Consider the following 144,179-nt stretch of genomic DNA (forward strand, 5'->3'; position numbering starts at 1 on the left):
CCAATGGACTATATCAAAAATGAAAATTTACAGAATCATGATGTTAATATGAAAAAAAAAAAATATTGCATGTTAAATCTGTAAAAAATATACGTTCTCCACGAAAATGGGAACCTTATTAAATGAATAAAATTATTATTTTTACATATAGACTCTTTCTTCTCTCTACAATCAATATTTGTTTTACATCGTTTTTAAATGTTATGAAAAACATTCATTTCACCAAGAAGCTTTTACCTTTCAATACATTTATTTCCAAAGAATAAATTTCTGTATTATACATAAAATATACTTGGAATTTTCTTTCATTAGTTAATATCAAATTAACATCAATATCCATTTACTAACATTTGATATACACGTTTGCTTTAAAATTAAAACTAAAATTTCAATATATTTCTATTAAAAACATAAGGAAAAAAATAGTCATAACATCAACCAAACACAGAAATTTAAATAGAATAGCTGTACTTATATTAATGCATTTTTATAATCTTCATAACATTTCGATTCAAAAAACCTATCACAAAATAAATGAACAATTTTTTTTCTGCCTTAAAGAATCTCTTATATTTTTAAAATTAATACATAAAAATATATCTTCACCAATGTAATTCATCAACACTTATCGTAATACATTCTTGTCTTGTTTGGGAAGGACAGTCTATAAGGCGTCATTATATTATTGCGTTATCATGGTAAGATAGGTTTTAAAGGTCAGTTTACACCTGTCGGAGCGGCTCGGAGCGAGTTGCTCCTTACGATTACTTTGACAATGTAAACGCTCACTTCGACGGAGTAGAAACGTAGGGGAGATGAGTCAGCGCTTCCGTTTCTACTTTGAACCTGTTGAAAAATCTCTCCGGGCAGTTACTCCGAGCAGCGTTCGCAGGGACGTCGTGGCAGTGAGTTCTATAATCCGAGATTAAGCGATAGCCAAACCATGGCATTTTTTAATGCATACGCATCTTATGAAGTGTTTTACTTCTATAATTATGTGAGCTCATATTCATTTTTCTACAAGCATCCCTACATGAGGATGCAATAAATATATGATAAACTATAAAAAATTAAAAAATTTTAAAAAAATATGAAAAAGATATGTAGATCTGTTTTATTGGGGATATTTAAATTTCTTGCTTTGTATAAAAACATTCTGGGCTATAATTCGTTACAATTCAGCTTGGATGTGAAACATGTTCAGCTTGGATGTGTGAGTGCAAGTACTGAAGGTGTATTAAGGTTTATACAAATTATGCTATATGAATTCTAATCTTCTTAAACTATCCGTTTTAGCATTTTAGAAGTAAAGTATAATCACTATATTTACCCATTATTAATTTTGTTGATATCACTTTGTGTGTTGCCCAGAAACACAATTTCAGTAGGATCCAAAAGTAACAAATTGCGATAAATATCTTCCTCTTGGAACTATTTCATAATATATATATTCTTTTACCTGTGGTAATTAATATATGTAATGCTCCCAAGTTTTTTGCTACTTCTTATTTATTTAAGATTTTCTGAATAATTAGGTAGATATCATACAGTTTACTTCTGTCGTGTTAATGGTAGATTTGAATAAATATTCCATGTGTTAATTTTGCATTCTTCTCTAGAAATAACACAGTTCCAGTCAGAACTCTGCATAATTAATTCATGCACAGAGAGCTACTGATTCTGCGGATTATGGATGAATAAATATATTCTTTCTATTAATAAATAATAAAACACATTATTACTTTTACATTATTTTGTAAATGATTAATTAGGTGTAAATAAACAGTTGTATATAGTAGAAAAACTTTGTTAATTTGACTTTCAGTAACCACAGTTGACTAAATAACTTCTCTCAAACTGAGTTTCTTTTAAATTCTTGTATCTGATATGCAATAACGTTTTTGTAACTTTGGACATTCTCGTCCGAAATTCATTTAATAGTTCATTTGATACTCCTAATTCATCGCGGCAAGCTACCCAATCACGTACCCATTTTTTTTCCCTCCCAAGAGCAGAAATTAATTCGTTTGAAACTGCTTCGCAGACTTCAAGCACTGCAGCCTAAGAACATCTATGTATGTTCAATGCAATTCTTTCCTGCAGCTGCGACGTCGGTATCCATTTCGTAAACAAACGGAGGTGAGTTGTCAGTCCACTCTGATTGGTGTAAACAATCTATCAGAGTACAGGTCCGTTCACTCGGTTTGGAACGCCCGGACGAGCGGTTCGCTACGAGCAGCTTTGACAGATGTAAACTGGCCTTTAATGGAAAACTCTGATAATCACTGAAAAACTATTTGAAAGAGTTGTTATTCTTAAGTTTGACATTACTTATACATATATGCATAAGGGTAATCTTAAAAGCATCATCCACTTATCATGATAGAGTAATGGAAAATTTCTAAAACTCTGATAATCATATGCGAAAGAATGTATTATCTTAAGGTTGTTGTTGCTATTCCAAGTTTGACAATACATACAGAAGTGAAGGAAGATCCTTGATAAGCGTTGTAGACTTCACGTTATGATAAGGCTTAATGGAAGTTGAAATCGTATTCGAAAGAAAGGGTTATCATAATGTTGTTGTTGTCCTGGTTCAGATTATACAAATCTGAAATGTTTCGAGAACATTCTTTAATCCCTATAAAAGGTGTTTCAGAAATGGAAAAAGTCAGTTCTCTTCTCAACCTTGAAAAGAGCAAGTCTTCCTGATTTGATTCACAGAGCTTAATATTTTTTTTGCGATGGCTTTTGAACAAGATCACCAATCTGTTTCTTCCAATGTAAGTATTAGAACTGTTATATATTATTTTAATTATTATTTTTTTTCAGACTAGATGAACTTTTTAAAATGAATTATAATCAATCTATTTTTTAATGCATGATTTATATGTTTGCTTCACGTATGATTTGAATTAAATAGCCTGCTTTTTACATAGTTTAGAGTTCAAAAAAAGTTTTTTAAAGCATTTGTAAGAGTCTGAAGGAAATCAGTCGAGTTTGTATATCGTTGCATGATATTTTTAATACATGAATGAACTATTTTTTATGAGAGAAGATGCTTTTATTTTGAATCTTTATTTTAAAAGTATATTTATTATAAGATAATGAATGAAGTATCAAATACTTTTAAACAGCAGTCACCATTTTTGAATATTCTAAAAAAATATTTTTTATTAACACAGTTTTTTTCTCTTTTTTTTTTCCTTAGTTTATCGACTTTGGAATTCAGGAGGAGGAATTCAACTCTCTAACTTCTGAAAGAATGGAACCTCAACCAAGTACAAGAGAGGTAACATTTTTTTTCTTTTTAATAGTGACTTGCAGATATAGTTATTTATTCAATGGTTCTCTTTCCCTTCAGTCATTGTTGTATAATGTGTGATTATTAGGAAAAAAAGTAGTGAGAGAGAGATTTTTAAACTAAACTAAAATTCTTTAAACGTAAAGAGTTAATACTAAATGATTTCTAAAATGATTTATGTAATTAAATTTTTTTTAGTGAGGGATGATTAAAAATGAGTAATTTTATAATGAGGAAAGCATGCATATTGAAAGCGGCTTTTTTATCTTTCACAGGTTTGCGACATATGTGGTAAAAGTTTTAGCAATAAAAGTCATTTAGTTCGTCATTCGAAAACACATGAGGGAAAAATCTTTCACTGTGAAGAATGTCAGGCTCAGTTTACGAGAGCAGATAGTTTACGAAGACACATACAAAATATTCATGTTAAAAAAAATACCTTTTCATGTGAAATATGCAACGACGTGTTTAGCAGAAAACATGATCTAATGAAACATGACCGTACTCAACATGGTACTGTTCAAAGTATTAAAAGGAAAAGTAATAACCCCCATCCATTAAACAAGCGTATGAAGCATGCAGCGTCGGCCATTAAATGTCTTCAGTTCTTTTACAATTATCGCCACAAAAGAAATTAATCAAGATCTAGAAATATTTTTAAATAATATCAAATTCAATATTATGTCGAAACTCGAGGAAGAAATCAATGAGAAAAAGGCTTTAAAATGGTACATTATAGTAACAGCACAGTTCTCTAGTATAGGACATGATGGGGACGAAGAGGTTATTAAATCACATTTTAGATCTACCTGCCTCACAAATTTAACAATAGAGAATATTGAAGAACAATTGAATGAGGCCTATAACAAGATAAAAAAATCGTTTGAAGAATTTTTACAAAATGGCTCGGGATGGACATTAGATAAAATTGAAAAATTAGAACTCTGCACAGCTCGATATCATCCCTTAGACGCTAGTAGTTATATACCTCTTCCCAAAGAACTTGCCATGAAAAAAGCCATTTTAAACATTCAAAATGAGGATCAAAAATGTTTAGTGTGGTGCTTACTTGCACACAAATATGATCTTTCTAGAGAAAATAAACCAGAACGAGTAAATCGTTATAAACCCTATGAACATGAAATAAAATTAGGAAATATTGAATGCCCTGTTCCTATTACAAAAATATCATCTATTGAAAAACTAAATAATCTTAGAATAAATGTATTTGGATATGAAGAAAAAGAACTCTTTCCCCTCTACATTTCAAACAGAAAAGAAACTGATTGTATTAATTTACTTTTAATCAGTGATGACAGTAAACAACATTCTTGCTTAATAAGAAATATGTCCCGGTTATTAGGTAACCTTACAAAACACAACCCAAGCATGTTCTATTGCATGAGATGCTTGCATAGATTCACCCGTGAAAACCTGTTAGAACATACAAAATACTGTCAACATCAAAACATACAGAGCATTAAAATGCCATCAGAAGAAGAAAAAATATTAGAATATACCAATTATCAATATGAAGAGTCTATTCCGTACATTATTTATGCTGATTTTGAAGCTTTAATTGAAAACATAGACACTTGTACACCTGATGTAGCTACTGCGTCTTTTACAGAAAAAATACATCATCATAAAGCTTGCGGATATGCTTACATAATTGTAAGACCTGATGGGAAAAGCGTTAAACCAGTAACAGTATATAGAGGTCCAAATGCAGTAGACCATTTTATACAAAATATTTTACGTGAAGAAGAGGAAATAGCCGAAAAATTATATAGTATTGTACCTCTTTCCATGACATCTCAAGATGAACAAAATTTTAAAAATGCAACTCATTGCTACTTATGCAAAAAAAATTTGAATAATGATCGTGTAAAAGATCACGATCATCTTACGGGAAAGTATAGAGGAGCTCTGCACAGTAAGTGCAATTTGAAATTTAAACTTCAAAAGAAAATTCCTGTCGTATTTCATAATTTAAAACACTATGATGCACATTTAATCATGCAAGGCATCGGCAAAATTCAAAACAGGGAATTTCATGTTATACCTAATAATATGGAAAAATATATTTCTTTCAGTATTAAAAGAAAATGGAATAATCTAAGAATATCTTTAATTTTTATTGATAGTTTACAGTTTATGAACGCGTCTTTGGAAAAACTTGTATCTAACTTGCCTGAAGAAAAATTTAGGATTTTAAAAGAAAATTTTCCCAATGATCAAAACATAAAATTATTATTACGGAAGGGAATATATCCATATGAATACATCAACTCTTTTGATAAATTTAAAGATACTCAGTTACCATCCATAGAGAACTTTCGAAGTACTTTAACTGGTGAAAGTATATCTTCGGATGATTACATTCATGCTCAAACTGTTTGGCAAGCTTTTCATATTCAAAATTTAGGTGAATATCATGATTTATACGTAAAAAGTGATGTTTTACAATTAGCAGATGTGTTTGAAAATTTTAGACAGCTTTGTAAAACTTACTATAGTTTAGATTGTGCGCATTTGATGACTGCACCTGGATTAGTTTGGCAAGCCTGCTTAAAAATGACTGATCAAGCTTTGGAATTATTAACGGATGTTAATATGCATTTATTTATAGAGCAGGGCATTCGTGGAGGTGTGTCCATGATTACCCAGCGTAAGTCTGTAGCAAATAATAAATATCTGAAAAATTTTGATTCAACTAAAGAAAGTAAATATATCTTATACCTTGATGCAAACAATCTCTACGGGTGGGCTATGAGTCAACCCTTACCCTATGGAAGTTTTGAGTGGGTTGAACCTAATAAGAATGTCATAGAAAAGATTTTGACTTTATCAGAAGACAGTTTGGATGGATACATCTTGGAAGTAGACCTCGAATATCCCAAAGAACTTCATAATGCTCATAACGATTATCCCTTAGCTCCAGAAAAAATGAAAATAATAGCTAATCATCTTTCACCTTATGCAGTCAGTGTACTGAAAAATAATAAATTTATCTCGAATACTAAATTAGTTCCTAATTTAAATCCTAAATTTAATTATGTCATCTATCATAAAAATTTACAGTTATATCTTTCTTTAGGTATGAAATTAATGCATGTTCACAAAATTATAAAATTTAAACAAAAAGCTTGGTTACAACCTTATATACAGTTTAATACAGATCAACGTAAAAATGCACAGACAGGATATGAGAAAGATTTTTTTAAACTAATGAACAATAGTGTGTACGGTAAAACTATGGAAAACGTGAGGAAACATGTTGATGTCCAATTAGTCAATACAGAAAAAAAAGCGAAAAAATTGGTAGCTGCACCAACCTTTCATAATTTCAGAATTTTTGATAATGATTTGGTTGGAGTACAAAGGTTGAAAAACTGTGTTAGTTTAAACAGGCCCATATATGTAGGATTTGTCATACTAGAACTTAGTAAATATCATATGTACAATTTTCATTACAATCATATCAAAAAACAATATGGAGAAAGAGCTAAGCTACTTTTTACTGACACAGACTCTCTCACGTACGAAATTTTAACAGAAGATGTATATCGAGATATGAGTTTTCATATGCATCTGTACGATATGTCAGATTATCCGAAGACTCATGCTTTATACAATATCAATAATAAAAAGAAAATTGGATGCTTCAAAGATGAAATGAATTCCGAACCAATACTGGAGTTTATAGGACTGAGGGCGAAAATGTACTCTCTACTGTTGGATGAAAGTGAGAAGAAAACCGCGAAAGGAGTTAAACGAAGTGTTATTAAAAGGAAACTTAAACATAAAAATTATAGAGATTGTTTAGAGAAATCTATCTTCACCAGAGAATTACAATATAATATTCAGAGTAAGAACCATCATCTTTTTACCATGGCTATAAATAAAATCGCACTTTCAGCTTTTGATGATAAAAGATATATTTTAAAGGATGGAGTGCACTCCTTAGCCTGTGGGCATATCAATATAAATAATGTTTAATGGAAAACAAAATGGATTATTTTTAAAGTGGTCAATGACTTCACAGTGGAGTTATGGGAAGGGGCTGGCACCTGGGTATTCAAAAAAACCCCATGACTGTGAAACTGTGAAGAGAGACCCTCAGGTGTCAGAAAGCTGAGGCTTTCGATAAAAGCCCATGTGTGTGTGTGTGTGTGTGTGTGTGTGTGTGAAATTTTAATGAGTATTATGTTATTCTTTCCAATATTTTAACAGTTATTTCTTTCCAGAAAAGTAGATATTTTGTTTCAGGGTTCAATCCTATATTTTGAATCATAGAACATAAAAAAAAAAAAAAAAAAAAAAAAACCTTCTAAAATAGATTATTTTCTTTTTTCATCCCTAGAGGACGCCATAAGCAATTCCTAAATACATTATTTTCTTTTTTCGTCCCTAGAGGACGCCATGACTCCGTTGCCAAATTAAAAAAACTAACTTTAAATGAAAAGCAGGAGGTCTACAACTCAATCAGCAGTCTACCAACACCTCAACTCCACTCGTGACCACGCCTCCTAGTGTGATGACGTTGCCTTTGGCCCCGCCCTCTGTGATGTCATTGACCACGCCCCCTGACCCACCTGTCGCAGAACGCCCATTTTCTATCTACTCACGGATGCCAGGATTGGATAAATTATGGAGGCCACTAAAAATACCATGCCGGAATTTCAGTGGAATGTATGGCCGCACCACATTACCTTGCACATCGCAGTACAGTGAAAGATCTGGTTCTAACTGCATAGGTACTAAATTAAGTCCATGAGAAGACTTGTCAGACAAAAGATGTTGCAATTCTGGGTCCTGTTTCTGACATTCAGCAATGGCGGAGAAATCTGTTGTTGATGGCAACTGAACCTCTTCAATTCTGGACAGCATCAGCAACTGAATTTTGAGGGCCTTCTACATGCCTAAAATCGGTTGTAAACTGCGCTATGTAATCAAGATGACGCATTTGTCTGGGAGAAGCCTTGTCAGGCTTTTGTCGAAAAGCGAAAATTAGCGGCTTGTGGTCAGTATAGATAGAAAACACACGACCTTCTACCATATGACGAAAATGTTTAACAGCCTCATACGCACTAAGTTCGCGGTCGTACGTGCTGTATTTTGATTGCGCTGCAGAAAATGTTTTCGAGAAGAAAGCCAGAGGCTTCCATGCTCCGTCTACCAGTTGCTGCAAAACCGCACCCATGGCCGTATTAGACGCGTCAACCATTAATGCTACAGGGTGCTTAGAAGGATAGCTAAGAGCTGTTGCCGACGCTAAGTCATTCTTACATTGTACAAAGGCTGTACGGGCATCATCAGACCAAATAATTGGCCGCGTATCTTTCTTTTTACTCCCAACCAAATATGTGTGCAAAGGTGCCTGCTTTTCAGCTGCATGAGGAAGAAAGCGACGATAAAAATTTAACATGGCCAGAAAACGACGCAGCTCCTGAACAGTTTTTGGCTCTGGGAAATTTTGAATTGCAGTGACTCTGTTACTAAGTGGGCGAACGCCCTCCGGAGAAACTTCTTAACCAAGAAATGACACTTTAGATTTCCCGAAAACACATTTTGATGGATTAATGACTACTATAAGATTGAAATTGGCCAAGGACTATGCAAAGGTGTTCAAGGTGCTGGTTTTCAGTTGTCGAGGCTACCAGAATGTCATCGAAATATGGGACACAAAAATCTAAATCTCAAAGGACTTCATTAATGAAGCGCTGAAACGTTTGCGCAGCGTTACATAACCCGAAAGTCATGACAGGAAATTCGAATAATCCAAAAGGTGTTATTACAGCAGTTTTTGGTATATCAGGTGGATTAACAGGGATCTGATGGTAAGCACGAGTCAAATCTAACGTAGAAAAAATATTTTTGCCTTCCAAGACTTGCATGCAGTCCTGAATATGAGGAACCGGATATCTATCAGGCAAAGTAACTGAATTAAGACCTCGATAATCCCCACAAGGACGCCAGTCGCCGTTTTTCTTAGGGACCATGTGGAGTGGACTGGCCCATGAACTTTTAGATGGCCGACAGATTCCTTGCTCAAGCATGTATTTAAATTCTTCTTTTGCAGCCTTTAATTTCTCTGGAGGCAACCGCCGTGCTTTGGCAAAGATTGGTGGTCCAGTAGTCTCTATGACGTGTACAATACCGTAGTCAGCAGTCGGTTTGCCAGTTACTGAGCGGATGACGTTAGGGTATTGCTCAAGTAGTTTGTGGAAAGGAGAATTACCGGAAATTAATTTAATTCCAAAATTAGTGGCATTTCCAATGGTACCTACCGCGGACAATTGTGCGATGGAGTCGAGTAAGCGTCGATTTTTAATGTCGACCAACAGAGAAAATTTTTTCAGAAAGTCCGCACCAGTTATTGGGTGCGAAACCGCAGCGATGACAAATCGCCATTGAAATTTGCGACGCAATCCTAGATCCAAAGACATTAATATTTCTCCATATGTTGCAATTTTTGACCCGTTAGCTGCAAATAAGTTAAATTTTCCAGGCGGCCGTTTGGATTCGGCAAAAGAGGGAGGTACAGCCGAAATGTCAGCACCTGTATCAACAAGAAAACGTCTGCCTGATGGTTTATCTGTTACGAACAATCGACTAATGCACGGGCCGTTGTCACTCATGGCTTCGAGTGACGGCTCCTTCAGTTTAAAGAGGTCTTCTGAAATTTGCATGGAGGTGTACACTTGCGCACTTTATCACCGAATCGGCTGTGATAGAAACAAATGTCTGCTTGAGTACCAGAATGAGAGCGTTGGTATTCCCTATTATTTCGGTTCCGGGACTTTGATCTACCACGCGGATGATACTGAGATCGTGTCTTTAATCACTCGCTTGATGTTGGAACACTATCATTAATGGAAGATGAAGCGACCTGCAATGATAATTCCTGGATTTGTTGTTGAAGAAATGAAATATCAACACTGGGATGCTGAACTTGACTAATTGTTTGTGGTTGGAGAACATCATGAATTTTGTCTGCCATTTGGGCCAGTTGGGGTAGGTTCTCGTTACTGGAGGCAAGAATAGCTTGGATATTGTTCTGGAGACGATTGAGCCACAATGATTGTAAAACATTGGACTTAAAATTGTCACCCGCAAGCTCCTGCATTTTTGACAATAACTGGGATGGGCGCATATCACCAAGTTGCAAATCTTGTAATAACTGCTTTAGTTTGGTGTTTTCAGACTCCTCATAAACTGAAATTAATTTATTTTTCAATTCCTTGTATTTATTATCGGAGGGGGTTTCACACACACACAGATCGTATTTTATTCTCGAGTGTCATGATGTAGAAACATCTTTTTACTCGACTTCTGATAAAGAGCGGGTGAACAATCTCACGTACTGACTGAAGAACCTCAGTGTCGAGGGCGGAAATTGCAATATAAAATTTCGTGTCGTCGCGTGTTATACTCCCGAGCTTGAATTGTGCATCTAATTGAAAAAAACCAAAGGTTGGGGTCACTACGGCAAAATGGGGCAGGTTTCACAGCAACGGCGAGCCATTTGTTTGTCATCAGTGGCTAGAGGATCACTAGTAGCCATAATAAATATAAATAAATACAGATAACAAAAAAAAGATATAGTTCAAGAATACTGTTGCACCACACGTGAAGAAACACAAAATAATTAATGTTAGGACCTAGGTTCTAATGATCTAGAACATGAGAAATGTAGGAAAAAACTCACCCGCTTGACGAATACATACGAATGCATGTGCGGAATAAAAGGTAGAAAATATCACCTTGATGTACAGAAATTATCCACTCGCTTGATGTTGGAACACTATCATTAATGGAAGATGAAGGTAATCCGCATGTCTGAAAGATGATCACAAATGGAAACACGAAGGTAATCCAAGTGGCTGTAATATGATGAAACTAATGCATACATTGAACTGCGGTGCTTAACCACCAGGGTGCCTGGGCGCCATAGCCCTACCCCTCATCGAATAACATGATAAAAGTTTCGAATTATGAGAAATATAACTGAATGTGCTAAATAATTAAATGAGTAAGAGTTTAAATTCATAATTGCTAATAGTTAAATACATATTTTTTCCTTAAGTACCTAATTACTAATCCATACATAATTAACTATTTTTTAACAACTATTTCACAGAACAATACATGTACACACAAGAGAAACAAAATACGAAGTGCGACGCCTTAGTGCCACTAGTAAAAACAAAATGCAATCAAGAGGAAAAAAGAACAATATACAGTAAAGAATCTGAGCAACAATTTGCATAACACATATACAGAATTACATATTACTAACATTTAGGATCGCCCTTGGGCGTTTATTGAAATTGGGTCCCTAGTATCATAACAATAGTTAACAACCACGGGGTTGTCCAGAAGTTCCTGTTTATCATAAAATGCCCTAGATAGGCGGCAATAAAAATCACAAAGATTCTCTATTCTTAACTCTTTACGAATTTAGCTATTCCGAATGTACCAGGGGGGATTACATATCATACGCAATACCCCGTTTTGGGCAGCTTGTAACTGCCTTCTCAAACTTTTGCACAAATATGCCCAGACGGGGCATGCATAACTAAGAATTGGACGCAACATGGTTTTGTAAATGAGCAACTTATTATCAATAGATAGAACACTGTTTCGAGCAATTAAGGGGAAGAGTGAAGCTTTTACTATATTTATAAACAATAAAATCAATTTTAAAAAATATATAAAATTACATTTTACAAAATTGAGAAGAAAAAATTGAACAGTAAAAGCTAAAATATTTTAAATTTACTTTTCCATACTGAGCTCCAGCATCCAATATAACAACTTTTTCAGAATGGAAAACTCCATTAACACAATTTCCAGACTTTGAGTCCTGCATGGTGCAGTTCTCCCTACACAAATAATATACATATTATAAGTTGGCAAAAAGGTATAGCACACAATATCCCAAATTCAGAAGTAATACAGATGAATAATTACTACCCTTAGCTGAATCTAGACACGATAAGTAATCCAATACACATAAGTAAAAAATATTGGTTCAGCTGCATTTCGCACATTATTACAAGGTCTTGTTTAAGCACAAAATTTCTGCTGTACTATAAATTTCGACGATTCATTTGGCTTAAGCCTCACCGTCCTGAAGTCAACATTTGTTGCACGTGGTTGCGGCTGTGTGCAACAACAAACTATGCGTATTGGAATTTGCCAGTGCTTTTAAGAATGAATTCATAACATGCCATAAGAGCCAATTTTTTGATAACAAAAACATTTAATCACATCACAATATTAAAACTTAATTACTACTGTCGACAGACAATCACATTGGAGGAAAGCGAGCGACCAACCGCACCGACGACGAGACAGACAGACAGACAAAGTAGACAGATGTCTTGTTTTGATAGAAATAGCTCATTATAGAATAAAATATAACTTTAGTTAGACTTACTCATACTTTAGGTAAAAAGAATAGGTATCCTACGTCCTTAAATGTTTACTGAATGTTTCCATTTGGTTAATTTTTTAATATTCCTTTATTTGTATAAATTAATGCGCTGTGGATATATACACAACAGACTCTTTCTAACAGAAATGACAAAAAAGTGCATATGCTATCTCCATGTAAACACCTTTTTCTTGTAAAAACATTACGTACTTTTAAAAGTTTAAATTCAATACAAATAAACTATTAATAAGATCAGTAGGTTATTTAAAATATATTCCACACAATTCCTCTAAACTTTCATTCATAAACTAAAAAAATATCGAATGAAATAAAGGCTGTTTCCTTTTTTTTTTTTTTTTTTTTTTTTTTTTTTCCGTTAATTACCACGCCTACAGGGCGATAACTTGCCATACCAAATATGACCGCCAAGCAGATGCTTCCTCCAATGAGAGGAACCCGTAGTGAAATGGTCTGTAGGCTTTGTGAATATGCAGAAGACCTTTATAAGCATTGTCCCTCCTTTGCTTTTTCCAGTGGCGAGCATTAGCAATAGCTAGTGCGCATAGGCTTTGGCTATTATTAAGGATAGAAGCGGTCGTCATTTTATTATGGAGGCAGCTAACGCGTGACGATTGTCTTCTATGAAGAGACCGACAATTTACATCCATGCCTTCTCCGTTATTCGAACCCAGGTCCTTCGTTACGGCAGTCAGAATCACTAACCACTTTCATATTTGGGTGGCTCGTCTCTTACTTTAGAACTCGAAATTCAAAACCAAACGAACAATAAAAAGTTGCCACAAAGTATTTACATTATAAGAAACATGCTAAATTAAATTATAAATATTGAGTTCGTTAACTTTCCTAAACAATTCACGAGGTCTATCTACCTGAGAGATGACTTCGTAGAGGCTCCTGCTAATTGGCCTTGTTCCTGGACACGTTACGCATGAGGAAAAATATGGAAGGGACAATGCTTAAAATTGTATTAGTTATATTCAGGGGAATTTACAACTTGTGAAATAAATAATAATATGTTTCAAATGTCATTCATTATAAAATAGAAAATTAATTTTAATAATACTTTTTTATATCTTGTTTTGAAAAAAAATTAAGTTGCGTATTGGCATCTGGCAACGTTTGATTACCCCTATATTGGACGTCGTGTTGTTTTTGAGTAACGAGGTGAAAAGTGAAATATGGCTCAGTGGGACTTGACATCAAAAATAAGTGTTTATTTAGATAGGCATTTAGTTTTCCCCTTGCTTGAATTCTTATCTGTTAAGCAGGTTTGATTTCTCTTAATATTTATCCTTTGAAAAATATTATGTGATCAGTTTGCCGGATTTTATGATGTGTTTCAGTACTGTGCAGCCCGAAATTCTGCTGAATGCTCGAAACTGTAAAATTGCAAAAGGTTTAAAACCATCACAGTTATTAATATGTTTCTGTTAAATTTTATGTGCAATTTTTATTAAAGTTCAATACCGTTAGTTACCAACCGATATTTACCACTTAGCTCATTTTGGTTGTTACTTAAAATGTAAATTAAAGTTTAAATAATTTAACTCTTGCAAAGCAAAACCATATGACGCTTTGGCTCAAGGTATTTTACTTGCACAATAAAACTCGGTTAGCCAAAGGCAGTCGAAAGTAGTTCACAAAAGCTGGCTAAGAAAATATTATGAAGGTCAGCTTGACTGTTAAAGCTCCCCCTCTAACTTTCAAGAATTCTCTATTGCTCTTAGTGGGGTACTTAGGAAAGTGTTGGTATAAATCAAATAGTATGATGATGGATTAATTAAACATAAACATTATATACTATATATATATATAGTATACTTTTCAAACTCTATAAAAAGAGGATTTAGATATCTGATAACCACACGTACTGCTTTACCAGTTACTTTAATGTTATGTGTAGAATGATGTCTGCAAGTTTCATGTATGACTGCAGTGTCTACCCACGAAATTTTTCTTTTAATTATTTTAACATACTTTCTCTTTATTTTGGATTAAGCCTGAACCATCATAAAATAAGGATTAAATGTATTTCTTTTAAAAATTATTTACTTAAATTTCAGAATCTAATAAAAATCCCCAAATTTAGTTAATCTTCAAATAATTTTTCATTTTATGGTGTTTTAATTATTGTTAAAAGAGAATGGGGTTTCTGAGAGTGTTCAGTAGTTATAATTCAAAGGCATCATTTAAGTGAAGTTGAAAAGTGACAAATGATCAGTAGAATCGAATGAGGTCAAACACAAATGGAGGTCATACAAAATGTGAATATCGCTCAAAGTGTCATATCAAGAGTTTGAAGCCATTTGTAAAGTACTGGATTAGTTGATGGACATCCTGGTCGAGGGCAATGAAGAGCAACAGTATCATCAGAAGACAGTTTTCTGGGTCTGTCGGCTCAAGAAGCCATGAAGCAACTACATTAGATTTGGTTTTAAACCTTCTTTTGCCAGAGAAACTCGAATTAGCTGTTCTATTTCTGCACAAAGGCTTAACGAGGTTTGACTGTATACAAGAAAACAATGATTTGTATTCCACTCTAGCCTCTGCAGGGAGCCGTTTAAACTGGTACCGTCATCATGTTCAATCGAGCAAAGATGACTAGGCCCGAATATTGTTTACTGGTGAGTCCAGATGTAGTCTCAACAGTGATTGTCACTGCTCGGAGATATATGGATATTGCAACCCCAGGTTAGACTCTTTATGGGTGCTGTTGGCACAGAGTTTTTGCTGATGGACGGCAATGCTCGGTCTCATCGCACTTATGTGCTGTGAGAATGCTTGCAATGAGAAGATACCATCAAATGGTTTGGCCACCTTACGTAAAACCAATTGAGCATAAGTGAGATGCCTTAGCATTCCAGCTTCTTCAACAGCAAATTTCAGCATGCCAGCTTCCCTGGACCTTCCAGGAATGCACTCAGCATGTAATTCCATAAGATTTGATCAGCACTTTGTCTATGAAAGTCTTAAGTCTATGAAATCAAAATGTGAGATATGTGTATTTATCCAAGTTGACCATACAACATATTAAGGAAAAAATTTTCTTTAAAAGGCAACTTCATTTTTCCATCATTTTCAAATTTCGATTTTACTTTCAATATTTCATAAATAATCAACTGGCAAACATTGTAAATTATGTTAACTAATGCTTTTGTACAAATTTCTATTAATAATTTTTCATTAAGTATGAGTTACATTTTATTTCTGTCATTGTTTAATTTTGATGACTTATGTATATCCACCCCACTATCCTGTTTTATTTTCGCAGTCATCAGTCGTGGTCATGTACTTCTAGTTACGGAATTGTTTTAAATGATGAAACTATTCATGTAACACATCAAAATATAGATTGATGTTTCAGCAATGTCAATTTTTTTAAATTAATTTTTGATAAATAATGAAATCAAGCTCTGTATATTTACGTTCGCAAATGTTTTGTAGGTGTTACAAAAAAAAATTAAATTACAAGAAGTATGACTTTAAAAGGGTATTTAATTTCAAAATTTGGAATTTTTTATGTCATTTTTAAATTGCCTTGAGGGATGGGCCAATTAAGTTAGAATAATTCAAGGAAATAAGTTTAAATGAAGTTCAACAATGTGTTTAATTTAAGATCGTACAAGAAAGTCGTCGTGTCATATCAGATTTTGTTTTTAAATAAAAAGAGCATATGACAAAAAATTTCTTAATAATAATATGACAATTTCTGTGTTCTCTGTTCTTAGCAAAAAAAAAAAAAAAAAAATCCACAACACATGCTAGAGTTATTTAATACGAGCTCAAGAAGCCATATTTATACATCCACTTTAATCAAGGTTACTTCTCATCAGTAGTAAGAAAGTAATGAGAAGAAAATTCACTTTGATTTTCAGGTGACCCATGTCACAAGAATTATATGGAATAATAGAATCTTGCAATTTTTAGACTTGAATTAATGTTTTTATAATCACCAGCATCTAAATCTGTCTCTCTCTCTCTCTTTTTTTTTTTTTTTTTTTTTTTTTTAGGTGTATGATGAAAGAGAGCTTTTACTTGGGAAACTTGAAATTGTGAAAAACACGAGAATGATCGATTATGCTATTGACATATTTAAGCTTTTATATCCAAATGAAAAAATTCCAGAGGGTAAGTTATTTAATAAATCAGATTTATCTGTATGTTTTTCAGTGTTGCATATTGTAATAAAATTAATGTAGATTCAGTGGAATAGCTCATACCTAACCACTTCAATGTTACGCTGAGACAGACTTATCGATTTGAAAATTGTCATCTGGCATCCGCAACGATACACACTTGTTGGGGATTTAATGCAGCCTTGATGGTCACTTCCAAGAGAGACTTATTGTTTCATGTTTCACATCTCTCCAAAATGCAGCCAAAATGATAAGAGGTTATTAATGGCTTACGTGGTCATGCTCTTTCTACAAAGGGGTTGTATCTGGATCCTATAAAGGAGAGTTCCCTTAAGAGTACCGAAAATAGGAATGCTGTTACGACCCTTTTTCGTCTGGTATTGCAGTAGATTACTTACTGCCCATGTGAAAACTTGTCTTTTGGAGATTGTCTTTGTTCATTTTCAAATAAGACTCTAGAAAACACAAAATGTTTTTCTCTTGAGTAGGGAGATGATATTGAACATCTTTGAGTGTGATAAGTAGGCAACTTTCTAAATATGCCTTGACAGCCTGTGAAAAAGGAAAGAAACATATCTAAGGCCTTTTCAGATGTAAAACGTTTATCTTTGGAGGGGGGTAAAAAAGAAATACAATACAGAGTCCGAAATCTGGACTCGTCGGGACTTCGGCGATTCCAGATTTGGGATTTTTCCGGATATTAGATCATGAATTTAAATCTGCAGGTTTCGTAGCGGTCCTTACAATTGCTTATAAGTCCTTACATTTGAAAATAGAATATAAAGGCTCTTATAGGTGCTTACTTTTTCTTTAAAGCCCTTATTTTTTTGTTTTTAGTGCTTATTTTTTTGCTTTTAGTGCTTTCTTTTAATCCTTTTTTTTTTTCCTAATGAACACGCATTTTTCCCCATACCAAAGCCCAAAACTAAATAAACAACTTTTCTTCCTTATATGCAACATCAGATGGTGAATCATACTCCCGGAAATTGCTTTCCACCCCTTTCTCTGCATTAACGTAACATATGGTGCGCGCGAGAGAATACAGACAGGTGCACGTCGTTCTGCTGGTGAAAGAATTGCGAAAACGGTAGAAAATTCTGGTACATTCGGTATTCTTTTACCTCCCACCCAAATACTACACACGTTTGAATTTCTATCAAGATTTTAATAATTTGCATTCTTGTTCCGCGTGGTCAGTTCATATTCGTGTTTATTATGATCGTTATGCTTATATTATGAGCATATGCATGAATATTTATAATATAGTTGCAGTAACTGCTGAAGTATAGATAAACTTCCAAAAATAGGTGTGTTTTTACACAGATTAGCTTTCTAAGGAATAATATTCGGAATGGCTTAAATAAAAGGAAAGTAATCGAATAGTCAAAATAATTTTTTTTTCCCCCTGCCAATACATTATACAGTACGGAGGTTGGGAGGTTCTCTCCTTTCGCAAAATCTCTAATATTGAAGCAGCGGACTTTTTTATTGTCACTGTCCAATCTGGATTGAATAGGACTGAAAGTTTTTGTGGTATACCCAACCCAAGCAAAGATTGATTCTATTCCGGAAATTTAACGCAGTCTGTTGAAAATTAGAATCAGAAACACCCCAGATTAGTAAGTCTCTTTCTTTTCCTTTATTTAGTTCTTCATTCTTCGAATACCGGCAGCTGTTGATTCCGATTGCGTAATATCACATGTGGAAGAGTTACGCCGCACATATTGCACAATAACGTTTGCGGTATTTTGCAGAGATAATTAATTTTGATGTTCAGTCTCAGATTTGTTTATAAACACTTAAAAGAGTTTTACTGTGCTTTCTAAGCAGAATATTTCTCAGTTCCGTCGGTCTATGTTTATATGATGCACATATCGAAATGTCAAAATCATTTATTTAGTCGAGAAATCTAAAGAACGGCTACAACCCACATAGCACAAAAACATCCTTGGAATATCCCGAGGATGTTGCTCGCGAAATATGCACACATCCTCAGGACATCCCGGAATATCCGTGAACCTCCTAAACACCTCCTCCTGAGTGCTTAATGTCACATCCCGGGATATCCTCAGGACATCCTAACTAAGTCCCATTGACAGCATGCGGGATGTTATTAGGATATGAACTCCTACTTACTACATCCTCAGGACATCCCGGGATATCCCACTAACCTCCTAAACACAGCCCATTATATCCTAAAAACATCCTATCTATATCCCATCGACAGCGTATGGGATGTTATTAGGATTTAAAGTCCTACTTACTACATCCTCAGGACATCCCGTAATAACCCAGTTTCCTCCTAAACTCATCCTCCCGAGTGCTTAATGTCACATCCCAGTATATCCTTAGGACATCCTATCTAGGTCCCACCGACAGCGTATGGGATGTTATCAGGATTTGAAATACTAGTTACAATATCCCTTTAACCTCTTAAATACATACTCTCAACTGCTTAATGTTACATCCCAGTATATCCCCAGAAATCTTTATATTCCAGTGAAAGTGTGTGAAGGTGCTGTGATAACCTGAAACTTGCTTATTTTCCACAGACAGTCTCAGGTCCTCCATCTATGGTTACTATGGAAAAATAAGAAATTTTAAGAATATTTATACAATTTATTTTCTAATTTGAATTTCAATTTATTTAATAATTTGTAAATATATCTAAAACTGAGCAAGAGACTTGAAATGAATTATTAATACAAAATATTATAAGAGAAAATTTTGCTTTAAAATATTAAAAATCTTTCGATCATTTTTAACCATTCAATAGCCCAAAACTGAATTCTTCAATATATTCATAATTAAATTATTCTACAAGTTCAGTTAATTTGTATTCAAAATTCAATAATAAAATTAAGCATTTAATAACCTTTAAGTAGGGGACCAGATGTGTGTAAATTTTGAAATTCTGAACTTAAGTCAGTTACGTTGATTGAATCATTATTCATGGCTACAGTATGATTAAACAGTTCATGAGTTCGTCTTGCTATTTGCTGTAATGGAGCGGAAGATTTTCTAATATTTTTTTTTTATTTTTTTTTTATAGAAGATATATAGCTTTCAAATTTAAATGCACTGTAATTATCTAACGGCCCAAACATTTTTACATCTTCGCAAATATGCAGCAGGCCGTGAACATTATGAGCAATATACTGTTTTTCATAATAAAGCCCAAAATTTACTACGAAGAGTTTTAATAGAGACTGTGCGTATTCATCAATTGCCGTCTGATTCTGTATTTTGCATAAGAGTCTAATCGAAATATGAAGTAGTAAAAAATGATCATGTAGCTTTTTGTTAAATTTAAAAAAATAATAATAAATAAGTGGGCTAGTGTACAGTAAAAATTGACGGTATTCTGTAGCTTTCCAGTGTTTCAATTCTTTTAGAGTTGGTTCCTTGGTTTTCTTGCAAATTTAATTGGTACATAAGGCTTTAAAAACTGGTCATTTAAAAAAAAATAGTTCAACATTTTTATGTGGTAATCGTGCTTGTAAGGTGCCTCCGCCTATCCTAATAGTAATCATTTTTTGTACTACTCCTAAGCACACAAGGGACATAAAGTCTAACGGAATATTTATTAGTCCTATATTTGGAATATTCCTTAAAATGGGATAATCTTTTTGGTAATCGTCATCAGTCAGCTCTTCTTGAGACATAAAAAGTTCATATTTCGAATCACAGTTTGAAATGGAACTTAAAGAATATTTGCTAGAGCGAAAATTCAACACAGTCCTTTTTCATAATTAAATACTACTTCATCTTCTGACGAATCCGATAATATACGTTGATTTATTCTGCTGTAAATCCGTCTTTTAGATATCTGAGATAATTTTTTTTAGTTCTGATCATTTTTGTAGAATAAAGGAAACATTTAGAAACTTACTTTTCACACTCTGTCAATGTAAGGCTTGCAAGCGTCAGCAAGTCAGTTCGTAACTGAAAGAGAATTTGGAACAACGGCTATTAACGTTTAGCAGAATAGCTGAATTCTGGAAATCTGAAAGTAAGTACGTGTACTTTCCACTTTGTGGGGTTCTTCAAGGATATCACTATTACGGAGCAATTAAAACTGTTGGGGGTGTTCTGCGTACTTTGTTGTGAAGGGATGTTTCCCTTGTAGGGGGATACAAAAGAAGGGAAGGTTTGACACATAAATCTGCCACGTTAACAAAAGAGAAATCTTCTTGGGGCATCGGCTACAGAAAAAGTGCTCAGAGGTGTTATATTCTGGCGAAGCTTGGTTTCTCAAAAGCAAAGAAAATTTGAGAAGCAGTTTTACGAACAATGATAATGATGGAAATGAAACTTTAAGATTTTCAACTTCAATTTATAGTATAAAATAAAGTAATAAAAGTGCTGAGTTTAAAGAACGCATTTAATTTAAAAATTAAATCATTTTAATTTAAAGTTTGAATATCTATTTAATCCGTTATATAATTTTGAGTTTTCATAACAACATTTAACTTTGTGTTATGTACCTTGAAGAAACGTGTTTACTGCATTTTCTGGATGTTACAAATAAATTAATAAAGCAGCAATTATTGTTAAATTATGAGGAGTCATGTAGCATTGTCGGCATAACGTATAAGACTGCAGAGCGCTGGATATATTTTTTTCGCGCTTTGTTTAGCAAAGACCGAATATTTGTATGGTTAAAGAGGTAGCAAAGTGAGGTTTGAGGAGAGTAAGAACTTAATGTTAGTTCTTCCCATTCTCAAACTTTATTTTCCTATTACAGAGAGGTAAAAAATAAGTTACTTCTTACCTCAGTCGCTTTGAAAGACTAATTCTCATTATTAAAGAACTTACCAGAAAATGAACGAAGAAACTGCAATGAATTTTTTAGCCCAATAAAATTATTCTTCTGTTTATAAATTCAAATTAAAGGAGGTTAAACCTCGTACAGACTAGTTTTTAACTGCGTCTGTAAACTAAAATTTCGTTTGTTAAAAAAAAAAATACTGTTACTTATTACTGCACAGCACTAAACATCATTCATTACTAATATAATAGTGTAACAGATCAAAAAGTATTTTTTTCTTTTGCAGTTTCAAAGTATAGTTATTTCTATGCTAAGAACTATCGATGAATTTAATAGAATACTTTTCTAACTTGATATTTCTGATTAGTACTTCAGAGACGGGTAAGTGATTATAGTGACTGATTCCCGTACAGAAGGGCTCAAGTTCGAATGCCATATAAGGCATGGATGCACATCATGCCCATCTGTTCATAGGATAAATGTCTTTGTAAAAGATTTTCTGAGTTAACCTGTAACGTAAATAATATTTGTGTTCAAAGATATTAGAAAAGTATCTAAAATAATGTTTACAAAATATATTATGTAGCAATTAGAATTTAATCGTAAACTCACTTTCAATATGAAACTCAAAACGGATGAAAACACGTGCCTATAATTTGTAAGAAAGTACTCTGATCAATAGGCACTGTGAAACAAAAACAAAAATTTGAAAATACTATTACTTAATACTTACAGCCAAAATATACGAAAACCAGTGTAAGCATAACAATTAAATTTTCATATGCAGAATAGGTAATCCATAGAGTAAGATTTCGATTCTTATAACATGACTTGCGTGTGGTACAAGGTTACTTTAATATTTTCAGATATGAGCTTCCATAAAAAGCAAGTACCGAAGATATCTGAGAAACAACATCCTCAGGAGATCTTCATATATCCAGGGACATTACGACTTGAACAGGACATCCTTAAGATGTTGATTTACGAACTCCTCAAGATATCTGAAAATCAACATCCTGAGGAGATCTTCATATATCCCGGAACATTGAGACTTGAATAGGATATCCTCAGGATGTTGACTTAAGAAGTCCTCAGGATATCTGAGAATCAACATCCTTAGGATATCCTAACTGCTTCCCGGGACATTGCGACTTAAATAGGATATCCTGAGGATGTCTTGTGTTATGGGGGGAATCTCCCCCACTCCTATTTTTCCAGTTACTATCCGGAATATTCAGCAATTTCCGAGTATGCAGGTTAGTTGAGCTTTTACTGTGAAAAAATGACTGCAGGAAGCAATTTCCCATCTTCTGATTTCAGAAATGTGCCTCTTTTTTACTTAAATTACTTTGCTTGGAATATATGTTAAGGGAAAACTGTTATGCAATGAAAATTTAGAAAATGTTCAGAATTTTGATTTAAGTTAAATTATTCAAATATTAATATGAGTGGAAAAATAAATTGCATTTATTATTAGGTGCCAATCGAATACAATTAATATGGCTTATTATTATTTATTTTCTATATTTTGAACTGAAATTTCATTATTAAATCTTGTAATATAGTTTAGTTCTGCGTAGTGTTTTTTTTTTTTTTTTTTTTTTTTTTTTTCCCCCTCATTGTAAACTAATTCTGTAAATTGAACTGTCATTTAAAATTTAAAAAAAAAAAAAAAAAAAAGTTAATTGTTTTCCATGGTTGAGGTAATGCTCATTCTCTTAATAAATATTGCATTGCTCATATTTTAAATTACAAGTCTAATTTTTAAGGTTATGCAGTTGTGTATAATGTAATTAGACAGGTGCTTATTTTTTCCTTAAAATGTGCTTGAAAAGTGCTTATTTTTTTAACTAAAATGTGGCTACGAACCCTGATCTGGTATGATATCATGCAGAAATTATACAATTAAAAATATGAAATAAAGAACAATTATTATCTAAAGGGCATCAAAACTTACAAAAAAAGCTTAATGTTTATTTGTTTACTTTATTAAACATTTCTTTCAACGTAAGTTGTTTAAGTTGCTTCCACAAAAAGTTTCATTTTCTTTTTTCTCACAGTTAACTTTCCAATGCCATACTCCTTGCATAATTTTGAGACGGATATGCCTTTATCCATTTTTTGCAGCAATTTCACTTTTTGTTTAATGGACATCGAAACATGGTTTTGCTTTGTAGATCTTTTGGCAGCTCCATAATTGGAAACTCTTTTCGACATTAATCGAAAGCTCAAGCTTAGTTTTTATAAAATTGCTGTAATAATAACAGCAAAAAATGGCTCTACTCTTATATGCAGCCTAATATCACCAAATGTGGCAATATGTGTTCTGCGCTGGTTTTTGGCGTGATGTATGGCAACCCTGTTGACGTTGAAAATCTTTTGCTGAAGTAGTGTTGGAAAATATAGCTTATTTTTAAACCTTTTATTGCATCATCTCTCCTCCTTGAAATGTTTATTTAGTTTAGTCCTTATTTTAATGTAATATAGTAGTTACTTCTACTTCTTTTTCTTGCTGCCACTGTTTGCATTGAGAACGGACTGTTTCAACCTAATTGAGATGCAAAAAACGAAACATGATGTTACGTCATCTGAAAAGCCGATTTGTGCCGATAGCTGATTGGTTGCCGTGAGATGACGTCATTCCTACTTCTGCTATAAGTATCTTGCGTCGCTCTGGCTCAACCCTTTGAGGTGTTGCTGTTGATTAAAGAAATTGTTCTTTCTGTTTACGGCGTTGCTTTATTCCTGCGATTTTGTGAAGTAAGGGAAAACGACATTGCTCTCACTACTGAAGCTGATCCTGAGTTGCTGTCGTCTCTTCTTGATGTTCACGATAAGTATGTTTTCTTTATTCTTTTCGCCATTAGGTTAAAAGTTAGGATTCATGCATATCATGGACAAGGAGGCGATCGAAAACCGTATCAAATCTGTGTGTAATCACAGAAATCTGGAAGTTACCTGCGATAACTTAGAAAAACTTAAGCAACTTATGCTTTCTGAGTTTCATGCTTATCAAAATTCATTTAATCCAAATAATGCGACTGAAGTTCACTTAGCCCACGTCAATGATATGGAAAAGGATATACAAATCTTAGAATTATACATTAATGAAATGAAACAAAAAGAAACCCTAAATAATCCAACAGAGGAAACAAATCAATCTGATATTACTGCTAGTCAAAAATCTAGAATCAAAAAGAAAACTACAATAGATAAAGAAGGATACATAACCCCTAGAAAAACTCATAAAAGAACTCTATCAAATTCCGAAATTGAAGAACCAGCTCAAAAAAATAAATTCGAGGAACTAAACCCTGAAGACAATATGGAAGCAGAGGAAGGTGAATTTATTACACCCAACAAAAAAGCAGGACACATTCCCCCTATAGTCTTAGCAGACTTCACGGGGGATTGGGATAAGATGAAAGAAGGTTTTGAAGAGCAATTAAATATCAAAAAATATCGTGGAAACCTAAGTGGAGGTACACTGACCATAAGAGTTTATGACTCAGACCACTACCGCACAGTTACTGAATACCTAACTAAACTACTTATTCTTTTTCATACTTTTAAACTCAACAGTGAAAAGCCTATCAAGGCAATAATTAAAAAACTTCCAAAAACAGCTAATATGGAACTAATCAAAAACGAAATTGCCCAAGAAGGTATCCCAATTCAAAAAATTCGACAAGTAATTCACACTATTGAAGGAAAGAAAGTTCATCTTCCTGTTTTTATAGCAGAATGTACTAGAAATAAAGAAGGTAAAAGAATATATGATCTAAAGAAACTCAGAGGTCTGGATGTCTTCATCGAGCCTTTTAAAGCTCACCCTGGACCCGTGCAGTGCCATAAGTGCCAAAGGTATGGGCACACATGGGACAAATGTCACTATAAACCTCGCTGTTTAAAATGTGCAGAGCCTCATGAAACATTCACTTGTAAACAAACAAAAAATGACAACAAACTCCCTGTCTGTGCCCTCTGTGGGCAAAATCACGTTTCTTCCTTCAAAGGTTGCAGTAAACATCCTTATAATGTTCAGAAGCAAATCGAAGAATCTAAAGCTTTCAAAGAAGAAAAGAAAAAAGAACAATTTAAATTTAACAAAAAGGATTTTCCTTCACTCCCTGAGAACAAACCAAAAAATGCATGGAATACTTCCAAGGAAAATGAAAACACTAGTAAAACAGAAGACACAAACTCAAATCCACTTGGCTTTTTTGACTGGATAAAAATCCAATTCACTCAAGTTAAAGAATTCTTCCAGAAATTTAAAACGGCAAAAACAATATTAGAAAAACTAGAGGTCGGTATGGCGGCCTTCGAATATTTCTCAAATCTAAACTATGAATTTTAATCAAACTCATAGTCAAATAAATTTTATCTCAGCTACAAATAGCTTCTTAAAGATTTGTTACTATAATGCAAACGGCATCAGATACCAACAAGTGGAAATTTCAAATTTTCTTACTAGACATAACATTGATGTTATGCTAGTAAATGAAACCCATCTCCGCTCTTGCGACAAATTTAAAATACAACGCTACCGCATCTACAGAAAAGACAGAAGACATAATAGAGGGGGAGGAAGCGCAATTCTCATTAAAAACCATATCAAAACGGCCAAATATGATTTAAATCCTGCTTGTACTATAGAAAATGCTGCAGTACTTATCTATAGTGGTTTTAGAGAACCTTTTCTTTTTATCTCCGTCTACAATCCCCCCCACCAGCTCTCTTGATCTCAATAATCTGAAACTACTTACTGAAAATAACTACCCCACCTTAATAGCAGGTGATTTAAATGCTAAACATTCCTCTTGGAACTGTAGAGTCACAAATAGAAATGGAGAAAATTTAAGCAACTTCATCCACAATAGTAACATCAATCTCATTGCTCCCAATCACCCAACGCACTATACGCACAACGGACTAGGGGATATTTTAGATATAGTTTTGATGAAAAACCTTCCTAATATTCCTAATCTTGATGTTCTCCCAGAACTTTCATCTGACCATCTCCCTATAGTCTTCAACTTCTATGAATTTTATCCCCCTCTCCCTAAAGCTCATACAAAAGTTAATTGGTATATGGTTACCAAACAGCTAAATTCTGTTAACAGCAGAGCCACACTTCGTTACGACTGCGATATTGAGCTGAAAATCACCAGATTAAATTCCAAAATTCAAAACGCTATCAATAATGCTACCTATACAGTCAAGAATAAAAATCCCTATGGCATCCCAGATGAAATTAAATCCCTTATACAAGAAAGAAGACTTAGAAAAAGATGGCATATTACTCGCAATCCTACTGAAAAACGTCATATTAATTATTTAAACAGAAAAATAAAAGAAGACATCGCCACCCATCGATCAAATTCGTGGGATAATTTCCTAGAAAACATGGATCTTTACCCAAACTCTGTTTGGAAAGTAGCTAAATCACTCAGAAATCTTTCGCCCAATCAAATTCACCCCCTGTATCACATGGGCAAAATTCACCACTCCGAAGACTCCATTGCTGAAATTCATGCAAAAGAATTAGAAAACATTTTTAAACAACATGAAAATAAAAATTCTGATCACGAAAAAGATATTAATTACTCTGTCAATAGCATCCTCAACAGTCCCAGCATTAATTTTTTTACGCCTGCATCTCCAAACGAAGTTCAACAAATTATTAAAAAATTAAAGAAGTGCAAAGCTAAAGGATATGACATGATTTCTAATGATGCATTGCAAGCTTTACCTAGAAGATGCATAGTCTTAATTACAAATATTTTTAATGCTTGTATTAGACTCAGCTACTTTCGTCGCAGTGGAAACATTCGATCATTGTTACGATCCCGAAACCAGGAAAAGATCCAAAGCTAGCAAAAAATTACAGACCCATCAGTCTTCTGCCAGCGCTTGGAAAAGTTTTCGAACGAGTACTTTGTGCTCGGCTCACCAATCATCTAGAACGCCTTAATCTAATAGACAAGCATCAATTTGGATTCCGCAAAGGCCACAATACCACACATCAAATATTAAATTTAGTTGAATTTATTGCCCAAGAATTTACAAAAAAGAACGGAGTAGCGGCATGCTTCCTCGATTTCGAAAAAGCTTTCGATCGAGTGTGGCATGCTGGCTTACTTCATAAGCTATCTAACTTCCTTTTACCAAACAGCTTTATTAAGCTTATGCATTCTTATTTTAAACATCGTACTTTTCAAGTGTGCTGTGGTGAAGCAATCTCTTCAAAAAAAGTGATTTACAGTGGAATAGCTCAAGGCAGTGTTTTAGGACCGAAGCTTTTTACAATATTCATAAATGATATGCCTCTACCTTTTCATTCTAATATACTCAAATATGCCGACGACACAGTCATCCTCACCAGTTCACGAAGTCCAAATAATGCTTTAGAGAAACTTCAGCTCCAAGTCAACATTATTAACAAATTTTGTCAAGACTGGAAAACCAAACTAAATACTGATAAATGCTGCGTAGTTCTCTTTCACAGATACAGAAAAAATATCCCAGTGAATATAAATATCCGACTCAATAACCAAGATATTCCTGTTGCCAACTCCTATAAATACTTAGGTGTCTATATTGACAAAACCCTAAATTTCAAAGATCATATTCAATATGTTACAAATAAGGCTAACGCTGCTTTCATTGCTCTCTACTCATTAATTGGAAGAAACTCTAAGTTAAACCTCCGTACCAAGAAAAATATCTACATCTCACTTATTCGACCAATAATCCTCTATGCAGTTCCAGCCTGGGCTACTGCCCGAAAAATAGACAGACAAAAATTAAATGTACTTCAAAACAAAATCTTACGTAGCATAGTGAACGCACCCTGGTTCGTGCGAAATTCTCAAATTCACAAAGACCTGGATATCAATCCAATTCACGACCAAATCCTAATTTCTGCACACAACTTCTTTGAAGATATGAGAAATTCTCCTTATGAAGCTATTAAATCGCTTACAGACTATGACCCTACTATTGAGAACGTAGTGAAAAGAACTCGAACGATCCACCACAATTCTAAATGGTGGTAGTGTATATAATATGAAAAAAAAAAAAAAATTTACTATTCCTTTGCAGTTACTATTCAAGAAAGATGAACTTTGCAAAATTAGGACTTTATTTTTCATCGATGAATTCTTCGTTTTACTACTTATTTAACCAAGACTTTTACTTTTACTTTTTATTTTTACTATTTCGTATCATGTGTTTTAAAATCAAAGTTCGGTAACACCAAGTGATTAGTCTCACTCATTAGCCCTAGTGAGCTACATGACCTCATTTTCGCCTTTTACAGTTTCCTATTCATTTAATGATTATATCGCAAGTTTAGAAGATTTTCGAGTGTTTCAAAAGACATAGGACACTTAAATTCACAAATAAATGTTGCTTTTACTATTTTCAAACTTTATTTATTGCCAAAAACTACAAAAACTTCATTTTTCGAACTCTGACTCCTCGACCAATCTAAATGCCGGACGCTGTTTAGTTTTTGTTCGAGTGTTTCTGCACTTCTTGACTCACGCAGAAGCTCAGACTTTCATTTCGCTTCTCGCCACCATTTACGTATATAATCACCCATGCTATGCCATGCAATTTAGCAAAACTTATTTTATGAGTTCTCTCATTTATTGATTTCGCCTTCGGGCGCGGTGTGTTTTAAATACACCTCTTAAATTTTTAACTTTATGGCCTATGGTAAAATGATAATATACTGGTAAGAGCTCCTAGTAGCTAAAGCCAGCAGTAAAGATATGATCCAAGATCCAAGCTCAACCCTTCTAGTTCCTGCTTTCCCGGCACTTGAGTGAGCGGTTTCCAGCCCCTTCAGAAGGATGCATGCAGTCCGGTGATTAAAGTGCCTTAGTTTGGTTCCGGTTTGCGGGATGATTGTTCCAGATTAAAGTTCTTTGGTTCCAGAGGCTACCATGTGAGTGACTGCTGTGGGTGGCATCCATGTTCTTCAATGAAGGCGGAATTAAAATACGTGAGCGGCGACTCCTTGTGCAAACGGGGTTAGGCCTGTTTTAAGTGCTTTCAAGAACTTCATTTAAATTTTCAGGTGTTTTTCTTGACCATTGATTATGGACTTATTGAATGGGTAGCCAGCTTTATTTTTAGGCCGCATAATTACTGTTTAGGACATTTTTGTTTGTATAGAATGCCAGTGTTTTGGAGAGCAGGTAAAAATATTTGATGAATGATGGTTATATTATATTTTTCCTAAGACTCTAATATTGTTGACATTTATTTTCTGTGTTTTTATTCTTTATTATATTGTTAATAAATTGGTTAAGTTCAAAATCTTTTATTGTCTTCAATGTCTGCACAACATATCTCAGGGAGCTTTTATTGCTACTACTGCTAAATGTTTAATTTCTTTAAACTTTAAACTTTGCTTTAGCATCAAGTAGTTTAATTGCTCGTTGGTTCGTGTCGTGCGTGTTTTGAAATGGCGTATGTTACAATGAGAGACGTAGTAGGAAGATTTCAGTCGCGTATTTTAGATTGTGTGCAAAGGAAATTTAGTATTAAAAGGTACGATGTTGTAACGAGTCTGCTCTGTGTCTGAGAAGATAGGGGGGGGAAATATAAAATGGTGGAAGTTGTTGAATTGAAGTTCGGCAAAAGAAAATATCATCGTGGCCATCCTGTTAAGGGGCATGGGTATTTGGAGGTGTGGAAAGAAGGTCTGGGAGATTATTTTTAGTGGCTGTGCATGATAGAAGTAGGGAAACGCTGATGCAGTGTATTAAAGTGTGCATTGAGCCTGGTACAACTATTTTTTCGAATGGATGGAAATCTTACAAGGATTTAGGAAAAGAAGGTTTTGAACATTTATTTGTGAACCATTGTATGAATTTTCTGGATAGTGTGTCTGGCTGTCATTTAAATAGGATAGTGATTACGTGGCGGCATGTTAAGGGCAGTATGAAATTGGTATTTCTGCTGTTCGAAAAAGCAGCTAATCTTTGGAATATGGTAACAGATAGTTTAGCAACATTTTGGTAAGGCAATAAAGGTTACTAGCTAGGGCTTTAGCAGTGTACATGGATAAAGTCAAGAGTGTGCGCAATGCCATTTTTGTGCAATTCTGGGATGTTTTTTTTAAGTGAAAATAGGTCGACGTGTACATGGATGATACTGTGTATGTGCAATTCTTAAAAACGCGGCAAGCAGTTTGCGATTCTGCACTTTCTCCCAATTTCGCAATTTTCTAATCTTCGTCATGATTAAGTTTTTTTGTTCCATAAAAGTTCTAGCATAAGCGTAATTCGGCTAGCAGATTGTTGGAAAAAAAATGTTGAATAATAAAAAAAAAAATAAAATAAAATAAAGTAGCTAGTAGCTTGGGTTGGTCGCCAAATTTTCGCCAATAAACCGCCAAGTTACCATAATCCAAAGATTAACCGAAAAAGCATTTATTCATAGTAAGTGCATTTTATTTTATTTGTGTTCTTATTTTGTAGAATGTTATGTTCATTGTTTTTTAGTATGAATTTCTGTCATTATTGTTATTTTTTTAATTGTTTGAAATTTATTTAGTTTATTTTGTTGATTAGTGCGTAATGCCTAGATTGTGCAATTCGTAGATGTTTTTTAAAGTTGAAATGAATGCTATGTACATGGTATTCTTTGAAATTTATTGTTGCTATGTTAATTTATTAAAGCGAGATATGCGTAGTTCGTAGATTCATTCGTTGCCTAGATTGTGCAATTCAATTAAAACATATCGCTGTGTACATAGATTTTTGTCAAATGTTTTTGGTTGAAAACTTTACATTTTTGCTATCTAAATTTTTTGTTTTTGTTTCGGATTTTTAGCTTAAATTGTGTGTTCAAAACGTGGTTTTTGCATGTGCGAAAAACGTGTTTTTGGAGACATTTTAGGCTTAAAGTTTGAAATGTAGACAAAAAATTTAGATAGTAATAGTGCAGCGTGGAGTTTGACGAGAAATTCGGTGACCTGAGGGCGCATATAAGAGTAGTCCCCAAAAAATAATAGCGTCTGTTATACATTATTGGCTGTGTATCGCAAGCTTGGTGACAAAAGCCAAGTTGTTTCGCTAAATTTTGTTTTGCTCCTGTTGCGTACTGAATTAAGCCTGAATTGTATTAGTTTAGTTATTTACTATACCTATGTTAATTTCTTGCACATGCTTAAAACTAATCTGAGTTCTGAATAAATGAATGCTGTGTACATGCTCCCACATATACTTATGGCTTTAAAAACATCTGCCCTGAAGATAAGGATAGTGCTGACAGATCAACTTCCAATTCATTTCGCGCCGCGGCAACCCCCCCCCCCCGGCCACAGAGCAGCATGAAATTGATAAACAGATTTCGGAATGGTTAGAGAAACAAAGTATATTCTTTTATCCGTTTTTGCAGCAATTCCACTTTTTGTTTAATGGACTTTGAAACATACTTTCGCTTTGTAGATCCTTTACATATTAGTAAATATATATCGGAAATTCTATTTGACGTAATCGAAAGTTCAAGCTTACTTTTATAAAATTGCTCTAACAGTCTGCAAAAAATAATAAGCCGGGTCCAATTTAAAGATTAAGGAACAAAGCAATCTGCAGCATTAACTGAATTAGATAATTTTAGCTTAGCTTATACCGTCCATTATACGTTAAACGTGCATGCGTAAACGTATTATGCTCATGCGCACACGCATATTCGCAGCCGCAAAGGTCTTACGCGCGTGCGTAAACGCGACACATGCGCAGAAAGTTTGTAGCTTAGCTTTGAGGTCTGAATTATGGGTGTCCGAATTAACGACTTTTGACTGTAGTTATTTTTAATTGAAATAGCACTAAATGTAATCTTTTGGCCTATGAGTTTCTTTTCATCAGCATTTAAAAACCTATAATCATCGCTAAGCGTAATGCTAGCATAAAAGGTTGCCATACTCTTGTTATTCAATTACTAATATAAAAAAAAGTTTAAACATCATTGCATGAGCTATTACTGAAGCTATCATGTATCATTTGGATCAAGTCCTGACGTGCAGAATTTCTTTTTTCTGTTCTGTAGCCAGTGGAAATGAAACAAAATGAGAACAGATTCCCTCCACCCCTTTTTTCCCCCTTTTACTCCATGATCTTCTGCAACAGTTTTGCAAGCAGCATCTTTACTGTTGTTAAGTGTATAGTTTGACCATGTCAAATGCAACCTTTGCTGGCATTCTGCCAAAGCATTTAGGATTTTCCCACAAAGAGTGCTAATTATGTGCTGCAGGGTGAAGAGATCATATGAGAATTTGCTCTTTTATGGAAAGGGGGAATTAACTAGTGAAGGAAAGAAAGTGCCCCTATCGTCAGTTTTCTTTCTCGCCTTTATTTCAGATTTTCAAAGATAAATGCGAAGATTCACATTGATGTGCAATGTTGAAATTTTTTTTGTAACGTAACAATTCTATGTGTACTGTGCATGTTTCATTACTTACTTTTAAAAATTAGATCCCTAAAAACAGCTATGTATCCCAGTTGAAGGGGCTTTCTTGATGATAATTTATTGACAATACCTTGATCTTTTATTCAAGAATTATTTTCGTTCTTTTTTTTCTAAATTAGATTTAGTTCCCACACACACTTTAGCTATGTGTAATAATGCATATGGATTTTAGCCCCAAATCAAAAAAAAAATATATAATAATTAACTAATAATCATTTATTATCATACCATTTCTTTTTTCAGTGTATATTAATGTGCATATACTTCATTCGAAAATTATGTAATTAATATTAATTGTAGTATTATTATAATAATTATTATGTTAGAGTTCATTTTAATAAAAATTATATAACAATAGTTATTTATTTCATTTTTCTTAAAATTATGCATATATAGCAAAATCAAGCTGAAAACGCTTGCATTTTTTACCGGTATAATAATAAATATGTAAATGCACAAATTTAAAATAATGTAATCAAACAGTTAATTAGAAATGGTGATCAGCATTAATCTTTGGAATATGGCAGATTGTTGGAAAAAATTTTGAGTAAAAAAAAAAATGCCTTTACTTCGTGAAAACAAAATGGCGTTCAAAACAAAACTAGCAGGTTGCTGTAGCAGGGTTGGTTGCCAAATTTTCGCCAAAATACCATAATCCGAAGATTAACCAAAAGTAATTTTCTGCCTTCTTAATCTGTGCTGTTTGAACACACTGAAAATAATCAGGGAAAAAATAAGGACGGAAAATTTCCCTACTATATGATTCATGCCTGTTGACCTTATTTCATCAATAAATCATCCAAACGGTGCATGCATATTTGTGCTCATGGTAGGGTTTAAGCTATATCAACTATCGTTCGAAGACTGGTGGCAATTTTTTACAATATTTGTTGAAATTTTTCAGTGACTCAGTTTTGAGACTGAGTGGGTGACAAATCTTGGGGCCATCATCAGCAAATTGATATCCATAACAAAATTATATGTTCTGATGAAAACTAGAGAAAACATATTTCAGGGTATCCCTTAGCAAAAACTGGCAATTTTTCTCGCCATTCCTGTCCCCAGTAAAATGGTGTCCAAAACATTTTTTAAAATATATATATATATATATATATAATGTGAATAAACTGCATTTTAAATCAAACAAGGAAATATCGACTTACCTAGAAATTTCTGTGTCTTCAGTGTGCGGCAAACAAAATTCCTTAACAGCATCCAAAAAGTGTCGAAAATTATCAGAACTAGAATCTGTATACCACCATAGCCACATAAATTCACAAAAAAAAAAAAAAAATCGTCATCCATAGTGCCAGACTTTTGGACGACTCCGTAGTGTGTGATAAACCTTTTAAAAGCCATATGAATGATCTTTACGTTCGACCATACACATTTCCTTCATAATAACTGGATACTTATAATGATTACTGAGTAAGCCTTCATTTACACACCAGTCAATTAATGCTTTTTTCCCATTCGTTCCAAATCATACAGAAACTTCAGATTAATCTTATCACAGGCAGCCATTTTATCATGTAAAGCACAAAATAAGCAATGTACTTCCTGAGCGACATCCAGCGTACAAAACAAGCCGTGGGAAATTCAAATCACCGTGATCATGCATTATAACCAATTTTCCAAAGCATACACCGTAAAATATTCAGGTTACCATAAATGAAACAACAACTTGGCAATAATCAAAGGGGTACCCCAAAATATAGGCTACCCGAAAACTATTTGGTCATGTTTATGCTCGATCTCTATATATTTAGGATAACATTTTGAATGTCCTTGTTGCTATTTTTCTCCCATTTATCAAGAGTTTATTGCTATTTTATGTGCAGCTCTTGAATCCAAAACTGAATTTTCATTTTATCAAAAGCAAACTATTAACTGCACAGAAAATTATGTTCATAAGCATATGATACTTTAGGAAAAGTAAATTGTAGTCGTGTAATGTCAATTACATTTGACAGGTTTGCTGGAATGCGTTTTAAAAAATTATCGAAAACTTTATTAATGCTTTGTGTTTAATACTAATGTATGTATTTATAGCATAATTTTGGGGCCTCCTTCTGTTTGAAAAATCTTTTCCTTTAATGTATATTATAACTTAATATTCTTTTTCTAGTGTTATATAAGAATATCTTTTTATTAGGGCACAAAAATATCCTTATTGAATGTCTTCTGTAACTATATGGTAAATAAGTCAGTTTCTTTATTTTTGTGACATTTTGAAAAATATATTTTATTTAGAACTTTTGGAAAAGAGAGGAAAAGTAGTAAGTGAACTGAAAGTTTATCAAGAAGAAACAGAACATATTAGACAAGTATTCCAGTCACAAGTTGTTCAAAAGCAGATTGAAAGTACTCGGTATAAATACATTTCTTATAGTATTTTTTATTATAGTTATATTTGGTGTTGCATTTAGTAATTACACATAATTTACAAAAATTGGGAAGCATAGGATTGTATTATGAACTTTTTAGAATTAAATAGGTTGTTTATATAAATGTAATGTTGTGTTTACAGTTGCCCCAAATTATGCGTAACAGTTTTTGCAGTCCCAACTTGCTACAAAATATCAAAAACTGTGCTGATTTTGCTCCACAGCACGGAGGCTTATAACCTAACTGTTATAAAAGAAATATTTGAGTAATTTCTACAAATCTTCTACACCAGGACGAAGCTATTGGTATTTCTTTGTTAAAGTAGTTATATGGGACTTAATAATATATATTTATTTCTTTGTTAAAGTAGTTATAAACATTTTGCATGTTACAGACTGGGTGATGTAGTTTGCTTATTTTGACAACTAAGTGAAATGGTTTAACAAGGAAGTGCAAAGCCCTTTTCTGTTCATCATTTTAAAAATTTATGTCATACTGTGCTTTTGATACTAATTTCTAAAGTTTCTTGTTCAGACTTTGTTTTTGCCAAAGTGGCATTGTCATAATAGGGTTCTGTTTCTTTCTATTTTTCATTGCATCATCTGGTCTCCAAGTATATGTCTTTTTTTTTTTTAATCTTTTACTGAGAAAAGATTTTGCAGTCAATAAATTAAATTTAATGAATTAATGAAACTTGAATTGGGCAAATTCCATTCCTCCATCCTGAATGATTTTCAGCGTAATATGTCTTATTAAACTTTACTTAATCTGAATTGTTTAAATCTCTCATAGACATTTATATAACTTTTTGTAAAATTTCAACCAATGTTAGCTCATTTAATCTTTGTATTTAATTTTGTATTACATCAATAAACTGTACATTACTAAGTTTAACCGCACAATAGTATGTATCTTAATTATTTACAGTTATTTATTTTATATTTACTATGTGTAAAAGTACTTTGGTAAATTAAAGCTTTCCTTCCCTATTCAGGATTTTCAGTATAAAAATCTAAAAAAGGTAGAGTGAAATTGGCTTAAAAATACAAAATTTAGAATATCCTGATAAATATTAATATATTTTACATCAGGAGCATGTTATAAATAGTTTAATAACTTGAATTTTGCATTATAAGGTGAATTTAACTCAGTTTGGAGTTCTTTTGAAATGGTGGTGCCGTGCAATGTGAGAATCTCCCAGTATAAAAACTCTTGTAACTTGAATAATTTTACAACTGAGAATATTTACCTTGTGCAAGAGCTTTAGTTTGCAATACCTTCACATATTTTTTAATTTAAAGAATTAACTCTTTCCACTAAATAAGAATTTAGGAAATGTGATATAAAGTGAGATAGGAAGAAGTTGGTATTATAGTGTTTTAGAGATGAACAATAATAATAAGTGTGCTCATTTTTGACCGAAATGAAAGCATTACATGCAAGCTGTGTATTATGTAGCGTATTCGGAAACTAAGTACCGTTTCATTCTGGCGCCGTCGCAGCGCTGTGGTAGGCGTCTCGCGCATGCGCACTAGTCTTTCTTGTTCACTAACTTTCAATTGTCGCCAGTTTGGTTGCTTTATGTTGTGTTTTCAGTTTGCTGTGCACATTCAAAATGTTTAAGACAATTAGTTCTTCCGCTGACTGTGAGATTCGTGCCGTGATTAAATTTTTGAACGCGAGGAATGTTAAACTGGCCGAAATGTATCGTCAAGTGACACAAGTTTACGGTGAATATGTGATAAGTGATGGAATGGTGAGAAAGTGGGTAAGAATGTTTAATGCAGGTCGAACAAATGTCTACGCCGAGGCTCGGAGTGGTCGACCTTCTGTTGTCACCGATGATTTGGTAAGGAAAGTTGATGAAGCAATTCATGAGAACAGATGCTTCACAATGACAACTCTTTCAGAGGCATTTCCAGAAATTTCACGTACTGTTTTGTTCGAAATTGTGTCTGACCGCTTGAATTATCGCAAACTATGTTCCCGATGGGTTCCAAAAATGCTCACTGATGTTCACAAAACAAAGCGACTTGGTAGTGCCCTGACATTTCTCACGCGGTACAGTGATGAGGGAGAAAACGTTTTAAACCAAATTGTGATAGGTGATGAAACTTGGGTGTGTCATTTCACACCAGAATCGAAACAACAATCAATGGAGTAGAGACACACTCATTCTCCGATTCCTTTGGATCTGACGATGACACGAAAAATGCTGTGGAGTCATGGTTATCGAAACTGGCGGGAGATTTCTTTGACGATGGTATACAAACACTGGTCATCCGCTATGACAAGTGTTTGATCATTGGCGGAAACTATGTTGAAAAATAGTTTAAGACATGTATTTTCATGTAAAAATAAAATTGGATTCGAAAAAAATTGTTTTACTTTTTTTTTTTTTTTTTTTCAAAACGGTACTTAGTTTCCGAATACGCCTCGTAGATTTTTTATGAATTCTTTCGGTAACTTTATTCATGGTGAACAAGGCCCTTGAAGGTCTTGGCAAATGTTAAGTGAGAACTGCAGTCTTGCAGGTTTGCAACCTAGTATATTTCATACATGTTCTGTTGTATTTAAATCTGGAGAATGTGGGGAACTCCATATGCTGGATTCCTTCTTGCTGAAGATAATTGGTCACTAGTGCAGTGTGACAGGCATGACCATTATCTTTCATTAGGTGGGAATTTTTACCCTAAATAATTAACATAAAGATCAAGAGCTTATCTTTATATTTCAGCATCATATACATAGTACTATAGAACAGGCATACTTATAATATACCAACTGATGAATGCTTGCAGATTGAAATCCTGTTAGCATAAATCTATGAATCAATGTTTGAACTCATGTTAACATAAAGCTGATATTCACCAACTTTCTAAATCCTATATATGTGAAGGCAGTTGGTAATCACTGTTTGAGTGATCTCATGTTTATGTGACACTGATACACACATTATTAAGATGCCAGCTGAAATCACTAACTTCTGAAATTATGTATAAGTCATAACAGCTTATAATTAGCTGAATTATGTCAATGTTTATGTGATATTGACAAATAACTGCCAGGCGAAGAAAGTCACATTAACTTGTTGCTAGCCTATAGTCCCTAGCATACAAAATCATTTATGCACTTAATTAGCCAATAATTACTGGCAGTGTAGATTCATATTTGTATGTTGATGGTTAATGAAATCACTATTAAATATGTTAAAATTATAGTGTCTGATAACTATGTTCTGTTTGTGACACAGTGACTATAAAATAAAAAAAACATCAGTGTCATAGCATATTCAAACACTTCAGCCCAATTTTTGTTCTGGAGAAATGATTAACAAAATAAGTAGGGAACTGATAAAATTGTGAAACTGTCACCAAATAAGTGTCTGAGAAGTATCTACTGTGTACATGGAAGTCAATAATCTTGCAGAAGAAACACTGCCAGATGCATTGAAAAAGTAGTTTCCAGCAAATTTGGACGTGAAAAAAATAGTTTCAAATGAATTTTAAAATTATAGAAGACAATTTTTCAACTCAGTGTACATGTTTTCTACTCCAACTCATAAATTTTCTTTTGAAAAAGGAAAACTAAAGCAAATGGACACTAAGAAAATATTATTTAAGGACAGTGAATATGTTTATCAGAAACCAAGATGGTTGTTAGCCCTATATAAAAAAAAAATGAAGTCTGATATAGATCTATAAATCTGTATGTTTATTTGAAATTAAGTTAAATATTATTTGATTGTTCAAGTTAAATGTAATTGTTTTTAATTAAATCTTTACTGATTTCATCACTAATGCATGAGTAATTTTTTCCCCCCAATGTAGAGATGGCCGTATGCTGTTAGACTTCCTTGTGAAGAACTATGATGTAAGTTTTTCATATTGATCTAAAGTATTTTCATTTACATTATATTCTACCAAACTCTTATTTAAATGTAAGTAATTCATCTTGCACTGCAAATTTTGAAAAGCATCTATTTCTAACAAGGCAAGACTGAGTGCCTGAAACACGTAAGAATGCCTGAAATATGTAAATATTTCATTTATATATTTAATATCAGGTGAAAAAGCTACCAGAGTTTTAAAAAAATACAAATGAGTTTCAAGAGAAATCTGGCACATCCCTCTTCTTCAGGAGGAAAAAAAAAATATTTGTCTGTGTGTTAGAGATGTTTTCCACCAGAATATAAATATCATATCACTTATTAAATGTTAATATATCTTCAAATGTATTCTTGCAACTGAATCTGACTTCAGAACTCTCATATCAGCATCTTAGATTTCTGTGTATAGCACTACTCCCTCCTTTTCCTGTCTTAAATTAGCACAAGTTATAATATATATATATATAATTTTCCATTTTATTTGCATAATTAAAAATTTATGTTGAAAATATTTATTTTGTAACATTATATTTGTATATGTGTGTGTATGCACTATATTTTATTATTTACATTTCAGTTTAACATTGAATGTATGGATTTTGTGTACATTTTTGCAAAAAGTCAGTATGAATGTGGAAATTACTTATCCGCTACAGAATATCTGTATCTGTATCGTTTACTGGTAAGCTTTATGAATTTTATTTTGTTATTCAAGCTGATTTATAATTTTAGTAGTTCTGTATGGATATGAAGTTTTTTTTTTTTTTTTTTTTTTTAAACTACTCAATGCTTTCATTTAGAGGTTGTTTTTATTACAGTCTTAGCTAAGAGCCTTTTTAGATGAAAAAAATGGAAGGAAGGATTAAAATACAGAATTATAGTATATTTTGATAATATATGTAAATTATTCATCATTCTCTAATAATACAAATGTGAAATTCAGAGATTAAACTAGTGTAACTAATATTGGTTAATAATAATTCTTACGTTTCTTCTCTTGTATGTCTACCCTGGCTGTTTTAGCATATTCAGAAACTTTTCATTGTTAGTAATCTCATGTTGAAAGAAAAATGTTATTGAAACGATTCTTTAAATAACTTCCTTGAAATATATAGTGAGATATACATTACAATATTTATTGCTGTTCGGGTTTTAATCTGTTAAGTTTTGCAGAAAACCTGCTAAATGTAATGTTGCCCAAGAAGTGATAATACTTCTATGTTACTGTAATAATACTGTTGAGTGAAATATTTATTTGATCTGATCTAAAGTTTATTCTACTGGCAGCCTTATTTTTTTCACTATGCTTTTTCACATTAAGCTTGAACACAGAAATTTTGTAAGTCTTTATTGTTGAATATCCAATATGAATGTGTTTGTGGTGATCAAATAGCCCCACACAGTTATTTGATTCTTTTTTATGTTTCTTCTCATAAAGAGAAGGACTGTGTGTTTTCATATTTATTTGACAGGTTTACTAAACAAAATTAAGTAAATTTTAAAATTTGCTATATAAACTTAAAATATATTTATTTGATCATTGCTAGGTATGGGAATGACAAAAGAGTGATTCAGTGCATAACCTAAATAACATTGTGTATTTAAGTAACAAGAAATTTCTCTGCAACTTGACACTCAGGAATGGAATTTTACAACAAAATAGGGTCGTTTGGATGAGGAGTAGTGAAATGAGCAAAATGATATGAGGCTCCATTACCTCATCCAGTTCAAGGTGCTCGTGTTTTGCTTTTAAAATGACTTGTTCTTCCATGGCCCATTTTATTATCAATATTTAGTTGTACAATGATTAATATTATTTGATAGTTGACTCTCATTTTTTTAATTCTCAGCTCTTACAAATGTTTTAGAAGAATCAGCTAAAGAATCAATAAATAGGAAATGCTCTAAAGAAAATTTAGAGAACATCTTTTTAAATTGTGCTAATTCATTTTTAGAGTACTTTTCAGTGTTAATTTTTTGGATCAGTTTTTATTCAGGTCAATCCGTGTTAATCCAGAGCATTTTATGAAGCCATGCTAGTGTTTACTAGTGTAAAAATCTAAATGCTGGCAGGCAGTTCTGACATCTTAGCCTTTATTTTTGCTTTGTGTCTGTGAATGGGTATATTACTAAATTTTATCTGTTTGATTATGCATGTATTAATTTATTGATTTTATTTTCATCATATTTAAAAGAACTTTGGCAAATAAAAGTTTTTTCCCCTTACTACTGCTAGTATTTTCTACTTTCTAAATTTTTAAAAAATTAAACACATAAAATAAGCCAAAAACCATATAATTTTGAGTAACAAAAAAATTTTTTGTAAGGTTAATAAATTTCGCCTCAAAATTACATTACAGCTGTTTTTTAATGATCTTTTCCTTACTTTATTTTGGTATATTTCCTCTGCACCAAGTGTCACCAGTTCTTGGCATAATTGTCTTTAGAACCATTGCTCATGCAATAGTATTTCCCGTCTAATCATATATATTTGACCATAATGAATTTCAGTTATTCAAAATCCATAATGAATTTCAGTTATTCAAAATTTTTAGTTATTCAAAATCCCATACTCAAATATTCATTTCTCAGCTATCATTTGTATTACTTCATTGCTATTAGATATCAGACCCAGTCTGTTAAGCACATGGGAGTAGTGCAGAATGATGCAATAAAGACAAAGGGGCACTGCCTGACAGCATTTAGATTTTTATTTGTTTCAGTTCATATGATGTCATATGCATTTTGAAGAAGAAATATTCATTGCAATGCTAAATGTCATATTTAATTTTATGCTTGCTTATGATTCTTTTTAATGCAGCATTTATTAATTACTGTTAGTTTTATTTAGTCCCTCACAAAGTTTTATTATTATTATTATTATTATTATTTCATAAAGGGAGGGGAAAAGTTTGGTTTGAACTAAAGATGTAGGGTAAGAAATAAACCAAAATCTGCCAGTAGGGCACCAGAAATTTATGTTAAGAGTTTAATAGGAAAGTGTCCTTTTTTTCATAAGTATGTTTTATTATAAAAAAGACCACCAGTGAAATTTGTCATTTCGGATTCCTTTTGAAGTCACATTGCAAAAACCTCCTGAGTTTTTCGCATTTCAAGGTTGGCTGCTATAACATTAATAGCTTCTGAATTAACATCTTACTGCTTTATGTAACTTAATTTATGAATAAATAATGCAAAGAAAAACTGCATTCAGCTATAGTGCAAATATGAGCTCTAAATGCTATATGGTGTTGAATGTTTCTTAAAGGCTAGTAAATATATATATTGTTGCATGTGTATGGTTCGTAATGGATTGAATGCTCACAGAAATAATGATAAAATTTATTTTCCCAAAAGAAACACTTTACATTTCTGGAAGTTTTGACAAAAGTATTTGTATAGTCTTCTCAGTAGGACAGAGCATAACCAGTAGTTATCACTTCAAACTACTAAGAACGTTAAACACAGCATGCAGCTAAAGAGCAAAGCTCATATAGAGATCTTTCAATACTGTGAAGTCAACTCTAAACTATAAATTGCATACTGTCTCTGGTCATATATAATTTTCCCTTAGTCAACGAGAAATTTCCGGTACCTTTCATTTCTCGAAATTACTGGAAGGCATATACAGTTACAGTTAAATATAGGAATAGATACAGTTAAAGTTACATAGACATTTAAGTCAATTATAGTTATGCAGGATCAGACTAAAATGTTGCCAAATGATTGTCACATTTGTTGACTTTTGCTGAATTTTCTCCAAATTTGGCAAAAAAAAAAAAATTTCTGGGACCATCACCAACTTGGCAGTATTTCGCCAATTTAACGACCCTCAGGGGGCTCACCTTAGTGAGTACGGGTGTGGCAATCCCGAGGTACCCTAGCCCTTCAGGAGATCATCTTCTTGGTGAGACGGGTGTCACGATCCTGGAGCCCCAGTGATCTATCCTCTTTTCCGTCTCCTCTCCTCTTTGCTGGAACTTTTTCCCTTCTCTTCTCCCTCGTGGTTTCTCTCTGCGGAGTTTGGGGCTCGTCACGAGAGACTGGAACAGCCCTTGTCTCTAGTCTTCGAGTGGGGAGAAAACTGCCCACGTGTTTGCCGTGCGTGGAGACCCGTGTCGCTGGAAAGGAGGGTCCTGGTAGTTGAGGGGCGAGGTACTGTCCCCAACACACTACTTTGGCCTCTGCTTCAGCTAAACGGGAGTCACCTTAGTCGTCCTCACGGGTGTCAATCGGCTGGTCACTAGTCCTTGTGTCAGTGGCTTGGGGTCAAGCTCTCGGGAGTACCTGCTTTCGGGAAAGCTGACTGTGGGGCTTCAGTTTGCGTATAGGTCCGGCTAGCCCTAACACAGGAATCTGTGTTCCCTTGTAGGGCTCCATGGTGGGCAGGGCCGTCGGACCCGAATTTGTCTCTTTCAAATATGGCTTCTCTTTTCATTCTAAAAAAAACCTGAATTACATGACACCAACAAAGAAATGGAAATTGTTGATAAATCTATTAACAAGAAGATACGTGCTGATGAAAATACCAAAGATATTGAAGTTACTAACAAATCCATTACCAAGAAGATCCGTACCGATGCAAATACCAAAGAATCTACTGAAAATCCTCGCTTCCTCGTTGTCTCTAGTCCTTCTGGTGAACTGCAAAAGATGTCTCCTTTTCTCGTAAGCAAATACATTCAATCTTGCATAGGTGAGCCAAAGAATATAAAGCGTCTCCGATCAGGAGACCTGCTTATTGATACCATATCGGCCACCCAGTCTGCTTCTCTTTCTCAACAAACCAAACTTGGAGAAATATCTATAACTGTGTCAGCACACAAAACACTTAATTCTTGTAGAGGTGTGATCTCGGAGATTGACCTTCTGTGTGTTTCAGAAGAAGAGTTCGTCTTCGAGTTAGCTGACCAAAATGTCTGTGGTGCTAGGCGGATCAAGATGCGAAAGGAAGGTAAGTTGATCGACACGAAACACGTGATCCTTACCTTCAACACGCCTGTTCTGCCTAAGAATATTAAGGCCGGATACTTAAATTGTCCTGTAAGACCTTATATTCCAAACCCTATGCGATGTTTCCAATGCCAGCGTTTCGGCCATTCTAAGACGTCCTGTCGTGGCAGCCTCACATGCGCCTGATGCTCACTGATTGGCCACGATTCTGAAAATTGTACCGCTGCGCCTCTTTGTATAAATTGCAAGGGTGAGCACCCAGCATTTTCACGCCTCTGCCCAAAATGGAAATTGGAAAAAGAAGTGCAGACTGCAAAGGTTACGAGGAACATCTCATATGCCGAAGCCAGAAGGTTAATACAAAGCACACAGCTATGACCATGTACATCTTACGCCAATGCTCTTAAAAGATCTCGCACAGTTGCCACCCAAACATCAGTTAGTATGCAGACTCCACCAAACAAAACTCAACAGACTACAAGCAACAGGAAGAAAGAAAACCCAACCCATACAGTACAAAATAAAGAAATAGTAATACAAAGCAAACCCAAAACTACCACACAAAAAGAAACAAATAAAAATAGAAGTTCCAGCAATAGCTCTCTTGATGGAATGGTTTCTGAATCTGCGGATTCAGACGGTATGGAATTAGAAGAGGATCTGGAAGTTCCCAAGCATCTACTTCCACGAAAAACAAAACAAGAGCACAGAAAAAACAAAAACCATTCATAATGGCCACCCTCATCTCATGGAACTGTCACGGTTTCCACCGAAATTTGCTTGACATCAAATCTATAATAAATGCGTATCATCCTGTGTGCTTAGCTATACAGGAAACAAATCTGAAACCAGAACAACATGCAAAACTTCAGAGGTTTTCTATTGTCAGAAAGGATAATCTTGCAGGTGAGCGTGCCAGTGGAGGTGTAGGTCTCCTCTCCTCACTGGATTATCCCTCAAATGTTCTTTCTTTGACGACATCCCTCCAAGTTGTCGCTACTCAAATAAATCTTCATATTGTTGTTTCATTTGTTTCTTTGTACTTGCCTCCAAATGAGCACATTTATCAGCAGGATTTAAATGATCTAATAGAGCAGCTGCCTGAGCCTTTTATCATAATAGGAGATTTTAACGGCCATAGTCCACTCTGGGGTAGTAAAGATACAAATTGCCGAGGAAGACAAATTGAGCAAATGATCGACGATCATAGCATTTGTCTCCTAAATAATGGGCAGGATACATACTTCCATGAGCCTTCAAGGACATTCCACGCTCTCGACCTTGCCATCTGTTCACCATCCTTGTTGCCATTTTGCACTTTTAGTGTCGGAAATGACCTGTACAACAGCGATCATTATCCCATTTTTGTATCTCTTGCACGAAGAGGAGCAAACCCCATGTCGAGACTCCCTCGGTTTATACTGGACAGGGCAGACTGGGAACTCTTCTCTTCCTCCGCAGAGCTCACAGAGGAAATGGTAGAAGATGTGCATATCGATGACGCTGTGGAAGCTGTTACTAATACTATTACTCAGGCAGCTATGCTTTCCATTCCTAGAACATCAGGAAAAATACTAAAATATTCGAAACCGTGGTGGAATCGCGACTGTCATGAAGCACTGAAAAAACAGAAAAAAAGCATGGGGTATTTTTCGTAGATATCCTACTCTGCGAAACCTCATAGCCTTTAAAAGAGCCAAAGCAAATGCACGAAAAGTAAGAAGGCCGAACCAAAGGAATTCTTGGATTACATATGTGTCGTCAATAACTTCCTCTACGCCTAGTAAGGCGGTTTGGGAAAGAGTTCGAAAAGCATGCGGAATATATAAGGACCACTCACTTTCCTTTTTGGAAAAAGATGGCCGAGTGATTAGCTCCATAGAAGAAATTGCAAATACTATAGGTGAGACATTTGCTGCCATTTCTTCCAGCAGAAACTATTCACCTGCATTTCTCACTATCAAGCAGCACTCGGAAATAAATCCCATCACATTCAACTCTTCCAAATCTGAGCCTTACAATAGAGCATTTACTATGGTGGAATTAAAGGGAGCTTTATTGCAGACACATAAGTCTTCTCCGGGTTTTGATGGCATAAATTACGAAATGCTAAAGCATCTGTCCTATAAGTCACTGAAAGCCCTTCTCACTCTTTACAATAGAGTGTGGAAGGAGCATACTTTTCCCAGTGTATGGAGGAGAGCTGTTGTCATTCCTATTGCCAAGCCAGGGAAAGACCCAAGGAATCCCTCGAACTATCGGCCAATTGCTCTTACCAGTTGTGTTTGCAAACTGTTTGAAAAGATGGTAAACAGCCGCCTAGTCTACTTCTTGGAAAAGAATAATATTATATCGCCTTATCAAAGCGGTTTTCGAAAGGGGAGAACAACCGTAGATAACATGCTCCTCTTAGACACATCCATTCGAAAAGCTTTTGTCAGAAGAAATCACCTTGTCTCAATTTTCTTTGATATAGAAAAAGCTTATGATAAGGCATGGAGATACGGTATACTTCGCGATCTTCACGAGAGTGGCTTGCGCGGCAACCTACCAATTTTCATTCAGAATTTCCTGAATGCTAGAACTTTTCAAGTAAGAATTGGTTCTGTTTTTTCGGATGTTTTTCAACAGGAAGAGGGTGTGCCTCAACGCTGTGTTCTTAGTGTAACGCTTTTCAGTTTAAAAATAAACTCTGTACTAAAAGAACTTCCTCCCACCATTTAGGGATCACTATATGTAGATGATTTACAGATTAGCTGTCGAGGAGCAGACATGAGATACATAGAGAGGCAATTGCAGATGGCTCTGAATAAGATCCAAGATTGGTCAGACAAACAGGGATTTACTTTTTCGAAACAGAAAACTGTGTGCGTACACTTTTGTAGGAAGCGAGGTCTCCATCCTGAACCTGAGTTATATCTAAATGGTACAATTATTCCAGTTGCGCCCGAAGTAAAATTTTTAGGAGTGACGTTCGACCAGAAATTGACTTTCCTTTCTCATGTTTTAAACCTGAGAAAGAAGTGTCTAAAAACACTAAATATTTTAAAAGTGTTGGCGAACACCTCCTGGGGTGCAGAGCGTTGCTCTATGCTTCGCGTTTACAGAGCGCTTATCCGCTCTAGACTGGATTATGGCTCAGTTGTTTATGGATCCGCTCGGTCATCTGTTTTGTTAAAACTGGACCCTGTTCACTATCAAGGTTTGCGGATTTGTTCAGGAGCTTTCAGGACTTCTCCTGTACAGAGCCTATATGTTGACTCTAACGAACCATCACTTTATCTGAGGCGTGAGCAATTGTCCCTTTTGCAATATTTTAATATTCTATCCCAACCTGAACATCCCAATAAGCTATGCTTACTTGATAATGAGTGTAACACATTATTTGAAACACGTCTATCCTGTGTTCCTACCTTTCTCTTAAGAGTTCGCCCTGCCATTGAGGAACTTTCCCTCTCTGATATGCGCCCCCAAGCAGTACAGAATTTTGAAATCCCACCTTGGGAAAATGTACGGATTCAGCTTCTTAATGTTTTTAAGCATCATGCGAAGGCAAGCACTAACGAGGTCATTTACAGACAACTCTTCGCTGAGCACAGGCACAAATATAGCAGTTATCTTCCAGTCTATACAGATGGTTCAAAGTCAAAAGATCATGTCGGAATGGCATTTGTAATTGAAGATCACATGGAGGGCAGACGCTTGAACCATGCTTTCTCTGTCTTAACATCCGAACTAACTGCAACATATTATAGTCTTTTGTACATCTCAAGGCTCTGCCACAAAAAGTTTATAGTTTATACAGACTCTTGTAGTGCGCTTAAATCATTAGAAGCTTTTTCCCATACTCAAAATCCAGTCATAGTGGATATTCTGAAGTTACGTATAAACTTAACGAGTCATAGATATGATATCCTGTACTGCTGGGTTCCCGGCCATGTGGGAATAAAAGGGAATGAGCTGGCAGATATCACAGCGAAATGTGCTGTTGATCTGTCCAGTCGCCTCATCTCTTTTGGAGACATCTGTTGTGAAGTCAAAGAGAAGATCCGAAAAAAATGGCAGCAACTTTGGGATGTTCAGCTTCAAAACAAGTTAAGACATGTAAAGCCTAGAATTGAGCATTGGGAATTAACTAGAAATCGTAAGGAGGAAGTTCTTTTGACTCGCCTCAGAATTGGTCACACTAGAGTGACACATAACTACCTTTTAAAAGCTGAGAATGAACCTGTTTGCTCATATTGTAATGTTTGTCTATCTGTTCGTCATATTTTAATTGAGTGTCCCTGTTTTAACAGTCTTCGTCAGAAATATTTTAATAGCTGTGACTTACCTCTCGACCGTTTAATCGGAAGAGAGTTCAATTGTAATTTATTTTATTATTTAAAAGAGACTGGCTTTTATTACCAAATGTAATTTGTTTTGAAAACTGTGTCTTGAATTTTAATGTGTGCTTTTAACTTTTGTTTATATGACTTCATCCTCTGGATTTGGTAAATTTATCTACTTGTTTTTATTTATTCAATTTTAATGTTATCAATTGTTATCATCCCATCTTGTGTTTGGCACGTTATAATCATCTTTGGTTTTTGCGCCATAATCACTCACCCTCACCCTCGCCAATTTAACGAGCTAGCTGTTTTACCTCATTGTTAAATAGATTTGCCTTCGTAAACCTATTTTTTGGCATAGCTTCACTCTCATATTACATTATACAAAATTTATAACAATACTGTATTTTTTGGAGGGAGGAACTGGGTATAATATGTATTGTAAATACAGTAGATGGGATTTGATTTAGCATAATATACAAGTTATAAAAATATTAACAGTGAGTTGGAAGTGATGGTATAGGTAAACATACAAAATATTTAAAATACAGTTGTGGCTTTGTTTTTTCTGCTTGATCACAGTTGTTAACTTTCCTCACATTCAGGTTTTTCTAGATTTCTGTTGTTTATTAATGTCATTACTACTGTAGTTTATTAATTATAAGTCAAAACTACTGTAGTTTATTAATGTCATTAATCTTGCTATTGCTTTCCTGTCACCCACCAAAGTGCCTGAGATTTTTTCCCCCTTTGGTAACAAACCAAGATTTCTGTATTAGTATTTCTCTCTGGCCAACCATGCTATTAATACTTTACATGTATTTTTATGTAGTTTAATTTGGAGAATAAGTTTGTTTGTGCAAATTAAATCAACATTTAAAACAAGAATACACGGTACTTCTTTATTATAGCAACCCCAACTACATTTGGCGATTTTAGATTTGTGCCATGATCTCAGCTATAATTTCACCAAGCTTGTGAAAAATAAACAACACAATATATAATAATAACAGTAATACTAATATGTTGTTTCATAGTATATTTTTAAAAATCCTTATCCTTATTATTATTATTTTATTGCATGTAGTTGTTCCAGTCAACAGCAGCACTTTCACACATATTAAGCTATTTGTTACACCATTTCATGGACATCAACTCCTCTGCCCAAGAATACATAAGTTTAATGGCAACGACAAATGATATTCTGCAACTGCTGAACCAAATCCAACGTGGAGGCCAATCTTTTTTGCAATTTTTAACATTGCACCTCTAAATGGTTTCGTCGTTAACATTAAGTTTCATGTGGCCATTTTCGCATATTCGTTTTTCAGGCAAAAAAAAAATACTTCTTTCTTGAAAAAATGATATGATATCCACTTCATTATTTGTAGATTAAAGATTATTAATGTCATATTCACAAAAAAGAACAATGAATTTATTTTGAAATAAATAATGTGAATTCAGAAACCTTATCAAAAATGAATAATATAAGAACACACTGTGAAAGCAAAAATGCAGCATGCTGCTAATATGCAAATACATGTCGAGGTATAAGAAATGCAGGCGATGCTAATATATGATCATGTGGTGAGGTATAAGAGCACACAGCCAGATTTTAGCAAGATATCTCCGTTGTTTAGCAATTCATTCTCAGGGCTGCTATAACAAAGAAGTACCACATGCACTTCAAAACTGGGGGTGAGTGATTTTGTTTATCTTGCTCTTGTATTTCAATGGGGAAAAGTCAGATTTGTAGTTGTACACTTAATTTATTTTTAACCGATGATTTAACAATGTTTATATATACCAAATTATGTGCTGTTATGGATAAAAGCTATGCCTAAATATTATAATATGTATTATCTGCTATCACTGTTGTTATCTCATATATTTTCTTCTTTTTTTTCCATTTACTGTAAAAAATTTTCTCTTTTCTGATGGTATTTGTTCTATGGCTCTGCATTAAACAAGCGTAACCCTTTTTTAGGTAAGGCCTGAGTAATTGGAGATTAATCGTAGCTGCTGTAATTTTATGTTAACTTTTCTAATTCTTTGGAATTTAGTTTCTAAATTGAATTCCTACTCATTTAGAATATTTTTTTAAAGTAAACTCAAGCAATGGTTTCTGCATATTTTATTCAATATTTATTAACAAAATGAAAATATTGCACAATTAATGCAGTTGTTGGAATGTTCTGTGAACCTTCACTAAACTCTCCTTACAGGCATATTGTTCAGTCTAGTTTTTAATTACATTCTCAAAAATATTATTTACTTTTAGAGATAATTATTATCAGAAGTTTCTCTGTATCTTACATTGTTTTTTATATTATTTTGCTCATTTCTTTTATTTGTTAACTTCTGTTGCTACAAGCATTACTCCTTTATTATTATTATTATTATTATTATTATTACTAACTTTTGGATTATATTATTTGGTATTTAGTATTAGTGCAGCCACCTTAGTCGAGGTCGCCGAATTTACTGTTTGTGCTAAACTCAGGCAACCGTATTCAAAACAGTTCTTCATTCAAACAACGTTGTCACTTTCATATGCATTCTTTTTCCTGTATGCTAAGTTGAAACAGTTTTTATAGACAAATTGTGATATCTTATGTTATTAGCCCAAACAATTTGCCCAGAAGGGCTGTTAATTTCGTTTTGGCATTTTGCATTGGTTTACCACAAACAGCATTTCATTTTTCAAATTGTTGCCACCAAATATTATATTTAAAGAAATTAAATAATAAAGAATCTGCACGAATGTATGCATTTTTGTCACACTGTGAAAAAACAGTACATAGACACATCAAATTTTGAATAACATAACTCGAATCCAGTCAAATATGGACATCTGGAAGCCCATATTTGTTTTATTATTTATTTCATTTTTTGCAAAACTTTAAGGAATTTTTGATTAACAAACTCAACAATTTTAAAACAACCACTGAACACTGTATGGGGGGAAACCCCTTTTTTTCCCCCAGTGCACAAGACTGTGTATCAGATATTCTAAAGATATGCTCTTTTTTAATTATTTTGTGATATTGCTGTTGAATTTTATGGCTTAACTACCAAGAACATGATATTTAATAAATAAAGGTAACACTCGAAACATTAAAAAAATGCCCCTTTGGGCATAATAAAATCTGAAAGCTTTGATTTTTTTTAAATATGTTTTTGTCTTAAATTCAATTTTAAAATATGTACTTATTGAATTTGCCATCAGTGGAAAGTACTGTGGTAAAATTTTTGGAGGAATATGTTGTTTTGCTATAAAATTGCAACTGTTTTGAATCTGACATGAAAGTGATTGCCACTAAATTTCCACCATATAAAATTGCACACACACACAAAAAAGTAATGGAGAGATTAAGAAAACTTTTGAGGAAGTAAAAAGGCATTAAAAAATTGTATGTGAAAAAGTTATTTGTTTGCTAATGAAATTGCTATCAAAGTAATATTTATGTTCTTTAATGCAAGAGAAAAGTAAATAAGTATACTATTTACAAAATCACTAATAATAATAATTTCCCTCCCTCCCATTCTAGATGGATTGTGCCATTATGTTCTGTGCATGCACATATTTATTAATAGTTTTACAAAAAGGATAAAATTAAATTGGATTTATTGAAAGAAAATTTGTGTTATTTAGCCTCCTATTCTTCACCATGTTTTCTATTTTTAATGCAAGAAGAATCTTTACAATTGCTTAAAGTCTCCTTATTTGCCTCTTGTGTTTGCTCAGAATGTAAACAAGCAAACTATAAAGCTTAGTTTTTGAACCAATGTTTAAAAGTTGTAGACAAGTAAATATTTTATACATACATGTTATATCAGGATTCGTACAGTCCTTAATTTCAGCCAAAATTGGCAGAAGTTCCTTAATTTTAATTATCTAAAATTGCTGTTTGTTTTTGTGGCTGCTATTTTAAATGTGATTTAGCATTTTGTTGGAATATTTTTGGTGATCCACTGACAAATATGGTTATCTTTTGAATGGGTTCATGAGTTATAATTTGTTCCTATTTCTAATATAAACAGTGATGATACTTGAGTTGCAAGAAATGAAATATAAGCATTTCAAAATTATTTCATTTTTGTCTAATGGAGCTCTTAAACAATTTTTCGCTTTTAGGAATGTGGATTATTTTATTAAACGGTTCTAAATTTGGCAACTTATCAACATTTTGTGATTTTAAGATCAGTTTTTATAGAAAATTTTTAATTTGGAGATCCTCCTTTTAAAAAAAAAAAAAAATAAACACTATATCATTGATAAAAGTTCATTAAAATAATGGTCATATATTGAAATTATATTTAAGAAATAACCTTAAAATAAAAAATTTTCACTTTCATATTATGAAGTCACATTACCTTCCATTTTGGCTGGACGGTATAGTGGTTAAGGGAGCCGACTGCGATACCATAAGGCTCAGATTCGAATTCCAGAGAAAGTGGAGATGTAAATTGACTGGCCCCTCATAGGAGGTAACGGTAGCCACCTGTAATGTGTCTCCACAATAAAATGGCCACCTTAGATGTAGCCAATGCTGAAAAAAAGGCCCACCAATTCGGGAAGGGGGGACTTTCCAGGACGCATATAAGCAAAATGTACACTGCTAGGACAACAGCTTGAGTTTGGCCAATGATAATCCAGATGAGGGTAACCATTAACTCCGCCCACATGAGTGATGTCACATTTCTGACGTTTGTTTACATTCTGCTGTTCGGCGTTACGAAGTGCGTTTTTTGAATGAAAATGTTTTACTCTGCAATGTAAATTTGCTCTAGTGATGCTATTTTTTAAATTTTTCTTTAAAGTATTATTTCCTTACTGTTCCAGAAGAAATATAAATTTATGTCTCAAACTTTACAAAATTTCTCTCTATGTGCGTTTGTGTATTTATATATATGCATGCATGTGTATATACACACATGCACACATACATATATTTCCAATATATAATCATGTGAATTATATGTATCAATACAGGTGTCTGTTATGCATACAGATATGAGTGAGTGTGTGCGTGTATTCATTTTTCAGGATATCAGATTTCTAGCGAATAATCTAGAAAGTTTTTTTCTCTTAATTTTCCACATCTTCACATTCAGTTTTTTTAAATAATTAAGATGAAGGTATTCATATTTAATATTTCTGCACAACTTGATTTATCACTTAAAAATGCATTTATTTAATCGTGGATAAGGTGGGATGTCAATTCCAGTAGTATATGATTTTTAATAGTAGAATAATTTCTATAAAGAAGCTTTTGTTTATTTTTATCTTTTAATTCCTCTAAAAGAAAATTACTTAATAATATTAGAAATAATTAATCTATTACTTCTTAAACGTCTTAAATATGTTATTGGAAAATTTTCATTCAATAGCTTTATAAATTTTTTTATGCAATATTTAAATTTCATAAGAACTAGTTGTTGATAAATTAATTTCCATTGCTTTCTTTATACATTTAGTTTAGAATTCAGTTTTCAGTGCATTTAATTATTCTCCTTCATGGCCCTCCATGTACAGCCCAAAAGCGGCTGAGCGGTAAAGTTACTGGAATGCTGATATTTCAATATGAGTTTGACTCCAGGTGGACAGGCTGGCTGCTTGAGCAGTTACCTGGTTTTCCACATGGTAACATGGATATGACAGTTTTTCCCATAGAAAATCCTCCACAAAGACATCCCTCCCACACAGACCTTGAATGTCAATCCTTGCACCACAATCAAATAAACCAAACCAAACCAAACTAACCCTCCAATCAAAACAGCTCCTCAATAGAAATTCTTCATATCTGTCAAGCAAATGACATTCACTAATGTAATTAATTCTCATGATACACTCTAAACCAAACTCCGAAGTTATTAATTATGCTTACACAAACAGAGCACTTAATACAAGATTTTGTCGATTAATTCTCATTTTTAGAAATAGTTGAATAAATTTCTTATCTTTAATAAATACAGTGAACCCTCTCTAAAATGACCACAGACAGTTTTACATGATTTTAATTTTGTGTAGAACGTTTCATCTGAGAGATGTTCAGTACCAGAATTTATTTGTATATTGAGGAGAGATAGTCAGTTTCAGAGGTGATAACAAAGAAAAGGTTTACCATGTTAAAATGATAATCTCTTCCTAACTTTTTGCAGGGTTTTTTAGTTTGATTTATGTGATTATGGCAATGCCTTGAGGGCTATCTGCCAAAGGAGAGAGATGCCTTTGTGGAGGACTTTCTAAGGAATATTTGTTTATATACACGTTACACATGGGGAAAACCATTAAAAATTCCATGTAGCCAGCCTATTCGCGGGATTCGAACCTCAGACCGAACTACCAGTCTTCAGCGGCTTTACTGCTCGCTGCTGATGGGTACCTTTTTTGCAGGGAAGGAAGTTTTTCTAAATGTAGAACTTAACATACCAGTCTAAATAGTCCATGTTAAGATTTGATCTAGGAATAATGTTGAAGCTGAAATTAAAATTATATAAATTTAAATGAAATGCATGTAATGTGAATCTCAAATTTAGATTCCTGCGATGTGATTTTTTTTTAATGTAAAGATCAGGCTCTGGTATATTGATATATATATACATATACATACATAAATTTTAAATATAGCATGAAGTTTTATATTTGAGTATGATACTGAGCGCCGCCTGAGATAATCACTGACCTGACTTTGTTGTAAAAGTCTTACAGTGTTACTAGTCATCCTGGCAGAAGGGAATATTTCCTCTGTGTAAAAATATAAATATTACATGGGCATACAAGGCCTGTGTATCAAAGATATGTTGATTACAAACATGGTCTTGTACAAATTACATAAATTCATGTGTACATTTAAACATTATCTGAATTCATATTTACAATACTTTTACTGATATAATCAAAGTAAACTTGTAATTCATTTACACATTGACTGGATTTTCAGTATCATTTAAACTACTTTACAATATTATTTTTATCAAGTACATACAAACTGGATAGTAATATGCTTACATTACAATAGTTTTGCTCTTACAGTCCTGTTACTATTCTACGGGGTGAGCTATTTTTCTAGTCTATTTGAGTATGATACTGAAAAATGTTAGACATATGAGAAAATAAATATATGTTTTCTTCACATATTGTGGAATATTCGTTTAAATTAAATCGTTATATACAGATATATGAGCATATATATATAAACACTTTCATTCCGAAAAACTAAATACACATTCGAAAAACGCAGTTCATAACGCCGAACAGCAGAATGTAAACAAACGTCAGAAATGTGACATCACTCATGTGGGCGGAGTTAATGGTGACCCTCATCTAGATTGTCATTGGCCAAATTCAAGCCGTTGTCCTAGCAGTGTACATTTCGCTTATATGCTTCCGGGACTCTTTCCATTTCGGCAACTTATTATTCAATATTTCGAATCTTAAAAATAAACAAGGTAATAAATGCTATAAAGCACAGTTTATGAAACAATTTTTTCATGGTAAGAGTTTTTTCCATGTAATTGTCTCAGAATATGCATGCTTCCTCTATAAAATCAGTTTTACACTTTTTTCTTCTGGTTCCCCCTCCACACACTAAAAATATTACTGCCTTTTTCATGTTACAGAATTGGTAGGGGTAATTTTCCTTTGGGATTTTAGACATTACAACTTGGAAAGTTTATAAGGATTTGAGAGCAAGATTTATAGACCTATAATTCCACAAAAATGTCTTCATTGTATTAACACATAATGAATGTATTTTACAGAAAGTTTATGATGAATTTCTTACTTTTTGGAAAACAATGAAAACATAATATTTGACTGTTTTATTTCTTTTATTGGAAGTCTGTTCCCTCCCCCCCCCCCATGTTTATCTTCTCTTTATTTTCTGTACTTTTCACTAGACACAAGCATGGAAAAATATCAAAAATGCTTCTTATCTTATCACATGGACAAACATTTATAAAAATGAATTTTCTTATTAAGAAATTAACAATTTAAAAGATTCATCTGTCTCAATGCATCATACACAGGGCTGGCACTAGACATTTTGCCACCTGATGCAATCTCTCTGTGGATCCTAAATTCTGCTGCTTGATGCCATTTTAAATTCTAAAAGCTTTGCCGTTTCTAGATTTTGTTGCTTGGTGTATCACTAAATTCTAAAAATTCTGCCACACCAGCTCTGGAACTGGTCCTTACCAAATATCATTTCATATTTATTCAGAATGTTCATATTACTAAAGAATAAAATTAGTGGCTTTTTCTATTCAAAACACATTTAGTTTTTTAGAATAACAGAAATATTTAATTAAATCCAAAAATTAAGAGGAAATGTATAAGAAACTGAATACATAAAGAGAATGAAAATTATTCTTCAGAGACATGTACAGTTATTATTATGTAATTGAACCAGTTGTTAATAATTTCCGCCTTTAGTATAACTTCCGTTTTTCATTTCCTCACCAGAATGCAAATCAATTAGATATTTTTTAAACTGAGGTTTTGGGATTGTAAGGCTAAAGTTTGTTTCTGGCTTCTGCTACCATGTTGCATTAGTTCCTGCAAGCTCTGATAATTTTTAATTATTCGTCTTTGTGTTATCGCTGCCGATATTTGAATTTGTTATGATCATAGAGTTACTGAATCAGCTTACACTGAAATTAAAATGTGTAGTCTTTGACTACTAGTCCGTATCTTTAGTTTGAATTTGACTGTTCATGTTTAATTACATCACCACAAGCTGTAGTTGATTTTGCTAGCATAAGAATATGCTTTTATATTTTAAGTTCTTTTTAAAACAGAGGTTTATTTAAACCTTTATCTGAGTTTGTTGTTACCTTCAAACATAGCAATAATTTGCTTCGTCTGTCAGGGGTGTTAGACTATTCAACTTTTACCAGATCATGTAAAATCTCATAGGTATATTGTTGAGAGATTGACAAATTAGGAGATAAAGAGCTCAGAAACTGGTGAGAACACTGATTTGCTTATTGAAAAACATAAAATAAATTTAATAATAAATAAAGTAATAAAATAAATTTGCTTTTTCAAGCCAGATTTGTTATAAGTATAGTGTAAGTAAAACTGAACTCTTGGTGGTAATTTTAAAATGTTATGTGTAAAACTTCAAATTATAACATAAATTTCTTGCAGTTGATAAAAATTTATCTTAATATTAAGTTTTTGTATTATTGTTTCTTTTCCCCGAGTTATGGCAACATGAAAAAAGGACAGTTCACTTTTCAAATTGTTGCCACTTGCCACCAAATATTAGAACCCTGCATTATATTTACAGAAATTATGAAAAATCTGCATGTATGTTTCTTGTATTGTGGAAAACAAGACACTAGAGACATTTAATCTAGACTAGAGACATTTAATCTGCAGTGCGCTAGATTTCTCTTCTGAATTCTAAAGATATGCTCTTTACAAATATTTTGTGATATTGCTGTTGAATTTAATTTTAGGGTTTAAGTTGCTAAGAACATGGTATTTATTAAATAAAGGTAACACACAAAACGTTGGGGAGCGGGAATGCCCTTTTGTTGGTAATATAAAATCGGAAAGCTTTCAGACTTTTTTTTTAAAATAAGTCTTTAATTCTTGACACCCATAAAGTTGAATTTTACCAAATATATCCTAATCTGTGATAGATTTTTCATAAAAAAAGATAAATATTAAAAATATTTTTAATATCCTATGCATATGTTTATTACTGTAGTTTTGTATTACTTATATCTTTCTGAAGTTTAATAATGTTGCTTTATAAAAATCATTGTTTTTTTGTGCAGGTGCCATCAACAGATAAAAACTACTTGAATGGAATGTGGGGAAAATTAGCATCTGAAATTTTAATGCAGAATTGGGATACTGCCTTGGACGACCTGAATCGTCTGAAAGAATTTATTGACAGTAATGTGAGTTTCCCATACTTATTTTACTGATAGTTTGATGTATATTATCTAGATATCTATATTAAACAGTCTTTAAATCCAGTCTGTCTTTCAAAACTGGACTGTGATTTTAAAATTTTTTATGAATTTAGTTGAATTCTGGTATACATAGTCAAAATATATTAAATGTTCTCTTAAGAGGTTGTGTGGCAAAACATGGGCTTTGAAATACACCTTCTGAGCCATATGTTAATCATCCTATAAAATAAACTGACCAATTATCATATGTCCAGCTATCAATTCCATCACGTGCTAAAAGAAGGAATTACTAAACAGGATCTATTGTTTTATGTAGAAGTTAATTCCTAATTTGTGAATCTGATGCTTTACTCAGCTATATCACTAAACAGAAGTTACAGCATATATGTTAACACATTTTTAGAATAATTTGGAGCTATTTAATTAATATTTAAAATGCAGATATTTATTATTTTTAAGTATTCAACCTGATGGTGTATTTTCTGGACTGTGACTTTCAATGGTAGACCTTTTTATAAAATTTCCAAAGGTATTGTTTTCCATTCTTCTTTAATTACTTTCCTGAGTTCTTCAGTCATAGTTCATAAAGAGGGAAGGTTCTTTTCAAGATGTGAAAGGCACGGGTAAAAATGTATTGAAAAGGTGTGCTTTCAGCTCCTTTGACTGCCTTCATTTTTTCAAGGAATACAGCAGTAGCTCTCAAAGTATCAAAATAGTATTCGTAGTTTTGTCTTGGTTAACAGGGTTTTGCTTTGGAAGTCATTGGGATAAAGAAGTGAAATATTTCTGTAAATATCAGGCAAAAAACATCTTCTAGAAAGCATGATGAGTTGATTTTAGCACTTTTTCTCATTTTAAATTTTCTGTTACAGTAAAAACCTGTAACAATCATAAATCCTGTGTAAAAACTTTCTTAGTGTGCAGGCAAGCCTCCACATTATTTAAGCGTCAGGTGTGTTAATCACAACCACAGGATGGCAAGTCAGAATGTAACAACCGGTTTCTTGCTCTCTTCTGCTGCTGGTGTTCGGAGTGTAGGACGGCTTTCTGGTTGTTCCTCTTCTGCCAATGCAATGCGAGGAAATGTTTTTTTCCCTGCCCCTTCTTCTTTGAATGCTGCCTGATAACATCATGGAACCTTTCGTAAGATTTTGGCTTGAAGGTACAATGCTATAAAAGATTTCTCCAGAATTGTAGAATATTGCTGCTGTTAATAATTCTTCTTTCCAGCCACATTATCTTTTTAAGATTACTCTGCTTCGTAAGTAAGCAATGCGCATGTGTTTTCTGTTCTTCGATATAGAGACCAAATATTATCGTTTACCGAATATGCTTATTGACGGCCCAATTTTTGGATGGTTCCAACTTCTACAGAATTTTTGTTTCATATTGATGGATGAAGATTGACTCTGATAATGATGAGTTCAGCGTTATATTAGTAATGTGCATCAAGTCACTTGTTAGATGTTCCGGGTGTGATTCTGTTTAAGTACCTTGCATTCGTCTCTCTGGCAAATATCTTATTTGATCTTTAGTGCTTATTCTGAAATAGTGATGCTAAAATAAAAATAATTAATTTCCTTGTGATATTTGAATTATCGTGTTTGGGGTAAGTTAACTTTGATCTTATATTTTCCTTCACAGATCACACATTTCTACTCTCACATTTGTATGTATCTAAAGGTTATTGCGTTCACAATGCAATCTAAGTAATTCATCTAATATTACACTTAGCATTCTCAGAACCTAACCTGTACATTTTTCCTCATTGTTTTTTGATAATATGTTGTCATTTTTTCAATTGTTTAGGTAAAACACTGCTGCATTAAAAGTCATGCTAAATGATGTTCATAAAGGGCTGCACAGTATTTTCTATATTCAGCCACATACCTTGACAAAAGCCAGTTAATGTGCTTCTCTCTCTTCTTCCCCCCCCCAACTTCCTTGTACGAAGTAAAGGAATTCTGGTTGTACGAAGTAAAGGAAGTACTGTAATCACAAAAAAATTCGGGTATCATATTTCATTGGAAATATACATTTCAGCCGCTTCCAAATTCATTTCAACTTTTGTGTGTGTGTGTGTGTGTGTGACATCTGTATGCATGAACAGAATAAAGAAATTTTTTTATAAAACAAATTGTAAAATGGATTCAGAAGGGATTTTTCCATAACATCTGTACATATATACATATGTATCTTGCAAAACTCGAAAAACGATTAGCCATAGAGTATTGAAATTTTGTGTCTAGGATTGCTTTAACATCTAGTTGTACACTGCCCTTTTTTATTGCAATTGGCAGTACAAACACATATATATATGTAACAGCCAAAGCCCGAAGTTCGGCTGGCTCCCTAATTAAGTGGCCAGTTTGCAATTTGGCTGAGAGGTATGGTCAAAGTTAGATGTACTTGCAATTAATATTGCATATTCTTCTTTCACTGGCCATTTCACAAACTAGCCAGGATTCTTTGGGCAAAGCTTGATGTGGTAAAGGCATTTCAGTTTAAAGTATTTATATTATTCTCCCACAGGCTGTCCCATGACTACAGCAGATGTGACTAGTATGCTGGGTAAAGATGGTGACTATTCATGATGATCATGTGACTTAATATGCGCAGGAAAATAAAGTTTATACTCAATTATCATGGTCGCTACACACCATCACGTCTATTTAGTCACTAACTACGCTCGATGCAGTTGCCGTACTAAGTGCTCAACAAATCACTATAAATGCAGGAAGAACCAACTGTTGTGTAATTCGGAATGCCATATGAGTTTATTTTGTTGTGATGAAAGCCGTAGGTAATTTACTATATTTTATGAGCTTAACACTGTCGTAAGTGATTTTCATCATTTATATTTAATAAAATGTAAAGCAATCTGCTGACTTTTTTTTCCGAATTCAGCCGATTTATACCATTTTGCAAATTCGCCGGCCAAATTCTGAAATCAAGAAAAAGATCAGACATTGGCCGGTAAATTTACAGTAACATTGGCTGCTTTCCAATTTGGTGAATACTTCCCACTTTGTCTGTAACATACATATATATAAGATATAACAAAATATGATGGCTGCTTTAAAAAAGTAATTGGCGACCTTAAAATTAACATTTTAAATTTGGTGCTCTTCCCTGAAATTCATCTGTTCTCCCAAATTTGAGATCTTTCGACATTACATAACACTGCTTGGAAAAAGTAACTAAAACTAATATTGACCAATCATAGCTTTTTTCTAGAACTGCACCTACTTTGATATAAAACCTCTGGTGAGCTAATTATGTCATTAATTCTGTGTCGCCTTCTGCTAGTTTCTACCTTGCTAATAGCTTCTCGCTTTGCTTCCCCATCTTTAAAATGCTTCATCATTCTTTTTAGAAAACATCATTTTTTTTTAGTTCTTGGAAAAAGTAACTAAAACTAATATTGAGCAGTCATAGCTTTCCTCTAGAATTGCACCTACTTTGATATAAAACCTCGTGAGCTAATTACGTCATTAATTCTGTGTCGTCTTCTGCTAGTTTCTACCTTGCTAATAGCTCCTCGCTTTGCTTCCCCGTCTTTAAAATGCCTCATCATTCTTTTTAGAAAACAAATGTGTATGAGAAGTAACTGTATGATTAAAAAGTATGTTGTCTATGAGAAATTATTTTAGTGTGCCTGGAAATCTGGAAATAAAAATGATAATTGGCGAGACGTCTTCCTCTCGGGCATCATGACTGTGCTTTGAAATTGACGTATATTTATTCCCATTTGTTTACCCAGCTTAGAAGTCCTTAACCAGCCTTTATTTTTACAGTTGTTAGTCATAGTCATATACTTCCAATTACAGAAGTGTTTTAAATGATGAAAATATTCATGTTTTCGTAATGTCAAATTTAAAAAAAAAAAAAAAAAATTAACAAAAAATGAAATCTGGCAATTAATGCGGTCTCTTGATTCCTGTAATTATATACAGGAAAGTTTTATATTCATTATGAAAAAATAAAATTATATGAAAGTTGACTCCCATACAACAAAAACTGAATGGGATATATAATTTAAAAATTTGCAATTTTTGATATAATGAAGTGCAGGAAATAATGTGTATCATGTAATAGACCATACAACGAAGTAATGCAGCATCCACATCAGATTTTTTAAAGTAATAAATCCTTATTTTGTTTACTATTTCTATAACCGTGTTTAAAGATTATGATTGATTTCTGTGTCAACAGATTTTCTGTTATTGTTTGAGACCTTATTTGAGAAACAGTACATACTTTTGAATATTTATTTGGAGCTTTTATTCCATTTTAAAGTTATAATTGGTGGTTTTTTCACCTACTGATTTATGTTCTTTATTTTGCATTTAGAAGTTGTAATATTATGTGTTTCATAACAATTTTAAATTCTGGCATATTTCTCTTCGAAAGGGCAAAAGCATATCCTTTATTCCACTGCTTCTCTACATGTGACACTTGGAAAAAAAGAATAAAATGTTTCGAGATAGCAAATAATTTTCAAATCATATACACGTTTATGGAAATTTTTTATTCTTGAACATTTAATTTTTTCTAACTGTTTATAGAAATAGTTCTAAAAACAGAAGGGAAAAAATTCAATATTAATTTGGCACAAGTTAGTTCCTTGAGCTATACTTTATTTGAAAGTGACTTTGTGAGATAATGCCTTTTTCATTCAGAAATAATGATCCCCCTGCTTAAACAAAAGTCGTGAAAATTTAAAAGTTATCTGCCAACATATTCTGATGAAACCTTAATTCATATGCCTTAAGGGGCATAATATTTTAATTTAAGAACAGGGGTTTGTGTGATCCTTAAAAGTACTTAAAATTACCTAGGTTTTTTTTTGGAAATGATTTTTGGTCCTTAAGTCCTTTTATTTCATCCATAATCGATAAAAGTCCTTAATTTTAGTCATCTGATGTTTCTATCTGCTTTTTTACCACTGCCATTTAAGTGTAAATTAACATTTTGGAGGAATATTTTTTGGCGATGCATCGACAAATGTGTATTTGATGGGTTAATGTTGAATTCTTTCTTATTTCTTAATATAAATGGTGGATACACGAGTTTTAGCATGACACCCTGCCTTGATTGAAACATAAAAGTTTCAGAATAATTTCTTTTTTAGAATGAAGTTTTGTTATTATGTGATGCTAAATTTAGCAATTTATCAACATTTTGATGATTTTCAGATCAATTTGTGTACAAAATTTTTTATTCAGAGATTTGCGAAATTTTTATGTTCTTCATTATATCGACCTCCAGAATTGAATTACTAATCAACTGAGCTGTTAACTTGTAGTGAAAAGTAAGAACTCATAGCGAGATGTGGGAATATCTTGGTTGATTGGCAATTCAATTTTGGGGGGCTGTTATAATAAATAAGTATCAAATTATATTGACAAATAACAATAAAGTAAAACATTTTTATTTTCTCCTGCCATATTTTAAAGTGACATTACTTTCCATTTTGGGGACATAGTAATGTTTGATTCTGAAAAATAAACAAGCTAACAAATGCTGTAAAGTGTAATTTTCAAAACACTTCTAAAAATAAAAATGCTATTATAATTATTTAAAAATAAATTTCATTTGTCTTCCTTTATATTTTTTCATGATAATAGTTTTTTTCCACATGTAATTGTTTCAGAATATTTAAATGTATATCAGTTTTCTCTTGAAAATTCACTTTACACTTCTCTTTTCTGAATTTTGTTTTTCAAAAGTTTTCTAGCATTTTGCCCTGACAGAATTGGTAGGGAAAATTTTTCTTTTGGATTTTAGACATTGCGATTCGAAGGGTCTAAAGGCAAGATTTATAGACCAACAATTTCCAGAAAAATGTGATGAAATTCAAAGTATCTTCATGGTAGGGTGTGTTTTATAGGAAGTTTATGATGAATTTCTTGCCTTCTGGAGAATTTGTAGAAGAACAGTGAAAACAAAATTATTTGAATTTTCTTCTTTTGATCCTAGAAGGCATTCTCTTAAAATGTTTATCATCCTTTTATTTTCTTATTTTTCCATTAGATGCAAGCATTGAAGCAATCAAAGAAAGCAAAGAAATTGAAAACCAACAATTTAATAAAATGGTTATCAAATATGCTTCAGTGCACCATACATACCTTAATGCCTGCCTAAGTTTTATTGCTCGGTGCTTCACTAAATTCTAAAAACTCTGCAAGACTGGCTGTGGTGCTGGACTTCACCTTATATCATTTTATATTTATTCTCAGTAGTCATACTGTTAAAGAAATAAAATTAGCAGTTTCTTCTATGCATTCTAAGTTCCAACAGTTCTTTAGAAGAACAGAAATCTGTAATTAAATCTGAAAATTCTAAGTTGAAGAGGAACTCATTGAAAATAAAATTGATTTTATGAAGAAAAAGAAAATTATTCTTCAAAGAATACATTAACAGATTAGGAAATGAAGCAGAGATTAGTGGGAGGTTGAGAATCCCAACTGTCAACAATATTTAAGTTATTATTAACAGTCTTTACTTGGTTTTAAATTCATATATTGTCTATGGCATACATGTATCTTTTATGATCTTGCTGCAGCAGGAAATAATTTCATCATAACTCATAAATTAGCACTACATGAATGTAACTGTGACTTCTGCAGCATAGGTTCTTTAGATTTTATTGCCATATTTATCTAATTAAAATGTACTTTAGGAAACCTAGATTTTACGTTGTTTCTGAGATTGCATAATATTGCCCCATATACTTCCCAGCATCATACCTCTAAATTTTGTGGTTAGCAATGGCTAATTTATTGTAATGTTCTTTTTGTGTGTAAGTGGGGGGTCAGAAATTACATATAAGGCGGGCATTTATAATTGTAGTATCTAAAAACACACTATACACTTCAAATCGTTCTTTTGATAAGTTGAATACATGGGAAGAGAAGTACAAAATCTCCACAGTTGTATCCTCTTGGATGCTGTCAGTCAAAACTAGAATGGAGCTGTGGCAGGTAACTGCTATGTGCTTTGCTTAGATTAAAATAATCCATCAAATCCACTTTCCATTACTTCTAAATTTCTTGTCATTTAATGCATTATAAACTTATATATATTTGATGCATTATAAAATCATATGCTTCATACTTTATTTTTATAATTCATACTTTAAAAAAAACACTAGGTTTTTTTTTTTTTTAGCGTGCATTAAGTGAGAAGAGAACATTGCTCAGGATGCAACAGTAGGGTAAGCCAATAATACACCCAGGAAAACAGGCACATACAGCCAAGTTTTATGCAAGAATCAAAACTGCATCCTTAGTTTTGAGCTTGCATTTCAGTCTTCTGTAGCCATTGTATCATCCAGGGTGACCAAGACTAAAATGATAGAATTCTTTATTTGTATACATTTTGAAGAGTGTGTAGATTATAAAGTGTAGTACACAATAAATATTAAATTGTTATTTAATTTATAGTAAGATAATGCTTTATTGTGTGCAGTTGATTTTTTTCTCTATATTATATGAATATTAAACTATGTTTAGTATTTTGATATTTGTAGTATTTAATTATCATTTTTATGTATCATATTAAATATAAGGCAGTTTCCTCACTTCAGTAAGCCTAGAAATGTTTTATCTGCAGTTGCTGAAATGCTCGTCTAATTTAATTTACCAATTTTGAATAATGTCCATTACATGAATGTTATATTTCAAATTATTACTGTTTTCTTAAATAAAGAATATATTTCAACTGCAAAAGATGCATTTAAGTATGTAAAATAATTTCTATTAACCCTCTCAGCATAACGGCTGGAAAATTCCGTATAGAAGGCTGCCTTCTATATTCATTATACATAAAAATTTCTGCTAACTTTTATTGTATCTGATTTTGTTTTTGATGTGTATTGGAAGAAAAGGAATCAAGGTACAAAATGAGAGAGTCATTTTTTAATTAAAATCATGAAAATACCACTTATTCATGACATTTTGAAATTTCAGGGCTAAACCCGTAATGCTAGGAGGGTTAAAATTGATGATTAATGTAATGATGCTCTAATGATTAAAAACCTAAATGAAGTTAAAAGTTTCTAGCCCTAAAAAATGAGAATAAACATTTACCTTAATTTGTTGTATTACAATTCATCCACTCAAGTTGGTAAAGCTGCTTGTAAAGAGGATGTACTGTGTTTTTAATATAATATTTAGACCATTTGTATTTTATATTTATAGTCAGAATTATATAGTTATAATGAAGACCTCCTAATAAATGATATTGAAATATGCACATAAGCATATAAATAATTCTTACATTGAAAATTCAGTTACTTGTTTCATGCATTATATATTGTTAAATTTTTATGTGAATTCAGTGAAAGAATCATTTAAAAATATAAGTATATTTTCTTCTTTAAATATGTTTTTAGAACCTTGAGTTTCTGTTAAGCTGTATATCAAAATGATAGTTTGCTTGAAAAGCATATTTTTTGTATTCTTAGTATGATAATATGTTTTTCTGCAATAAGTATTTTTTTATTTTACTTTTTTATCATAAAATGTTATACAAATCTTCAAAATTGGTCTGTTGTATAACTCATTTATTTTTTTATTTTTTTTTTCAGCCATTTGGATCTGCACTCGTAGCACTACAACAGAGAACATGGTTAATTCATTGGAGTCTTTTTGTATTCTTTAACCATGCTAAAGGTCAAGATCTCATAATAGACACGTTTCTGTTCCAACAACAGTAGGTTTTTGTTACTATTTTCCACAATACTTTTTACATTTATGATAGATGTTTTCAAGTTAGAAATGTGTTGTATCTAAAATGTTATATGTGAGTACCATGAATTTAGTCATAAATTTGTGATGATTATTTTTTCTTTAAAGAAATTTTGTTTAATAATTGGTATCCATGTGGAACCAGTTGTTTCCAGTTATGTTTTAAAAACTATTTTTCATTATTTTGTTCTGTAGAAGTAAACTTGTATATTATAATAAAATTAAATGGCTTCTGCGAGTAGAAATAGTAAATAACTCTTGGGATATGAAATTCCAGTTCCTCTATACATTGATGGATAATATCAATTAAAATATGCCAAAGAAAAAAAAAAATTTTTTTTTTTTTTTTTTTTTTTTTTTTTTTTTTTTTTTTTTAATTCTTCAAAGCTAAGAAACTGCAGTGATCCCAGTAAAGTAATATCTAATTTTACAATATTGTATTTACTCAGAAATAAGAAAATATTTGTGTAAATATGATATTGAAACTTTTCCCCTAAATTTTTCTTTTAAAATTTAATAGGATTTATTATTGGATATTTTGAAAAATGACATTGCAGGATAAGAGAAAGGAATTTAACTATTGCACTATAGAGAATCTGTATAAATTACTGTTCACTGTTAAATACTTAAAAAACTGTACTGATAGTTACCATACATATCAAGTGCATAACTGCCACTACTTATTATAGCCATGTGTAGCTGAGCAATTTCAGTTTAGGTCTAACTACTACATTAGTCAGTGATGTGTCTGAAAACTAACAGGTAACATTGTATCACCAACTTCCCCTAATTTTCTCTCTAGACCATTGCAAAATATTATACAGTACAAAGTCCGAAATCCGGAATCGCGATTTGGGATTTTTCCGGATATTAGTTCATCAGTTTAAATCTAGTAAGATGGCATGTAGAAATTATAAAATAAAAAATATGAAATCGTGATTTATGAAATAGTGAAGTATTTATGATCTAAAGGGTATCAAAACTTACAGAAAAAAGCTTCATATTTATTTGTTTACCTTATTAAATATTTCTTTCAATGTAAGTTGTTTAAGTTGCTTTGCTTTTTGAGATAACACTTTCTTTTTCATTCTGTAGACAAACATAATCTCTTGTTTAGTTACATTGTTGAAGTCTTTTAACTGCTGTTTCGAGAATTCAGACTAACTTGTCAATCGAAATTTTCTCATTTTCAGTAACTTCTCTGTCACTTTCTTCACTATTAGTAGAACCATACTACAAATTTCACCATTTATAAATTGATTGATGATTGAGAAGCATTGTCATTACAATGAAAAATTTCTTTTATATCATCTTCATTTATTATTGCTTCTCCACATGTCTTTACAAAATCCGTTAATTGGAAAATTTCACCTTTATTTTGCGATATCCGAAAGCCTTTAAAATTCGTGCCTATCATCATCATCAAATTTAGCTGTCCTGCACTATACATATTTGGCTATGCATCATGAGCTTGGCGACTAACGACAAGTTGTTCCGTTAAATTTTATCTTGCTTCTATCGTGCAGAGACAATTAAGCCTGAATTGTATTAGTTTAGTTATTTATTATGTTTATTTCTTGCACATGCTTAAGGCTTATCAGAGTTCTGAATAAGTAAATTTCCACATATATTTAAGCTGTATTGAGGGCCGGGACAAGTTGTCATATTTTGAAAAACATGCAATGATGAAAGGAAAATATAATAAATAATGCTTTGCCAGGTTGGCATCAGATCCACGATGTATCTATGTGGAATGTTTCATTTTGAGATAGATGTCAAGCAGATACACAGCAATGGAGTCAAATTACTGTTTATAAAAATTTATGCTAAAATTATTGTTTCTTCAATAACAAGGTATTTTATTTAGTGTCGAAGTGAAATTAATAATTGGGAACTCTCTAGATGTTTTGTTATGCGCGGAAGGGGAATCAAATGTGCATGCGTAAAGCCTACGAGAAAAAATGGTGGTTTTTGAGGTCAGGATTTTAGATCATTCCAGATAATGTACGTAGGGATTTCAGACTTTGTACTGTATTTAATTAGGTAGTTTACATTTCGCTCTAATGTGAATCAAATGAATTCTTATCAAAACCCTACTCTCACCTAATATCTACCAACATTTTTATTTCTGAAAAGTGTAATGAAAGTCTTATAATTTGTAATGCCTTTCTTTCTTATTTCTTTGTTTAAAACATATGTGTATTCTAATTTTTTTAAATATGTGCTATAAGATTTTCATGCTACTCTTTCATATTAGCTGCCAACATTTTGTCTTTCTTCTTATTCATTACATTTTCTATCAATAATGATCAGAACTAGATTAAGCAAAATAAGCACATATTTAACCTATGATACCAAAGAAAGGGGGCGTTACAAAAATTTCCCATTGCTAGATTTTACTGTATAACCTTAAAAAAAAAAAAAAAAAAAATTAATATCACCTTAGTAGATGCATACCTGTAAAAAATTAGTTTTTTATTCAAAATTTCCCAAGATATACATGAATTTATATATAGGCATGTTTTGAAATGAGGCATATTTGTTATTAGCGACAGATGTGGTGTAAACACTTTGTTCAAATTATTTGAAAAAATAAAAGATGCACCTTCTTACCCACTTGTGCACAACAAAAAGGAAAGGAAAATAAATTACCATAAATTAAGAATTTTGCCAAGTTGCACAGAGTGAAAATATATGTCAAATTAAATTTTTTAATTTCTTGGTAAGTTTCTCACTAAAGTTTACAAAATGTAATATTTAGGCAGAATTTGAATCGAAGAGTCGAAATATGGAATAAAAATCGGTGTGTTATTTCAGAAAAGATCCAGTGAGACAAAATAAAATAACTATGTTAGAACAATACTGTCTATGAATCTAACATATATCCTAGGTAGTGCTTTTGAGACATAAAAACGCAAATTAAATTTCATCAACCGACCAGTAGTCCGGGAGATATAGAACTGTTCCTCCCTTTTTTTGTGTGTAGAGTTTACAAGTAATTATTGTTATGTGCAGTGTTCAAAACCGTATTTGCCTTATCATTGTATGGATAGAGGATTAATATCTGTAATTTATTTTTACCGGTGCAGAAACTCCAAAAATTATAAGAATTCTGGGGAGGTTAAAAGATGTTGCAAATAAGTACCCCCCCCCAAAAAAAGCAATCCTTAAAAGAAAGAGATTCAGTGGTATGAATCCTGTTCTGCATTGTAAAACAACTATTTTCTTTGTTTTGATGAAATTAGTGGATAATTTGCCATATGTCATGTCAAAAGATGAAAACATTTCTGGTACATTTAGAAGTCTGAAACTATCAAATATTTAGTTATTTGTCTTATACAGAAACAAATGGAAAACAAAAAGACTAGTATTGACGGATTAAATTTAATTTGTTTTAGCTTCCTTCCATGGACCTCACTATTGAAAATACATTCAGTTACATGGGCGCTATACACGGAAGAGCCAAAACATTATAACCACCTACTCAAACCCACATTGTGCGATTTCAAAACAGCTGCAACTCGCCTTGGCATGGACGACACAAGTTCTTGGTAGATGACTGGAGACAGATTGTATCAAATGTCTAAGCAGCGGTAATGCGAATTCGAGATATTCTGACATGGTGGTGCCTGAGCTGTTACATCCAGAATCACTCCATGACATCCCAAAGGTGCTGTATTGGGTTAAGATCCAGTGAGTTATGTGGGCCAGGATATTAATTGAAATTCATCCTTATGCTTCTCGAACCACTCCAGCACAATTTGAGCCTTCTAACGTGTCCTGCTGGAAGATTCCATTTCTAGTTGGAAAGACAGATGCCATGTAAGAGTGCAACTGATCCACAATTATGTTCTCTATTCTACCATAACTAAGAGTGTCGGAGTAACCCATGAGAACATCTTCCAAAGCATAATACAGCCACCACCAGCCTGTGTGTGACCTGCTGTACAAGGAGCAGCAAGTGTTCAGCTGGGAGACAGCATAGTCTGACACGACCATCGGTGTGATGAATGAAAAATTGTGATTAATCAGACCAGGAAACTGTTTTCCACATATCCATGGTCCAATCTTGATGTTCTCAATTCCATTGTAGGCATAGTTGACAGTAACGTTTAGTCAACAGCAGAGTTGCAGCTAGAGGGGACAAGGGACATTTGTCCCGGGCACAGCTTTGAGTGGGCACCAAACTGATGTTACAGATTTTTAGAATGAAATGTTTTCCATTCTTGGCAAACAGGAGGGGGCATGATATCTTCAGTTGTCCCCAGGTGCTGAAAACCATAGCTACAGCTCTCATTGATAGAAGTACACAAGTGGGACATCTGCCGCACAGTCCCATATCCAACAGTGTCCACTGAACTATGTGTTCCAAAACACTTGTACCTGCATTATATTGGGCTGTCAGCTGAGCTACTGTGGTGCCAATTTTACTGTACCAAGCAAGACAGTCCTTTTTCTTTGATGACATGTAGATATCCATCACCTTGGCATCTACTGTTGGTTTTATACTATCATTTATCCACTTTGCATAAATAATAACAATGGCAGATTTTGAACAACCTACCAGCTCTACAGTTTTGGAGATACTTATTCTGAGTCTTCTGGATATTATAATCTGCCCTTTATCAGATTCACTGAGATCAACGGCCTTTCCCATCACTTGCATAAGTAAGTGCAAGGATGATTTCTTACCTTCTCCAGCATCGGTTAAATACCCATCCCACTTAATCAGGTGTCTTCCCCGTCATCCAACAATTTCATTGAAAAATGTGGGGATGGTCATAATGTTTTGGCTCATCAGTATATGACAGAATGTAGAACATCAATTGAACATGACAGCCGAGATGTTGCAAAGATGAAAATATTATTTTTGCCTATTAAACAAAAATGCATATGAATTTTTTGGTCAAAAAATTCTTCTTAAGATCCCACGAATAAAAAAATACGGATAATTTATTGAATAAATGGGCCGCCTGGAAAAATTCTTCACAATCCATGAACCATTATCTTCCTAGTAACAGTTCCTTATCTCCAACAGCTGTCTTACATGCATACAAGGGGAAAGTCATTAGTATCATCAAAATAGCTTGTTGATCTCGCTGAACTTTAAGTTATCAGCAAATAAAACTAAAAATATATAGTAAAATATAAACTAACATTTAATAAATTTGTACTTTCCACTTCACAAATGAAATTTATTAAAAATTTGCATGTATGTATATTTGTGTATCACATGAATGTTCTGAATTATTTGAAATTTGTTGAATTTTTACTCCAAGCTATTTTTCATGATTTTTTAAATAGTTGCAATCATCCCTGTTTTGGTGTGTAATTACTAATGTGATATTTAACTGTTGAAATTGTGTGTTCTGAAAGAAATATTTTTCCGGATGTGAAAATTTAGCCTATTTTTCATTTAGGATGGGACAGAAATGTGTAGTAAAATTTAAAGCTTTTTAAAAGTATGAATAAATAAAAAATATCGAGAATGCACATCATTTGTTTTAAACTTCATTTTGTAACTTCAAATGCAACTTTTTAGCTAAAAATTTCCTTTCAGGTATTTAAATGCTATTCAAACCATCTGTCCTCATATTCTGAGGTATCTGACAGCAGCTGTGATCACAAATAAGCAAAGACCAAATGTTATGAAGGAATTAGTGAAGGTTATTCAACAGGTTCGTACATTTACTGCTTTTATTGTAAAATTAGTTCATGCCTTAAGTACCAATAATAATAATTTCCTTTTATTATTATGGCAAAAGTTTCTTTTGCTTTTTAAAGCAAGAAACATCAAGATTCAGCTAACAGTTCTTTACTTAAAAAAATTAAAATATTTTTTAAAAAAAAACTGTTTTATTTCCTGTTCCACTTTTTATGAATATTTGTAAAATATACAGTTTGCCACAGTGCAACATTTTAATTGAAATTATTTAAACTATATATGACATCTCAACTGTCTTTCCTCTCCTATATTTTTCGATTCTCAAATAGCAGCTTAAAACCAGGCACAATGTCCATAATTTAACTGTATCATAGTTAATTTGAGAACAATTAAAAACACAGGAAAGAGGATTACTCATTATTTATTTAACAGGAAAATACGATTAACAGATTTTTCAAGCAGTTTATTAATTCAGAGAATAAGTTCATTTGGTTTGGATATCCAGTATTTTTACTTCCTTGTATGAAGTAAAAAGAAAGTATTGTAATCGCAAAAAACTTCAGGCATCATATTTCAACGAAAATATCCATTTTGACCACTATTGAATGTAATTTAACGATAGTTTTGCATGACATCTGTACCTAAAGACAGAATAAAGGACTCTTGTCCCCCCAAAAAAATTATAAAACTGCTTTAAAATGAATTTTGAAGAGAACTTTTCGTGGCGTTTCTATGTAGATACCTGTGTATCTCGCATAATTCAAAAACGAATAGCCTCAGAACGTTGAAATTTTGTATATAAGATTGCTATAACATGTAGTTGTGCACCTCGTATTTTGGTTGCAATTGGCCGCGCCAAACGTATATAAACATATATGTATATATATATTCACTCTGTTACTCTTCTCAGTGATCTCTTTATTCTTATATGTTTGTAAATTGTGCATTTTTTGCTTTAAAAATAATTGAATAATGTTGTTCTTATCTTCCAGTTAAGGTTTTGATAATTTTTAGAATTATCTACAATCTAAAAGTTGTTTAAGTGCTGCTAAGCCTAAATATTTTTGCCATGGCGACCATGTTTTTTTACATTTGAAACAGCAGAATAGTAGATTTGTTGCAAAACTAGAGAAAGTAAACTTTGCAATGACAAAGATAGTGCCTTCTTTTATTATTGCGAATTAAATCATGTTTAATCTATTCTGGAATTTATTCAAGGAAATAAGTGTTTAAGATTTACTTCATAATTTTCAATACAGATATTTTTAGTTTGTATGTATTTTTGCCTTGTCACGAAGTGAAAATTGTATTAATTGAATAAGAAATACTGAATCGTCTGTGAAAAACTGTTCCCCCTTCCCCCCCCCCTTTTTTTTTGTTTGTTTGTTTGTTTGTTTAATTTCTTTTATACATCGTTTTAGATTTGATATAGTATTTGAATAGAACATGTAGCAACAATTCTTAAGATGACATAAATTTTTTGCATTTTGAGTTAAACACTGAATGAAATGTAATGCCGTTAAGTGAACCTGGGGCCAAAGTGTCGCTATGGTTAACAAATATAGTGAATTTTAAAGAGTTCATTTATTCTATTGTGGTTTATGACAAAGTAAATTTAATTCAATCCAATAAATTTAAATGAAATGTGGGAAAAAATGTGTATAATTTAATGGTTGATCTTTGGATTATGGTAACTTGGCGATTTTTTGGCGACCAACTCTTCTACAGCAACCCTCTTATTTTTTTTTCGCCGCCATTTTGTCTTCACGAAGTAAAGACATGTTTCTTCTCTTTTTATTTACTCAACACTTTTTCCAACAATCTACTAGCCGAATTACACTTATGCTAGAAATTTTATGTAACAAAACTGCTTAATAATGACAAATATTAACTGCAAAATTGGGAAAAAGTGCACAATCGCAAACTCCTTGTGCGTTTTTCAGAATAGCACATACACATAAACCATTTACACGTCGACTTATTTTTACTTAAAAAAACATCCCAGAATTGCACAAAAATGGCATTGCACACACTATTAACTTTATCCATCTACACTGCTATTTTCTCATAAATTACAAAAATTTGCACGAAAATGCAGGAAAATTTTGTGAATCTTTAAACTTGGTAAAAAGCACATATATGAAATTACCTGATCGCGAAAACGTATATACCCTTTCCAAGGATGAACATTTCCACGTATAAAATAAATAAAATATCCAAAAACTTTTACCTCTAAATTATCTATTATATTATAAACGTCACCAACGAATTTATACCGCAAACATTAAAAATAGTTACAAATACTTAGTGTCAAATATTTAAATTATTTACATACACGTTTACTTCAACTGAAACGTATACCAAATTGCTACAAACATAAAATTCACAAAATAACTATCATTTAATTAAAATATCACTAAACCATGTACACGTCGACTTATTTTTACTTAAAAAAAATCCCAAAATTGCACAAAAATGGCATTGCGCACACTCTTCACTCGAAAATGCATGAAAATTTTGTGAATCTTTAAATCTGGTAAAAAGAACATATATGAAATTACCTGAACACGAAAAAGTATATACCCTTTCCAAGGATGAACATTTCCACATATAAAATAAATAAAATATCCAAAAACTTTTACCTCTAAATTATCTATTATATTATAAACATCACCAACGAATTTATACCGCAAACATTAAAAATGGTTACAAATACTTAGTGTCAAATATTTAAATTATTTCCATGCACGTTTACTTCAACTGAAGCGTATACCAAATTGCTACAAACATAAAATTCACAAAATAACTATCATTTAATTAAAATATAACTAAACCATGTACCCGTCGACTTATTTTTACTTAAAAAAAAATCCCAGAATTGCACAAAAATGGCATTGCGCACACTCTTCACTATATCCATGTACACTGCTTTTTTCTCATAAATTTGAAAAATTTCACGAAAATGCGTGAAAATACTCAACGTATACTACTCAAATGTATTCCAAAATACTACAAACATATAACTCACAAAATTACAATCATTAAATTAAAATATAATTAAATTAAAAAACACTACTTAAAATATAAATAAGCACATACATTACATTAATAAAAATTAGATTACAATCCTAATTACTTTAAACTAAATCATTGCTAATAACAATTTTCCAATAATACCATATTAATTTATTTACTCCTTACATTTAGAACAATGCATAAAAATAATATCCTCAAATGATTAAAAATACTAACTTACCAATCTTCTTCAGAATCTTCATTACATGGCACATACACTTCCCTACAGAAAGAGTTCCAATTGGCTGCAGTACTACTGCTAGTTTCTAAATCCGAAATCCAGTAGTCAACTGGCAGTCTATTCACCCAGTAATAACAAATTAATAAAATTTCACCCATACTCAAACTACTTTCATCAAACCACGTACCCTTCCTTACACTCCATTTCACAAAATGTCCATTTTCACTAGATTTCTTGCACTGCCATTCAAACTTATCTGTAATAGCCTTCCTTTCACACAATCTCATTTCATTTCCACATTTTGGACATTCATACTTATTCATACTCATTCGCAATTAAACCTACACTCATACACCATTCAACCAATTCTTTTGAATTATCAGATAAATGCATAAAAAATTTAGAATTCACTTTCGATAGCACCATGCAATCCAAAAAGTAATCAACACTATTTCACACAACACACAATGAAGCTTAATACACAATAATATAGTGCTATAGATATTTTTCCAAATTTACCCCCTTTTCCGATTAAAGAACTGTAATTCGTCCATTAATGTCACATGACATATCTCATGATCTCTCATTTCCCTCACACAAAATAATGCGTAATCGGAACTGAGTACATCTCACATTATTACCAAAGTCCTAGGTAGTAACCTTTATCGCTTCCAAAATGTCGCCAAACTACCTGCTACCATATTCCAAAGATCAGCCAATTTAATATTTCATACAAGGAAGTCATCGTGTACACATCAGATTTTTTAGATGAATATTTACTAAATTGTTTTAATGTTCCTTTTATTTAATATCACAGATTAAAACTAATCATATTATAGTTTTTTTTTTTTTTTTTTTTTTTTTTTTTTTTTTTTTTTTTAGGAATCTTATCAGTATCGGGATCCCATTACTGAATTTGTGGAATGTCTGTACGTGAATTTTGATTTTGATGGTGCACAACAAAAATTAAGAGAATGTGAACAAGTCCTTGCGTATGACTTCTTCCTCGTGTCATGTCTAGAGTCATTTATTGAAAATGCACGTTTAGTTATATTTGAAACATTCTGCTGTATCCATCAGTGTTTATCCATAAAGTAAGTATACTCCTTTCAATGGATGGTATAGCTTAAAATAAAAAATTCCAGTATTTTATGTTATATTTTACATAATTTAAAATGTTAGTCTTTTCTAAATTATTTTTAACTGTCCAAATCATTTTTTGGTCTTGATTGATTATGCATAGTATTAGTCCAAATATTTAAATAATTAAAAATGTATGGTTTTTTAAACTTAATTTTATACTCGAAATTGTAATCAGCATGAATAGTCCAGTAGAAGTTTTAATGCTGCATTTTAAATCAATTATGCAGAGCACGCACTAAGCTTCTTAATTTTTGGGTGTACCGGTTACCAAAGCTCAGAATAATTTCTTGTGTTGTAATGTTTTTGTCAAGTATACTGTATGTATCTTTCACAATATGCAATCTAATGCTCATTTTTTAATCCTCCCCTCCCCAAACTGAAATAAGTTGTTAACCATTAAGATTCTGAAATTCCTTTCTTGGTTATTTATGTCTTCCACAATATCAAATGTCAAGTTGAAATCTTTTTAGGGCAATAAATATTTCATAAAGAAATCTGCAAAAGAAAGTGCAAATGCTTCAAATTATATTCTTCCTGCTACCATAACTAGTGAATAAATTTACACTCCCAGTCTATAGCATTTTGGATGAACTCATATATACAAGAGCAATGAAGTTGGAGATGTTAGAAGAATTAAATATTACTTATGTATATTGGATTGAAGTAACAACAATTCTGGAAGAATAAGTGTAGGGAATGTTGTTGCTTTGTAATTTTAGAAAATTAATATAAAAATGTTCTGAGAAATCCTTTTCATTGCAAATATTCAAATTTTAAAAAGTGGGTTTTATTTGTAGAAGAAGCATAATATTTTATTGTTTTAACGGGTAAATGTCTAATTGTAGTTCAGGCTTATGATATTCTCATTTTAAATTTTAGATGTATTAAGTCCATAAAATTAATTTGCTGAACATTTCAAGAATTACATTAATGGGGGGGGGAGTTCCAACACCAAGAAGGAGTTGTGCTTGATAAGGAAAATTTGGTAGACATGTTTATATATCTGAAAGATGACATATATTTAGATTTTGCACTAGGTGCATAAGCATGGCACTAATAGTGCCACTATGAACATGCAAATCAATTTGCTTTAAATACGTGCTATAAAGCTCAAGATTGTTATTAATGAGATTGATGTAGTGAGTTGGTGTTAGTCAAGAATTCCTTTGAGGAGACGAAGAAACCATTATCAACAGCTCATTGAATTTAAACAAGGTCGTGTAATAGGGCTGCAAGAAGGTGGATTTTCTTTCCACAATATTGCAAAAACTTGGCAGGAATGTATCCACTGTGCATGATTGTTAGCAGTAGTGGCCAAAGAAAGGTACTGGCTCAAGAAGACCAGGTTTCAGATCGCCACGTGGCACTACTGAGAGGGAAGACCACTGTGTTTGGCGGATGGCTGTGGTGCATAATACTGCATCTGCAGCAGAAAATTGAGCTGCATTTGCCACCACAGTGACACACCGAATTTCTATAAATCAGTTACTTAAACAGCAACTCCGAGCCAGACACTGTGTAGCATGTATTCCTACACAATCCAGAGGCCTTGTAGCGTACTGCCATTTGCAATGTCAGTGGTATCAAGCTCATTGCAAAACATAGTGGAGATCTGTTGTGTTCTATGATGAAAGCCAGTTCTTTCTTAATATCAGTGATGGCCATTTGTTGGTTAGAAGGAAGCCAGGTGAGTGCCTGCAACTAACCTGTCTGCAGCCTAGACACACTGGATCCGCATCCTGACTTATGGTCTTGGAAACAATTTCGTATGACAGCAGGAACACTCTTGTGGTTAACCTATGCATCCTGACTGCAAATTTATATGTCAGTATGGTGATGCAATGTGTTCTTCTGCCATTCATTTCAGGGGGTATTTTCCAACAGGATAATGCTCACCTCATATCTCTGCTGTAACCCAACATACTGTACAGAGTGTCGACATATTGCCCTGATCTGCTAGATCACAAGATTTTTCTCCATTCGAGCATGTATGGGACACATAGCCAGCATTAACCGTCTCTGTGTTGACCTATTAGCAGGGTTGCCACGCTACCTGGAAAACCGGGAGAACCCGGAAAAGTCAGGGAATTCGAAAATTGACCAAAAAATTCAGGGAAAAGTCAGGGAATTTAAGTATTTTTGTCAAAATCTGGAAAAGTCAGGGAAGTTCATACAATGATCCCGCCAAAAAAAAGCGATTTTTGCGCCGACGTCGGAAGAGATAACTTTCTTGGCGAATTGCCTATCACGTGAGTGTCTGCTGGTATAGAGCCAATTTTCGCAGCTCCAATTTGATTGCCTTTTAGAAAGGCAAAGCAAGTTTCCCGCAACTTTTGGTTTCCAGTATTCTCGAGAATCGCATGTGCAGTGCATGAACTAAAGAAAGTACCTGTTCTCGTATAAAACAAAATGGGTTTATATTAGTATACGGTACCATGGAGGTTAGAATCAAAGAATATGTATTGTAAAGAAGGAAAACCTCTCTGCAACAGACGTGGCTCCGTTCCATCATAGAGGGAAACAGCTGTGCATGCGTGATATATCTGCCGCCAAAGCTGGAAACCGGTGTCGAAGTTCGAAGGTCACGTTATCAAGAGTTCATTAAATGAATATCCTTTAAAATTTCTTTAACCACTTGCGCTAAAAAGACGTGCCACGCACGTCGAGATGTTTTTGTTTCAAACTGCGAGCGACGTGAACACCACGTCGATAAGTATTTATCGCAAAAATGAAAATAACATGGTGCACACGTCGCCTAACAACGAGATTGTTTATTTCTCGAGTTACAGCTCTGGATTGCACTCGCAGATGCGGAGCGGCGTAAATGAGACACTTTACCACTTGCTATATTGTAGCGCACGGCACCCGTGAAGTTTAGTCTTAGCGCAAGTAGTTAAACTCTAAATTAAAAAAAAATATTTTTTGACGCAAGTAAATTAATTCATAGGTTAGTAATTTTCAGGGGGGGGAACTACGCTTGGATTTTTCGCAATAATTTAAAAACGGATTTTCGTAGCTTTCTTTTTGTCAAAGAACGTTTCTTCTTAACACGTTTCTCAATTTCCGGTACACATCGCGGAGAGGGAAATTCTGGCCGCCAGGTTCCGTCGCCAAATCCCTTGGCAAATTTTCCCTCCGCATTCTAGCGGCGTAATAGCATTTTACTTGTATGGAAAATTTTCTTTTTTACATAGACCAAAGAATTAGAGATTCTTTGCATAGACGTTTTTTGGTTAAAATAATCTCCATGTATGGATTTGGCGACATGATGATGCGCAGTAAACGGGTCATTTTGGTCTTGGCGACAGTTTTCAAAATCGTGCCAAAGCCTTACCGTATACTAGAATTTTACCGCAAAATCTTTTTAAACTTTTCTTTTTAATAAATACCTTGCCATTTTGCAGTAAAATAAAAAATAGTAATTTGTCATCTAGGCTAACCCATGTAATATAACTATATTCGCTAAAATATCGTTGATTATTGTAATTCAATTTTTAAGTAATTATCTTTATTTTTATGTTATTCGTATAATTTAATGATGCTTCTTCCCTCTAAATTTATTAATTATTAGTAAATAATATTTCTAAATTTCAGGAAATTTTCTCTGGCATAATCTTGAAATTAATTCTAGCAGTATGATGACATACCATCACGAAATTTAATGCACATATTTTTTTCTTATGTATGCTGCGAACTAAATTATAAAATACCTCAATTTATTAAAATAGATTTCTTTCTTTCGTTTAGCTGCAGAATGTCTGCAAAAAAAGCCTTATTTTATTCCAGATTGGGAAGATTCTAATCTCAATCTTCAATGGAGAAAACAACAACTATTATAATTATATTTGTGTTTTCAAGTGTTAAGGTGCTTTTTAAGAACATACCTCACACAAATTAAATTTACCTAAAATCTAACCTAACTATTTAGCATTGCATTGTGATTTATAAGGACCGGATTAGCCTCGTGTTGAACTGGTGATGATCATGAGTAATAATTAAATAAAACACACATTTGTTATCCAATGTATATATCTTAAATTTTATTAAGTTTCTTAAGTGGAAAAGTAAACAAAATTATCAAACACTAAGTATACCAAGAATAATTAAGAATAAATGTCCTCTGGGATTTATTGAATAATTAAGTGAATTTGCTACACAATACAAGTAATACCATAATTTACCTCTTAGCGTAGCCAACGTACATTACGCGGATAGACTGGAATTTTCTTGAAACGCACCTGGAAAACCTGGAAAAGTCAGGGAATTTCATTCTCCTGTTTGAGTGGCAACCCTGTATTAAGCGCAACAGACATGGAACTTATCCCACAAACTGACATCTGCCATTTATGCAACACAATGCATGCAAAATTTTGGTGGTAGAAATTACTGTAGAGTAATGAAATTTCAGCATTACACAATGCATGAAAAATTTTGGTGGAAAAAATTACTGTAGACCAATGTTGCCCAACCTTTGGCCTACCGCGAGGCCAAAATGCACTTTCCAAACATCAACATTTTTGTTAAACATATTTCCAACCTTATGTGATACATATGAAATACTAATTTTGGCAAATGGGTTTGAGATGAATAATAATATTGGTTGAACTTTATGGAAATCAAAGAAGTAAAGTTCAAAATTATTTTTTAGTGCCTTTAGGTTTTCCGAGTATTTCTCTGTTTCAATTGCCTTCTGGTTATTAATATGGCTTGATAAATTTTGAAAATGAGTGAAATTTTTTTCTTTCAGCGGGATTTATCCACAAATTTAACTTTATCTGAAAAGCAGTTGCAGTCCCAGTCAATTGAAAAAGGGTTTTTTCTTTTCCTTGGACATCTTCGTTCAGTCTGTTCAGTTTAGCTGCTATATTCGTGAGAAAATGTAGATCGGCTAACCAATTATTATCGTCCAATTCTTTATAACTTTCGTTTCCGGATTCCAAAAACTGCTTTATTGCTGAAAGAAGTTCTACAAATCGTTGAAGTACTTTTTCCCTGCTGAGCCATCTAACATCGGAATGAAGCAATAAGATTCCATGCTCACTATCAAGTTCATTAATCAGCAATCAATTATTTTATAACGTCTTGCAAGATATCTCTTATGACTGACTATAAATGCTTACCATATTTTAACAATTAAGAAATATAAATGAATGGTTATTTTAAAAATATTTTTTGTTCATAGTACCTAATCGGGCTGGCGAGCACATACAAAACGATCGACGAGCACATGGTTAGGCACCGCTGCTGTAGAGTAATGAAATTTCGGCATTACATTTTCAAGGTCACAGGTGTGATAACAGCATTTCAAATTTTCTCAGTTTCAGGGTTTTTCACCCCATCTGTGTATTTCCATGAATTTATAAGCTTTATCTAAAACATTTTGTTTCTCAAATCAAAGTGGGGGGATTTAGCTTTCTTAATGGGGTGGAGAATGGCATTCAAATTTCAGAACTGTTAACAGAAAAGGGACAAGAGTTTAGTTGGAGAGAAATGTTTCTGTATATTGAAATTTTAAGTACATAATTGTAAAAATTAGTTATAATATGCTGTTGCAAATGTTAGAATTACTCATAAAAATATGCAAATAAAAAATGTTCATGTTTCTGAAATAATTCAAAAATGAATACCTTTCTTATGGCATATTCAGGTACAAAAAAATTTCTCCTATAGAGAATATAGAAATGATTTTTTTAAAATATGATGACATGTACTATATGTTAAAAGGGTTTAACCAGTAGGTCATTAGTGAATTTTACTTAGTATTTGTAGTATCTGTTTTATTTGCATTGTGTCAAACATATATAACTTTAATTGGGATTACTTATTTTTTTCCACCAAGCAATAAACCTTTTCTCTCCTGAAGTCTTATTATTAGCACATTCTGTACAATGCATGCCTTCGTGTTGAATCTGTTTTTTTTTTTTTTTTTTTTTTTTTTTTTTTTTTTTTTTTTTTTTTTTTTTAAGTGCAGCATACAAGCAGTCTTTTTTGTGGGGAGAAAAATAGAATATTCAGATTTTATGGACATAAAAGCCTTTTTGAATTGAACACAATTATTTTTACACTGACTTGTCATAGGAATGTATATTTAATGGTGAAATGTTATAATAATTTTCCATGATATAAATGTGTTTTTCAGTTATAATAATCATAGAAATGTTTTTTATTTCCAATTATTCTACTGTGTATGTGTAAATTACCATAAAATACTTTGAAAATTGCATACAGATTAGTTTTATTGTTAATATCTCTTAAACTTGTTAGTCTGACTAACTTAATCCGTTTCTTTTTCTTATCTCCTTTACCCTGAAGGATGTTGGCAGAGAAATTAAACATGGATCCTGACCATGCTGAAAAATGGATTGTAAATCTCATAAGAAATGCTAGATTGGATGCTAAAATCGACTCACAATTGGTATTTAACTTCCATTTTTTATGTAATTTTTTTTTTCATTACTTTGCTGTTTAATTTGTATTTAATCTTTAAAGCAGGAGTCATTTGTGTTTTGTTTTTACTTTAACACTCTAATATTTTTCAGGGGCATGTTGTAATGGGAACCAAAAAACTTTCTCCATATCAACAGCTGATTGAGAAAACAAAGGTTTTATCTTTCCGAGCACAATTATTAGCTTCAAATGTAGAGAAGAAAGTAGCTGCAAATCATCCAGAAAGAGTAAGAATTTTATTATAATATGTGCATCATTCTTATTTGTAATAATTCCTCTCACAGTTTTTATAGAAGCATATTCATACATGAATAGTGAGTGCTTTTGTCTTACTGGAAGAAATTAATGAATTCAAACACATTATAAGTCTTTTATATATTACATTCATCAAAGTATAAATAGTCACTTGCTTACTGTGATTTCTTAATAGAATAATAAATAATTCAGAAAATATCACCAAATACAGAAGGGACAGCTAATTGCAGATTCAAGGTCTTCCTTTCATGATTAAAAGCTAAAGTGTTGCCATATACTAGTTAAACTGGGTCTAATTTGCATTCTTGCAAAAGATGATGGGAAAATTATAAAAAAGAATTAACCAGAAAAATAGCTGTTTCATCAAAAAAAAACAAGACCCAAAACTGGAAATATTCGCAATTTTTTAGAAGCTCTCAACATAAATGTAATGCTCCATTTTTTTAACTAAAATTTTATTTTTTACTAGCTGTCTCAAATAATAGTATTGAGAGCCTCAGAAGAAGAATTGCCTCTTATTGGGTCGAAATTTTTGGTTTGCTGCCAAGATATGTAAATGTAATGTATAGAAAAGCAATAAAATCACTGATTCCTTGTAACTTGTTCCAGGCTCATATTGTAGTGATGGGCTGGCTATGCATGGAAGTTTTCAGAATTTTCCTTGCGTATAATGGGGAAAAAAGCCAGTTTTTCATAAAAGGTTCTCTGCAAAGCTATCCCTCCCAAAATTTTATTTAAGCTGTTATAAAAGCTAATAATCTGTGGAATTACTTTCTATATATATATATATATGTAAGATAAAAAAATATAAAAGCAAACTTCTAAATTTAATTCACTATAACCTCTTTTATTTCATTTGGAAACTTTATCGCTCTGTCCTAAAAATAGTGCTGTAAATCTAATCTAAACTGCATCATTCAAATTAATCATGTGATCTTATGTAACCCTTAATGCAGATGCCTCTTGACCAATCACCAAATTGTAAACCAAAACTAAAAACTGAAACTTTTGACTCCCTCCCTTCTTTCTGTGAACTGATGTCATTTTTGCTTGTGCTTTGCTCTTGGTCAGATTCCCGTCTGCAATCATGTGTGTGCTGCTGTATTCGCTTCTATGGCAATAATATCAAAAATTGTAAATGTTCTTTAATAGGCAGAAGTAGAGTGCCAAGTGAATTGTGGCCACAAAATAGGAATTTAAATAAATAAAAGGAATTTAATCTGGCTCAACTGCTTCTTCTTCAAAATGGATCAATGCTCTAAGCATCAAGTATTTACGCAATTAGTATTTCTACGCATCTACATCTCAGCGTTCTTATTTCAGTGCCTCCAAAAGTATTCTGTCATTGCATTCTTCAGCCAGTTCTAATTACGAAAAATTCTACACGAGCTTGTTAAGCTGTGTTCACAGTGAATCATTAGAAAAGTCCTGTTTCATCAAAAATTTTAATGCAAGTTTGTGCTGCATTCATAATCAAATCTTTCATGTTGTGTCATCGAACCACAGTTTCATTACATACAATTACTCAAGTAATTTATCAGTTTTACTCCATAAATTTGCTTTTCACTCAAAATTCAATTAGCGAAAATGCTTAATCAGAATGAATTCTTTTGTGCTCTGCATTGGTTCTTGATCCCTTCAATTCACGGAAATATTTGGCCTAACTTAAATAGCCAGTTTGGCATCGCGAAGAAACACCTTCGTATTTATTTCTTAATTATTGTCCATTGAACGGGAGTTGGTTTGTTCCCCTTGAAAAGATTGATTATGTGCTTTTAATTTCTTTTTACAATTGAAATTTTGTTATTCATGATTTAATTCAAGTCCCCGTTAAACATTTTTAACAATTTACATTCAAGTTACTTTAAAACCATTTTCAGAATTAAACTTACTAACTATGGATTCACTCTTTTTAGATAATTCTACTAAAAGTAACCTTAGAAGATAATATAATCAATATTTCTTTAGTAAACACACACACATATACAGTCAAAAGTCGTTAATTCGGAATGATCTATAATCCGGACCTCAAAGCTAAAAACTTTCTGCGCATGCGCCGCGTTGACACATGCGCATAGGCGTTTACGCGTGCGCGTAAGGCCTTTTACGACTGCGCATATGAGTGTGTGCAGAATACGTTTGCGCATGCGCGTTTTATGTATAACAGATGGTATAAGCTAAAATTATCGATTTCAGTTAATGTTGATGATTGCGTCGTTCCTTAATTTTCGAATTGGATCCGGCTTATTATTTTTTGCAGACTGTAAGAGCAATTTTATAAAAGTAAACTTGAACTTTGGATTATGTCAAATAGAATTTCCGATGCTGGAGCTTGCAAAGGATCGTACAAAACGAAAGTATGTTTCGATGTTCATCAAACAAAAAGTGGAATTGCTGCAAAAAATGGATAAAGACATGAAGAATGTGACAGAGAGGTTAGTGAAAACGAACAAATTTTGATTGAAAAGTTAGTCATGACAAGTTAGTCGGTATTCTCGGCACAACAATTAACGGGACTTGAACAGCGGAACTTTGTAACTGAACAAGAAATTATGTCTGTTTATAGAATTAAAGAGAAAGTATTATCACATAAAACGAAGCAACTTAAACAACTTACATTGAAAGAAATGTTTAATAAAGTAAACAAATAAATATTAAGCTTTTTTTTTTTTTTTTTTTTCTGTAAGTTTTGATACCCTTTAGATCATAATTGTTCTTTATTTCATAAATTACGGTTTCATATTTTTAATTTTATAATTTCTGCATGCCATCTTACCAGATTTAAACTGATGATCTATAATCCGGAATCGCCGAAGTCCCGACGAGTCCGGATTAACGACTTTTGACTGTATATATATATATATAAATGAAATTTTACATTGTGTTTAGGTGAATGGATAATTTTTTTTGCTTTGGGATAAAATGTTATAGTAACCTATTAAGAGGGTAAGCTGTAGAATATGGCCCTGTGTTTGATCTTTTGTATAAATTCACTCTGTAATTAGCATCACTTATCTCATATTTTTTCAATTTTTAATAATACTATATCAAAATGGTTGTTAGCTGCTTCTAATATTTATGAAAGCTATTTAGGAGATGTAGTTGAGATAATGTGGGAACATTTTATAATTTCATTAAGATTTGGAAATTTTAGAAAATAAGTTAATTCCATGCATATTAAATTGCAATTAATTAATTATTTTTTCTTTATTTGGAAAAATATGTTGTGTTTGAAAAGTTTGGTGTACATCTAAGAATGTGTAATGAATTAATGATGTTGAGGCACCACTCTATTTAGAATGTATAAAGGCCATCCACTGAATGATTAAGGCCACTGAATAGTGGTAATTTTTCTTAACTTTTGTTGGTTCTTGGCAGGCAGACGGGTCATTTGCATGGAATTTTTATGATTTTCTCCATCTGAAACATGAATACATGAATGTGAGCCAACATCTCTTTGATACAGAATTTGGTTATGTGTGTTTGAATGTCTATGTGTGTTTTCCAAGATCAGTGTTTTCTTATGTGTAGTACTTTTCATTTGTTTTCATTGAAAGATTTCTTCCCAATATGAAAATTAGTATATTTTAACCACATGGAAAAATTCTGTTGTTCAATTGATTATAATGTTTTCTTCATTTCCCCTCTTTATGAGTACGCTACATACTTGTTTTCACTTGTATATAACTTGTCAGCACATTTTTATACATTACATTAATCATAATACAGTCAAAAGTCGTTAATTCAGACACCCATAATCCGGAATGATCTATAATCTGGACCTCAAAGCTAAAAACTTTCTGCGCATGCGCCGCGTTGGCACATGCGCACAGGCGTTTTACGCGTGCGCGTAAGACCTTGACTACTGCGCATATGCGTGTGCGCAAGTGCAGAATACGTTTTCGCCTGCGTGTTTAATGTATAACGGACGGTGTGAGCTAAAATTATCTAATTATCTATTTCAGTTAATGTTAATGATTGCGTTGTTCCTTAATCTTCGAATTGGATCCCGCTTATTATTTTTTGTAGACTGTAAGAGCAATTTTATAAAAGTAAACTTGAACTTTCGATTATGTCAAATAGAATTTCCGATGCTGGAACTTCCAAAGGATCTACAAAACGAAAGTATGTTTCGATGTCCAACAAACAAAAAGTGGAATTGCTGCAAAAAATGGATAAAGACATGAAGAACGAAAAACGAAAGTATGTTTCGATGTCCAACAAACAAAAAGTGGAATTGCTGCAAAAAATGGATAAAGACATGAAGAATGTGACAGAGAGTTTAGTGAAAACGAAAAAATTTTGATTGACAAGTTAGTCGGTATTCTCGGCACAGCAATTAACGGGACTTGAACAGCGGGACTTTGTAACCGAACAAGAAATTATGTCTGTTTATAGAATTAAAGAGAAAGTATTATCACATAAAATGAAGCAACTTAAACAACTTACATTGAAAGAAATGTTTAATAAAGTAAACAAATAAATATTAAGCTGCTTTTTTTTTTTTTTTTTTTTTTTTTTTTTTTTTTTTTTGTAAATTTTGATACCATTTAGATCATAATTGTTCTTTATTTCATAAATTACGGTTTCATATTTTTAATTTTAGAATTTCTGCATGCCATCTTACGAGATTTAAACTGATGATCTATAATCCAGAAAAATCGATAATCCGGAATCGCCGAAGTCCCGACGAGTCCGGATTAACGACTTTTGACTGTAGCAAAATATTTGTAACTATTGTAGTTGATATCATTTCAAATCTGTATTGTAAGTTCTTAATCGGAAAGGAATGTTGTCAGCTTTTATTCAGCTTTAATTTTTGGATATAAAATAACTACTACTATTCAAGTTTTGATATTTATCAACACTTTCGACACTTTTTATTTTTTAATTTGTAAAGTACATTAAAAAATCATGTAAATGTAGATAAATATTATTTATTTTTTCAAGTTTTGGGAAGGAGTGCCAGCGGTGATATTCTAGCAATGGTGAAAGTGGTGCATGGGGCAAAAAAGGTATGCCTGATATATGTAGCAAATTGTGAATAAGACTCTTGGGTTAAATTTTTTTTAAAAAAATCAGATTCTGTATTTGAGTTAAAATTATATGCTGAATAATTGGAGGAGTTAGAGCAACAAAAATCAGTATAATGTTCATAAATTTACAGGACTAGTTTCTAAGGTTTACATTTTGAACATTTTTCTTCAGCTGTATAAGTGCAAATAACAAAAGAGAAGCCAAATTCTGTATATTTTAAGATACTATGAGATGTTCAATCCATTTGTTTTCTTCTACATGGTTTGGAGATGAATATTTCAGAAGACCATTTTAGTCCTTTTAAGTTTTCTGATATTTCCTTTCTCAAATTCTGGTTTTGATATGGTTTATTTTATTTAATTGTGGCAAAGTACACAAGGGCTATCTGCTTGGGGAAGGGATGCCTTCGTGGAGGACTTTCTAAGGGAAACTCTTGTATCCACAATACACATGGCAAAGCATGTAGGGAGTCTGTTCGCATAGAATCAAACCCATATTGAACTACATTGTTCAGCAACTTTACCGCTTGGCTGCTGGTCAACCTCTCAGTTTATTAGAAATCTGTAATTTTTTCTCAAATAGAAAATTATTATGTTAAATTTCAAATGCTTCAGTTAATTTTATTTTAAACTTTTAATGTTATTACTGATTTATCTGAAATGTGAAATTTGTTGGAAAATATTTGTTAAGTATGCTATAACCTGAAACCAAATATGGGTGAAAAATTGCAAAAGATGTCCTAAAAAATGGACTTATGTCCTAAGTTTTTATAGATGAATAAGAACTATACCATGAAAAATGATGCTCTCTTCATATAGTGCTTTGAAATTATTTATCTGTGGCTTTTACAAAATTAATTTCTTTTATTTCATTAGAAAGTAATTCGGGTGTCGTTTGGATGTTAGGTGTTTTGCTACTGTATACATCAGTAGTGACCCAGATTATTTTTTAGATTAGTGATCTGAAAGAATGACTTCAAATACAAACATTAATTCCTATCATAAATTTCTTTCCATCAATGTATAGCTTGCAATAATTACATCAAATAATATCACTTCCTCTGAGTAATAGTCAATAGCATTAAATTTATCTTCATTTCTTCTTTGCTGTGGCAGAGAATGAGAAAGCAAAAACTTTTCTTCAACTTCATCGCAAACTAGCTATTTTATTACTTTAAAAAGTGAAAAGTAAATATCATGTTTATTTTCAATACACTGAAAAGCAAACAAATTACTTATTTTTAATTTCATTTATTGCTGTCATTTCAGTATTATGTTACATACTGTCAGTTCTTTTAAATATTGAATTATTTGATGCTTGTTTATTGATTCAGCAGCAGCAAATGTGCAGCTGTCAAACAAGGCTGTAATGGTAAAATTTGTAAATACTTTGCATGGGCTATGGATTGCATTTAGGCCATTCAGAAGCTAAAGAAAAATTCATGTTTCTATTATTTTGAATTTGTTGCTGTTAATGATACAACCGCTAAACTTCTATTAACAGACACTGCCATTAATGGACAGTTCCTGAATTCCCAGATCACTGAAGAAGGATACTAGTGCATTTCCTAATGGAACAAAAAAAAAAAAAAAAAAAAAAAAATCTGCGGAATATTATTTAAAAAAAGAAAGTGCTTATGGCTTTCAAGTAATTTTACTATGTTCCAGACAAAACCCCTAAAAAATTAAATAAATGGAAATTATAAGATGAAAGCATATTAAGGAGGGTATTTCTGGAATTTGTAGCAAAGCCAGTTGATTCTGCTCAGTTTACTTTTTAGAAAAAAACTTACCATGAAGGAAATTGGATGTTTCTTGAGATTCAATGTATCTAACTATAGTTCGACTTTGTCAGCTGTGACAATGAGCGCAATCATGCATGAGCCATTTGGACCCATTTATTATCAAAATAGGGTGGATGGACACAAATTGTGTAGTAGGAATTTTTCCCGTTCTTATTTTTTCTATTTCTTTCCAAGGCATTCAAAGATGACAGACAATTACGTTGAAGTTATCTAAGCTAATACACTGATCATCATTTATAATTAGCTGTTTTATTACATTGTGTATGTATAACTGTGTGTTATATATTCATAAAAATACTGGTGTTTTCCAAATTAGTTTTGCTATGTATACATTATTTTATAATAAAATGTAATACATAAATTTTATTGTATTGTAACTATTTAGTTATTGTATTTTATTATGTGATTTTCATTATTATATTATTATTACAATGAATTTTAAATAATTTACTTATTATCTGTTTTCTCTTTGAGCTAAAATTTATGTGTGTCATTATACACTGAAGAAACATTTCTTAGTAGTTATATGAATTGAGCAGTGATAAATAAGTATTGTATCTCTTTCATTTTTGTGCTAAAATCTATATGCAGTATTATACGTGCTGGGGTAAAAAATGAAATTTCTTTTCTTATTATTTGTGTATCACAGTCACTACACATATCCAAGTTGTCATCCTCTTCATCAGAAGAAATAATTTTAAAGACTCGCATAAATCTTCCAATAAACTCTAGCAGTTAGTAATTTTTACATGGGTGCAGTATTTCTTCCAGTTTTCTGTCATTATACTTTCATGAGCTGCTTCTGTAATTTTTAATTTATTCATTTTCATATCTCCAGCTGTGTTGCAGTTCTGTACAATTTGCTTTATTTCACCCCAAAGTGAATTCAGTTACACAGATGTCGCAGTGGTATGGGTGTAGAGCCATAAAACTATGTTCTTCACATTTTAAATAAAATTTATATTACTTTTAGTATTCATAATCTCCATGAACTCGACTTTTCGTAAATTTGGAGATAACTGTGCCTTTTCTTAAGTAACCACTGCATAATTTCTTCTCTTTGACTTGCCATAGTTCGCCATTTATTTTATTGGACAGTGGTTGGAGGCATTGTCTAAAATCACTACAGCATTTCTTGGAAGATTTGGAATAAATTTTTCAGAAGTCCACGTTTCAAAAAGTCTCCCAATGTGGTATTTGCTTTGTATGCTAGAGGCATACGAGGCGAAAATTCCATATCGCTCCCTGCACATAAAACAATGTCTTTTACACACACACACTGCCATTCTGCATGACACTAAAAACAGTTTTCGGTGCCAGCATTTTGAGAATATCATGTTGCTCTCCACCCAAGTTTTGTCCAAATAAATGAATGAATTCTTTTCACGATGAAATTGTCTCACTTTTCTACTGTGTTCTTCTTAACATAGTATTGCTTCTTTCAATTAAAACTTTGTTTTGGCTTTTTGACTGTACAAATCCAGTACTATGCAGTGCATTTCCTAATGTTTCTTATTTCCATTTAAAATCTACTTTTTCTTGCAATACAGGGTCTGATTTTGAAAGCAATCAAATTATTTTCTTTTTAGTATAAAATGAATGAACAGTTCTTCAAATAATGCTTCATTCAAAAACATCTAAACCAATATTTAACTTCCTTTTTTGCCTTCTCCCCGTAAGTTCTCCATTCTCAGCTTCCATGTCACAAAATGTACTGACATGTAGCAATTTCTTAGCACCACTGTGAAATGCCTTGTTTTACTAACTGAACTCCTTTTTAATGATGAAAACAAGTTATCTTTAAAATTTATTCAAAAGAACTCTGTTTTATCAAATGTCATGTTAAAGTCAGCTACGACCTAGGTAAATCCTGCGCAAATGAGGCAGAAACCTATTGAGCAGTTCCCCCCCCCTACAAAATACTTTACGTAAAGAATATAGTTCTATGAAAGGTGAACAATGAAATCAGTGGCGTAGCTGGAGGGTGCAAGGGAGAACATTTGTCCTTGGGCGCAGCCTCTAGGAGACACCAAATTGCTGTTACAAAGTTTTAGAATTACATGTTTTTCGTTCTTCAGGAGTTGTCCAGTTCTTTCACAAAATCTTTAGTTATCCATGGCCACTGAAAACACTAGCTACGTCTCTGATGAAATCCGCATTGTTCATATAAAATTCTTAAATTATGGAGAAAAAAAAAATTCAACAGTATTGTTTTTTGGGTTGGAAACCAATGCAAATATTAGCATTTATTTTATGAAAATATTTAAAAAATAAATAAATATATAAATTACCAAGGGTGTGAAAGAAAATTGACAAGAGTATCACTTAGTGACATGGGAACGTTCCTTCCCTCCACTCACTTGTACAAATCCCCTCTTTCCAAAGAAAGAGCAAAAAAGGCAAAAAGCAAAAAGAGGACTTCTTTCCAGCAAAAAGAGGACTTCCACGTGACTTCTCACCTCGTGGCATGTAATTAATGCCCCTTTTGGACAACTCTATGTTTTTTGGCAGAATGTCAGCCAAAGTTTCATTTGAGATTGTCGAACAATATTTAAGATTGGTGTAATATTTCTAATAATTTAAAAAATCTTCCACAGTGCCATCCCTTTCCTCAGACAGGTAACCCTAATTTGCTTTGCCATAAGCCAGCTGTTTCGGTCCTATATTTAACAAAAGAAAAACATTAATTTTAGCATGTTCATATTTCTAATGTTAAAAACTGAAAAAAATGCTGTACTGCTGTATATATCATTCATATAACATCATAGCTTTTTACCTATTTTTGTCTTACATAGTTGAATGATTGTGTTATTTCGGCCATTATTCAGTTTTATTTTCGTACTGCTGGTATATGAAAAGTATCATACAAAGCTCAACTCTGCTTCATTGATGAGTTGGGTATGCAATTTGGCAACGGAAGATAAAATGAGTAGCGAAAAGAAAAGAGTAGATGTTTTGCCAAGTGAACATCATGTTTTGAAGACTAAAAAATGAAATTGGTAGTTTGAGACTCATTGAGAAATCTGTCCTTCATAAATTTTAAGGAATGAGAAATATGTGCATTGTGAAATGCTTCTTTAACATCTGTGGTAAATGTGTGCTTAATGTGCATTAATGGCTACACATTTGAAAAGATTGAGAAATTTAAATACATTGGCACTATAACTGGTGACAAAAATAAGTTAAGAACAGGAATTAATAATAGAATTAAAATGCTTGTTTGGGCTAAGAAGACAATTAAGTTCTAATCTTACAAATTGAAAAATAAAATTATGAATATATAAGACACTAAACTACCTGTTTCAATTTATGCAAGTGAAACATGGACTTTAAATAAAGACATACAATACTCAATTGACATATTTGAGAGAAAAGTCCTCAGAGCAATTTCTGACCCAATACAGGAAGAGGGACATTGGAGAGCAAAATATAATTTTGAACTGCACTTGCTTCATAGGCAACCACAAATAGCACAAGTCATCCAATAGATAAAGATGGCTTGGCCATGTTTGGAGAAACTCGAAAGATAGTCTCACTAAGATCTTGACATCCAGACAACCTGAGGGATCCCGAGCTAAAGGAAGACCACCGACTAGATGGTTAGATGGCACTAAAAAAGTCTTAAAAACTTTGAAAATTAAAAATTGGAGAGGAGTCGCTGCAGTCAGAAGATGCTAGAAGCGTGTGATTGAGGCAGTCAAGGTTTGTAAGGTATTGTTGCGTTTGTGAAGAGAGGAATGTTTCTTTAAATAATTAGTAAATAAAATGTAATTGTTCTGTTGTTGAAAAGAATTGAATCAAGCCACACATACCATACTAACAAGCTGGTAAAACCTCTTTATAATAAGGATTCAACAATATTGTCTCCTGCATTAAAATAAAAATGTGATGAGTTTTTTGGGTTATCTTTTATGATATTGCATTGGTAATGGAACTTGTTGTATATTACAATAATTGTAAGCTGAATAAATTTTTCTGTTTTATTAGCTTATGATTTACTTGTAAATTGAGATTCTGTAAAGTATTTATCATTTTGTTTTAGTAATTTTTCTTTTTCAGACACCATACTGGGCTGCTCCAGAATTTTAAAGAAAATATGATTCATTGGACATATTTTGTAAACCATTCAAGTGAAATACAGAACAATTTTTTATATAAATATTGTTTTCATTCTTTTACAATTCAGACATAGAATTTTATTAAATTGCTACAGATAAAAAACTACTTTATGTGGTGTCCAAAGTCATAGAAGCTGATGAAAAGATAAATCTTTTCATCAGCTTCTATTTTATTTCTATTTCATCAGCTTCTATTCTATTCTATTTGTGTCCACATAAATGTGGACACAAATTTTAAGCTAAATGCAGAGTAGCAGAATTCCTCATATTGTAATTATTATCTTCTGCAGTTCTCAGTTATTCAAAATTTATTTTTATTGCATCTAATATTATCTGACAATTATTTAATTATAGGTATTTTTTATAAGTTTTACAATTATTTAAAATTTTATGTAAAAAATATCTGTATTTTTGCAGTATTGGTGAAAATATACATGTGAGAAAGGTAATAAAATTTAATTTTTATATTCATAACAGAAAAAGAGGAAACTTTGTTTTATTACAGATTTAATGAAACGCTTTTTATAAATGTATACTTTTTGTAACTACAATGGAACAAAATTTAATTTGGTTCTAAAAATCAATATTCTTTTCTTTAATTTTAGTGCAGTTAGCTCATTTTTATAATTTCAATTAAAATAAAATAGTAATAATAATTGATTAAATGAAATAGCTGAAATTATAATTGTAGACAGTTTCAAACTGCTTCTTCTTTAATTTAGTCTTACTAACAGTTAAATAGTTTCATTGTGTATTTATTTCCAGAATTGGGTTGTATTAGCTAAGCTTTAACCCACATTTCCATTTTCTTCATATATAATGTAAATGTAAGGTTTCTATTAGGAAGTCCTCTATGCAAACACCCCTGGTATCTCAGATATTATGTAAAGTTTTTATGTTAAAACTTGTTTTGAATTTTTTAATGGAATAACGTAATATTTATGTGAATTATGGGGCATAAAATGTACTCAGCATTCTTTTACGGATTCATATCTTTCTGAAAAATTTTCACTCGAGAAAATGCATGATTTAATTCAGTTCATAAATAATAATTAAGAAATTGAAATTTGTTACATGTTGAAGAAAATTTGAATTGAATGCCAAATCAGTATGTGCATTAGAGCATGTGTGAAAAATTAACCAATAATCAAGTTTATAGACTACTTCTGATATAGAGAAATTCCTTGAAGATACATATATTTAACTAAAGCATCAGCCATCTTTATGGTAGCTATACAAAATCAAGTCTAGATTTTAATCATAGAACAATTTTTTGTCTCTGATCACATAGACATACAATGCAGAGCTGTTAAAACTTCAGTAGTTACACCAATGGATATCAACTCAATTATAACTTAAAAGATAAACCAGTTATAATGTATGTTTACTGGTTTTGTAAATCATTTGGATTATTAATACTTATATGTGATGGAACATTATCTGCACTGTTGCATAAGACCAGCATTCCATTCTTATGATGCACTCATCTATTAAGGGCTATGGTATACATCAGTTTAAGATTTGGAAAAAGCAACCATGGGACAAGGTGCTAGCACATATTGTCAGACATCCTAAGCAACAATTAAATCACATTATCATTGGTATGCTTATAATGTCACTTTTGCTTATGTAAAATACTTGTCAAACCTTTAAATTAGCTTTAAATAGTAGTACCAGAACACTGAATGAATACAACAAAAATAAAAGCAACTAAGTTTGTAGTTATCTAATGGAAATAATAAATAGCTGTAAATAGTTATTTACAGTGCTATTGTTAAATCATATCCTAGCATCTGGCTTGGTTTATATCATGAACTACTACAGTCAAAAGTCGTTAATTCAGACACCCATAATCCGGAATGATCTATAATCCGGACCTCAAAGCTAAAAACTTTCTGCACATGCGCCGCGTTGACACATGCGCATAGGCGTTTACGCGTGCGTGTAAGACCTTTACGACTGCGCATTTGCGTGTGCGCGTTTAATGTATAATGGACAGTATAGGCTAAAATTATCTATTTCAGTTGATGCTGATGATTGCGTTGTTCCTTAATCTTCGAATTGGATCCAGCTTATTATTTTTTGCAGACTGTAAGAGCAATTTTATAAAAGTAAACTTAAACTTTCGATTATGTCAAATAGAATTTCCGATGCTGGAGCTCCCAAAGGATCTACAAAACGAAAGTATGTTTCGATGTCCATCAAACAAAAAGTGGAATTGCTGCAAAAAATGGATAAAGACATGAAGAAGGTGACAGAGAGGTTAGTGAAAACGAAAAAATTTCGATTGACAAGTTAGTCGGTATTCTCAGCACAGCAATTACGGGACTTGAACAGCGGAATTTTATAACTGAACAAGAAATATTAGAGAGAAAGTATTATCACATAAAACGAAGCAACTTAAACAACTTACATTGAAAGAAATGTTTAATACAGTAAACAAATAAATATTAAGCTTTTTTTTTTTTTTTTTTTTTTTTTTTCTGTAAGTTTTGATACCCTTTAGATCATAATTGTTCTTTATTTCATAAATTACGGTTTCATATTTTTAATTTTATAATTTCTGCATGCCATCTTACCAGATTTTAACTGATGATCTATAATCCAGAAAAATTTATAATCCGGAATCGCCGAAGTCCCGACAAGTCCGGATTAATGACTTTTGACTGTACTAAGTATTCAGAGCAAAGGGGAATTTACCAACTGGAAGAAATATTGCTTACATCGGACATTAACAGAGCAATTTCTGTGCAATTGGCTAGAGTTGCCAATTTTCATTACTTTTTTTAACTTAGGTTCTTACTCCTGTTGTGAAGCTCCTTTCATTTTATATTTTAGTAGAGTAGATTTTTAAATAAGCATGTTAATTAAAATGAACTTTATGCATTGCTTGCTAGCTCATCAGCTCAGTTAGCTGATGGAATCATTATATTTAAGATCCCGTTTAAATCAGTGAAAGCTTTTTCATGCTTTGTGAGACAAGGGACAGTACCATCATAACAGAATAATGGACCCTGGAGCTTTTGTAGTTTTCTTGAGCCCTTATGTATATTGCTTCCTGAAGAATAATAAAATTGTCAAAATATGGACCCCCTGGTAGCATCTATTCATTAAGACATCATTGACAACAAATAAAAATTTACTCTGCAGTCAGATAGTGTAATTACTTCCAGAAAACCTTTTGGAATGTTTGCTTTGGAGTATGATTAGATTTCTAAGCATGTAAAACATTAAATTGTTTGTTAAAAGAGGTAACTTAGAAGATGAAAGTACTGACTTTTCTTATCTTGAAATGGTTTGAAGTTACCTACTTAAAGAAATGTGCTTTAAAAAATCTGGTGTGAACACCATAAGACTTGTACGGCCGGTTAAATCATGCACATTTTTTGTTGCATTTTATTTAAATTTATTTCAGTGAATTTCATTAGAGATATATTTCTAATTCAATCAATTCAGTTCTCACTTTGCGTCATAGGAAAAATACATAAAAACTGAAAACATCTCCATTAAAAATTGTAAAATACAGAAACTAAAACATAAAATAGAGTTAAAAGCTGTTAAAAAATTTACAATTGAAATTAAGAGTTTAAATTTATTAAAATTAGGCAGAAAGATTTTTTGGTGCACGAAACTTTTGACCCCACTCAGCTAAAACACATTGAAGTTGGTGCAGCAATTAATTTAATTCACTAAAAATGCTACTGTTTCAAATGTAAAGAAATGGTGGCGTGTTAGGCTTAGTGGACTAAAACAACTTTTAAATTGTTGATCAATTCTACAACTATTGCATGCAAAATAACTAAAATCATAAAAACATTAACCAAAACAGAACAATATAATTCAGTCACTTTTAAAGCAAAAAATGCACAATTTACCAACATATAAGACCTAAAAAAATCTTAGCTCATCGAGGCGGGTAACAAAGTGGGTATATTATACACTTTTGGAGCCAAAAAGGGAGATGCAAATCTACATGTTATAGCAGTCCCATATACAAAATTTCAACGTTCTGAGGCTTTCAGTGTTTTTGAGTTGTGCGAAATACATACAGACATCATGAAAAAATCTCTTCTGAATCCATTTTAAATCAATTTCACAATTCGTTTTGGGAAAAAGAGTCCTCTATTCTGTCCTTACATACAGATGTAATGCAAAAACATCGTTCAAATGCAATAGAGAGTGGTCAAAATGGATATTTTCATTGAAATACGATATCCAAAATTTTTTGCGGTTACGATATGTCCTTTTACAATATATGCAACTAAAATGTGGATGAGGCAATGTAAAAAATTGGAAACTGCTGCTCTGAAATACTGATTTCTGCAACATGCTGTGTTTTTAGAAAGTTATAAGAGTACTAATTAAATGATATAGTAAATTATAAATTACATTTCATAGCATTAAAAAATATGCAATTTTTATTACTTAAATAAACAATGTATACATGTATTTAGTTTTAAAAAATTATAAAATATTCTGGACACCTCAACATTAAAAAATATGCAATTTTTATTACTTAATAAATCTTTAAATCAAAAATTTATGCATTCATTTATTTAAAAATATTCTGGATATCTTAACATTAAAAAATATGCAGTTTTTATTACTTAAATAAACCACAATTTATGCATTTATTTATTTTTAAAAAATTATACATGGAAAATGAATGCAAAATGCTACAAACATGTATTTCTGAAGAGCCATGATTATTGCCCCCACCTTTTTTTTTTTAATTGGAAGAAACTAATATCTCTCAAATAATATTAATTTAATTTTTCAGAATTAAAATCAAAACTTTTCTAAAAGAATTTTAGATTCATTATGCCAACACCCTGCTAAAATATATTCTTGATTGATGTTTATTTTAACAGTTTTCAAAATTGAATTTCAATAAATGAATGTTTTGCATGTGAAATTGTAAGTGATCAACATCAAATGCAATTAAAATAGTAATGAACAAATGATGGCTTTAATTTTTACTTACTTTACTCTGTTTCAAAGAACTTTTATACATCTTATTCATTAGGAATAGAATTGATTCTAGTATTTATTTAACCCTTTCGGGTACATTACTTTTACATATTAATCCATATAGCGACAATCTGTCCCATGGGCATAAAAATCTTCATATAATTCAGTACTCAAAAGGTTAATTGTGCTACATCTAATTTCATATATGTGGACATTGTAGGATTTTCCAGTAAACTTTGTCAAAAAAGCAAGATTATCATGCATTTGTAGAGTCAAATTGCATAATAATTACAATCTAGAAGTTATATACAAAAATATTTTTGCTTTGGAGTGCATTAATAACCACGGACCGATTTACAAAAAAATTGGAGGCTCAAGGCAAAGCCACTTGTGAAAGGCTTTCTTTTCTATTCTGATACTTTTCAGTGTAGTGGATATAACTTATGAATGAATGAATTGTTTCGTGAAATAATCGGGGTTTGAAAAATATTATTCGCTAATGACTGTGCAAATAACAATGATGTACTTTATTCTTAAAGAAAGACAAAAAATAAATAAGAAATTGAAAATTTTGTTCTTTTTCTCTAATTTTATGTCTTTAAAATCCAGAATTGGGGGAAAAAAATTTTTATTATTATTTTACATTTTTTTAGGTATTATAGAAGACCTAGGCATTTCCTTCATTTGCCCGTGTGGCAAAGCAGACACTGATATTGCTTGTTGTATTTTAACGCAAAACGTGCATTTCGCAGAGAACAATTGATTCTGCTATGTTAAAGATCATGCAGTTTCTGAATGACCTAATATATTAAAATGAATGTTGTTTTCAAGTGCAGACCTGAACATTGGTTCACATCGGTTTCTTAAATAGAATTATCTCTTTCTTATCGGAAACGAAGAGTTCATGCGGAATCACATTTCCGCTGAGCACAGCAACCATATAGATATCATTCTTTTAAGATTTCTAGCGCCAGAGAGATGAGCGCGGGAAAATATTCGTGACGTAACTTCCTGTCATAAATTATGTAATATTTCGGAGAATCTTGGAAATTTGCCAACTTTGATGTGCCATTTCTTTCTTTTTGTTTGTGTGTCAGGGCCATTAGCTAATGGTGTTTGTGTATCCTTCACGTTCCTTGGGTAATGAAGCACTTGGTTTCGGTTCGTATTGGCACTTAGTAGCTGCCCCCCCATCTGCTGGGTCGAGAGGTATGAAAGTAGAGCGAAAGAAAGACTATTCGATCCGGCGTTCCCCCACGTCTAAAGAAAGAGTCCGGCTTCCAACAATAGATTCCGGCAGACGGATTCCTAGACTTGGCTGCTCTTCACGTCTGCGATTAGCAGAAGCATTGCCCTCAGTGAGATTGATTTACGATGGACCTAGGAAAAGTCGCTTTATTCACTTTTAATTTCGATTTTGGTATTTTACTTGAAAATTGAATTTTTTCCATAAATTTATAAAAGGCGCTGTTGGCATATAAAAATTATTTATATGTATAATATGAATCAAATAATGGCTGTAACTGGTCCAGTGAACAGAATCTAACCTTAACTTGCGTATATTTAAGATTGCGTAAGATAAGTTGCGTAGAAGCTGATATATTTCGAGACCCAGCTGATTCAGATGTCTCTAAGAATAAGTTGTTGAAATTAACTGAATTTTATTTAATGTAGTAGAATACAACATCAAATTACTCACATATGAAAATATTAATTTGTGCTAGAAATTAATATAAATTTAATGTTTCTTTCAACGTCCATTATTCTTATCTGTTTTAAGTTGACGTAGTTCTGAGAACAGCAGTCTTAAACAATGACATTCACTAGCATTTTTTAAAAACAATTCAATTTTAATATTACGGATTATATGTTATCGATTCTTTTAACAGCCATTGTAACATGTTTATTTTCTATCGTGCAATTTTGATCAATGCGCTGAGTGAGTATCATAATAGATTTATCTTCAGTAAAAAATCAGAGAAAGCTTCTGCTGGGAACTAATTTATAAAAATGACCATTACATCTGAGAACATAATTAAATAACGGTACTGAACGTTATAAGGCGACTCTTTCCACAGAATCACGACCGCCCACACGGAACGCGATAGTGATTAAGGTATGTGCTTACATACGAAGCACTTTTTTTTAAATACATAACATTTTAATTAAACACACATGTTTTTGACTAAGATGGGATATAAAACTATGAATTTAAATGGGATTTTATAGAACGTTTCATTAATTTTTTAAATATAGGCAATATTTAGTAAAATTTTAGTGAAAATTTTCATTTACCCCAGATCTCCTATAACAGATTTTAATAAGTATACTTCAATAATCTTCACACAGTATATAAATAACATACTTACCTGTGTTCTGTAGCAAAAGATTTGCTGTATTTTTGAAATATTCAAAACTTGGTACAAAAACGCAAAATTAAAACAAAAAAAATCCTCTTTCCTTCAAATTACTGTCAATAAAATCAATAAATAAATACTGTTCTTGCCGAAGATAGCTCGAACTTATTTAATGATACTTAACTTCAGTAAGTGGACTGTAATATTAACAATAACAATTTTATTTTAACAAAAACAACATTATTGAATACTAGCACACGCATGTGCTTATAGTTAGCTAAGAGCGGGCAACCATATGCTCTTACATCAAGTCAGAAATCATTCATACTAATAAAGCAAAAACGAAATAACTTTAGGGTTACACTAAAGCCAAACTCTGCTTGGCGTAAAACAATGCTGCCAAGCAATACTCTTTCAGACACCGAACAAATACAACTAGTCAGATTTTGCTAAAGATGAATAAAACATTTTGGCAAAATTTCATTTCAATATTCTAAATATATTTTGAGAAATTAACATAACCGCAATCAAAAGTAACGAAAAACACAATTTCTCAGAAAATGCATTTAAAGATTTTAATACAGCACAAAAAATTTTGTAACCGCTTTAGACCTGTAAAACTTGCCATATTTGTATGTTAGGCCCTCCTTTACTTCATTCTTAACTAATTTTGACTTTCTTTTAGCATTTTTCTGGATAACTTTGTTGATTGTAGAGCAATTGGCCCTTCGATTTCTGAATTCGCTGTTTCTCTATTCCCATGTAGCTTTCGAGCATAATGGGATTAATTTCTATTTCTATATACCTGAAAATAGGTAAAAGTCCGAAATATCTTGGTTAAATAATAATATAGCAATATGTGCACCTAAAAACAATGTTTTCAGTTGGTCAAAAGAGTTTCTTTAAGTAAAATAGTTCTCAAAAGGTTATTAAAACACTCATTATTGTTTTGAGTTTTCCCATGTAGGCATTTTTATCAGCAAAGTGTCACACAGTGAAAGATGTGTAGCTTTTACAGCTTTTATACTGTTTAATAATTAGAAAATAGTTGTTTAAACTTATTGTTTACATTTATACGACGATACATAAATGTCAACTTCCGGCATCCAAAAATTCACTTCCGGTTTATTTTTTATACTATAACTTTGTTTCTAGTTATCGTAGAAACAAAAATAAAGCATTTTTGGAAACTTAAATGCATGACCTATAAAATAAATAAATAAAATATTTTCAAAAATTTTTACCAAAACGACGAATTTAGGGTAGGCACATACCTTAATGACGCTTACTGCCGTACCTAAGGGTCCGGTTTTGAATCCCGGAGAAGTCATGGATGTTTGTAAACCGTATAGTGTCTGTGTGGCAATGGGGCATTCAGAACATATGGCAAGCCGAAATCCTTTCGAGAGGTTGTAAGAGACCCACGAATCGCAGCCCGCAGTGTTCTTCCTTGAAATTCCATCTAGGGCGGAAACTTAGCAATGCTCAGTAATACCCAATATGCCTACTTGAATAGGTATCGGCATTTCAACCCGTACCTTTAGGAAATCATGGGTTCCTTAATGTTAGAAAGTAATTATGTCTACTTTGTATTTCGCTAGGTTTGTAGATCTGTGCTGTTTTAACATTCTTAGTTATTAGACCCCATTCACCTCCATATGTTTGGACTTGCTTTAGTTCTGCTGTATCAAAATGTTAAAACGTTCTTATCGTAGGGTATTTCTTTTCATTGGTAACATTTGAAACATGTGTGACGTTTACACGCATGGTAAATTATACAATGTAATCACGTATGGTGAGTACTCCTGAAAGTGACTCACATTTCTTAAAGCTTAATTAAACATGATCTTTCCAAGGCCACATCATCAGTTGAGATATTTTTTCATAAATGTAACCATCTAGTTCTACGAGTTCTCGAGTACTTTGCCATATTCAAATAAACAAACATGTCATTCATTACAGTTTTTTAGGATTTGCCGCGTGATAAGCTATCAGAAACAAATTTCTTAAAATAGTATATGTGATAATATTTTCCTTGGAAACTTTTCAAGTTCATGAAAGTCACTACATGAATATTTGGAACTATATTTCTAGTTTAAAAGTAAATTTACTGTTGAAACTTGTAATCGACTTTTTTTCTTGAGACCAAATGTTGCTCATAGTTGAAAATTCGTTTCTGCTGATTTCAGGAATCAATTAAATGAATGAATAATCACTCTACGTTAATAATCCCAAACGTCTGATAATTCTCTCTATCACTCATGTAACGGAAGAAACCGGTCGAACTCGAACCACGGACCTCTCGAATACTCGCCGAGCGTTCAGACCACTACATCACGATGGCATGCTAAAAAGGCGGGAGAAATACCTTATATACTCCCCCTTTTAAAGGGCGACTTGGGATTAGGGGACCCAATCGCCAAATCCTGGTGGTGGAGAATCATCATCCACCACCCTTTTTTTAGTTCGGGCGCCACTGTAGAGACATTAGGTATTTTGGAAGCAGAAGACGCGAAAAATGAGCAATGCCCTCGCCGGACTCGAACCGTGAACCCGCGAATTCGCGCCGACCGTGCTGACCACTACGCCACGAAGGCATGCTAAGAAGACGGGAGAGATACCTTGTAAAGCTTTGACTGGTTGAAGTTTAATGCTTTAATTATTCTGACACAAAACGGCGCCCTTCTGCTTGGGATGGATAAAAGTTCACTCTGGCCACTGAAATTGAAGGATTTGAGCGTTGACTCTGGGTTAAAAACAAAATGCTCCAAAGAATCATGAAAATCGTTACTAATATTGCTATCACATTTTTTAATAAAATAGAGACATTTTTTTACAGATTTTTAAAAATGTGACTTTCATCGAAGAGAAGACTAATAAACCATGTATAGAAAAATCTGATGTGGACACCACATGACTTCCATTTACGGGCTATTAAGTTACACACATTTTTTGCTGCATTTCGTTCAAACTCATTTCCCCCAATTATTCTACTTTATTAATTAATCGATCCCTCAAGGCAAATGGAAAAGGACACCAAAAGCTGCAAATTTTGAAATTTAATATCCTGATTAATTTTCGTCGCATGGGAATCAAACTTGTAATTTTATTTTTTCATAATGAGTATTAAACCGTCCCAAATATAAGTATAGGAGTCGGAAACCGCATTAAAGGTTAGAGTTTTTTTTTTTTTTTTTTCTTCTTACATTGCTTGAACATTAATATTTTCGTCAATATTAAGCACGTAAGGTAAAAGGTAAGCCCAATTACTAAAACAAAAGAATTTCAAATGTTATACTGTAAGACTATTACGGTAATGAGATAACATTCTCCAAGAGAAAAAAAGGATGAATGTCCTTGTTTGTTTTACATTAGCTATACATAAATCAGTGATCTTGAGGTCATCTATATTGTTTGTTTATATTAGCTATACATAAATCCCGTGATCTCTGAGGTCATAGGAATGTAGCTCATCATCAAGACTCAAATGAATGCGTTGAATGCACAATCTGAACCAGCTCCCCCCCCCCCTTTTTTTTTTTTTTTTTTTTTTTTTTTTTCAAAATGAAAATTTTTATCAATAAAATAAATGTTTTAAATAATTTTTAAATTTCCCTTAGTAAATATTCACAAAAATACATGAACAATAATAATAATATTGCAAAGGAAAAAATTGAAATTAAAGTTTACTTTTGTCTGAAAATCCAAAATTTTTTTACTCGTCAGCTAATTTTGTTGGTTACACTTTGAAATTCATATACAGTGACTCAAAAAAGTGATGGGACACTTGTGCTTTACAAAAGGAAACTGCAATAAAATAAATTTAAAAAACATGTAAAATTTTTTGTGGGTGTGTTTCATACTTAAATTTAGTAACAATTATTACATAACATACATTTTCTCAAAATATTAAAATATTAATTTAATAAAACTACAATTGTTTAGAACGGAGCAGAAAATGGCTCACTTAAGTGATGGGACACTACGTACTATGCAACAAAAATCGTCTGAAGTAAGCAATAAAAATATCTTTTGGGGTATTTATTTTTACTCAAAAGCAATTGCCAATAATTTATAAAATCGTCTGCAGTATTTCTCTCCAGTTTGTTTTGGAATTTTTGTGTTTTTTAGCTCTTTGCAGACATGAATGCTAAACGAAAAGAAACTTTGCCTGGAATTCGAAAATTAGTTATTAATTTGCGTATTGAACGTGAAAAATTTATTAGAGAAACTACTGAAACAGTTAACGTCAGTCATTTCAACAGTTATCAATATCATTAAACGATATAAAAAGAATCATATGATTCAGGATAAAAGAAGACCTGGCCGACCATCAAAGCTATCCAATGGAATAAAGCGAATTATCGTTCGAAATGTTTAAAAAAAATCCAAGAATGAGTGCTCCTAAAGTTGCTGCTGATTTACAAGCATTATATGGAGTAATTGTTAATTCTGAGACTATTAGAAGAGTAATTCGATCTACTGGATATCACGGTAGAGCAGCCAGGAAAAAATTCTTCGTAAGTGAAACGAATAGAAAACTCAGACTGGCTTTCGCAAAATCCAACATAAATAAGAATTCTGATTACTGGAATGAAGTTATATTTGCTGATGAGAGTAAATTTAATATATTTGGTTCTGACGGTAGAATCTTTGGTGTGGAGAAAACCCAGGGAAGAATTTCGCAAACAGAACTTGGTGCCCACAGTAAAACATGGTGGAGGAGGAGTTATGGTTTGGGGGTGTATGTCGTCCGCTGGAGTTGGTAATCTTGTTTTTATTGACAGTATAATGGATCAGTACAAGTATATTGACATTTTAAATCAAAATTTGAAATCTTCAGCACGAAAATTGAACCTTCATAACGATTTTATATTCTACCAGGACAATGACCCCAAGCACAGTGCTTTGAACGTTAGACTCTGGCTGCTGTATAACTGTCCTGAAATAATAAAAACACCCCCACAATCTCCACAATTAAATCCCATAGAGAATATTTGGCAAGAATTGGAATCAAGAATTCACAAACACACCATTTCTTCAAAACAACAATTAAAATCTGTGCTTCAAGAAGAATGGGGTAAAATCACTCCAGAAATCACAAAAAAAAATTAGTTGAATCCATCCCAAGAAGATTAAATCATGTTTTAAAAGTAAAAGGAAATCCAACAAAATATTAAAACCTTTTAAAAAGTAAAATTTTTGGATAAATATTTGATGGAAAAGTAAGTGTCCCATCACTTAAGTGAGCCATTTTCTGCTCCGTTCTAAACAATTGTATTTTTATTAAATTAATATTTTAATATTTTGAGAAAATGTATGTTATGTAATAATTGTTACTAAATTTAAGTATCAAACACACCCACAAAAAATTTTACATGTTTTTTAAATTTATTTTATTGCAGTTTCCTTTTGTAAAGCACAAGTGTCCCATCACTTTTTTGAGACACTGTACGTATATTAATTGACTAATATACTATAATACTATAATAAATTATTAACAGGCAAGAGGATAATAACGAACACGAATAACGCACCCGAAAATTTATACATACACTCATGTCCATAAATTAAGGATAATTCGGAGTCACGCGAATAAAATTCTTAGACTGACATTTCTTTCAAATAATTCTAACATGTTTAATTAATCATTAAACCACTTATTTTAATTTAAACTAAAACAAACTATGAAAACTTTTAAATTTTCATAGAAAATTACCAAATTGAACAAAATTTGAGAAGAAATAATCAGAATCTAGTCTTTATATGTTTGTAAGTAAATAACTTAGTATTTCTTACAATACTTTGACACTTGATTGCGTTTCGATTCTGATATTGTTTCCAGCCTTGGAATGAAATTGCTAGAAATTATTTTCATCATATATTTTATATGCTCATGGAACAATCAGGTTCTTTTATTATCAATTTTCAACTGTGAAAAGAAAGAAAAAAATTGTTAACATATAAATATATTGCCAAACGAAACAATTATTCTTAGCGAAAAAATTCGTAATTGAGCTTTATTTCGTTTTTGGCAAGTATGAATAAAATTTCCAAGTCTGTACCTTCAAATCGTTGAATATTAGTAATGTGAAATTACTAATTTTTTTAATTATCTACACTCATGTCCATAAATTAATGATAATGCAAAATCAGGCAAAGGAAGAGTTAGAAGCGAAACAAATTTGACTTATTTGTAAAGCTTATTTATTAAATAAAAGGTAAAGAACAAAAAAAGATGCTATATGTTTGATATTATTAAAAAATTAGCGATTTTTTCTCCCTGGAGCAAATTACAAAAAAAAAACAAAAAAAAACCTATTTACAAAAAACCAATATTACATGGTTGGTATGATTGTTAATACATTGTATGTCTCCCAGACGATGCAATGCAGTCCGTACAACGCCTAGGCATGCTGAGTATCAAATTATCGATCTGATCTTGGGGGATATTACACCACTCAAAAAGCAATGCTCTCCGAAGTTCCGGTAGACATGTAGGAGGAGCTCGATGACGGGCTGCAACTCGTCGGCCAAACATGTCCCACACGTGCTCTACTGGATTCAAGTCCGGTGAAAATGCTGGCCAGTCAATACTGGTTATATCCCCCGATTGAAGGCATTCGCTTACGATGTTTGCACGGTGAGGACGGGCGTTGTCATCCATAAATAAAAATTGTGCGCCCATGGTGCCCCGAAACAAACGTGCATGTTGTTCCAGAATGACGTCCGGATAGATTTGGCTTGTTATGGTTCCAATTTGAACATGCAGGTCTGTTCTGGAACCCAGAATAATTCCACCCCAAACGAGCACTCCTGCACCACTGTGACGGTGTCGTTCAATGATGTTTTCTTGGTGGTAACGGGTACCTGGAGCTCTCCATATGAAAGTACGCCTAGAATCAGACTGCAAGCTAAACCTGGACTCGTCGGAAAACATCACACAAGCCCACTGTTGCGGTGTCCACAATGCATGCTCTCTACTCCAGCCTAACCGCAGGCGACAGTGAGTTGCAGTAAGTGGAACGCATCTGACAGGTCTACGAGCATATAGACCAATCTGCCCTAAGCGTCTAAACACGGTCTGCCTTGAAATTGTCGTACCAGTGGCTGAAGAGAGTTGACGAGACAGGTCTGAGGCTGTGCTCCGCCTGTTTCTTTTGGCAGTAACTGCCAAATACCGGTCCTCATTCGGCGTTGTAACTCTGGGACGACCTGTGCTGTAACGTCTACTCACATTACCATCATCTTGGAATCGTTGCCAAAGCCTGGAGAGGACACTCTGGGCAATTCCAAGTTCGTCTGATACTTCCAGTTGGGTACGCCCTCATTCCAGACGGCCGATAATTCTATTACGTAAAAAATTATTTGTGTCCTTTGTGTCATAACTATTCGGTTATTGCACTGAAATACTTATAAAGCGCCTGCGAACAATTTTGCTTCTTTGCGTGTATTCCACTTTCTTACACTCTCGTCATTGTGACGTACCATCGGTGTCATCTGGTTATTTCCTGAAATTTTCATATGATTCTTGAAGATGTTTGTAGTAATTTTACAGGTGATATATTTATTTTAGAGTTCGATTTCCGCGTGACTCCGAATTATCCTTAATTTATGGACATGAGTGTATGTATAAATTTTCGGAGGCGTTATTCGTGTTCGTTATTATCCTCTTGCCTGTTAATAATTTATTTATTTTAATATAAGCACGTTGGCTTTACGTAAATACAAACGATAATTTATTAATATAATTTGTGTGTGGCAACAATATTAATTTCAGTTTATTTATTGATCTAAAAAGAATATTCTTTAAATTTCCATATTACAAAGCGGTATTCTCTCTACTTGCCTGATAGAATTATTTGCGTAACTGAAATGTCTTCACGAGCCGCTATTTTGAGACTGCTGACGTAAGGTATTGTGCGCAGCATTTCATTTTAATATTTTTAAGTACTTTGAGTTAGAACTAGTATCCTTAATTGAAACAAAATGAAAGATAATTGATTGTGACTTTATACGCATGTTCGTAGTAAAATAATTTAATAACATTTTCCGATTGTTCTATCGTTGTCATTTTAAGAGAAATCATTCCAGAAGTATGTCAAAATCAGAAACAAACTGGTATAGCTAGACAAGATTATTACAGCATTTTGTCACGGATGTGATCTCGTGGACGTTCTGACCTTCGGAAATAGCTATTTTCTGAAATCAGTTGTTTGTATCAACTTCTTCCTGTGTGGGCGTAGGCGTGAACGGCTCTTGGAAAAGTAATGTTCTAAATATGATCTCTAAAACGAAGACGTCGTAAAAGATAATTACTATTTATATCCATCTTGTTTCGTTAATAAACAAAATGCACTTTGTGGAAGTGCAAAGTATGATGGACTTTTACGTTCATCCCCATTCAACATTTAGTAATACGCATTTAAAATTCCCATTCATGGTTTAGTTGTAATCTTGGTAAAATCTATAAACGAAAATGAAATTGAATACAGTTTTTAATTATTTTATGTACGGATGCATTTAAAAGCTTTTTGTGGAACAAGAAAGCTCAGCATACTGTACACCAGGGATGTCAAACTCATAGGTACACTTGGGCCAAACAAACAAGTTTTAACTTTAGGCGGGCCGCAAAAAAAAAAAAATCAATATTCATAGAAACGTAGATTTATTTCGAATAATACAATAATAAACATATATATATATATTTATATAGAAAAGAACAAGAAAAATTTAATGTTTACGTCCTGATACTTGACATCTCTTCTCTGCTATTATCTTTCCTATTTCGGGAGAAATTTTGTTTGCAGTGATAACTTTCAACGCTTACCCAAGGTGAGCATCATTAATACGGTTTCTAATAGGAGACTTATTACCTTTCATGACTGAAAATAACTGCTCGCACCGATAAGTGCTACCAAACATGGAAATAATTTCATATGCGAATTTTCGAGTATTTTCAAACCTGGCTAGTAAATATTTGTAAAATTCAGGCACGCCCACTTCAATGAATTTTGCTTTCAAATTTGAGTTGCACTGAATCTCGATCACCTCCATTTGCATATGGCTGGGTACTGAGTCAATACTTATTGAGAAAATCGAAGAAAACAAAAAAAAAAAAAAAATGTCTTCGAGGGAACTAAAATCATTAAACCTCGTTTCAAATTCAGTTGTTAAATTTGCAATTTTTTCTGCGTATTTTTGATACAAACAAGTATCATCTAAACTTGGTTTGTTCATGCTGCACGTCGGGAAGTGCGTCAAATCTTCATTTTTAAGTTGTTTTTCCCAAAGAACTAGTTGACATTTGAATGCTTTAATTATGTCAAACATGTTCGTAATGATATGATCTTTTCCTTGTAACGATAAATTTAAATCGGTTAAATGTTTGGTTATATCAACCAAGAAAGATAAATCTTGTATCCATATTCGATCGTAAAACAAACTTACGTCTTGATTTTTCGTTTTTAAAAACTGACATATTTCTTCTTTCAAATCCCAGAATTGTTTGAGAATCTTGGAGCAAGATAACCAACGTACCTCGGTATAGTAGGACAAACCCGAATATTCACTATCTAACTCACTTAAAGAAGTGAATTGACGAAAAGCAGTGAATTGACGCTGATTTAAACCTCGAGATCTTATAAAATTTATAACTTTTTTTTATATATGACAAAACATTCACCATATTTATTACTTTCGTGCATAGAACTTCTTGATGTATAATACAATGCATATGATGAATGTTTGAACCGTGAATTTCCCTAATTTTGTTTTCTTAGTAATGCTACGAAGCCCTTGTTTTTCCCGGTCATTGATGGTGCGCCATCTGTAGCTACAGAATTTAATTTTGCCAAAGGTAGATTGTATTTCTACAGAAGTCCAAAAACACAAGTAAATATATCTTCTCCTGTGGTAGTACCAGGCATCGGTATTAGTTCCAGTAATTCCTCAAAAATGTTAAAATTCTTGTCACAAGAACAAAGAAACACTGCTAATTGAGCTTTGCCACTAATGTCCGTGCTCTCGTCACAGGCAAAGGAGAACTTTCGAAACTAGATGATTTTGTTTTGATCTGATCACTTAAATTCGCGGCTAAATCAGTAACTCTTTCCGCAACTGTATTTCGAGACAATGAAATTGATTGAAAAGCCTTCACATTTCCAGGAGCTCTTTCAACTTTTCTTCTCTCATTAATCCTTCGTAATTGTTATATTTCGATTTGTGTTGTTCGTAATGACGTTTAATATTATATAACTTTGATACATTAATAGTATTATTACATATCAAGCAGATTATTTTATCTTTTATTTCACAGCAAAAATATTCTAATTCCCATTTTACTTGGAATATTCTATGTTCGTCAGCGATTTTTCGTTTAATTTTACTACCACTTGGTTTTGATATAGACATACTGAATACAAAGGGCTGGAATAAACACGGTTAACGTTAAAAAGTTAACAAAAATTTATTCTTTCCGCAAGAGATAAATCAAAATGCTGAAATATTTCTTCAAAAATATTCTAACAATATCACAAAATGTCAATCGTTTAGCAAAAATCAATTCAAAACAGAGAAACTAATTCTATCTCACAGCGAAATCGCTACAAATCAATCACAGCATTAAGTAAACAAACAGTTCGCTAGAACTACAGCTACTACTGAGATTAGTTGTTTATAAGCTTTATAGTTAATTTCTCGAATATACTGGAAACATCTATAAATATCTGGATTTTTGCGGATGGCAACAGCAATTACGAGATATTTATTTATTAGGTATTAAATGCACGCGCTTTTCTATTTTTAACCTTCCAACGCAGCTGTCTTTTCAAAAATCATCTGCGTTGCTAAGGCAACATGAAGCAAATCTAATTACAATTCTAAATTTAAAAAAAAAAAAAAAAAAAAAAAAAAAAACTAAATAAATAAATAACTATGAAATTCGTAACAATATGATTTAAGTAATAATTAATAATAAAGCAAAGTGCATGCACATGCATGCACCAATATATCGTACAAAACTATGATTGGAAAACTGAGACCATGAGTTCGGCTATCGGGGGATGCGTACAAGTTCTGAGTGCACGTGTCCCCCAAAAGCCGAAGGTAGCTGAACGCAAGCTACTCACACGCATTTGTAATTTAAGTAGTGTGTGTGTCAACTCGCTGTGAGTAATCTAACAACACTGAATAAATTATCGTTAATTACTTAGCAGTAAACATTTCATTTTTTTCTTCTTCGATATGTTGTTATTATTATATATTATTATTTGCCGATATATTGGCCGGGCCGCAAAAATATATGTTGTGGGCCGCATGCGGCCCGCGGGCCACGAGTTTAATATCCTTGCTGTACACATTTAAAAATTCCCATTCGTGATTTTACTCAGTTCTCAATGAATATTGAGGAATTAATTAAAATTTAATATACTCGGATTAATCGGGTTGATACCAGCGATGATATTCATAGTTTATTCAAAATCACGATTCAGTCAAGAGCGATTTAAAAAAATGCAAGAAAGAAGAACAAACAAAATTACCATTAACTGCAATGTCCTCATTTTCAAGTAGTTTTTTAGAAAATAAATTCACTTGGTTATATAAATTAAATTTGTATTCAAAGGAAAATGTTGCATTTGTTTGTTGTTTGGTTTAGAACAGTTCTATTGTTAAGTGTTATAAAAAGAAGATGCTGTAAATAACGAAAGAAAATGCGACACGTAAAAATATAAAAAAGTAAGTTATAAATGCGACTAAAAATAACATTTACAATGTGAACAATGCCACTGCCATTCACACTTGCGTAAAACTATAGTAAGAACTTTTTTGTTTTTTTGTCATTCATTTGGCATGCTTCATCTGCTATCAATGTTGTTATACCATGAATTCCCAGCACCCAAAAGTTACTTTTGTTTTATGCTAATGCAGTGTTAAAATAATTTTTCATCGTTCCTCAATAAGCAAACTTATCTTTTATAAAACAGAGGCTTATTAATAAGGCTGTGGTTTATCAGGATTTGACTGTATAACTAATTTTAACTATTAAATATAGATACATATTTAAATGTTTTATACAGAGCAAGAATACTGATCATGTAGAATTTATTAAATATGTTGCACGAGGAAAAGGTACAAGTTAGGTCATCACCTCTGTAATACCACAGGTTAGTGAGATATTGCTGAACCTAGCTAACTGTTAAGCCTCCACCACAATTTTGATGGAGAACAACCCGAGGGGGGCGGTCCGATCGACGATATACCACCTCTCCTTTCCGACCACAAACCTCTCGAGAGAACTCGCTGTGCCAAAATGCTTAAAATCGTCCAGAAGGGTTGTTAATTATGTGCTTCGGAACGAAAGGTCACATGAGTGTCCTCTCTTCGTCGGAAAAAGGAAACTTACTATCGAAGGAAGTAAAGTCCCCATGTCATCGGGGGATGATCTTTCATCTTACATTATACAATAAATACTGCAACTTACGTTTAACTTCAATAAAATTATTTAAATGTATACAAAATTCGTAACAATGCGTTATTAACGTTCTCGTGAAGTTTTATTGATTAAGAATCATAGTCTAGTAACCATACAAAAAATTCCGTTACTTTTCGGTTTTGAGGACCGTAAAAAATTGCCAAACTATTGCTGATGCCAGTGCTGCCAAAAATAACTGCGGCAACCCTAACGCAAGAAAGTAAGTATAATAGTAAATAACTATTTAAAGATTATTGTTTTAATTTAGATGAAAGGTTAATTTCATATAATACGTTTTTATTATTATAATTTATATAAAAAAAGGCTAAACATTACTGAATGGAAGCATAACAGTAAATATCTATTTCAGATCATTATTATAATTTATATCAAAAAAAGCTAAACATAACTGAATGGATTCCTGCATCGCTATTTCGCTACCGAGTTATCGCTAAAGCATAATTTCATGTCGTTGATTGTTCAAACATAATTTTCTATAATGATTAGGATTATTCAATTATGGCAAAGCACACGAGGGCTATCTGCCTAAAGGGAGGGATGCCTTCATGAAGGACCTTTCTAAGGGAAACGGGCTCGTATATACGTTACACATTGGGAAAACCACGAAAACGTCCATGCAGCCAGCCCGTTCGCGGGATTCGAACCTCGGACCAAACTACCAGTTTTCAGCGTCTTTACCGCTTGTCCGCTGGTGGGCTCTATTTTCTATAATAAATATTTTTTTTTGACAAAATTCTCGGTAAAGTGCAGAATTGTCCGCTTATTTGTTCGGCGATTTTTTACAAGGGTAAAAACAATTGGATTTTTGTCAATTTTTTTACTTTTTAAGTGAAAATAGGTCGATTTGTACATAGATAAATTCAAGGGTGTGCGCAGTATCATTTTTGTGCAATTCCGGGATTTTGTTATTTAAGTGAAAATAGGTCGATGTGTACGTGGATACCGAGTATGTGCAATTCTTAAAAACGCGTTCATGAAACAATTCCCAAGTTGTTAAATCCATAGGATATAAAAAAAGAATTAAAAAATAATAATAAAATGTTTAAAAAATTAAACTAGTATTTTAATGGCATCGATAGTATAGAACAATTTGAAATCAGAGCGTACGCTAGATTTGGCGTTTGGCGCGCTGTTAAATGGGCGTGTTTGCTAGATTTGGCGCTTTTGCGCAAACATTTTCGCTACAATTTTTACGGTCCTCAAAACGGAAAAGTAACAAAATTCCTTAAACTATAAATATTTTTCATTTTTAATTAATGCAAATAAGTTTACAAGCTGGCTACACCCAGTACTGAAGCCTGCCAGTCCTTTCTAAACACAAATTCTATAAGATTTTGTGAATCCAAGGAAGTTAGAAAAGATTGTTCTTATTCTAACCTCCTTTTGTAAATCAGGTTTCCATTAAAAAAAAAATTACATTGATTAATACTTTTTACAACAGTCTGCATAGAAATACTCGTCGCTTAATCTCTTAACATCAGAAACCTTTTTCTAAACTATTTTATTTTATTTACATTTCGGTCTTCACTTTGTGTACGGCCCCTGAATATGATGTTCAATTTTAATATCGAATACCTCGGTCAGTTTTTGTCTTACGAAACGTCAATTTTTTTATTTTATTTTTTATAACAATAAAATTTTTCCTACATTAGGAATTGGAAGAACCTATAAAAAGTTACGTGATTTTTACAACGTTTATTTCTTTAAATTTAAAAATGCCAAAATAAGAATATTTGCGCCAATTAAAGCCTTATTATAATTGCAAATACATGCTTACGACCAACGGTTGCGAAAATAAGGCCAGATAAGGATTTATGGGCACGATGTATATTGAAATTCTGAAACAACAAGAAAACAAAAAACAAAAAAAAAGAAAGAAAAGTGTGTTGGGGCAAAATTAATATCATTCAAATGATTTCTCGGTTTGTAATTTGGGCTTGTGAGTCACTGCTAGGTTCATTATCCTTCGCCTGTTTATTTAGCCTTAAACGCCCTTTTTTTATTTCCTGAATTTGTGTTTCTTTTCGCCCTCTTTGCTACAACGTGATCCTTCCCTTCCTTTAAATGAGTCGAATATTCTTTCAAATTAATTACTTTGGTTCTGTGACACCGTTCTCACCAGCTTTATCTCAAGAATTTCTCATTGTTGATTTTACGTAATAAAATTAATTGAAATATTGCTGCTGCTTTTTTGTTCGTCTTCATGCCAGAAAAATTTCATCCCTCATAAGCATGATCAGAAAAATTTCATGATTACTACAAAATTTTATGATTACTACATTCAGCTTGATTCATTTTGATTAAAATTATAACTGTCTAAAGAAAGAAGCAGAAATCTGCCTAACTGCTCAGCCCTTTGTAGTACTTCCTTAAACTTCAGGAATCTAATCTTTCTATTGGATAACAGCCTGAGGAAGAACACTTGTCATAAAAGAGAAGTGTCTATTTAGCTCCTGACGCCGCGCCTCTGGGGCGCCAAAGAATTATCGCGTTGTACAGTTGCGGATTCCGGACGATACCCAAATAGTCCTAGAAAGCCGCCCGGGTGTCCGGATCCGCTCTCACCTGTCACCTGTCATAGAAAATAAAACTTCCAGTGTTATGGAAAAATAAGGTTACATCGTATTTCTTGCCATATCGCCCCTCCTACATTTTTAGCACCAGGTTCTGAAAATGTTTAAATCATTCGCGCAATTTTCGCCTTCTTTCGCGCGTTTAGAGAACGAGCTTCCTTAAATTTTTAAAGTGGATTCGTCCACGTAGTGATTGTTTTCCCTTATTAACAAAGACAAACCCAGAAAAACTACCTGCGAAGGTAACGTCGAACCTTTGCCTTCTAACTGTTCAACTCTATGATAGTCTAATACAAGAACCGACCCATCACAGCAGAGCAAACACGAACTTACATTTAGTCTACGATATCGCACATTCATCGTCTCTAATTATTTACGGATGATTTGTAACTTAATGCTGTTATCACATCTATAGACGCGCGCGCTTACCCGGAACAATTCCGAGAAACGAGATTCTAGTAGTACGGCTTTAAGCGGCAGGCTTCCGAGAAATGTTTCGTCTAGCTAGGAGGAACGTGTCCCGGCTACGAGCAACATTTTAAAACTTTTCCCAAAATGTTCCGGCTGGAGACGTGTTCCTCGAACGTTCAACCAATCAGACGAAAGGTCAGCTTCTGAAGGATCACGGGTAACTTTCAATATGGCGATGGCTCTCACTGTGAAGTGATAGACGGTGGAAATAGAGGCCGATTTAATTATTGCTGTTTTGTTGTAATTCAACTGCCTGAGTCATTTTTTAAATGTGTATATATTCATAAAATATATAATCGTGGTAATTTCAGAGTTGACAGTATTTTACGACGTCGTATTTTGTCGTATTTCGTGCTGATCGTGTATTATAACACTGTTATATAATAAGATTTTATTTCTTAAATTTAAGTTGAATAATTTTTTAAAATCCCTTTGTATATGCGCGGCTTTTCTCCTAATTACTTATGTTTTAAATTGTTAACTGCATAATCAGTGACACATTTTAAACAGCATAAAAGATGCATAAAAAAGAAAAGCATAGCTTATGTAATAATGAGAATACTCATTAAATTTCTCTATTATTTTCATTTTATTAATGAAATACTTTTTGGATTATAAATACATTAGAAACTATACTTTTATTGTAAATGCTACATATTGAAACATTGGAAATTTATGGATTTATTATTATGCATGATGAAAAACATTTGTATATACATTCATTAATATAAATCTTATTCATTACATTAATACTAATAAATATATACTAACAACTTCTAAAACATCTCTCTATCTGTATGTAAATATATGACTTATTAGATGTGTATATATATATGTTTGTATGAATACAAAAATGAACATTGCCAAGAAGTTTATTTGAAGTTACTTTTAATTGAGATAACGATTATGTAATTGGCAGCAACTATAGTTATCAGTTCTTTGCAAATTATTATGGGTATGTAATAATCAGTTGAAAAATAATTGATGAGTATTTGAGTACTAAAGAGTGTACACATTTTGTTATTGGGTTAATTCATAATTATATCATACGTATGATCTACGTAATAAAAACATTACTAATAAATAATAAGAAATGTAACAGCTGTGCATTTATAACATTTGATTACTTAAAACAGAGCACAACTGATTATCACCTTCATGTCTGTTTACATAATGAATTGCACTTTCCAATTAAGTGCACGGGCCTACTAGTGGCCGAAGCGTCGTTGAACGCTGGTAGTTCTGTCTCAGGTTAGAATGCCGCGAACGGGCTGGCTACATGACGTTTCCTTGGTTTGCCCCATTTGTAACTGGTATACGAGCCAGTTTTAAAAAATCTTCTACAAAGGGATCCCTCTTGTTGTTATCCCTCGAGGCTTTGCGGTAATCACATAAAACCAACTGAGCCCACCAGCGGCCGAGCGGTAAAGTCGCTGAACACTGGTAGTTCGGTCCGAGGTTCGAATCCCGCGAACGGGCTGGCTGCATGGACGCTTTCGTGGTTTTCCCCATGTGTAACGTGTACACGAGCCAGTTTCCCTTAGAAAGTCCTCCACGAAGGCATCCCTTCCCTTAGGCAGATAGCCCTAGTGTGCTTTGCTGTAATCTCAATAAACCAAACCATAAAACAAACTCATGATGTGAACACCTAATTTCTAGAGTTGGTATAATTAATGTGTTTTAGGTATATTACCGGGTGTTCTATGGGTCAGTAAACAACTCGCACATGTTTGATTGCTCATGTATTCATATGCTTTATTTGATCTTCATTTTGCTGAATAGTATCTGCTGGCTGTGAGGAGGTAAATATCAGCCATATAGATTTTTGTCATTTGAATGGACAGAACAGTAATTATGAGCCATAAAGTTAGTCAGAAAATGCTTTCACCAGGTCACAAATTTTCCAGTGAGCCATCAAATTTTCATTGAAATGCAGACAACAGAAAATACGCATAAGCGATGTGTGATAAATAGACTTATCCAGCACATGTTTTTAAACTATTCTTAGGTGTATACAGAATTTGGCTATTACTGATGTAATTGATTGCTATAACTAGAAGTGTGTTTATCTGTTACATGAAGTGTCAGCGTGGAGATCAAAGTGATTAACTTGATAGCAATCACCTTTCTATTATCTTCCATTACTAACAATAAAGTTTAAAACGAAAAGCGTGTGAGCGATACAAAACAACACGAAGAAGCGAATGTCACTTGAAAGGAAACGTCACTTTCGCCAATCTGAGCGATAACTGATTCTTGTTTGGCTTTCAGCCTGTTTACCAAGTGAAGATGGTAACCCTATTTCGCCAAAGGCCGTTTCTCAGAACTGTTGCTGCAAACGTTTTGTTCCGGCAACAAACAGCTAATGTGATAACGCTTTAAGGAGTAGCAGAGACAACAGTAAGAACAGGTGATATTCAAGTTTCAGGGAAGAATCAATGGCCCAGCGGTATTTTGTGGCTTTTTTCTCATCTGTAATATAAATGCAGGCCAGGTTATAAGGCCTGCTTCCCTAGCGGGCTTTCGTGGTGTAGTGGTTCTGCACACTGAGCCGGTATTTCAGAGGTCCGTGGTTCGGTTCCCGACGAAGGCGGTTGCATATTTTTCATCTTTTCTGCTTCCAATTAACCTAATAACTCTACAAGTGGCGCCCGAACTAAAAAAGTGTTGTGGATAATGATTCTCCGCACCCAGGATTTGGCGACTAGGTCCCCTAAAACCCTAGTCGCCCTTTAAAAAGGGGAGTATATAAGGCATTTCTCCCATCTCCCTAGCCAGCCTTCGTGGTGTAGTGGTTCTGCACAGTGAGCCGCGGTATTTCAGAGGTCCGTGGTTCGATTCCCGGCGAAGGCGGTTGCATATGTTTCATCTTTTCTGCTTCCAATTAACCTAATGACCTGATGACTCTACAAAGTTTCCTTTAAAAAAAAAAAAAAAAAACATTACAAAGGTTTCCCTTCACTTAAGCAACTATAGGTAGAAGTGGTCGTTACTTTGGTTACTCCTCATATGGCCTCAAGGATAAGAGACTGGACAGTTAAGGATCTAGTTACTCTTAGCGATCACATATATTGTTTTTACATTCGACTTGATGTATGGATTTTACATTGGACTCGCGGTTTTCTACCTTTGTTAAACGAAGACTTAAAATTCATTATGGAGGGTTACGAAAATTAGAAAGAAACTTTGCTCCATTCATTGGCAGCTTGTTACAGGAATTCAATAATTGCTCATCTGGCTCAGAACTGGATAATGCTTACAATAAATTGATCCACTACAGTATTCAAGCTTGCCAAAAAACCTTTCGTCTTAGATCATACCCAACCCGCACAAGTGCTACCTGGTGGACAATTGAACTTGCACGAGAAAGAAGCTCTCTCAGAGCTGTAAAAAGATGGGCTCAAGCAACCACTGATCATACCATTCGGCTCAGATTATTTCTACAATATAAAAAGGCTCAAGCTAAATTCAAGAAAATCTTGGAGAAATTTTTGCTCTAATGCTGCTGATAAATTCGGTACGTATTTTAAAGTTGCCACTGATCAAGTCTTCCATCCTACAGTCCTACCTGCCAGTCTACTACCCAATGCCAATAACACAGTGGAGATTGCCCACTTTTTCCTCCAGTCTCTATTCAAGGAAGACTCTCCAGGAGAAGATAGATACCTCTGATCAAAAGGCCATTCATGACTCTTTTCTAAACTATACATATTTTCAATACTCATCTGAACCTCTACCAACTTTGCCTGAACTCGATAGAATTATAAGACATTTAAACGCCAAAAAGGCCCCTGGCCCGGATGGGCTTGACAACGCCTTCATTCAGTTATTACATCAAATCTATCCGGAATTGACTCCCGCTTTCATCCTGGTCTGCTGGAAAATTAGACATTTCCCTCTCTCAACAAAATTAGCTGAAGTCGCTCTCTTCCGCAAGAAGGATAAAGATCCTGCTTGTCCGGCTTCCTATCGACCAATTTGTCTGCTGCCATCCTTTGGTAAACTTCTGGAGAGAGTTATCCTTGGACGTTTTTAATACTTTTTATACAATAATGGTCTACTTGAAGAAAACCAATTTGGATTTTTACGTGAAAAGTCCACTGAACATGCTCTGTCACGATTACTTACTGTCTTCAAAGAAAATAGAAGCAACAATATACATACACTAATCATCAGTTTGGATATTCAGGGGGCCTTCGACTTCCTGTGGTGCCGGACATAAATCATGCTCTGGTAGCCATGGGTTATCCGAGGGACCTCCTTGATCTTATTCGTAGCTATTTACAAGATCGCTCCGTTCAAATAACTCTAGACTCGACAATACTTTGACATAAATTAAGCAGAGGATGTCCGCAGAGATCCTGCTTAGGACCTCTTTTATGGAACATTGTAGCAAATACCTATCTAAAACAGCTCAATAAAGACCCTAACTGCACAGTTAATGCATATGCTGACCATTTTTTGCTTATTTTTAAAAGGAAGTCGAAATTATAAGCCTTGGCACAAAATTATCCGAACGACTTTAGCAATTGGGCAAGATGCTATAAAATTTTCCAAATCACAAGGTCCGCTAATTAGTGCCAAAAAACCTCTAAAGAGAATGAATGCCTCCTCTCAAAATCCTTGGAAATTCAATTAAATTTGTACAAGATTTAAAATATTTAGGAATAATTTTTAATAACCGCTTACCATGGCTACCCCATCTCAGATATATAAAACATAAATCAGACAATATTAATAACAGCATGAAGTGAACTTCGGCAAAATAATGGGGTATTTCGTCACTCCTCTTGAAGGCTTGGTATTCTATCGTAACGGAAAAGATTGTCCGCTATAGAGCAAGTATTTAGGCTACGCATCTTACAAATCAAGAACGCACTTTACTTCTGAGAATACAGAGCCCCCACTTGCTACAAATCTGTAGAGACTACCGAACGACCTCGACTGCAGCTCTGCAAACTCTTTCTGGTATTCCACCTTTGGACCTGGTTGCGGAAAGGGAATCTACACTGGGTGGAATACTGCGTTTTCATCAGGAGAGGTCTCTCTGTAATTATGATTACACAGCCTCAAATTATGAAATGAAAGTCTCAACTTTTCTCTGCCACCCTGCTGTCAATGACATCCAGAATAGTATTAATCTTACTAATAGAAGCATGGTTCATGAAAATTTTGCAATATATACGGATGGTTCTCACATGAATTCTGGTACTGGCAGTGGACTTTGTATCCTTCGTAATGACATAATCCGTAGGAAATGGCGAAGAAGACTCAGCAAATACAACTCATTTTTCCAGGCAGAACTTATAGCAATCCGAAAAGCAATTAATCTTTCACGTAGCCTACCAGTACCAGTACATATACACACAGACTCCTTGTCCAGCTTGAAGACAATAGCCGGTATTAATTGTAGAAATCCGGAAGTTTTTCAAGTACCGCAGCTCCTACTACAAATGACACTGGAATTAAGACCCACCCTGCACTGGGTACCAGCACATCAAGGCACCCTTGGCAACGAATGTGCTGACGCACTGGCGAAGGAATCAGCCTTGGATGTTACATTGTTGGAACACTCTGCTCCATTCCAAGCTCATTTCTAAAACAGCTGACAGCTTCTTATACAGTGGCAAAGTAGATGAGATGCTTCGCCTACCGGTAGAAGGACATTTAAGTATCTGAAAAAGGTGTCAACAAAATTTCTCTGTTTCTCTTCTGCACTGACTACTTTCTTGACTGGCCATGGGCCCTTTCGTACTTATCTCAAGAGATTCGCTAGAATTGAAAACGATAACGATGCGGTGAATTTGGTTCACCTGATCATTATGTACACTCTTATCCCATGACAGCTCAGTTCCACCTTGCAAGACCTGCAGATACTCGCAGAACTGCCTGGCTCAAACACCTGATGGGACACTCTGGTAACTTAAATAAGTTTAATAACATTTTACAGTGGTGCTCAGACCACACGCTTCATTTAAGCTCTCTGGAGGCATAGAACTACATTAGGGGCCGACTTATTTAAATGCAGTTTCATTATGTCTTATACTGCACTGCAATATTTGTAATCATCTCTCAATTCTTTGAATTGCATAACTATTTATGTAGCATAATTGTAAATAATCTAGGATAACACTGCAGCTCAATTGCTTTATTGTTTTTACTTAACTTTATTACATTATATTTTTTATTAATTTTGTATTGATATTCTTATAATACTTCAAATGTGTATATTTATATTGTACTAAACTTCTTATACTGTCTTACTTATGCTTTGTAACATATGATATCTTGAGGTGTGGGAGTGTTATATATTAACCACTCTCGCACACTTAATGTTACCATGTTTTACTGCACGATAAATCTCTGTAGTAACTAGGCAAGCACATTTATAAGTATGACCAGTTAAATCAAATTCGATTAAAGATTGTTTAGTATTCTCTGATGATCTTGACAGTGTAATATATAGCTTTGTATCCCTTCGTGATTCTGACATCACAATATATAGTTATTATTTTACTACCCCAGTAAGCAAATCAATATATACTGTGACGGCAATTTGTAAATCACTGTCATATTTGTGATCTATCTTTGCCTAGGTACGTCCTGTTATGTCCTTACTTTATTGTACTTGTTGCATCTCTATTGCAATTTCATTCCAGTACTGTTTAAAATGTATTGGTTATACTTATTTTTATTAATGTACATACTTTGCACACTAAAAATTAATGATCTATAAACTGTAAATAGCACAGCACCTTTCATCATGTAGAATTAGAACAAACTATTTTTCCTGTACTTAAACTATTATATCATCTTGTTATTATTTTAAAGAGATTCCACCTGCCTTTCATTCCTATTACGCCTTCACATTATACTCTTTGCAAAAATGTTTGAAGTTGATGTGAATCTTGTGTGGATACAATATGTCTATTATTATGCTATTATATCTAATGTATACAATTAATGAATATATTCGTAGCCATTGGCACAGATGATTATGTATACCTCAAATTGCTGTGATTCTGTAACTCTTGAATTTTGAATTTAAATGCCGCTGGCGTGTGGAGCACGCTGATGGAGAGGTTGAATGCTTCCACTTACCAGGCACTAATTCCGTTTGGCAATTCTCGCAATTACCTTAGGTCGGAAGCCTGTATCAGTTGCGAAAAGGAAGAAGCGGTCGGGACACTAGGATTTCACTATTGATCGCACACCATGTAGTTCCAGCGCACTTACTGTGCAGGTCCGCCCCAGTTTTGAAGGAGAACACTCAGAAAGGCACTCCGAGGGTCTCCCAATCCTGTTTCCCTACCGCAACACCTCGAGAGGACTTTTGGTTCGCCGTGTTTTTACACTATAAGCTTACAAACATATATGTCTTCTCCGGTATTCGAACCCTTATCCAGCGGTACGGCAGTCAGCATCATTAAGTACTACACGGGCTGCGCAGCCCTTAATTCAATTCATTTGAATGAGATTATTTGTACTATGGTAAGTAAGACGTATCAATTAAATTTAAGGCTGTTGCAAAATTTGGCCTATAAACAAAATAGGAATAATTTCATTTTAAAAAGTCCTTCACGAAGATACCTCTCTACTTAGGTAGGTATCCCTGATGTGCTTTTCTATAAATAAATTGAACAAACTTATCATGCATTTACAATTCATTGCTTTTACACTGTTCTATTATTAAAACTATTATTAAAAATGCAGGAAAATATTATTAAAATGCAATTTTTAAACTCCCCCCCCAAGCTAAGTCATAATTTTTAAAGTTTTTCACTGTTAAATTAAATCGTTATTATTTTAAACGTTACTTGGAAAATAAATCGTAGCTTTTAAATATTTATTTGCAGAGTAAACTGTAATTTTTAAATATATTACTCTTCTAAATAATATTATTATTATTTCAAATGCAATAAATAACACTATTCCAATTAACAGATAAATTTAAAGTAATATTTTAAAACCGAGTTTTTGTTTTTAAAGGTAGAAAGTTACAGTTTTAGGGAAAGAGCTTATAAAAAAAACTGATGCCAGTTTTAGATCTCATCTTTTTCATTGTGAGACAGACGAAGGTGAATAACATCTTTGGAAGATTTTCGTTCAGCAGTTTCAGCGTAGAAACACTCAGAATAGTACAGAAACGGTTGTGGGAGAAAGCCCGCTCAAAAACAGATTGCTGTGGAAAGACGCAAAACCTACATTATTAGTACATAATTTTACTGCTCCATTCAAACATTTTGATCATTGTTTAAAATAATGCAGATGTAAACCATTTCATGATTAGATTGAATTACTAGTTATTCTTTTCAGAACAATATATCATTAAGAATATAAAATTTTGGGTTACACTAAATTCTGAGTTAGATATATTACAGTGACTCACATTTGTTTTCGGGCATTTGTATTTTTTAAATTTGTTCGCATAGGTCTGGTACTAAACATTGAAATATAGACTTAACATTTTTTAAGCTTTGATTATTGTAAAATAAATATCATCATATTCCTTGTAATAAGATAATTTCCTCAAAACAGTTAATCAGTAATTTACATAATAACTCGGACACCCGAAAGTTGTATTGAAATGCTGTGGTAGACGACAATGTTCCTTGCTGCAATTTTTTACTTCCTTCTACGAAGTAAAGGAAGTATTCTAATCGCGAAAAATTTCGGGTATCATATTTCAACGGAAATCTCCATTTTGATCACTCTTGAATCCATTTAGACGATTTTTTTGGGTAACATTTGTACGTACGGACAGAACAAAGGACTTTTTTTCCCTAAACGGATTGCAAAATTGATTTAAAATGAATTCAGAAGAGATTTTTTCCGTGACGTCTGTACGTACATATCTCGCATAACTTAAAAATGGTTAGTCGTAGAACGTTGAAATTTTGTATATGGGCTGCTATAACATCTAGCTGTGCACCTCCCTTTTTTGTTGAAATCAGCTGCATATATATATATATAAATTTAACAAATGCAATATTATAATCTCATTCATATAAAGCAAATTAAAATTTTAAATTATGTAAATTCAATTGCAAACAAAATAAAATGATTGATTACTGCTGTGAACTGATTTGCAATATCATTCAAATTCAGAAAGCCTAAGTAAATAAAGTGCAAGCATGTAAATACAAGAAAAAGTATAATACTATCCAAAAATTTTATCTTAAAAACTTAACTTTAATTTTCATAAAGTGAATAATTGTTTACCAGGCAGGAGACAGATCTTTTCAAAGGGAAGTTGCCCCCAAACCTAACTCTTCGATTACTCAATTTTGTGTTTGGTCATCCATATAGGCATGGGTTAAGAATTCGACAAAACCAAAAGTAGTGAAATGGTTAAATGAAAAATTTAATAGTTAAGGAATTTTTGAGAAATTTAGAAAGCAAATCCAATATAGGAAACAAAAGTATTAATTAAAAGTACATAGCCAAAGTAATTTAGAGTCCCAAACCTATATAGGTACTTTTCCAACACGAATTAATGAAACAATATATATATATATACAAACATATCCGCCCTATTAATCAGCTCCGTGAGTTCTGTTTTTTGTTCTTTTATGCTGGTAAATTGTGCATTTTTTGCTTTAAAAGTGGTTTAATTATGCTGTTCTTTTGTTCCGGTTAAGGTTTTTATATCTTTAGTTAATCTGGAACCAAAAGTCAACTTTCCGTTTTGTGCCCCGAAAATTTTACGTTCCTGCTCGTTGGTCGAATTGTTTGTTTTTGCGTAGAATAATTAACTATAATTTTAATTATAAAATTTGTTTTCTTTACTGTTTTTAGCTATATTTAGCAATTAATTAGTTTATTATTATTATTATTTTTATTTATTTTTTTAGTATTATTATTTTTTATTTTATTTTATTTTATTTATTTATTTATTTATTTATTATATATATGTCTTTTTGCCTTGTCGCGAAATGAAAACTGAATTGATTGAATGAGAAATATATCTGTAATGAAATTCCAGAAAATAAGTTAAATCAAGTGCAGCAAAAGATATATATAATTTAATGGGAAGGAAATCATGTAGCTTTGAATCATTAAGGTTTAGTCAAATTCTTTTTAAATCTTATTTCATATGTAGCTAAAAATAAACTCATGGATCTATTAACAGAGACGAATTTTAAATAAATTTAATGAAAAGAGAGTTATGTGAGTTGAATGTCATAAATCTTAGATAGGTGTTAGTTTTTGTAATACCAGCTGCCCAAAATAGTAAAAAAGAAAAAGCGTATATGACTAATAGTATGAAGAGTTCAACTAGTGTAATTTCACGGGCTGCTTAGTTTGTTAATTAGTAACAGATAGATTAAATCTGAAAGAAAAATTAAATACCTTATGTATTGCCGAAGAGCAGCACACTGACGTGTGGAAGTTAAAAATATTTTATCTTGAACAATGGTAACACACTTCTTTTAAGTTACTGAGTTTGCTAATTAAATTTGAAAAACAACTAATAATCTTACGCTTTCCCATATGGTAACACATTTCTTTTAAATCGTCGGATTTTCTGATTAAATTTGAAATAAAAATCATTGCTTTTAAATCGCCAGGTCTATTAATAACAACTCCATTTAATTCGGATAAAATATGAAATAGTAAATAACAAGCAAAGTCGAAATTCAAAATTCGGGCCTCGAGCTGTACATATTCGGGTGTATTGCTAAGTGTGTTTGAAACTTTATAACTCTAGGCGTAGCCGATTTTCCACAATATGACGAACATACATGCATATTCTTCATTATTCAAGAATAGACGGTATAAATGTATTTTAACTGTTACGTTAGCTATTTTTCATTTTTTTTAAAAATTATTATTCATTACTATTATTTGAGCATGAAAAATTCGAGAAAGTTTTAGAATCCAGATTCGAGAAAATTTTCATTCTAACATCTCTAATAAAACATATAAATTATAAGTAACAGAGAGTAAATCTTACTTCAATGTAAAATAAGGAAGTAGAGTTCCGGTAAGCTTATAATGCTAGTGGAAAAATGACAGACAGTTTGTGCGAAAACGTTCTACAGATCAAAGATCCAGTTAATTTTTTTAAGCGAAAAAGATTTACAGTACTCCATGAAAATGGAAAAAATTGTCCGTTCTCAGAAATAAAAAAAAAAAAAAAAAAAAAAAGAACAAGAAGAACAAGAAGAAGACGAAGAAGTAGTTACACTTTTTATCCAAAGTATATAAAAACATAAACATTTAACAGGAATTTCCCAATAAATATTTTAGTAGGAAAGTAAAATCTAAAAAATACTACAATTTTATTCTGACACTCGACTTTTCAAACACTGCTCGTATTAAACCTCATGTAAATACATTTTACTAATTCCTGCAACAGATGGCGCCGTAAGCTAAACTTAACTATACGAATAGAAATCTGAGCTTTGAAAGAACGATGGCTGTGGTATCCGGTTTTAATAATAAAAAGTAGTTGATTTGCAAGAATCACCTTGACATTGAAAAAGTGCAATGCTTCGAAGCTTTGCTCTTGCGCAACTGGCTTCGTGTTTTGTTTTCTTCTGTTATGTAAATGTCGATCTTAAAAAATTCTTCGTGAGATTATTTGGCATTTGTTATTCTAATCTGTAAATAATCAATTGTTGCCAAATTGTGAATGAAAATTTTCTAGACTTTTTTTTTTTTTTTTTAATGACTCGTAAAAAAAATTTTTTTTTTCTTTAAAAGCCTTTTAAATGTATTTACAACAATCAATTTTTCTCAAATGAAAATGACAAATTTGTATAATTAAATTGCTCTTTTTTCATATATATGTTACGCCTGGTTTAAATAACTTACGAGGAAATTTTTCACCCGTATGTATTTAACAAGAAAATCAAGTTTGCTTTATCGTACCCTAAACTTTTGCATAATAATGCTGCAATTCGATTTGAACTCTTGATATATTGGTTCGAAGCAGAATGGATCAGAATTACTAATTAGCTAATTCTGAAGAGCTTGATTATTCTTAATTAAATCGCACGGAATCTTTTGAAACGCAAGAACGATGAGGCTACTAGTTTAAAAAAAGGAAGTGTTAATAATAATAAAATGATATTTCCAGGCAAAAAGCAACCGGAAATATCCACTGATCAGGATCGGCGCTAGACTTTTGCCGCCTGGCGTGATTTCTATGGCTAATTCGGTGCTTACAAATTCTGTCGCCCGGTGCAACAGATGCACCAAATCAGTAGCCGACCCTGTCATTAATAATAATAATCAACACAAACCGTAAAACTTACCCACTTCTAATAACTTAATTAAAGTAGAAGTAAGTGGTTTAATCCAGGTAATCTGAGATTACAGTTTTCATTATACAGTAAACCCTTGCCGAATGCGAGGATAACGTCATTAACACATTGAGCGTACAACAGAATCGCGTTCCGCAACTTAACTTTCGATGGAAAAATTGAGTTAGGTATAGCTTAGATTATTGAGTTAGGTGTAGCTCAGATTATAGAAAGTGAGTACAATTTGTACAAACCTTAATATTATTATAATTTAAAGGGAAATGTGAAACAAATACGAACTTCTGCTACTGCTAAGAACCAGGTATATGATACAATTATTATTATTTTTAGATACCTACTGATTTTTGCCTGGGGCAATGTCTGACGCAACTCATTAAAAGTTTCGCGTTAAGAAGAGCAAAAATTTTCAATAACTCATAAAGTGTATTCTTTCTTTCTTTTAGGTCAATCTCTATTACAAAATCAGTCAGTTCCTGTGCCCTCTTTTTTTAAGAAGTTGTGTACTTTCTTGTATGTTAAAGGCTTGTATCTTCTTCACTGTCTCTGCTTTCACTGTCTGCTGGTGTTATAAGATCATTCAATTCTTCATTTGTCATTTCACGATCGTCATTCTCGGCTAAGTCTTTGATTTTTTCTTTTTCTGCGTCTGAAAATCCTTCGCTGCCTGTTGCAGTTTGTACAGCCCTTTAAAACTGTTGACAACTTCTGGCTAGAGCTGATGCCAGCAGGCATTCATTGTTGCCGAATTCACTAGTTCTCATGCGAACTTAATTATTCCTGTGTAGTGTCTTATTTTAAATTGCTTTCAGAATTCCATTAGTGTGTTGTGTGCTTTTCTTCATGTAGTAAAGCTCTACATGAAGAAAAGCACACAATACACTAATGGAATTTTGAAAGCAATTTAAAATAAGACACTACACAAGAATAATTAAAATCGCATGAGAATTTTTCAGAGATGTAAAAATGCCTGACATAATAGACTTTAAATGTTTTTATGATTCCTTGGTCTAAGTGTTGGATTAAGAGAATTCGGTGGAAGGAATAAAATCTCTACATTTGAATGAAATGTAGTGTGGGCTTCTGTACCATGTCCTGGAGCCTTATCGAAGGTTAGGAGAATTTTAAAGCTCAGATTTTGTTTTTTCATGTTTATTTAATGAATGAAGTTTCAAACTAATCGCTGAAGCGAACTATCACAACGCGACTGACGTTGCGTAGTGTACTCTTATAATTTAAATTCTCGCATTGGACGAATTAAAGGGAGACCATTATGATTAGCCTATACGCAAATTCGCATTCCGCAAATCTGCTTTCGGCAAGGATTTTCAGTAAAACGTCGAAAACAGTCGATTTCGAGTTCGAAGTTGCTTCAATTGTCATCCCAATTCTGCATGTGGACTATTTACAAGCTCTGGTATACACCTGAACGTACATAAAATCATATGTATGGTTAGTCAATTAAAAAACGATCTGATAGCATTTTTTTTTCATTAATCAGCCTGTCTCATTTGCTGAAAAACTGGGATAGTTAGTGGTTAGTGATTCTGAATGCCGTATCGAAGAACCAGGGTTCGAATCCCCTCGAAGGCATGGATGTTTGTAAATGTATAGTGTCTGCGCGGCATAGAGTCCTCTAAATATGCGGCGAGGCAAAAATCCTCTCGAGAGGTTACTGATAGGGAAAGAGGAGTGGGAGACCCTCGGTCCCGCCCTCTCAGGTGCTAATTGGGGGAGCGGAACTGAGCTAAATTCGTGTTGTTACCTACATGGTGCTCAAGGTTCTTGCCAACGACAAATGAATTTGACTCCTTGTTCCAATGAATCTCGTGTAACTAATGTAAATGAATTATATAATTTATATGAATTAATATAAAATGAATGAATCCGTTCCCAGAACAAAAATGATTGCTTAGAAAAGAGAATACTTTGAATGTAAGTCAGTAGTGCAAAACCTCTGGAATTTATTAAATCTGACACCACAATAGTAAAAACAATACTAAACATACAAAAATATGAGAAATTGAATTAAATTGCACCTTATCTCTGCGAATGAAAGTTGACGGCGCAAGTAAAAAACGATGAAGAAGCCGAAGGTGCAAAATATCATTGTTTAAAAATGAAATCTTATTCCGTAAAAATATCAAGTAACGGCTGCCTTTCTGAGTTTTTTCTTTTTTAATTTTTCTTTCTTTTGACACGCTCGCCTCTGCTTGAGAATTGCTAAGCCTTTGTCCCGTTAAAAATTTATCGATTGTGATTTGTTTCTGTGTATTTTTTAAAAAGTTTCTAAACAAAACATGGCTTTGCCATTGCAAATATTTATGCTACGGCTTACTACTGCTTTATCACGGTGATAACATATAAACCTTTGGATCTCACCACATTTCGAACAAATTTCAAGGATCAAATAACTACAAACAATTTTCCATCTTCTTCTTCTGAAAACATTTCTTCCATTGCAATAATTGCATTTTTGAATATCATTTCCTGCATCAGCCTACTTGTTCGTATCTGGAGACATCATTCGTAATCCAAGACATTTTTTGTTTGGAAATTTTGTTCATGAACCGATTTTTTTCGCGAATGAAGGTTCTATTGCACGGGGCACCCGACTAGAAAACGAAAGTTTAATTTTAAGAATGAGTATATGTTTCTTATATCCTTTCTGTGTTCCTTTCATTCTGTTCTCCTTGTACACCATTCTTGTACATATCCTACAAACTTATTAGGATAATATAACTATTAACCTAGTAAAATAAAATAAAACATTAACACCATAAATTGAATTAAAGGTTTTTCTGAAAGTATTAATATATTTGTTAATTACAGAAGCAACTTTTCCTGGTATTACTCTTTTTGATATTTTACTTAAAATAAAATATCTATTTAATTTTAATAAGCATTGAACTGTAACAATTGTGTTGTTCAGACAGAGGTCGACTAAGGCCTAGGATGACAAGCGGAAACGAAAGTGTAGTACAATTCCAATGATTCGGATCGTTTGATGTTGAATTGAGTTTAAGTACGAAGAACATGATATTTAATAAATAATGGTGACCCGCAAAAGGTTAAAAAAACGACCCTTTGGGCGTAATATAAAATTTGAAAACTTTCAGATTTTTTCTACTATTATTATTTTGTTTGTTTGTTTGATGTCACATACGTTTAGTAAGAATTTTCACTTAAATACGTTGTCCCGAATGGTATTAAAATATTTAGAGCTGTTTTAGAAACTTTTTGGTATTCTGCATGCATCTACAACCAAACATTTAGGAGCTCCTCTTGCTTAAATTTAGATATTAACGTCAAATCTATTGATATGTTGATAAGTTGTTTTCTTTTTGTTTTCTTTCCTTCATTGTTAAGCATTCTTATTTATCGTAGTACTCAAAAGGATTTTGTATAAAATCATGCTTGCTTTCCCTTCTGGGAAATATTCTCTTATAGTTTTTTTCCATTGAGAAAGGGTTTCCATTCTATATGTTTTAACACCGTCGTCTAAATTCAGTTCACTTTCCATTAAAAAATTGTTTAGTTTTGCGAAGCATTGCACGTCATTCTTTTTGCATACGATGACCACATGTTAAGTTTTTAAAACTAATCTATAGCTAAATGAAATTTTATATTTTTTAGTTAATAAACACTAGTGAAGTATTGGGATTGCTTTATAATTTTCTTTTTGAGTTTTTATTTTGACTTATAGACTCCTTTGGATTTGATTCACAGAACCAGAGGGTTCCGTGGAACGCAGTTTGAAGACCACTGGCTTATACAATAAAAAGAATTCATCTTAAGTAATTCATCTCTTCTCACATAAATAAAATGCCATCTTATATATATATCATTTAGAAATTACATATCATCATGTATCATTTCGAAAATACATTGCTTATAAACCTTAAGAGAAAAACTAGTACATATTACACATAGGCATAAATATATATCCTGTTTAGCCATAACAAATGCTTCTTTTTAATTCCTTGTACGAAAAAAAGAAAGTACTGTAATTATGAAAAATTTCGGGCATCATATTTCAACGAAAATATCCATTTGACCGCTCTCGAATTCATTTGAACGATGTTATTGCTTGACATCTGTACGTACGGACAGAATAAAAGACACTTTTTTCCGGATTGTAAAATGGATTCAGAAGAGGCTTTTTCGTGACGTCTGTTTTTTACGTATATATTTCGCATAACTCAAAAACGAGTAGCCGCTAAACGTTGAAATATTTTATATGAGACTGTTATAACATGTAGTTGTGTTTCTTCGCGTTCCGCTGCAATCGACGTTACCAAATGAATATATGCATATATCCCACCCTGTTACCCGGCTCTGTGATCTCAGTCTTTTTATTCTTAAATGTTGGTAAATTCTGCATTTTTTGCTTAAAAAAATGTTTAATTATGTTTTCCTTATGTTCCGCTTAAGGTTTTTATGCCTTTAATTAATTTGCATGCAAATGTTATAGAATTGTCAACAATTTAAATCTAACGAACCACTATTTGTTAACATTTGAAATTCTTAGCAGAATAGCGAATTAAGTTAGTTGGTGCACCAATTCCAGTGTCTGTTTGCCCAATTGTGACTGAAAGTTAACTTTCAGTTTTTGCACCGAAAATTTTATCTTCCTGCCCGCAATATCGCAATTGCGAAAAATTTCGCGGACCTTGTTTCAACTGAAATATCTATTTTGACTATTTCAGAATCCATTCGGGCGAATTTTTTTTTGCTTAACGTCTATACATACGCACAGAATAAAGTACTCTTGAAGTATTAAAAGTCCTTACCGGACTTTATTTTGTCAATCGTGTGGTCGTAGTCATATACTTCCAGCTACAGAAGTGTTTCACATGATGAACATATTCATGGTTTGGCAATATCAAATTAAAAGGAAAAAAAAAAAAAGACAAATAACGATATGTAACATTTAATGCGCTCTCCCGGTCTCTATAGCACTATTTGGGAAAAATTTTATACTCGTTGTGAAAAAATAAGATCATTTTCAACTTGCCTCGAGGGATTAGTTATTAACGTTATAATAATTCAAGAAAATAAGTTTAAATGAAGTGCGTCATGAAACGTGTATAATATACGTGCAAGGAAGTCATGTCACATCAGATTTGTTTTAATGTAAATAATAATTTTACTTAATAAATATCCCATCACAAAAGAAGTACATTATTAAGATGCTGAAAGTTAAAATCAGTAATAAACTGAAATAGAACTCCTTTTTGTATAAAAGTAAATATGTTATTTGACCTTGAGTAAGAAAGTGGATCTAAATGAGTAGTAATCCTCACATCCATGGATACCTTTTTTTGGCTTCTCCTAAATGACTAGGAAGGTCATCGCTATCGTTCGGAATAGAACCCTACAAAAGACATGCCATGAAGAATAAAGAAAACTACGTTTTAAACCAGTTTTTCCTTTGGGGGGGGGGGAGTTGAAAATTCCTTCGAAAGGTGAAAGAACTTATTTTAGTTTCGAAGTCTTAAAATCAAATTCATTACCTATTATTAATGTTACATATAATATCATTATAGTTTCAAATATATGAACTATAAAGGGAAAATTAACTATATTATGCACAATTCATATCTGGTAAGCTGCGATTGCACTTCGAATGACATTAAGGGGGCTCGTACACTGTTAAAACCCTTAAGATCTTCGAATATGTTACTGTTGCAAGAATTGGAACAACTTATTTATTTTAAAAGCAATTACTTCCAACTTTTTACAGCTAATAAAGCTGCTTTGGGAACTAGTAATCAGAAAGTTTGTGTTGCCACAAATATATTTATAATTTGATCTGCTTTGTGACAAAATTTTTTATGCGTTTACGTCATGTCTTCACCTTGCGCGCACAGTTTGAAACATTCTGTTGCATAAATTAATTCCATATTTAATATATAACTTTTATAACATTTGAAAACTACTGTGAACCGAAAATCCTAAGAATTTCGCGTTAAATTCTTATTTTAGTTAGAGTTGAGTTTGTACAATGTATTTTACTAAAAAATATGTAATGCTTTCATGTATAAAATTTTGTAATATTAAAATATTCATCAGATTTTGGATTCTGTTAGAAGATAGTGCCCATATAAAGAATTCCATCAAATTTCAAGTATGTACCATTAGCCATTTAAAAAATATTACGGAAAGGAAGTACTGTCATTGCGAAAAATTTCTAGTTTCTTATTTTAACAAAAATATGCATATTAACCGTTCTCAAATCTCTTTTGACTATTTTTTGCGTGACGTCCGTACCTACGGCAGAAAAGGACCCTTTATTCTAAAACGGATTTTAAAATGGTTTCAAAACGGAATTTTTCGTGACGTGCGTATGTCCGTATGTATCTCGCATAATTCAAATCGATTAGCCGTAGAACGTTCAAATATTGTATATGGGACTTCTGAAACATCTAGCTGTGCACTTTCCTTTTTTATTTCAGTTGGCAACCAAACTTATATGTGTACGTACCTAGCCCCCTCCTCGGCTAAAAAGTCCTTATCCGGCCTTTATTTTTTCAATCATTGGTCGTAGGTTTATACTTCCAGTTACATAGATGTTTTAAATGACGAACACATTCATGTTTTGGCAATGTCAAATAAAAAAATTAAAAAAATATATTTTGGACAAATGACGAAATGCAACTTTTAATTCGGTCTCCCGGTTGCAGTACTTATATTTGGAAAAGTTTTATACTCGTTATGAAAAAATATAAAATTGCAAGATGTTTGACTCTAATACAAGAAAAATTGACTGGGATATTTAATTTCAAAATTTGCAATTTTTGATGTCATTTTCAACTTTCCCGAGGGAATCATTTAATTAAGTTGGATTAATTCGAGGAAATAAGTTTAAATGAAGTGCAGCAAAAAATGTGTATAATTTCATAGGCCGTACAAGGTAGTCATGAGGTGTCCTCATAAAGATTTTTTTTTAAAACCCTCGAAACCATTGATAACATTGTAGAGGTTGGTTCCTTCAGTTGCTGTTATGTAGACAGTACAGAAAAAAAAATTTTGAATACAAAACAGATATTTGTAGCTCTTAAATAGTTATTAAATAATTTTCAGAAAACTATTCTTACAACTAACAACACTTCGCCGGCAATTGTGAGGAAAATTCGCAGTGGTTTTATATATTTCAAGTTTTGTTCTGGAAATTTTATGTTAAAATACTGTATTTTAAAACTGGGAAAAAAAAAAAAAAAAAAAAAAAATTCAATGGTGCCCCTTTCTCGGTTTTGCTTCGCTTTCCCTAACTATTACGGAAATAAAAACCTGAAATATTTCTCTCTGAATGTGAATTGTTCCTTTTTGATGATAATTTAAATGATATTCGTAATTTTCATTCCAATGTTTCGACGTAATTGGAAAAAGGATCGGGTTGAAATCTTACGACGATTTCTTTGAATACTTACTTCATCTAGATCAGTGGCTCTCAACTTTTTTAAATCCATGCACCCCTTTCATTATTCTTAGAAGATTATCCTCCCTCTCCTTTCCGGAACTAAGAAACTACATATGTAAATTCATTTAAATTTAGATTATATTTCAACTGGTTTTGTAAATTAAACAACAGAAAGTATAACTATGTTGATAAATACCAAAACATGAATAAAAGTTGTATTTCGTATTTATAAACTGTAATTAAATACTTAACATATAAATAAAAGCTTGATCGCATTCCTCCCTGAAGCTATGAAATCCTGAAATCCCCCCCCCCAAGTTGAGAACCCGCGATCTAAAGTACGTATAAACTATTTTCTTCTTAGTTTAATTCTATATGGCAATTTGCAATCTCATATTTATTCATCTGCCTTAACGATTCGGATGACTATATAAAATAATGTTTCACGAAAAAAATGCCTCCCCCACAAAATATATCGCTCGGGGCGAACCATCCCCTCTGCTACGCCACTGGAGTAACTTCAACATAGTCGAAAACGAAAGTGTATTCCGCCAATGTTGCTGCCTCGATTTAGGAAGAACCCAAAAAGCAAGGTTTTAAAATCGCGAAGGAATGTTTCGCCGGCGAGCGACTTGCACTCGTTAATGATCCGGAATTGTTAAGGGAGGAGACAGACAGCTGGAAAAGAAAGAAAAAAAAATAAAGAAAAAAAGAAAAGTAATAAATAAAAAAGTATTAAAAAAACCCTTTGAGCGGAGGGGAAGCATTGTCTTCATGCAAAGGACCTGATTTCGAGGCAGCGAAAGTGGGCCGTTGACCCAGGTGCACAGACGCGGTAGTCGTGGCGCTGGCAGACGAAGTGTCTGGTTCCCTCTCCCTCTACGTTCGATATAATAAGCGGAAGGAACGCTGTAAGGGATTCTCCTGTCGCCCTTCACCCGTCACTGTAATCTGGGATAGCGACAGGCGAGGATTTTGTGGACAGGTGCTCTCTTAACAGCATTGCACCATTTGCCGTCATAATAACACTTGACTCATGTTTAATGAGCATTCTATTAATAGATGGGAGCGCAGGAATATCTTCGTATTGATCCGGATTTTATAACAGGAAACACACAGTTTTAGCCCTACCCTAGCATATTAATTACGCTTAATAATTATTAAATTCCATTCGTCTTTAATAACTGTCCAACAGAGTCTAATAGAATTATGTACCACATAAAAAAGAATCAAAAATATATGTGCGCCATTATATGTGCACCAAAAGTGGCACCATTTTATATTCATTTAAATGTTTACTGTAAATTTGTGCCACCAAAAAAATAACGTACTATTAGTGATACATGTACCGTAGTTTGAGAAAACTTGTAAGAGACTATTGTTACGGATTATGTATTTAGTTAGCTATTTTTAGTAGAATTGTAATTAAAATTCTTTTATTTCCCCACGAACCTACGCAATGCAGCTCGTGACGAATTTTAAGAGAAAGCTACGCCGAAAAAGCAAAAATACAGGAGCACGCTCAGTTAATAAATAGATATGTCGTAATTTATATTTAAACTGAATAAATGTAATTGACTACTGTGTTAGCTGTGACCTTAATTCTACTCTTTTGCTTTCCAGAAACCTCAAGAAAACGGAAATTACCAGAATATTCTCGCGCACGATTAAAAAAGTTTAAAAAGCCGGAGAGAAACATCTCAGTTCAGTTGCTCAGATAATTATTGTTGTTGATTGTACCGAATTCACGGTGAGATCGGATTAGCTTTCTCTGCGCTTTGGATTGTGTTCTATTTAACGTTTTAGTAATTTAAAATATAACTATTGCGCGATATTGTATGATATTGTGATATTATACGAATATCTTTGAGGAAAAATCCAGCATTTTGTTATATTTCTTGTGATAAGAATAAATTTTATTAACTTTTTAACGGATTTGTGCATTCAATCTATTACGTACCTACGCAACACAATTATTTTTAATCGCTGAAAGCAATGAAGAGAATGCTAAGTAATTATCGGCTCTAAAATGGTTGTTAAATTGATGAAAAAACTGTCGTAAGTTCCATATGAAAACTGGAATCCTTCCCCCCCCAAAAAAAAAATATAATCATACGTATTTTGGAATAGTTCTATGCATCATTTCAATAGATAATTTTCGATTTTGCATTAATTAAATATTAAAAATCTTCATGGGTAAAACAAAATTATGCCAGTTTAAAATTTAAATTTGTAGAAGTTCAAATTTAGATCATAGTTGGGTCTACGGAAAAAAAAAAAAATTCTGTAACTTTTGACTTATGTATGTTGGTTTTATATGCTTCATTAAAGGCACAGGGCCCCGTTTTTCGAGCGGGAAATGATGCCATTATTCAGAGCTACCAAGTGAAACGGTTTTGTTCGGAGATTCCTGGTTTTTCATCACTTCTCCCGATCTTCTAGTACGGAGGTTTCAAGCTCAAATTGGGCAAGAACTGAATTATTTCACATAAATTTTAAATTTCGCATACTAAATATTTATCAAAGCATACATAAAAAAAAAAAAAAAAAAAATCTGAAATGTTTCAGATTTTAAATTACGTCCAAAGGGGCGTTTTTTAACATTTTGTGTGTTACCTTTCTTTATTAAATATCATGTTCCTCGCACTTAAACCATAAGATCCAGTGCAACAGCAATATCGCAAAATAGTTTTAAAACGAGCATATCTTTAGAATTTCCGATACAGAGACTCACGCGCTGGAGATAAAAATATTTTTTCTGCACAACGTTGCCATTGCTCGCTTTGAAATCCTTGAGTTTGTTAATCAAAAATTCGTCAAAGTTTTAAAAAATAGGAAATCGATCATAAAACAAATTTCAAATTTCAAATTTGTTCTTCCACATGCTCATATTCGTTGGAGGATTACGTTATTCAAAATTCGATGACTCTATGTACCGTTGTTTTATCACAATACGAGAAATATACATACATTTATGCAGATTTTTCATTATTTAATTTCTTCAAATATAATGCAGGACTCTAACATTTTGTGGCAACAGTTTGAAAAGTGAACCGACATTTATGAGTCCGACGCAAAATGCCAAAACGAAACTAATAGTCCTTCGGGATTCAAATTCCTTTGGACTAACAATAATAATAATACTGCAGAGGGGAAGAAAATCAAATTTATATTTATTTTCTATTAAAATCTGAAATGTGGTATTTGAAAACTTTTTTTATTGATATCGCTTTGTAACTCAAACATACTGAGAGTTAAATATTAAATTCTTAGACTGAACTTTTTCAAATAATTTTAATAGCTTTAATTAACCATTAAATAATTTTAATTTAAATTAAAAATATACAAATTATGAGAACACTCTAAATTTTCAGAGAAAACTTCCCTATCGTTCTTTCGCCTTTCTAAGATTCAAATCAGCATTAATCACTTTGTTTACAGTGGATGCAGAGCATTTTAATTATTATTCAACTGTCTTTGACTTCGCAGATATTCTTTTAACATTAAAGTTCTTTGCAACATTCGAAACATTTCGGTTTTTTCCTTGGATATGTATTTTGAACAATTTTCCCCCTTGAAGCCACACTCTGATGTTTTTATCCTTTCTTGTTGACAATACTATCTAGCGTTACTTTAGTTACCAAAAAATCATGGCTTTCACAGCAATTTTTAATAACTAAATACCAATAATTTTCTTCGGAAAGAGCACAGACATAGCCTTCTGTCCATTACTTCTTTAAAAGTGCCATTTCATATGAAAACGAAATTGTCAAGCAGCAGACGATAATTTACACTTTGGAAAATATAACTGAAATAAAAAAATGTTTTCCAAGAAGGCGTTTTTTTTTTTTTTTTTTTAAATAGCAAAGCAAATTTGTTTAAAACAATGTGTGTATCCTTGCAATGAAAGTCCCTATAAATGAAGAGTTAGCAGAATTCACAATGATTAGCAATGAAATAACTTCGTTCGGTGAAGTTAAAAAGGAGCAATAGCTGTTTATTATCAAATGCTTAATGGAAGAAAAAGAAAGGCGTAAAACAAAGGACTCTTGATTCCTATTCAGCTAATCAGCTACGTCTCTGTGTCTCTCCAAAAACCTATACGATCTACAATCTGGCCCATTCATTACCAGGTAATCCTCAGCTTGGGTCATTTTGTAAAAGTCACATCCAGTGTATCTGTTAAATTACTCACGCTGTCGCGCTGCATAAATTTTAGTCCGTCTTCAGATGAGGATATTGGAGTAAAACGAAAATAAATACTTTAAATTAATTTTAGCCACAAAAAGCTTTTAATTAAACAAAATTTTAATGTCGTGAACCCTCTCTAAGACGACCTGCTGATGACTTGGTCTAGACCAGACTTCCTCAACCACGGATAAATTTCCTCCCCTTAGGGGGAATTACATCGTTTCAGGGGGGATGCGGTCAGCCTTTTATCTGTTAAATATTTAGTTTTAATTTATGAATATAAAAAACTACTTTTATTCGTGTTTTGTATTTATCAAAATTTTCTACACTTTTTGTTGTTTAATTTATAAAACCCATTAAAGATCTAAATTTAGGTATATATTTAATTTTCGAGTTTGAAAAAGGGAGGGAGAAATGAACTTCTAGGTGATCACCATAAAAAGGTGTGTCCATTACCGAAGTTCTTAGGAATATAGGTCATTTTAAGAGATGGTTGTTTTAAGGAGATGATCGCCACCAGAGGATTCCACTGTCACTCTCGAGTTTCTAAATTGTTGAGCTCACTTCACATGAACTTTTGTGGCTCCTCATCTCAAGACAAACGATATACTGATTGCTTTTTTGATTTATTGGTCTAAATTTGGAGACCCCTTAGAATGTAGGGCTTGTCGCGATCAGGACTAGCACGATCCTATAAATCCGTCTCTATTTATTGTACTTAATTAAAAAAAAAAGATAGTTAAATAAAAAATAGTATAGTTTCAGATCCATAAAGATAAACCATCATATCCATGAAGTTTCAGATAAACGTATTCTTTACTTTACAATCAGGGTTTTTAAACATTTTTTCAGTCGTGTCTCCCTTTTATCACTGAGATTTTATCGCACCCCCCAGGACCCCATAATATTTACAAAAATGTTGTGGGACCTCCATAAGCACTGCACAAATTCGACACGCGCGTGAGTGAAACTGTTAATTTTTTCACTTGTACTGTAATATACTATTGCAGTTTTAGGTCATTAACTTTAATTTTAAAACATAGAACAATGTGAAAATTTTAAATAAGTAACAGACGAAATGACAGCGTCAGGTGCAAAGCAAGGAAAATAAACGTTTATATTATTAAAAAAAAAAAAAAAAAAAGCATCGAAACGTTTTCGTTTTTTTCTTTGTCTGTATCTATTTTCAGATACACTGTGTGAAAATATTTGGTGATTGTAAAATTATTTTAATAAGTTAAAGAAATATCAAAACTGCTAAAATTTTTGGCAACCTCCTGCTGCAGGTCACCCACAGTTTAAGAAACCCTGATTTACATTATATGCAATTGTTTTGTTTTACTTTGGCTTTTTTTTTTAATGGCCGTGTGTTATCGTATTTCCTCACGTATTCCTCTTCTCCTTTTTTTTTTTTTTTTTTTTTTTTTGCCAATTTTATCGTTTGAAAATTACGCGAATAGTTAAATTTCCGAAAAATGCGGTTGCAGTAAGAACATAACAAATGAAGAGTAGTCATGGATAAACTATAGGTGGCTATCACAATATTATTTAAAAACAAAACTTACATTCCAATAAGAACATTTATTAGTAATTTAATGTTAGTAGTACTAACATTACAATATCTAATAAAAATATGTTCATTTCTACTTCCTGTAACTTGAAACTGTTTTCTCTGCTACTTCTCAGGCCCAAAACATTTATAAATAATTAGGGAAGGTGAATGTGATTTTCCGAAATCGTAGACTGAATGTCAGTTCATGCTTACTTCGCTGTGATGGGTCGCTCATATATTAAGCTGGGATAAAGTTCAATAGTTAGAAGGGAGAGGTTCGGCTTGAACTTCGCAGATAGTTTGCGAGGTTTTGTTAATAAGACGAAAACAAACACTACGGGGACGATTCCTTTTTTTTTTTTTTTTTTTTTTTTTTTTTAATTTACGTGAGCTTGTTCTCTAAATGCATCGAGGAAAGGAAAAATTTGACGAATATTTCTAAAATTTTCAGAATCTGATGCTAAAAGGATAGGAAAAAAATACGCGAGGAAATGGCGGGATCCTTTTTTCCGTCCTTGCGGGTATAATATCGATTGTCCTTTATTACCTTATCGATCGTCTTATCCACACTAAATAACGCTCTTTGTGATGAAATGGCTTGCTAATGCTTGATAAAAAGTCAAATTTCTGATTTATTCTAAGAATTATTCAGTTGATGCATTTTAGAACACAAAAAATAAAAGAATCTTTCTTAAAAGTTTACATTCTAAAAGGTCGAAGATTTATACGAATCGTCA

At 32.8% G+C, this 144,179-nt stretch overlaps 1 protein-coding gene across 4 annotated transcripts; it reads left to right on the plus strand.

Annotated features, from left to right (window-relative positions):
• Positions 1-13,880: 13,880 nt before the first annotated feature.
• On the plus strand, positions 13,881-98,231 carry eIF3e (eukaryotic translation initiation factor 3 subunit e). Of its 4 annotated transcripts, none has more exons than XM_085813589.1 (12): positions 13,881-14,038; positions 16,781-16,898; positions 35,421-35,538; positions 39,386-39,428; positions 40,022-40,126; positions 58,524-58,649; positions 67,258-67,382; positions 72,978-73,095; positions 77,221-77,432; positions 83,794-83,896; positions 84,021-84,155; positions 95,067-98,231. In XM_085813589.1, exons 1-12 carry the CDS (start codon positions 13,949-13,951, stop codon positions 95,067-95,069), a joined length of 1,296 nt encoding a protein of 431 aa, XP_085669715.1. In that variant the 5' UTR covers positions 13,881-13,948; the 3' UTR covers positions 95,070-98,231. The 4 variants fall into 4 exon arrangements, with proteins under 4 accessions (XP_085669715.1, XP_035208159.1, XP_035208151.1 ...); XM_035352268.2 differs by having other exon boundaries at positions 95,084-98,231; XM_035352260.2 differs by lacking the exon at positions 95,067-98,231 and adding an exon at positions 89,134-89,181.
• The last annotated feature ends 45,948 nt before the right edge of the window (positions 98,232-144,179 follow it).

The sequence above is a fragment of the Stegodyphus dumicola genome, chromosome 3 (genome assembly GCF_044657685.1).
Source record: "Stegodyphus dumicola isolate Sdum_Otavi_A_Nest chromosome 3, ASM4465768v1".
NCBI classification, from domain to species: domain Eukaryota; kingdom Metazoa; phylum Arthropoda; class Arachnida; order Araneae; family Eresidae; genus Stegodyphus; species Stegodyphus dumicola.

Excerpts from the sequence above, each read along its gene's own strand:
- eIF3e (XM_035352260.2), top strand. The coding sequence starts at position 13,949 with ATGGCTCAGTGGGACTTGACATCAAAAATAAGTGTTTATTTAGATAGG. Across the intron at positions 40,127-58,523 it reads TGTATCTGTATCGTTTACTG|GTGCCATCAACAGATAAAAA; the intron begins GTAAGCTTTATG and ends TTTTTTGTGCAG. Across the intron at positions 67,383-72,977 it reads ACGTTTCTGTTCCAACAACA|GTATTTAAATGCTATTCAAA; the intron begins GTAGGTTTTTGT and ends ATTTCCTTTCAG.